The sequence below is a fragment of the Schistocerca gregaria genome, chromosome 3 (genome assembly GCF_023897955.1).
Source record: "Schistocerca gregaria isolate iqSchGreg1 chromosome 3, iqSchGreg1.2, whole genome shotgun sequence".
NCBI lineage: Eukaryota > Metazoa > Arthropoda > Insecta > Orthoptera > Acrididae > Schistocerca > Schistocerca gregaria.
This window is the reverse complement of record NC_064922.1, coordinates 230,601,548-230,745,726: the sequence shown is the minus strand read 5'-3', so window position 1 is coordinate 230,745,726 and position 144,179 is coordinate 230,601,548.

Here is a 144,179-nt window from a genome sequence, read left to right as displayed (position 1 = left end):
GCACGACCACGCGCAGAATGGTCTGTCCAATGTGCTGACAGCAAACGCTCCTGGTTATACGATAAATTACGAAACGCGTCATATGAGCACTGAAGTCTTTCCTTGCCTGAAGTTTGGCTCTACCATTGCGACTCGATCACCCTGAATGCAGAGTTACTGCTCCCTGAAAGACTTTCTGTCACATTTCTATTATTGAAAGTAAAACATTCTCGAAAATATTGGAATCCATGGGACCTATATCTTGCCAGCATCAGTTTCGATAAGAGGCTAAAACGTTGCCGCACGGGATTATCCGAGAGGCCTATGGCGCTGCAGTCATGGACTGTGCGGGTGGTCCCGGCGGAGGTTCGAGTCCACCCTCGGGCATGGGTGTGTGTGTTTGTCCTTAGGATAATCAAGGTTAAGTAGTGTGTAAGCTTAGGGACTGATGACCTTAGCAGTTAAGTCCGATAAAATTTCACACACATTTGAACATTCGCTAAAATGTTCGCGGTTCTCGATTCCTGTATTGGAGTAACTGTCTACATACATACTTAAGCTTCTACGTAGCCCTCAATGCCCAAGTCCTACTCACACCTGATAAATTTAATTTTTTCATCTTCAAATCTGTAAGACGTTCAGGGAGTTTCTTATTCGTTTAAGAGAAGTATGCTCTGTAATATTCGGTGTTCTCTGCATATAAGAGCGTGCTCTCCCGGTAATAAGTTCTGTCCATTTTGTGACTTCATTCTGATTAAGAAACGAAAGATAAAATTGTTGTGCAAGTGTGACAACAAGCAATAACACTTATATTACTTCTTGCCACAAATGTGTTTAGGCTGGAATCTAAGAGTACAGTTTAAACGTTTACAAGTATAACGGACAGTAGTGATAAATATTCTCGCCCATCATAAATATTGGGCTGTTTATTTTATGGTGAGTTTCGATTTCCAATGGTGTGCTTAGACGCGAGTCTAAGAATGCAGCTTAAATTTCTGCGGGAAAAACAAAGAACAATCATGTTTATAATCTTTCTTGTCACCAATACTTTGCTGTTTATTCGGAAATGTCGCACTTTACGAGAACATTCTTAGGTACGAAAATAAGAACACAGTATAAATTGCTGCGAATGAAACAGACAGCAATCGGATGTACAGTCTCACTCGTCACAAATATTTAATCAAATGAAAATATGGTTCCAGAGACCTTTTCCAGTATCGAGCACCTACAACATATACATGCAGACAGGAGCAACGAATAAAAATGTATACGAAGGCTGGACTTCGAATACGGGTCTTGTGCTCACTAGGCAGATGTGCTTGGCACTGTACCACTCTGTCAGCGACTTTAAGCAACTTCATGGACTACCCTAACTCACTTCACTTTTCAAACCAAAATCCCACTCACACCTCAGCCCTCTTGGTATTCCCCTTAAACTCGAACAGCATTATAGAGGCTCTCCCACTGTTTTGAAAACGCACCTCAGGATCGAACGAAACAGGGCAGCCTGCCGAAACCCAGGCGTTACTCCTTAATCAAATGAAACTATATTATATCAGAGACGGTTTTAAGTCTTAAATCTCTGTGATGTTTATATGCAGACTCAAGCAATGAATGAAAATGTCTGCAAGTCCGGGATTCGAAGCCAGGTCTCTTGATCACTAGGTAGATGGGCTAACCACTACGCCATCGTGGCACAGTGGCTTTCCACAACTGCACGGATGTTGTGTACCTAGTTCCGTGTAGTCAGTGCGTACACAACTTTCCCACTAGAGCGCGCCCCGCTAAGCACAACAGTGCAGGAGCAGCGCTTGTCCGTCTCAGCACTACGAGATGGCGCTGCCTTAGACACGGACCAAATTCTGCTTCCGCCATTCTGCGTATTAATATGTAACGCAGCCAATGAGATTGCTCCTAACGTAGAACCTTTTCTCCTTGTGGATCACACTTGCGCAGTGATAACTGAGTGTGCGAGGTATTATAACGAGTGTACAGAACTCCGATTAGTCAGTCTGCATTTGTCTGTACCAGTCTGTATGAGCTCTACATTTGTCTGTATCAGTCTATAGTCAAGTTTCAGTCTGCACCTAATAAGATTACCATATTCCTGTACATAGCCATGAAGATAAATGTGTAGACACTTTGTCAAGTATCAGAGATATGTGAGAATACGATTAATGTACCAAGACCAAAGAAACTTCAGATTGTCAATTGTAAACAGTATCCGGAATCAAGTTCTGTAATGTCTACGCTTTTTATTATTTTAATAAATGTGCGTGAAAATTAATCAAGTTCTGATTAAAGTTGGTCACCGTCAATCTGCTACTCTAAGCGTGCAAGTGGCATTTCTATCGTCTGACCTAACGGCAGAAGTTAAACACGCCATGATAAGACCACGAGACATATTTCTGACACTCGCCTACTTCGTCAGAGCGACAAGTCAAATAATCTGGTGGTGTGTGTACCGAAGGCCTTACAGTCTGCACACCACAACAGACTACCCTAGCACGCCTCCTTCCTCAGTCCTCCTCTGTCATATCTGGGTAGTTAGCAGTAGTTAGCACTGAAGCAACAAATGAATATATATATATATATATATATATATATATATATATATATATATATATATATATATATATAGAGAGAGAGAGAGAGAGAGAGAGAGAGAGAGAGAGAGAGAGAGAGCTGTGATCGGAAGAAATGAAGGAAGGTGGCGTTTAATGACAAGTCGACATCGAGGTCATTAGAGACGGAGGACACGCCCGGATTGTGTCAAGGATAGGGAGAGAAATCGGCTGTGCCCTTTCAAGGGAACCATCCCGACATTTGCTTGGAGCGATTTAGGGAAATCACGGAAATCATAAATCAGGATGGCCGGACGTGGCTTTGAATTGTCGTCCTCCAGGTATGAGTCCAGTGTGCTAACTATGGCTGTTGATACAATAAGTATATATCGATATATCATTTCCCTTCCGAAAAATATCTATACATATCGGCGTTACAGTTTTCACCGATATATTTATAAATCGATGTCGAATTGGAAAATCGAGGCTGATGTTTTTATTTTGTATTATTTTTTTCCAATTTTTGGTAAATATTTGAAGTTGTTCTTTCGAAATTGTAGCAGTACATAATTTTGTTTTTGATGTGTGAAGCAGTCTTACTACTTTCCGTGCTTTCATCACGTCCAATATTTCCCTTTGTGTGAAGCAGGGATAGGTGGCACAATATAAGAAGTCCAATTGCAGTGGTAGTTGGCGGTGTGAACGAAATGCCAAGATTTCCGATGTGTAGAAATAGTAAACCAGCTGTGTTAAAAAACAATTTATAACCCAACTAGGGCGCCATTTCTTCACATCGGCATTCTTCAAAAATTGTTGCTGAAATGATGAACGAAAATCTAAATGACAAGACTGGTCTTTGCGGTGGACAGAGATACTGACGTGATCGGCGCTCGGCGTTACCAACATCAACTGCAGCGTTTAGCTTCGCAGGCAATTTTGACACTAGAACGGTTAGGTCGCTGGTATTGGCAGAAATGAAAAAAAAAAAACGAACTGTCGACGTGAAATGTTCCGAGCAAATCAGATATGTGACGCAACCGAGCGACGGACTCATAGAACACCTTTTATTGTGCCAGTTACCGTTGTCCGCAAAGTGGTTTTTGCCAAGCGTGAACGTGCATCGTTTTCCTTTCAATTCTTGCTCTAAGGGGTATAGGCAGGCTGCTAGTTTGTTGATGTATAGAATACTTAATAATAAAGCAACAGCCGCATCGGGTGGCCGCGCGGCTAGAGGCGCCATGTGACGGTTTGCGCCGCCGCTCCCGCCGAATGTTCGAGTCCTCCCTCGGGCATGGCTGTGTGTGTGTGTTGTTCTTAGCGTAAGTTAGTTTAAGTCGTGTGTACCTCTAGGGACCTATGACCTCCGCAGTTTGGTCCCTTAGGAATTCACACGCATTTGAACAATAAATCAATAATTAAGTATACAACTCCAGAACCGGCAAAATATTTAGAATGTGGAGCTGATGCTTTTATAGGCCTGTACTTCCATATTTCCTTCGTCAGCATGGCGATATATACACTACTGGCCATTAAAATTGCTACACCAAGAAGAAATGCAGATGATAAAATGGTATTCATTGGACAAATATATTATACTAGAACTGACATGCGATTACATTTACACGCAGTTTGGGTACATAGATCCTGAGAAACCAGTACCCAAAACAACCACCTCTGGCCGTAATAACGGCCTTGATACGCCTGGGCATTGATTCAAACAGAGCGTGGATGGCGTGTACAGGTACAGTTGCCCATGCAGCTTCAACACGATACCACAGTTCATCAAGAGTAGTGACTGGCGTATTGTGACGAGCCAGGGCAGCAGTCGAACATTTTCTGCATTCAGAAAAGCGCGTACAGAACCTGCAACATGCGGTCGTGCATTATCCTGCTGAAATGTAGGGTTTCGCAGGGATTGAATGATGGGTAGAGCCACGGGTCGTAACACATCTGAAATGTAACGTCCACTGTTCAAAATACCGTCAATGAGAACAAGAGGTGACCGAGACGTGTAACCAATGACACGCCATACAATCACGCCGGATGATACGCCAGTATGGCGATAACGAATACACGCTTCCAATGTGCGTGCACCGCGATGTCGCCAAACACAGATGCCACCATCATGATGCTGTAAACAGAACCTGGATTCATCCGAAAAAAATGTCGTTTTGCCATTCGTGTACCCAGGTTCGTCGTTGAGTACACCATCGCAGCCACTTCTGTCTGTGATGCAGCGTCAAGGATAACCGCAGCCATGGTCTCCGAGCTGATAGTCCATGCTGCTGTAAACGTCGTCGAACTGTTCGTGCAGATGGTTGTTGTCTTGCAAACGTCCCCATCTGTTGACTCAGGGATCGAGACGTGGCTGCACGATCTGTTACAGCCATGCGGGTAAGATGCCTGTCATCTCGACTGCTAGTGATACGAGGCCGTTGGGATCCAGCACGGCGTTCCGTAATATCCTCCTGGAGCCACCGATTTCATATTCTGCTAACAGTCATTGCATATCGACCAACGCGAGTATCAATGTTGCGATACGAGAAAACCGCAATCCGATAGGCTACAATCCGACCTTTATCAAAGTCGGAGACGTGATGGCACGCATTTCTCCACCTTACACGAGGCATCACAACAACGGTTCACAGGCAACGCCGGTCAACTGCTGTTTGTGCATGAGAAATCGATTGGATACTTTCCTAATGTCAGCACGTTGTGGGTGTCACCACCGGCGCCAACCTTGTGTGAATGCTCTGAAAAGCTAATCATTTGCATATCACAGCATCTTCTTCCTGTCGGCTACATTTCGCGTCTGTAGCAGGTCATCTTCGTGGTGTAGCAGTTTTAATGGCCATTAGTGTATATCGACTTACGATAATGATATATTTTTATATGTCGATATATCGGATTCCCGATATTTTAAAAAATATCAAAAGTCCCAGCACTAACCAATCGGCCACCTCGCCCGGCTCTGAGATCCCATCCCGAACAACACTTTCGTCAATTTGTCGGCCAAGACAAAGATCACACCACACGAGCGAGGGTCGTCGCGTGACCTGTTTCCCATTTCGAGCGAGTGCCAGTCGCATTTCCAAATTTTTAGCCACTCATTGTGGCTGGATGGGGCAGTGGTGGTTGGAAAGGCAAAAGCGGCTTCGCCGGCGGTGCTCGTCGACGCGCCCTCGGCTGCGGCCCGAGAAGCACCCAGGCCAGGCGGTCGCGCGGCGGGCACACCCCACCGATCCCCGCCGGCTTCGGCCCACTAACTTTATTAAACGGGGGAAGAAGGCGCGGGATTCCGGGCCCGGCCGGGGATGAATTCCGGCAAATAAATCTCTTAGCGGCAGAACAGAACGGAACGGAAAGAAGAAAATAACTTGCCGCTTTAAAAAGGCGCGGGGACAGCGAAAGAAAGAAGAGGCAATCTGCCGGCCTCCGCGTTCCGTTCCGTTTCGCTCTTTCCGCGTCGCGCGTGGCCGACCAGCCAGCCAGCCGGCGCCGCCGAATCTGGTTTGAGGCCCGTAACGCAATTATCTGTCATTTCAAAAATACATTACCGCCGAATATTTTGTTACGCGACTTAACAGATTAAACTGCCTAACTCCGCGGCCGGACCGGCGGAGGTGGGTTCAGCCGAATGCGTAATCCACTTTGTGCATCCGGTAACCGGCTACTCTGCGCCGTCAGCCCCCCAATCCTACCTATGCCTGCTCGGTGGACGCGTCTTCTCACACGCGTCAACACACCGCAGCGGACGTCGGGTTTATGTTGCACATTTCTCGCTGCCTCACATATACACTTGAGCATTGCGAGAGGTACTAGTGAAAAAACCAGAGAACACAGTTCGTAGTTACGGACGGAAAGTCATCGAGTACAACAGAAGTCAAAAATGTTCAAATGTGTGTGAAATCTTATGGGACTTAACTGCTAAGGTCATCAGTCTGTAAGCTTACACACTACTTAACCTAAATTATCCTAAGGACAAACACACACACTTATGCCCGAGGGAGGACTCTAACCTCCGCTGGGACCAGCCGCATAGTCCATGACTGCAGCGCATCAGATCGCTCGGCTAACCCCACGCGGCAAAACAGAAGTCATTTCTGCCGTTCCCAAAAGTAGTATTATAGGTCCTCTGCTGCTCCTTATCTGTATAAACGATTTAGGAAACATTCTAAGCAACCCTCTTAGGTTGGTTGCAGACGATTCTGTCGTCTATTGTCTAGCAAAATCCATGCAACATTAAAACAAATTGCAAAGCGATTTAGCAGAGATATTTGTATCTTGTGAAAACTGGCAAGTAACATGAGCGTTAAAAGAAATTCGTTAAACTTCGGGTACACGATAAATCAGTCAAGTCTAAATTCAACTATCACTGACATAATGCAGGATTTGGCGTGGACATCATTAAAACGGAGGCATTTTTCTTTGCGGTGGGATTTTCTCACGAAATTTCAATCATCAGCTTTCCCCTACGAATGCGAAAATATTTTGTTGACGCCGACCTACGTAAGGAGAAACGATATTCATAATAAAATAAGCGAACAAAGTAAGAGCATATGGACTATCAGACCAATTGTGTGATTGGATTGAAGAGTTCCTACATAACAGAACGCAGCATGTCATTCTCAATGGAGAGAAGTCTTCCGAAGTAAGAGTGATTTCAGGTGTGCCGCAGGGGAGTGTCATAGGACCGTTGCTATTCACAATATACATAAATGACCTGCTGGATGACGTCGGAAGTTCACTGAGGCTTTTTGCAGATGATGCTGTGGTGTATCGAGAGGTTGTAACAATGGAAAATTGTACTGAAATGCAGGAGGATTTGCAGCGAATTGACGCATGGTGGAGAGAATGGCAACTGAATCTCAATGTAGACAAGTCTAATGTGCTGCGAATACATAGAAAGAAAGATCCTTTATCATTTAGCTTCAATATAGCAGGTCAGCAACTGGAAGCAGTTAATTCCATAAATTATCTGTGAGTACGCTTTAGGAGAGATTTAAAATGGAATGATCATATAAAGTTGATCGTCGGTAAAGCAGATGCCAGACAGAGATTCATTGAAAGAGTCCTAAGGAAATGCAATCAGAAAACAAAGGAAGAAGGTTACAGTACGCTTGTTCGCCCACTGCTTGCATACTGCTCAGCAGTGTCGGATCAGTACCAGATAGGGTTGATAGAAGAGATAGAGAAGATCCCACGGAGAGCAGCGCGCTTCGATACAGGATCATTTAGTAATCGCGAAAGCGTTACGGAGATGATAGATAAACTCCAGTGGAAGACTCTGCAGGAGAGACGCTCAGTTGTTCGGTACGGCTTTTGTTGAAGTTTCGAGAACATACCTTCACCGAGGAGTCAAGCAGTATATTGCTCCCTCCTACGTATATCTCGCGACGAGGCCATGAGGATAAAATCAGAGAGATTAGAGCCCACGCAGAGGCATACCGACAATCCTTCTTTCCACGAACAATACCAGGCTGGAATAGAAGGGACAGTACCCTCCGCCAGACACTGTCAGGTGGCTTGCGGAGTATGGATGTAGATGTGGATATAGAAATCAGAGCACGCACGGTAAGATATAGGAGTTCGTTTGTTTCCGCGCGCTGTTCGTGATTGGAATAACAGAGAATTATTGAGAAGCTGGCTTGATGAAATCTCTGCCAGGCACGTAAGTGTTGTTTGCAGACTATACGTGTAGTTGTACATGGTAACAATTATTGAATTATATGAATTAAATCGTCATTACTTCTGAATGTTTGCGTTAGCACGTTCAAACTCTACTCTTGGCTGGAGGTCATTGTAGGAATTAGTTTGCACATGCGTGGTTTGGTTTAGCAACGAAGCCCACTTTCAGTTGGATAGGTTCGTCAATAAGCAGAACTGGTGCGTTTGGGGGACTGAGAAACCGCATTTCGCGACCCAGAAGTCTCTTCATTCTCAAAGGGTGACAATGTGGTGTGTAACGTTCAGTCACGGAATCGTCTGTGCGATATTCCTTGATGGCACGGTGACTACCGAACGGTATGTGAAGGTTTTGGAAGATGATTCCGTCCTCATTATCCAAGCTCATGCAAGACTGAGCTCGGTCCCATTGATGCAAGAGGCTGATGTCCTGCAGGAGCACTTTGGGGACCGCATTCCGTCTCTGAGGTACCAAGAGGTAGCTGGCATGGGCCTCGATTGGTCGCTGTATTCTCCGGATCTGAACACATGCGACTCCTTTTTGGGCTATGTTGAAGACAAAGTGTACAACAGGAACACAAAATTCATTACTGAGCAGAAAACAGCCGTTCAGAGGGTCATCGACAACATCTATGTTCCGATACTTCGTCTGCACCACATCATCGCCAATTATTGCAAGCAAATAGAATATGCCTTAATCTAAATCAGAATGTCTGTAGTGACGTTTACATGTTGAACCAAGTGTGTGCACGCCGTAGTTTGTAACTAATTTACGTTTTTTATTCATATGGTTCAAGAATTGTCGCCTTGTAGATGTATTTTACACTCCTGGAAATGGAAAAAAGAACACACTGACACCGGTGTGTCAGACCCACCATACTTGCTCCAGACACTGCGAGAGGGCTGTGCAAGCAATGATCACACGCACGGCACAGCGGACACACCAGGAACCGCGGTGTTGGCCGTCGAATGGCGCTAGCTGCGCAGCATTTGTGCACCGCCGCCGTCAGTGTCAGCCAGTTTTACGTTGCATACGGAGCTCCACGCAGTCTTTAACACTGGTAGCATGCCGCGACAGCGTGGACGTAAACCGTATGTGCAGTTGACGGACTTTGAGCGAGGGCTTATAGTGGGCATGCGGGAGGCCGGGTGGACGTACCGCCGAATTGCTCAACACGTGGGGCGTGAGGTCTCCACAGTACATCGATGTTGTCGCCAGTGGTCGGCGGAAGGTGCACGTGCCCGTCGACCTGGGACCGGACCGCAGCGACGCACGGATGCACGCCAAGACCGTAGGATCCTACGCAGTGCCGTAGGGGACCGCACCGCCACTTCCCAGCAAATTAGGGACACTGTTGCTCCTGGGGTATCGGCGAGGACCATTCGCAACCGTCTCCATGAAGCTGGGCTACGGTCCCGCACACCGTTAGGCCGTCTTCCGCTCACACCCCAACATCGTGCAGCCCGCCTCCAGTGGTGTCGCGACATGCGTGAATGGAGGGACGAATGGAGACGTGTCGTCTTCAGCGATGAGAGTCGCTTCTGCCTTGGTGCCAATGATGGTCGTATGCGTGTTTGGCGCCGTGCAGGTGAGCGCCATAATCAGGACTGCATACGACCGAGGCACACAGGGCCAACACCCGGCATCATGGTGTGGGGAGCGATCTCCTACACTGGCCGTACACCTCTGGTGATCGTCGAGGGGACACTGAATAGTGCACGGTACATCCAAACCGTCATCGAACCCATCGTTCTACCATTCCTAGACCGGCAAGGGAACTTGCTGTTCCAACAGGACAATGCACGTCCGCATGTATCCTGTGCCACCCAACGTGCTCTAGAAGGTGTAAGTCAACTACCCTGGCCAGCAAGATCTCCGGATCTGTCCCCCATTGAGCATGTTTGGGACTGGATGAAGCGTCGTCTCACGCGGTCTGCACGCCCAGCACGAACGCTGGTCCAACTGAGGCGCCAGGTGGAAATGGCATGGCAAGCCGTTCCACAGGACTACATCCAGCATCTCTACGATCGTCTCCATGGGAGAATAGCAGCCTGCATTGCTGCGAAAGGTGGATATGCACTGTACTAGTGCCGACATTGTGCATGCTCTGTTGCCTGTGTCTATGTGCCTGTGGTTCTGTCAGTGTGATCATGTGATGTATCTGACCCCAGGAATGTGTCAAAGTTTCCCCTTCCTGGGACAATGAATTCACGGTGTTCTTATTTCAATTTCCAGGAGTGTATATTTGCTGGCACTTACCTGTAAGCCTGGTACATACAGTGGTTTTCACTCTTCCTATTACAGGCTTCGATGGGTTGTAGAGGGTGCTCAATTGATAGAGTTTTGGTAATGAACCCGCGTCCGCAGTTGTGCGACTTATACGTAAGATAAGATCGGATCACTTTCAAATCTCTTCCTTCACGGTATGGAAAGCCGTGCAGCAGAGAGAATGAGTTCTGAGCTGTTTGCTCTACAGGAGCTGATCCAAAAGTCAGCCCTGCTGTTCGTTGCACCGGATGTATCTCCAACGCATGCTTTCGTAGACACGGTCCACAAACTCTTGTGGGCGTCCTAGGAGCACCAATCAGCCTTCCCAGCTTCGACCGAGCGAGGTGGCGCAGTGGCAAGCAAACGGGAGCAACGTTCGGGAGGACGGTAGTTCAGATTCTCATTTGGCCACCCAGGCGAATGGTTCTTTTGAAAGTGCACGGCCGACTGTCTCCCCCAATCCGTAATCTTTGTGCTCCGTCTTTAATGAGCGCGCTGTCGACGGGACGTTAAACTCTAAACTTCGTTCCTTCCTTCGTTGCTAGCCGTAAACGCAACAGTTTTTCGCAGCTGCTGTAGTAGTCGTCGGGAGAAAAGGTATTTAATGTACTAAGGCGAAAGGGAAAACAATATCTAGGCCCGTGTTGTGTGTCTAGAATTACGTAGTGTACCATTAACCCTTTGAGTACTAGTGATTTCAAACTGAAACTAGCTTTTTTTTGTTTTTTGTTTTTCTTTTTTTTTTTTTTGAAGCACCAATATGTTAAGCACGAATTTATTGGCGCTTTTGCAAGACAGATACATCTAGTGCATCGTAGCAACCACTAAGTGGCTCAAATAACAATTGGTGCGGTGATTGTGCTCCTGAGGAGATCATTTCAATTTGTACTGTTGCTTTTACGAGAGTTTTCGAAATGAAACCACTGGGGCAGTTTATATTTTCGATACAAAATGTATTAAATTTTAGGTCCATTTTTGCTTGGTATTTAGGACTATAATTTGCTTTAGACAACATGAATCCATAGAGGTTGCGAGATGTGGGATCGTATCCAGGAAAAATGTAAAATTGATGTTAAGTATATGCCATGAAATGGTGGATGGTTAAAACAGTATGTCCTAGTAGCACTGATTGTTTCTTTTTGCCGACTTCAATTTGTGAGAAAAAATTAAAATTATATTCCAAACGAAGCCACCATCTTAAAGCAATTAATTTTTCACTTTTTGCTCAAATGGCTCTAAGCACTATAGGACTTAACATCTGAGGTTATCAGTCCCCTAGACTTAGAACTACTTAAACATGACTAACCTAAGGACATCACACACATCCATGTCCGAGACAGGATTAGAATCTGTGACCGTAGCAGCAGCGCGGTTTCAGACTGAAGCGCCTAGAACACTCGGCCACAGCTAGCGGCTTCCTTTTTGCCTATTTCATCATGCGCTCCATGCTTACTATGATAATAAAGATTGATTACCAGAAATTTTTTTTTAAATTATGTGATTTTCGTGTTGGTGGTAAAACACAGGAAAGAAATGTTTGAATTTGATCCGATTTTCAATCTTATTTCTGGACATGTGTTCGTTATCAAAACTTCGTCTGATAAATCTCCTCTACAACCCCTAGAGGTGTTAAAAGCAATTGTGTAACCCCCTTTATTACATTCCAGTACCAGAGTACTGTAGTACTTTGAAATAAAGTGCCACAGCTCAGTAATAAAGTGGGTATCGTGCTGTAATTTGTTTTCTACATTTGAGCAGGAATCACTCTGCAACGAAATTGCATCATATGAGACAGCAGCTAGGTGGCGCTGACGTTTCAAGTGTAGTTGAACAAGCTCGTGTGACGAACAACAAAGTGGTTGACCATCTTTCTGCTGAGATCCGGGAGTGAAATGAGATGTCCCTGGTGCTCAGAGACAGGCGTATCACAATCGTGGCGATAATAGAATCATTGAGAACGAATTATGGATCAGTTTCCAACATCTTGCACGATATTTTTAACATGAGAAAGATCGCCAAGCTCTGCGTTCCCCGACTCCACCACACATACATTGTACACCCTAAGACAAAAAAAAACCTATGCACCGTGAAGGAATTACCCGAATGGAATACAAATCGGTGAACGTGACGTACATACAGAGACAAGTCAATTGCTACAATTTCAGAAACACTGGGTGACTTATTCAACAGAAAAAAAACTTCACAAACTGAGCAAGTCAATGACGCAAACAGTTATTCGGCTTAGCATTGATTGATAGAATAGTTGGAAGTACTCCTGAGAAATGTTCTGACAATTTATGTCTAATTGGTGCGTTAGATCGTCTAACATACGTGTAACATCTTGTGCCCTGTACCCATTACGCTCTCCAAATGAAAAACCCGGACCTTCTAGTTAATGAGCAAAGTGAGTTTATGCACAGGAGTTATTATGAGATTTTTAAAGACATGTTTTGGGCTTACTTTTGAATGCAACAGCGCGCTCCGATAAGAACCAGAAGCTGCGGAACGGCCCTCACTTTACTGGTGGCGAGGTGAATTGGTCGCGGCGAAAGAGGACACGGCGTGGCGCTGAGTACGTTCTCAAGTAGGGAAATCCTCTCCATCACCAATTAATACAGTGTAGAGGAAACGCACGTTTTCGAAAGATTATACAAAAGATTTAACTATATTTCAAAAATTTTAATTATTGTAAATTGTTTCAGTTCATGGTCGATTCAAAGAGATCATGTAAATGTTATTTATTTTAAAATTTGTCTTATTATTAAGAAGTGTATTCGCCAGTAATATGTATAATGATAAAATAACCTCTTAATACACATGCACAACTCTTACAGATAGAGGACACTTTTTACCTTTACCAATCAAGTTTCTCCTAACTGTGATATAAGGTTATAACACATTAAAAATTACTTTATGACAGCGAACCAACAGTACTGTACTGACAGGTTACTCTGTAACTGCAGTATACGGTATGTCTGCATTTTAATTCATTCCGAATTTTTTTTTTAAACTAAGGTAGTTCTATCAGTAACTATGTAATCTCTCTTGTTAATTATTTTTCTTCAACTTTATCTAACAGATCAGAAGAGGGGCAGCTAGCCTGAAACCGGTCATTGAAAATAACAAAAAGTTACCGATCGAAGGCTGAAATGCCGTATTTTTATTCAAAGGGGTTCTTCTAGGAAAAGGCTCCCCAGAACATCAATCCTTGTGGTAGGGGCGTAAGTCGAGCGACAGTCAGGTTGGTATCCCACAGATGTCTAGAGCGTCTCCAGATACGTATTCCCTGATCATCGGAATCAGCTGGAAGCGAGACATCAGTGAAAATAATTCTACTGGAGACAAATTCCAGGCCGAAGTCGTGCCTGGAGGCGCCCTGGACGGCAGTGGGATACCGTCCTGACTCACGCGCCACGTGGCCCGACAACCAGGAGTGATAGTCTGCCATTCCATTTCATAGCAGCACCCCTTTGTTTGTCATACGCTGCACCCTTACAGCACAGTGGTACGTCTACGACATTCTACACCCCGCACACCCCGTTTTGCCACCCCTCATGAGAAGCTATGCTGGGTTTACATTTCAGCAAGATAATATCCGCAAGCGGCGAGAGTTTCTGCTGCTTTCTCAATGCTTGTTACACCCTACCTTCACCAGAAAGGTCGTCAGATCACTTCTGAATTGAGAACGTTTGGGGCATTAGTGACAGAGACATCTGGCACCATATCGCCTAGGAGCTTAGCCAACAACCGTGTCAATAAATGCTGAATCACTGTTTGTATAAGGACCAGAGGTGGACCAACGCGTTGTTAACTCGTCCTATTTGTGAAGCTCTTTCTATTGAATAAATCGTCCGATTTTTCTGAAATTGTTTGTCTGTATATGTAAATCTATCACTTTCCGCCCCCTTTTGATCATTTCTTCGTGGTGCATCGTTCTTTTTGTCTTAGAGCAATTGCGGTAGAGTAAACGTCGTAGCAGCACCAGACCAGTCAAGATGACTACCGTAGCGGCGTAATCACTATGGACGAGCACTGGATGTATCACTATGACACCCCAGACAATGGAGCAAAGGATGGAATGGAACCTTTAGTTTCACCACTGCCGAAAAAGGGAAAGGCACAACCATCGTCGGGCATGTTGAATTAATTAATTAATTAATTAATTTTGCAATAGCATAGATTCGTGATAACAGATTATAATCGTAAGGGGCAAACTACCTCAGGAGCATACTACGGAAGTCTACATCCACGTCTACATGGATACTCTGCAAGTCACATTTAAGTGCATGGCAGAGGGTTCATCGAAGCGCCTTTGTAGTTTTCTATTGTTGCAATCACGTATAGCGCGGGGAGAAAAGGAGCACCTATTGTTTCCGTGCGACATCTGATTTCCCTTATTACATTGTGGTGATCGTTTCTCTCTATGTCTGTCGGCATCAATGAAATATTTTCGCATTCGCAGGAGAAAGTTGGTGATCCAAATTTCGTGAGAAAATTTCGCCGCAGCGGAAAAGGGCATTGTTTCAATGATGTCTATTGTTTTATATCAGAATAACACAATAACATCCAAAGTACTTAAATGAATTATTCACAACAATACAGGATCACAGTAGCACTTCACAGTCCATAGCAATTACACAAACTAGGGCACTCCAGTTTACATCCCAGACAGTTGAGACAATATCCTATGTTCCACAGGGTTCCTACTACGTGGGGTCACTAGTAACAGAGGGGAGAGGGGGGGGGATGAGACTGGCAGCAGCTTACTGTGTCGCTCTGCAACCTACAGAAGAGTTAAAAACATAATGAGGAGATAACAAAACAATAAAAACAGGCGATAAAACGGTGACCATTTAAAACTGTAGTGAGAAGTGGAAATATGAAAACAATAGTTTCGTCGTACTGATGAAAACACATAGTAGCTAGTTAGTCACAATTAAAAAACACGGCGACAGTCTGGTTTCTGTTCCCAAGAGTTAAAATAAAAACACCGAGCGACTGTATGTTGTCTGTTCGCAACATTTAAAAAGGGGGCACACAACACTGTTCAGAGAGAGGACAACATCCAGGAGGAGAAGTTGACGAAAGACACCTTGTGAAAGGAAGTGTGGGGAGTAGGGGGGACACAACGGTGAAGGCGCAGCAGCGGGCGGGGGTTGGAGAGGAGAGGACAACGAAGGAATGGAGGGATCAACTCGGCGGGAGACGTAAAGGACTGGGATATGTTCGAGGAAAAGGATTCAGATTGGGGAAAGGAATCAGATCGTAGAGGATCCACGTGGGTGGCTGGAGGCGTATACGGAAGGCTAGTCGGAGTGCATAGCGTTCGAGGATATGGAGAGACTTATAGAATTTAGGAGAGGGGGGGGGGGGGTAGGTGGTTGTGGGCATTGTATGGGATAGAACAGAGATGAGGGATCCAGGTGAGGTGACGGTCAATGGTGAGTCCAAGGTAGGTGAGCGTGAGGGAGAGGCGGACAGGATAGGCGCAGATAGTAAGGGAAAAATCTAGGAGCCGGAAGGAGCGAGTGGTACGACCTGCGATGATTGCCAGGGTCTTGGAAGGATTGATTTTGAGGAGCCACTGACTACACCATATGGCAAAAAGGTCAAGGTGATTCTGGAGAGCCGGCCGGGATGGCCGAGCGGTTCTGGGCGCTACAGTCTGGAACCTCGCGACCGCTACGCTCACAGGGTCGAATCCTGCCTCGGGCATGGATGTGAGTGATGTCCTTAGGCTAGTTTAAGTATTTCTACGTTCTAGGGGATGATGACCTCAGAAGTTGTCCCATAGTCCTCAGAGCCATTTGATTCTGGAGAAGGCCTTGGTACCATTGAAGGGTAGGAGCGACGGCAAGGAAGGCGGTGTCATGGGCATACTGCAGGAGGTGGACTGGAAGGGGGAGGGGCATATCTGCTGTGTACAGGAGGTAGAGGAGAGGAGAAAGAGTCCTCTGGCATACCCGAGCAGGGGTAGAAGATGCGGGAGTCGACATTACTGGTGGTAACGTAGGAGGGGTGGCGGGAGAGGAGGGGGTTGTACAATGCTCTTGCACTGGCCTGTATACTGCCCAGTTAGTCCGGGAATACGGCGTGTGGTGGCAAGTTAAGACTCGCTCTCATCTCGCGATTGAGGTCCTCTAGGGGTCATCTCGAAGTGGACTACGTGACCGGTTGACGAATGTATGTGACCAGTTCGCGTGTGTTATCTTTGCAGGTGGCCGTTTGCCTCCGCTGACAGCCGGGGGCTGAGTGATGGCGGATACCACAATGTACAGTATCATTTCAGTGACACTCTTTCCCCTATTTCGCGATAATACAAAAAGTGCTGCGCTTTTTTGGACTTTGTCGATCTACTCCGTCAATCCTATCTGGTAAGGATCCCACACGGCTGAGCAGTATTCTAAATGAGGATGGACAAGCGTAGTGTAGGCAGCCTCTCTAGTAGATCTTACATTTTCTGTGTGAGCTGGTAATAAAACGCTGTCTTTGGTTAGGTTTTCCCACAACATTTTCTGTGTGTTCTTTCCAATTTAAGTTGTTCGTAATTGTAATTCCTTGAACTTAAGGCCTTGAGATTTGACTGATTTATCGTATAAGCGAAGTTTAACGGAGTCCTTTTAGAACTCATGTGGATGAGTTCACACTTTTCGTTATTTAATGTCTGTTGCCAATTTTTGCACCATACAAATATCTTTTACTAAATCGTTTGGGAATTTGCTTTGATCTTCTGGTGACTTTACGAATCGAGAAACGATACGGTCGTCGGCAATCAACCTAAGACAGCTTCTCAGATTGTCTCCCAAATCATTTATATAGATAAGGAACAGCAAAGGGCCTATAATAACACCTTGGGGAACGCCAGAAATCACTTCTGTTTTCCTCAATGACTTTCCATCAAGTACTACGAAGTGTGACCTCTCTGAGAAGAAATCACGAATCCAGTCACATAACTGCGACGATATTCCATAAGCACGCAATTCCACTACGAGCCGCTTATGTGGTACATTGTCAAAAGCCTTCCGGAAATGTAGAAATACGGAATCAATTTGAAATCCGTTGTCAATGGCACTCAAATTTTCTTGCGTGTAAAGAGCTAGTTGTGTTTAACATGAACGAAGTCTTCTAAATCCATGTTGACTGTATGTCAGAAGACCGTTTGGAAATGTGTTCTAATGTGTGTGAATTATTAAGGGACCAAACTGCTGAGGTGATCGGTCCCTTGACTTACACACTACTTAAGTTAACTTATGCTAAGAACAACACACACACACCCATGCCCGAGGGAAGACTCGAACCTCCGGCGGGAGGGGCCGTGCAGTCCGTGACACGGCGCCTCTAACCGCACGGCCACTCCGCGCGGCAGTAGATCGTTTCCTTCGACGTAATTCATAATGTTCGAACACAAGATATGTTCCAAAATCCGACGTTAATGATATGGGCCTCTAATTAAGTAGATTATTCGTACTACCTTTCTTGTATTTTGGCGTGACCTGTGCAACTTTCCTGTCTTAGGTTTCTCGAGCGAGCGGCTGCGTATTACTATTAAGTGTGGAGCTATTGTATCAGCATACTCTGAAAAGAACCTAACTGGTATACAATCTGGACGGGAAGGCTTACTTTTGTTAAGTGATTTAAGTTGCTTCACTACTCTACGTTACTTACGATGGCAGCTGTTCTTGATTGGAATTCTGGAATATTTATTTCGCCTTCATTTGTGAAGGAATGGCGGAAGGCTGTGCAGTGACAGTGCTGTCTTCGATAGTATCTCCATTGCTATCGCGCAGTCGAGGCACTGATTGTGTCTAGCCACAAGCATACTTCACGTACGACCAGAATCTCTTTGGATTTTCTGACATTTTTCGAGACAAGGTTTCGTCGTGGAAACTGTTATAAGCGTCTCGCATTACATTCCGCATTAAATTTCGAGCTTCTGTAAAAGATCGCTAATCTTGGAGATTTTGCTTCGGTTGGAATTTTGCATGTTTTCTTCGTTGCTTCTGCAACAGCGTTCTGAACTGTTTCGTGTACCAGGAATGATCAGCTCCGTCATTTGTTAATTTATTTGGTACAAACCTCTCAATTGCTGATGATACTATTTCTTTATTCAAGCCATATCTAGTCTACACGTGCATTGTTAATTTGGAAAGAGTGGAGATTGTCTCTCAGAAAGGTATGAATTGAGTTTTTATTTGCTACTTGAATAGATACAGTTTTCGTTTATTTTTGGAGGATTTGGAGGTTACAATATTCAGTCTCGCTACGACAATCTTGCGTTCACCAGTCCCTGTATCCGTTTTGAGCCTCATTATTAGCTCAGTATTATTTATCGTTAAGAGGTCAAGGTTGGTAACATTAAGCGTGCAACGGAAATTTCATTGTTAAATGCAGAGGAGAGAGCGGATAGATGGAAAAGGTACATGAAAGGCCTCTATGAGGGGGAAGATTTGTGTGATGTGATAGAAGAAGAAGCAGGAGATCGATTTAGAAGAGATAGGGGATCCAGTATTAGAGTCAGTCTGTAAGACAGCTTTGGAGGCAGAAGGGATCGAAAACATTCCATCAGAACTCTAAAATCATTAGAGGAAGTGGCAACAAAACGGATATTCACTTTGGTGTGTAGATCGTATGAGTCTGGCAAAATACCGTCTGACTTTGGGGAAATTATCATCCACACAATTCCGAAGACTACAAAAGCTGACAACTGCGAGAATTATCAAAATGGTTCAAATGGCTCTAAGCAGTATGGGACTTAACATCTGAGGTCATCAGTCCCCTAGACTATTTAAACCTCACACACATCCATGCCCGAGGCAGGATTGGAACCAGCCGCGTGGTTCCGGACTGAAGCGCCTAGAACCGCTCGACCAGAGCGACCGTCCTGAGGATTATCACACAATCATCTTAACACCTCACGCATCCAAGTTGGTGACAAGAATAATGTACAGATTGACGGAAAAGAAAATTGAGGATGCGTTAGATGATGATCAGTTTGACTTTAGGAAAGGCAAAGGCACCGGAAAGGCAATTCTGACGTTGCGTTTGATAATGAAAGCAAGAGGAAAGGAAAATCAAGACACGTTCATCGGATTTGTCGACCTGGAAAAAGCGTTCGATAATGTAAGATGTTAGAAATTCTGAGAAAAATAGGGGTAAGCTATAGGGAGAGATGGATAATATATATTATGCACAAGAATCAAGAGGGAATAATAAGAGTGGACGACCAACAACGAAATATTCAGATTAAAAAGGTTGTAAAAGAGGGGAGAAGAATTACATGATCTAGATGAAATATCTAATGAGTTCAGAATATGGACTGAGAGTAAATCGACGAAAGGCGAAAGTAATGAGATGTAGCAGAAACGAGGATAACAAGAAACTTATCATGATTAATGGTCACGAAGTAAATGAGGTTAAGGAATTCTGCTCCTAGGTGTTTTAATGTTGAAAACTTTTTACCAAGATGATGCTATGGGAAAAAACTCAAATGTGCGAGTGGTATGCTCGATTTTTTATTTATTTATTTACACATCAAATTCCGTAGGACCAAATTGAGAAGCAAGTCTCCAAGTTCATGGAACGTGTCAGTACATGAAATTGCAATATAAAAGTAATAACAGTTAAAAATAAATGTTTATGAACTAGAAAAATGTCAGTCCATAAGTAAAGGCAATCAACAATACTACAAGAATCGGCTTCAATTTTCCAGGAACTCCTCAACAGAATAGAAAGAGTGACCCATGAGGAAACTCTTCAGTTTCTATTTGAAAGCGTGTGGATTACTCCTAAGATTTTTGAATTCCAGTGGTAGCTTATTGAATATGGATGCAGTAGTATACTGCACACCTTTCTGCACAAGAACTAAGGAACTCCGATCCAAATGCAGGTTTGATTTTTGCTGTGTATTAACAAGAATATTGTTAACAAGAAATGACAGCAAGGAATATATGTATAGAGAGGCCAATGTCAAAATACACAGAATCGTGGACAGCGGTCGACAAAAGGTTGGTGAACTTACACCACTTATTGCCCGAACCGCCTGTTTCTTAGCCAAAAATATCCATTCAGAATTGGAAGAGTTTCCCCAAAATATAATACCTTACGACATAAACGAATGAAAATAAGCAAAGTAAACTAATTTTCGTGTCAAACGATCACTCGCTTCAGAAACCGTTCAAACAGTAAAAATGGCAGCATTAAGTTTTTGTACAAGATCCTGAACATGGGCTTTCCACAGCTTACTATCTATTTGAACACCTAGAAATTTGAACTGTTAAGTTTCACTAATCATATGCCAATTCTGTGAAATTAAAAATTCAGGTTTTGTTGAATTGTGTACTGAAGCTGTAAAAACTTAGTCTTACTGTGATTTAGCGTTAGTTTATTTACTACAAGCCATGAACTTAGGTCATGATCTGCATTATATGAAACCGAGCTAATGTTGCACACAACATTCTTTACCACCAAGCTAGTGTCATCAACAAGCAGAAATACTTTAGAGTTACCCATAATGGTAGAGGGCATATCATTTATATAAATAAGGAACAGGTGTGGCCCCAGCACTTACCCCTGGGGCACCGCCCCCCCCCCCCCCACTTGACTGTACCCCACTCAGACCCCATGTCACAGTCATTCTCAACGTTGTGAATAATGACCTTCGACCTTTTGCTGTCTGTTGCTAAAGTAAGAGGTGAACCAATTGTGAGCTACACCCCGTATTACATAATAGTCCAACTTCTGGAGCAATATTTTGTGATCAACACAATGAAATGCCTTAGTTAAATCAAAAAATATGCCAAGTGTACGAAACCTTTTGTTCAACCTATCCATTAACTCACAGAGAATAGAGAATATAACATTTTTAGTTTTAAACGACATCTAAAACCGAACTGTACATTTGATAGCAATTCGTGTGACACGAAATGATCAATTATCCTTACATACACAGCCTTTTCAATAATTTTTGCAACCACTGATGGCATAGGAATAGGTCTAAAAGTATCTACATTATCCATTCCTCCCACTTTATAAAGCGGCTTTACTACGGAGTACTTTAATCGTTCAGGAACCTGACCATTCCTAAAGAAAAATTACAGAATGGCTCTGAGCACTATGGGACTTAACTTCTGAGGTCATCAGTCCCCTAGAACTTAGAACTACTTAAACCTAACTAACCTAAGGACATCACACACATCCATGCCCGAGGCAGGATTCGAACCTGCGACCGGAGCGATAGCGCTGTTCCAAACTGCAGCGCCTAGAACCGCTCGGCCACACCGTCCGGCATATCACATACTCTTTGCCTTCCTAATGACATTTTTAAACACAATACCGTTCGTAAAAGGCTACTGTAGCTTGATTGTGAATACTCCTAACATTTTAATATAATTCCCGCTTTGTTCCACATGATATCCTTATCCCAACAGCCAACCACCCGGGATGCCTATTGCTGCTAGTAGCCGTTTAGAACGGTCTAATGGAAAGCAACTCTCAAAGAGCGTGAGAAATGTGTTAAAGATGGTGGCATGGCGATTGATGAAAAACCTCGTTCTCGACGTCCATCTGCTGCTCGAACCGACGAATATATTGAAAAAGTTCGAGAGCTTGTGCTCAAAGACCGTCGACAAAAGTTTTAAGAAGATTGCGCAACATTGGTCGTCGAAAAAGACCCGATTTGTGGCTGACAGGTGGCTGGTTCTTCCACCACAAAAACGCACACAGCCATCTCTGTTAGACAGTGTTCGCGTAAAAATTGCATTGTTCCGATGACGCACGCACCTTACACGCCTGATCTGACTCCGTGCAACTTTTTCTTATTTCCACGCATGTAAAGAAGGGGCGTGAAGGGACACCGATTTGACAACACTGAAGAGTCAAGAAAAAAGACGAGGGAAGAGCTATCAGCCATTTCTAAAGATGACTACAAAAAATGTTTCGAACAGTGAATTTGAAAATACATAGCTTTTAAAAATAAGTTCGCCCTCTCAGTATGTCTTCTAGTACTTCGTGCTTAGTGTAAATAAATGTACTTACTTTTTTTTCTATTTAATAAATGTTTGGAGTTTCCCTGATTGACTATGCCATCTCTAACCAGCGACGGAGACAAGAGAAAGATGAATATATGGAGAAGGTCTATACCGTCAGTAATTTTAATGGTCATACATTGGCTTTTCCTTGAGGTGATTGTTAAAAATGGTACGATAACATTGCCTAATGACTGCAGTCACAGTGAAATCATTACCATTATACTCTTCTGTCGATAAAAATTCAAGGACGGGAAAGGAGGCATGTGTGTGTGTGTGTGTGTGTGTGTGTGTGTGTGTATGTGTGTGTATGTGTGTGTGTGTGTGTGTAGATCGAGTTACCCTAGGTACGGAGTGACCAATAATTTTCTTACTACAATCAAACTTCTGAGATTCAAAAGCCTGACTAGTATTCGTGTAATATTATCTGACTACCTCGTCCTCTTTATCTAAAAGTACAGATTATTTTGAGATTAGCTTACAACATATTGTTATTTCGTTTACGTAAGCATTAAAGTGACGCTTTACATTTCCTTCAGGACCCAGATGACGTAAATCACTGATGATTCTCCAAATATTGAGACCCGTTTCCTATTCACAGGGGAGAGAGCCGCTTTACACTCTGTCCGCTTTTTACCACTATTTAGATAAATTTGCTGGCGGTATGAATGTGAATTATTTACCTGAGGTCTCCAGTCACACAGTAGATGCAGATTTATTCCGAATGGTAAAACTGATAGTTTCCAAGCCAGATCTTCTGGATTACTGCTAAACACAATAACTCCATGCCCTACTTCGGTATCGTTGGAGCCATCCGTAACTTGTTCATTAATCTTTAACTTTGTGCTGATGCTGTGACTGACGGTAATTTGGCTTGTGGTTCAACACACGGATCGGTTCGGAGATTTCTTCAAAACAATGCAATGTTGTAACCTGCTGTCGGAGCTCCCCATTACCAGCGGATGAAGAATGTTAGAATACTGCCACCAAATGTAAATTTCTTACATTATTGCAATTCCTTAGCAAATAAAAAAATGAATGGCTGTACTTTTTGTCCTTTCATTGGAAATAAATACGTAAAAGTTATTCACTGATGTAATAGAAGTTTCGGCAAAGTAGTTATAAGTGCTTTCAGACGTCTATGATCATGTTCTAGACCATTTCAGTGTTTTTGCTTTGACGACGTAAATTTTGGAAATTTTCATGTTTCTTGACATCTGGGGGTAGAAAATCTTCAGTATTTCTTCAATAGCTACAGATACGGCAGAGAATTATCCGTAATGGAATCACGGAAGAATTGTGTGATAATCAGGATCCAGGTGTAGCTACATGTGTTAACGATGAATGTTTTGTCTTATCTTTCTCTGAGAGGTGTGAAGTGGATTAGTTCAATTACCTTCCGCAACACTGTCTTCTGAAAATCGCCTATAAAAGTGCACCATAAGTAAATTATGTCCTTCATAGAAATTATTTTTTAATTCTTTTCTTGTGGGACTTACGCTGAAAAAGAGGCATACCGTTCCAAATCTACTTCCAACTGCAACTGTCAATCTGCAACTGTCAATACTAGAATCATGCTTCACTAGACATTTCTGAATACTTATATTGTTTCATCAGAGGTCGGCCGTGGACTTAGACATTTAGTCTATATGTGACAGATGAAGCTACTATTGTCTCACGATACGCCCTTCTTTTTCGCACTCTCAGTATGAACAGTCCCCCACTTACAAGTTTCTTTGTTGGTTCCTCTGAAATCATCATTTCATATCACGCTTCTTAACTACTCGCCTAGAACTCAGAATTCAGCAATTACAGGTCACTCTCTGTCTCATGCATCTGAACGGCCCGTCTAGAGTTCTGTACGCAGTATTTCTCCCGGGCCCTATTTCATTCCGAGAATTCCCCGACGCGACAAGTGAATTATTGCCAGCGTATCCGACCATTCCTATGCGTTCTCTCAGTCAGCGCAGAACTGCTGTATTGCTTCAATGGTCACGTCCCAGAAATAGATCCGGAAACAGAGGCCGTTAGGCTCTTTGCCGTTGAATTTACGTAATACGTGGTGTAGCCTGTCAGTCACGATTAACTGTCTGCAAATACCAGTCACTTGTACAGAGCTTAAAAACTGTCACGTTGCTTTAATCTATCGAAGATAGAGGGCCAAGAAGGATTACCAAATGAACAACCATTATTTAATGATCTTACTACCACTTATTTCAAAGTGTTGCAATTGGCAATAAACAGATGGCGTTATTTATAGGAGCCACTAACTATTGATCGATAACAACATGTGATTTTCTGTGCGTTTTAGTCTTCAATTGTGCTATGCAGTAACGTTTCTAATGATTGACTAAGGAAATTCGTTACACATATTGCCTAATAAATAAGAGCCGCATTTTTAAGTTTTTAGAAAACTTAATGCTTGAATTTCGTTAGTGAAGGTATTCTGATCTTTGGAAGCAACCTCGAAAGACTTCAAAATCTTAAGAACTGCACTATCTAGGATTGGATATAGCTAATGCTTTTTCCATGACTATCTTCTCGGGGCTAACATTCCTGTCGGGGGCTACACGTAAAAACACTCAAACAGTTCAGTTCCGATATACAGTATGGTCCACTGGGGGTGACCGGGCCAAATAGCTCGCGTAATAAGCTTCAAACAAAAAACTACAAAGAACGAAACTTGTCTAGCTTGAAGGGGAAAACAAGATGACGCTATGGTTGACTCACTAGAAGGCGCTGACATAGGTCAAATTGATATCAACTGCGTTTTTTAAAATAGGAATCTCCATTTTTATTACATATTCGTGTAGTACGTAAAGAAATATGAATGTTTTAGTTGGACTACTATTTTCGCTTTATGATAGATGGCACTGTAATAGACACAAACATATGGCTCACAATTTTAGACGAATAGTTGGTAATAGGTAGGTTTTTTAAATTAAAATACAGAACGTAGGTACGTTTGAACATTTTATTTCCGTTGTTCCAATGTGATACATGTACGTTTGTGAACTTATCATTTCTGAGAACGCATGCTGTTACAGCGCGATTACCTGTAAATACCACATTAATGCAATAAATGCGCAAAATGATGTTGGTCTACCTCAATGCATTTGGCAATACGTGTGACGACATTCCTCTCAACAGCGAGTAATTCGCCTTCCGTAATGTTCGTACATGCATCGACAATGCGCTGACGCATGTTGTCAGGCGTTGTCGGTGGATCACGATAGCAAATATTCTTCAACTCTCCCTACAGAAAGAAATCCGGGGTCGTCAGATCCGATGAACGTGCGCGCCATGGTATGGTGCTTTGATGACCGATCCACCTGTCATGAAATATACTGTTCAATACCGCTTCAATCGCACGCGAGCTATGTGCCTGACATCCATCATGTTGGAAGTACATCGCCATTCTGTCATGCAGTGAAACATCTTGTGGTAACATCGGTAGAACATTACGTAGGAAATCAGCATACATTGCACCATTTAGATTGCCATCGATAAAATGGGGGTCAATTATCCTTCCCCCATAATGCCGCACCATACATTAACCCGACAAGGTCGCTGATGTTGCACTTCTCGCAGCCATCGTGGATTTTCCGTTGCCCAGTAGTGCATATTATGCCTGTTTATGTTACCGCTGTTGGTGAATAACGCTTCGTCGCTAAATAGAAAGAGTGCAAAAAATCTGTCATCGTTCCGTAATTTCTCTTGTGCCCAGTGGCAGAACTGTACACGACGTTCAAATTCGTCGCCATGTACTTCCTGGTGCATAGAAATCCATATTTCTATTACGGGTGCAATCGATGTTGATGTAGCATTCTCAACACCGACGTTTTTGAGATACCCGATTCTCGCTCAATTTGTCTGCTACAGATGTGCGGATTAGCCGCGACAGGAGCTAAAACACCTACTTGGGCATCATCATTTCTTGCAGGTCGTGGTTCACGTTTCACATGTGGCTGAACACTTCCTGTTTCCTTAAATAACGTAACTATCCGGCGAACGGTCCGGACACTGGGATGATGTCGTCCAGGGTACCAAGCAGCATACATCAACACGATATCGACCTTTTCTGCAATTGGTAAACGATTCATTTTAACACGGGTAATGTATCACGAAGTAAACACCGTCCGCATTGGCGGGATGTTACGTGATACCACGTACTTATACGTTGATGAGTATGACAGCGCCATCTATCACAAAGTGAAAAAAAGTGGTCCATCTAAAACATTCATATTTCTTTACGTACTACACGAATATTTAATAAAAAATGGGGGTTCCTATTTTAAAAAACGCAGTTGATATCTGTTTGACGTATGGCAGCGCCATCTAGTGGGACAACCATAGCGCCATCTGGTTCCCCCCTTGAAGCTAGACGAGTTTCATTCTTTGTAGTTTTTTCGTTTGATACTTATTTCGTGAGATATTTGGCCCGGTCACCATCAATGGATCACCCTGTATAACGTTGCACTGTCGTCCATGACCCTGCAAGTCGGCAGCCCATGCTGTATAGGACCGTCCTTGTTGTTTATGACACTGATTAAACTTTAGCCTAGAGGCCAGACGGTGAATATGCAGGCTGCAGTGTCCAGTTAACAGAGCAAGGTAATCATTTAAGAATACATCACTAATATTTTCGTGCGATCGCATTTTCTGTGCAACTTCGTACAAATAACTGCTAGAACTTAGGTGTAAAGCACTTTGCTACCTATCAGAAATGCTATAAGTAAGATAGCGCTGATCAAAACGACAGGAGTGTACCTGCAGCATCTCTGAACCCTCTTCGAATTAGGCGACACGTGGTGGGGGATTAGTAGTTACATATGAATGGCGTTGTTGTTGCTGACGCAATAACTGCAACGTGGCAGCTGCTGAGGCCACAGTTCAAGAGACTTCGTATGCTTTCTACTGGCACTAACTGCACGATAGGATCAGTTTTTGTCACTACATTTCTGTTCACTCCAAACACGAAAGAATATGAGGTGTGGCTATAAAGGGACGTGACAGATGCTGTCACAGAAAAAGTATGCATGCGCCAAAGATGAACGAGCAGTAGCTCTGAAGGGCAAACGAGGCTTTCTCAGTCGATTGCGGCATCTCTGGTACCTGTGACCGTGATCTCCGTTTGTGTAAGGGCTGTCTTTTTATTGTGCTAGAGAAAATGATAAGTGTAGAGAGTGTAGAGAGTAGCGAATCCTGGTGAAGTGTCACTGAAACTTACAAAAATTGCTACTGAAACATATCTTCTCGTAAAAGAAGTGTATGGCCCAGACTGTTTACCACGTACGCAAGTGGTTGAAGCGTTTCCAAGACAGCCGACAAAACACTGCAGATGACTCACTCCTGAGACGCTCTTCAACATACAAAAGGGATAAATACCGAAAAAGTAGGTAATCTGATTCCATCTGACCGTCAGTTGAGTATTCGATCGATTGCTGAAACTACAGGAATTGGCGAAGAATGCATAGGAAAAAATTTATGTAACCGGTTTAAAATGAGAAAAGTGTGTGCGAAACTGGCGCCGAAAATTTTCACGATCGACAAAAGAAAAAGCTCGTGAAAACGTTTGAGCGACACTTTGAAAACCAATGTAAATTATCCTCATTTCTTGGAAATAATGATAACATGTGACAGAGCTTGGATTTTCACGAGTGATCCAGAAGCTAAGCGCCTGTCCATGCACTGGTAGGGCCCCAACTTCACAGAGAGCGATAAATCTCGAATGAGAAAATCAAGTTTCAAAGCCATGATGACTGATTTCTTTTTCGATACTCATGGAATTTTGTATCTTAACCTTGTTCCTGAGGTCAGAGTATTAACCAGCACTATTACCTAGAGGTCCTCGCCTAATTCCGGGAAAAGATAAGAGGAAACGACCCGACTTTTGAAAGAATAAGTAACGGGTTCTGCATCAAGACAAAGCACAGGCTTATACGACATTGTCTGTTGAGACGTTTCTAGTGAAGTATATCATTCCAGTGTTAGACCACCCACTTATTCGCCTAACATAGAACCAAGTAACTTTCATCTATTCCTCAGGGTCAAATCTGCCTTAAAATCAAGATCACAGTACGTTAAAGCAGTGAAAGAAATATCGGCGCGCACCATCAAGGAGCTCACAGAGGAAGACTTCCAGCACTGTTTCCGTCAGTAGAAAACTCGCATGGAGCGTTGTATGGATAGAGCAGGGGCGTATATTGAGGCTACAGTAACTAAATACGTGTGTTTTGGAAATAAAATGTTTTACAGCAATAGCCTTGTGGTTTAATAGCAACAACGCGTAAGCCGTAAACGAGCAAGAATCACCTTTAGCTGCGCATTGTACATGTACCAACAGCGAAAACCAGACAGTCTAAAAACGAAAACTGAGTCATTACAAGCGCAGCGATAATGCAGTACACTGAGCACTTCATACGGAAGGAACGAACTACCGGGGCTGTCCCTGTTAACGACGTTCTCCAAGTGATTCGCCACGCCCGCGTCTTCCAGCAAGGCGCGGCGGCTTCCCTGCAACCAGCTTCGAGCCTCTCTCCGTCACCGTTATTATCGATACCTGCCATAGGCGGGAATATTAATCCGGGAGAAATGGAAAGAAAGAGAATCGTAATGCGTGAGATGCGCTGTTACAGAAGGATGTTGAAAACTATTGAAACGTCCCCTTAGAAAAATTTATACAAGTCTGTGCTTAAACTGACACACAATATTTTTAGCGCAACGCAATCTGACTTTCAAAAATCCCTACAAAAGAATGGCCCTGACTAACTTTAACCTATACGTTTCACAAATCACTTACCTCACAAAAATCTTGGTTACTCGAACTACTGCATTACAGGAGCACCACTACAGCCAGCTAAATAAAAGATTCAAACTACGGAAGGCACTAACTACTGGTAGGTATAGTTAGCAATTGAAAGATTTTAATAGAGAACAAACAATGTATTTACCTTAATAGTGTTCAAAAGTGATAATATATATAGCAGTTCATGACATCCATTCTTACAAATTTCAAAACTCCGCAATCTCCCTCTCCACATCCACCACTGCTGGCGGCTCACCTCCAACTGCGCAACGCTACGCGCTGTTAACATCCAGTTGCCCAACACTACAATGGCGAGTATTACAACAATGTCAACCAGCCACAGACTGCACACAGCACAGCCAGTGAGTTTCATACAGAGCGCTACATGGCGTTACCAACATAAAAAACCTATGTTGACTTATAAGACAGATGAGGAGGTCCATGAGTCGGCAAGGAAATGAGTATAGGGAAAGTACTGACTATACGATGATAGGATATGTCTTTAGACATCATAGAATAACTTTCATGGTGTACAAGGGACCTTAAAAGGTAAAACATGTAATGGAAACTAGAGAGCCAATGAATCGAGGACGCTGGGTATGGGTGCTACTTCGAACTAAAGAAGTTAGTACAGGAGAGGAAATCGTGGCGTACCTCATCAAACCACTCATACGACAGAAGATACAAATGAAAAAAATCTACTACAGGTATTTACTTTTGTGATCAGTGGCTTCTGGCTAGGAGCATGAACGTGGAAATCTGCAAGTCACCCGCCAAATGTTAGGAAACATTTTGGATATGTGAGCTCGCAATATGGAAAAGCGTCACGAATGTATTTAATAGTAATGACATATAAATGTGTCATCTCATTTTAAGTTGACATGGTGTAAAGCCACAAAAATCTGCACTTGATAATGGCATCAGGCGGAAATTGTAATCGTGAAGTAAAGAAAGTGTTAAAGTCACTGGCGTAAATACGATGTCTTTTATAATGTTGGGAAACAGCTGTCAGCCATATATCACACAGCACGTGTTACTGGCTGTCGGCTTTCTCAGTTAGACTCTTAGGTGTAACACAGCAGTGAGAGCATTTACTGTTTCTCTCGCGTTTCCATTTCACTCGTAACAGGTCTGAAATCCCTATGACCGAATATCCAGATTTTTGGCCCGACGTGCCCCAATTTTCTTCTTTGCGCTCACGTACTCTCAGTCTAACAGTCTGACGCATTCAGTCGATTCTCGCAGATGTATAATTGCGACGTGTACGTTTTGAGATCTCCACACACGGCAGTATGACAGTTTTCTTAGCTATATGTCTGTCTTGTCGTTTCTTTTCCACGCATCTACTGATTCAAGTTCAGTGTTGTTATATAGCTAACACAGCGGCAAGTCTCTTTCCCGAGGTTGCCCGCAGCTTCCTATGTGGGGCATTGGTGACGCCGTCGCATACGTTTGAAGTGGCAAAGGCTTCTAGCAGCATTTTATAAGGGGAAAATTTACAGTTGTTGGTAATATTTCGGTAGCGTAACAGAAAAATTTCAAGTGGCACGCTACAGTAATACACCGAGGTGACAAAATGATGATGATGATGTTAGGTTTGTGGGGCGCTCAACTGTGCGGTTATCAGCGCCCTTACAAGTTCCCAATCTTTGCTCAGTCCAATTTGGCCACTTTCCTGGATGATGATGAAATGATTTGGACAACACAAACACCCAGTCATCTCGAGGCAGGTGAAAATCCCTCACCCCGCCGGGAATCGAACGCGGGACCCCGTGCTAGGGAAGCGAGAACACAACCGCGACACCATGAAGTGACGAAAGTCATGTGATACCAACTTCTATCGTGTAGGACCTTCTTTTTCCCGACATAGCGCAGCAACTCGACATGGCACGGACGCAACAATTCGTTGGAATTTTCCTGCAGAAATATTGATCCAAGCTGCCTCTATAGCCGTACATAATTGCGAAAGGATTTTGTGTACGAACTCACTTCTCGATTATGTCCCATAAATGTTCGATAGGGTTCATGCCGGGCGACCTTGGGTGGCCAAATCATTCGCTGGAACTGTCCAGAATGTTCTCCAGTCATGATCAGTTGTAGTTTGGTGACATGGTGCATTGTCCCCCATAACAATTCCTTCGTTGTCTGGAAACATGAACTCCATGAACAGTTAAAAATCGTCTCCAAGTAGCCGAACGTAACCAGGCCATTCCATGTAAACACGGCCCACACCATTATGGAGCCACCACAACCTTGCACAGTGGCTTGACCAGCTGGGTCCGTGGCTTCGTGCGGCCTGCGTCACACTCGAACCATCAGCTCTTACCAGTAGAAATCGCGACTCATATGTCCAGACCATTGTTTTCCAATCGTCTATTGTCCATCCGATATGGTCACGAGCCCAGGAGAGGCGCTGCAGGCGATGTTGTGCACTTAGCGAAGGCAGTCGCGTCGGCCATCTGCTCCCACAGCCAATTAGCGCCAAATTTCGCAGCACTATCCTAACTGATACGTTCGCCTTAAATCTCATATCGATTTCCGAGGTTATTTCACGCAGTGTTGCTTGTCTGTTAGCACTAACAGCACTGCGCAAACAGCGCTGCTCTCGGTCGCTAAGTGAAGGCCGTTGACCACTCGAGCACTCTTGACACTGTGGGTCTCGGAATACTGAATATCCTAACGATTTCCGAAATGGAATGTCCAATGCTTCTAGCTCGAACCACCATCCGCGTTTAAAGTCAGTTAATGCCCGTCGTGCGTTCATAATGACGCATAATCACGTCGGAAACCTGTTCACGTGACTCCACTGAGTACAAATGACAGTTCCGCAAATGCTCTACCAATTTATACCTTGTGTACGCGATACTACCGCCATCTGTGTAAGAGCGTATCTATATCCTATAGCTTTGGTCACCTCAGTGTAAGTAATAATTTACAGAGGCGACAGTCGTATAGCTTAACGCGCAGCACATATCTTACAGGGCGGATTAACGAGCGGTGGCCTCGTAGATCGTCCAGCTAGAGAGTGGTTTACAGGTGATTTTCCACGGTAGTTAGTCAAATACTTGGCTTGTTCCCAATCCCCACCTCCACTACTACGATACACAAATAGTTCAAATACAATAAAGCAGACAGAATTGTTTACACGATGCGCTGACAAATGACGCAGCACGCTATTCTCCTCCCATGGGTTATAGTGACGTCTGCGGCGACAGCAATGGAAGAGCTAAAATATAAATAAAGTTGTCAAATCATAAAAACTATGGCCTCGTACAACGTAATAAATGCCAGGAATAACAGGAGAATGACTGAGGAACGTTACGAAACACTTTGAAGGCTGTGGATGGTAGAGAAGGGAGGTTGTGAGGGGGAGAGGGGTGTTGAACTTGACCCCTGTCATGCACTTGTTCGGTGTGTTACCACTACATCCTTTCTTAATTTGTTTTTATTTGTGGAGCGGTGGCTAAGACGCTGCTGTCATACAGGTGGAGGACTGAATCTTCTTGTTCGGAAATCTAATTATCTGTTTACAAGAGCTTCTAGGTCATTTACAATAAATGTCCCGACTGATTCCATCCGTAATTCTCATGCTGCTTATGTTCGACTCTATTATCCTCGACATCTACGAATCATAAACCTTTAACCCTGAAATCTTTCTGAACAGTCCCATTTTCCACGTGTGTACCAACATAGTAGGCTCTAATGGCACGTTTTATATGCAACACTGTTAAATATTTAAACATATTGATCGCAACGATACATAACAGCATTGCACGTACAACATAACCGCTAGTATCAGCTACGTTATTCATGTTTGTTTTGCAAACCAATGCAACTTTTGGGTTGGGGTTGGGGTTGGGTTGTTTGGCGGAAGAGACCAAACAGCGAGGTCATCGGTCTCATCCGATTAGAGAAGGACGGGAAAGGAAGTCTTCCGTGCCCTTTCAAATGAACCATCCCGGCATTTGGCTGCAGCTATTCAGGGAAATCACGGAAAACCTAAATTAGGATGGCCGGACGCGGGATTGAACCGACGCCCTCCCGAATGCGAGTCCAGTGTGCTAACTACTGCGCCACCTCTCGGTTAATGCAACTTTTCAGCAAGTTATTGTCTACATCTCACAATTAGAATCTTCTCGTACCAGCTCGCGCTACGTTGTAGGACTAGAGCATCTAGTAAAACTGGCAGCGTGAAGAAAGGCGTATGGAAAGTCTGATTAGTGAGCCATTAACTGGCGTTTCACACTGCCCTTCGCCCCAGGCTGACTATTTTGTTTAATATGGTGAGTGAAGGTCTGCAGAGGTTTAGTCTCTATATGTAATCAAAAGTGGTAATTTTGCCCAACAAGCGTGCTGTGTTAACTCATGGAGTTAAAATGTTACGTGCAAAGCACCCAGTTACTGGTCCAGTTTTACTTTTTCATAAATGTTTGATGAACCAGCGTTCCCATCCAAGCGTCTCTGTAGAGTCTATTATAGAGTATGTTACGCGAAAAGTTAATTAATTTATGTTATTTATCAAGTACCGTTTACAGCAAAATGCGCCCTCTAGCATTTAGAAGCGGACGTAATAATTCACAGCAGAATTACGTTAAAAGCCAATATTTATTTAAATCAATAATTAACAACTTATAATTGCAAATTTTCATCCTGTAATATTCTCAAGTGGTCCATAATAATTTTTAATTATTTTTTGCTGCATCAACAAAAATTTCTCAAACGTTATATTAAATTTACTACCATTATTACCTATAACTGTCCAACTATTCAGCGATATTGCTATCTGAATTTTCTTACTGACCCCGTACTTGAACACAACACAGGTGACAACAACATTCATTTGAAGCATATTAGGTCATACAGGTACAAATAAGCTCTATTTCAAATTGTGCACGAGATAACATAGTTCAAATGGTTCAAATGGCTCTGAGGACTATGGGACTTAACATCTGAGGTCATCAGTCCTCTAGAACGTAGAACTACTTAAACCTAACTAACCTAAGGACTTCACACACGTCCATGCCCGACGCAGGATTCCAACCTGCGACCGTAGCGGTCGCGCGGTTCCAGACTGAAGCGCCTAGAACCGCTCGGTCACAACGGCCGGCGATAACATAGTCTAAACGTTTTCCATCAATATAAAGTGTTTCACTTGCTAATTATTATTCCTCACTTTTCAGCTGACAAATTTACAGCTCATCTTTACGATCAGGTCTTTGCTACTGCGGGGTTCCCGTACCGCGAATTCCACCGAGGCGACTTCGTTAGTCTTTCTGCCTCGCGTACGAAGTCTAGTGCTAGGCAAGATATAAGAAGATTTCTTGTTTTGCACAGGAAAACACTTTCAGATCCGATCCTCGGTATGCTCTGCTATGAAAACTGTGTTTCAAGAATTATATTAGACAATAATGTTATGTGGGGGAAACTGTCGTTCGTTAGCATCTTCTTACTACTAACCCCAAGGGATGATTTCAGTTGTTTCAGAAGCCTTGATGCAAGGTAAGGCGCGTAGTGGCGCACTAGAATGCTCTGCCAATATTTCTTTCCATTGATAAGGATGTTGTTTAAGGAGAAGGAAACCAAATGAAACTTTACATCTCCACATATTGAGGAAAGCTGGAGCTTCTTGTTCGCCACTTTTATCCCGCTCTTTTAGCTTGTGATGTTGTGGTTCCTCAGGATGGAGGCCCTCTATCTTCTACACCCACACTCTGAAAATCACCGTGAGGTGCATGGCAGAGGGTATGCCCCTTTGTACCAGTCATTAGGATTTCTTTCTGTTCCATTCACGTATGGAGCGCTGGAAGAATTATTGTCTGCATGCCTCTGTTCGTGCCGTAATTGCTGTAATCTTATCCTAACGGTCCTATGTAGTTGTAATATATCCGTAGAGTAATTATTTAAAGCCGGTTCTTGAAACTTTGTCAATAGACTTTCTCGGAAGAGTCCACGTCTATCTTTCAGACTCTTCCAGCATATCTGTGACACTCTCCGATGGATTAAACAAACCTGTTGAACCGTGGCGTTTTGCTCGCGCGCTAGCTTATTTGCAAATACCTCGCCTTCGCGCTTTTATCTTTGCTTGTGGCGCGTACTGAGTTTTGGTTGCCTTATAGAGGAAAGGTGCCTAATATGAGACACACTTTTGTAACCCCATTTAAAAGACCTAAAGGTAAGTGCAATTGAATTTTTTATGGTGGTAATAATATCTTGCATTATTTAATTTTATCATTCAATTATCGTAATTGCAATAATAAACAATCTTTCAGAGTAGTAATTAAATCTTCACAAACAAGGCATTTCGTAGAAATGAGAACAATGTTTCCTAATATAAGGCAGTAATATTATTTTGCTTTAATTATTTTATTACGGAATAATGACATGTGAATATACAATTTTTACATGTTCATTCATTTCTGTTATCCTTCACTCATTTCACACTGCTTAGGTTTATATTTACGATATCCGGGGCTAACAAAATTGTCTTCCGTGACACCGCAATCTTCATGAGTTCAGCGATAGCATTTCGTGCCCTGTGCCCATGTCTCCTCGTGTTTGTCTTCAGAAAAGCGCCCAGCACAGAACAGACACGCTGCATCATCGTCAAGACTGCTGCCTGAGTCCCCACAGTCCTCAATATGGACATCGGATGCCGAGTCACTAGACAAAGGGGTTCTTGAGCCTATTCCTGACAGCTAACTGTAAGGCCATGCTTCGTATGTCCTTACATTTAAGAGCATAAAATCGCTCTTCCATTGCAAGGCAGTATTTCACTAGTTCGTCTTCCAGTTGAGATGAGAGAACAGGCGTTCTGCCAAGATTAACATCAACCAGCTTCTGGGTTGTACGAGTTTTATCTTTCACATACCTTTCCAAACTACGTTTTGGTACAGCAAAAACTTTTGAGGTTTTTAAGTACCCCACCTCGGCATTTCTCACACAAGTAATGGCACGAACCATGGCGTCTTTATCCCACGTTTTCCTTTTAGGTGCCAATGCCATCTACTAAGAATAAATACAATAATCAGACACACTTCTTCAAGGACTTATTTGTTAGATAATTTTTCTAAATACAGTGAAGGGAGTAATACTGAAAAACTTCTGAGCAAAATACTGCCTTGAAAGAAAATCCCAGAAAACATTCCAGTTTCTGATCATAAGACTAGTCAAAGCAACCCCTGTTTATGATAATTTAATCGAACTAAACGCAGTCGCCAAAATTTTACTACAATAAATGATAAAATATTGTTATCTCATGATAGTATTGCGTAAATTACATATAACCAATCGTGAGAGAACGAGTTCCCCAAATATTCGATAGGTAACGTAATATGCGACACTGTAGCGTATTTTGATCCCCATACTATCGCATATTAGAAATCTTATACAAAGAATCACGCACTTGCTAACAACATTCGTTGGAAAATGAACTTAATTGTCAATAATTATAGGTAATACCGCCACAAATAACAACAATAAAAGAGTACAGTAGTATCCACTCACCTTTAAGCCGAAATATTGCCTAACACCAGTGTCGCAAAAACTGCAGACACAAGAAATTTTGTATCTACGTCTACGTACTGTGTCCGGCTCAACTCTGGCGTCCTACTCGCTGTGCCGTCGTCTGGCACGCAATAGACGTGTTTAAGAAACTCTCTACCAGAGTGCCACCCATAACATGAGCACAGTTGGGGTGTCTCGTATTAGGGAACTATCGCATAATAGGCACCATTCCTCTACTTGCCGGACGAGTTAACTGGAGGCTCTCGCGAAGGACGTGAACAGTTGACGTTCGATGTTACCCGAGACCGGAGTGCGCTTATAGTGGAGCGGGAGCCGACCACGTGTATGGGGCAGCTTGGTGGAGAGCCGTTCCTGTCGCCTGTGAGGTGGCCTGTCGCTGCCTTGAGTTGCGTGCTGCCGGTTCGGGACACAGCTGTCTACGGTCGTCCGCTGCCTTATTGCCGCCTGCGGTAGCCGACGATAGCCATATCGGACTTATAGCGAAAATTTAAGTGAGACTGTACATAGGGCATGTGTGTGAAGGTGTTGAGAGCTGCTACCGCACTTCTGGTAACTGTAAGCACATGGGTGTTACCATGGAAGTAAAGGTGTGCCTATGAAGAGCTCATGGTGTTTAAGACAGGTGCACGAGCGTCCCTCTTCCAAGCTGGTGGGAAATTGTTATTTGATGTAAACGTAATCAGCTGCAAGGCCGTAACCTCTTCATCAAATATACGGCATTCGCCTTAGCGTAGCCAGCCTCAGTAAAGCTTATAATGAAATTTTCAGAATTGTGCTCGTTACGGTTTTCAATAAACAGTGGGGCATAACAGTTCACATAATTTAATTGTGACTAACAAGGGAGCCTCCCCATCGCACCCACCTCAGATTTAGTTATAAGTTGGCACAGTGGATAGGCCTTGAAAAACTGAACACAGATCGCTCGAGAAAACAGGAAGAAGTTGTGTGGAACTATGAAATAATAAGCAAAATATGCAAACTGAGTAGTCCACGTGCAACATATGCTACATTAAGGATAACGTGAGCACATGAGCGCTGTGGTCCCGTGGTTGGCGTGAGCAGCTGCCGAACCAGAGGTCACTAGTTCAAGTCTTTCTTCGAGTGAAAATTTAATTTTCTTTATTTTCGTAAAGTTATGATCTGTCCGTTCGTTCATTGACGTCTCTGTTCACTGTAATAAGTTTAGTGTCTGTGTTTTGCGACCGCACCGCAAAACCGTGCGATTAGTAGACGAATGGACGTGCCTCTCCAATGGGAACCGAAAACATTTGATCGCAAGGTGATAGGTCAGCCGATTCCTCCACAGGAAAAGACGTCTGATATATTCTATACGACACTGGTGGCGGCATGTGCGTCACATGACAGGAATATGTTGTCGACCCACCTAACTTGTACACTTGGCGAATGGGTAAAAATATTCTTCTACCTTGCCCGATTTAGGTTTTCTTGCGGATGTGATAATCACTCCCAAAAAAGTGATGAAAACATAAGAGTTTGTCAAAGAAACTGAAAATAAAATATTAAACTTTTCACTCGAGGGAAGATTTGAACCAGGTACTTCTCGATCCGCAGTTGCTCACGCTAACCACGGGACCACGTCCCTCCAGGGCTCATAGTGTCTTTGATGTTAATTGTCTTCCGCAGCAACTACTCAGTTTGTATGTTTTGCTTATTTTTTCATAGTTCCACACGACTTCTTCCTGTTTTCTCGATCGATCTGTGTTCAGTTTTTCAAGGCCTATCCACTGTGCCAACTTATAACTAAATCTGAAAGGGGATGGGATGGGGAGGTTCCCTTGTAACAATGGAGTGCCCGCTGGCCTTACTAGTAACTGTAAGTATTTTTTAATATCTTAACAGCAGGCTATTCTCCTTAAGTTTATTGATAATATTTGCGCCCTTTGGTTGTTCCTTGCTTGTGTAGTTCATTCGTAGTGGGGCAAACGCAGTGTGCCGTTTTATTAAAAAATGGCTCTGAGCGCCATGGGACTTAACAACTGAGGTCATCAGTTCCCTAGAACCTAGAACTACTTAAACCTAACTAACCGAAGCACATCACACACATCCATGCTCGAGGCAGGATTCGAGCCTGCGACCGTAGCGGTCGCGCGGTTCCAGGCTGAAGCGCCTAGAACCGCTCGGCCACACCAGCCGGTCGCCGTTTTGTTAGTGAATAATTTAACCTATTATTTAATAGCTTTAGGTGGTTGTTTACATTATTCTTGCGGACCTGTTCTGCGCGCCTGTTAGATGTTACACCTGACTGGCTGGCTGGCTGGCTACCTTTCCACCTGTGGATACCGGGTCTGTGAAATCCTGGGTAGCGGGAAGTGACTCCGGGTCGAAGCTGGAGAAGTGGGTCTTCTACGAACTGCCGCCTTCCGCCTTTCGCCTTGGCTTCTCCTAGTTAAGTTTTCCTTCTGCCTTCGAACGACCTGGCGTCACTCCTCGCTAATTAATTCAGCTTCTAATCATATTTACTTGGGTATTTATTATTTTTATTTAAGCTGGTCTCAAGAGCAACATGCAGTTGTGAAAGGTTGTTGCTGCGCTACTCTTAGTAAGACATTGCGCTGACTAATTGTGTTACTGGACCTTGGAACCGAAGTTCAAAACCTTACTAAACCTTAGTGATACTGATTGACTGTTGAGTGTAAAACAAGTGCCTTTGTATTAACTTCATCCTGCTATTTATTGGGTGCATCTCTGGCAGGTTGTTATTTAGGTAAATGTTTTTGGGGACATCAGTTCTCAGTGCCCAAAGCCTAGTCAGAAATATTGTGTGCCTTAATTTAAGCCGTCAGGCGCATAATTGTCAGTGGCTTTAAAATTTTCTTTTATATGAGATAGATTTTGTTTCATAAAAAGACATTGGTAGCAGATTGACTAAATTCCTGTGACTTACTATACTTATTACCTTAAGTAATCAGGATTAAATTATAGTTGTTTTAAAGGAATTTGTTGACGTGTTGTTAAATAAAAGGAGTGATAACAAATGGAGTCCAGTCCTTCCTATTGTTTCCCTATTCCCTAGTAGAAGAGCGTTTCATCAGTGATCATTCGTGCTGCGCTTCTATGTATACGTCCAATCTTTTCTGTTAGCCCTATTGTTACGGGTCCCAGACACTTGAGCAATATTTTATGTGCGGTCGCACGCATAATTTGTAAGCAATCTCCTTTATAGATTGACTACACTTCCCCAGAATTTTACCGACAAACCGAAGTTTGGTTGGTTGGTTGTTTTGGGGAAGGAGACCAGACAGCGTGGACATCGGTCTCATCGGATTAGGGAAGGATAGGGAAGGAAGTCGGCAGTGCCCTTTCAGAGGAACCATCCCGGCATTATCCTGGAGTGATTTAGGGAAATCACGGAAAACCTAAATCAGGATGGCCGGACGCGGGATTGAACCGTCGTCCTCCCGAATGCGAGTCGAGTATCTAACCACTGCGGCACCTCGCTCGGTAAACCGAAGTTTACCATGTGCTTTACTTGAGGTCGCTACGGTCGTAGGTTCGAATCCTGCCTCGGGGATGGATGTGTGTGATGTCCTTAGGTTAGTTAGGTTTAAATAGCAATAAGTTCTAGGGGACTGATTACCACAGATGTTAAGTCCCATAGTGGTCAGAGCCATTTGAACCATTTTTTTACTTGAGGTCTATGGGAATGGAATCCAGTCGATTTCACAATAGGTCGTTTACTATCGACTTTCAACGGCAACCTGCACTTTCCTTTTTGCACGAGGGGACTTCAGAAACCAAGTTACACATTTTTATAACAGGCCAAGTATCTTTTATTGAATGCTGCACTACACTTCAGAGGGGCAGAAATACATGGCACACTATTTTTCAGCGTAGCCTGTCTACAACGATCGGAGCGTTGTAATAGTCGCTTAGTTCCTCGAGGATAGTAATTTACTACTTCTGCGTCTACATATATACTCCGGCAGCCACCACACTGTGCTTGGCGCAGGGTACCCTATACTACTACTTCCTTTCTTGTTCAACTTTTAAACAGAGCGAAGGAAACACGACGATCTATACGCCTTCATATGAACGCTAATTTATCTTATTTTCGTGGTCATTATGTAAAATGTGGGCAGTAGAATTTTTCTGCAGTCAGATGCAAATTCCGATTCTCTAAATCTTCTCAATAGTGTTCTTCGAAGAGAATTTAGCCTTCCCTCCAGGGACTCCCATTTGAGTTTCCAAAGCATCTCCATAAAATTTTCGTATTGTTCGAACCTATCGGTAACAAATGTAGCAGCCCGCCGCTAAATTGGTTCGATGTTTTTGTTTAATCCGACCTGGTACGTATCCCAAACACTCGGAAAGCAATGGAGACTAATTCGCACCAGCGTCCTATATGCGGTCTCTTTTACAGATGAGTACTGTTTCCCAAAATTTTCCCAATAACTCGAAATCCACCATTCGCCTTCCCTACCACAGTCCTCTCATGCTCTTTCAATTTCATATCGCTTCGCAGCACTATGCTTAGATATTTAAACGACGTGACTATTAAGCTGGAAAGCAGTAGTGCTGTACCTCAACATTACGGTTTGGTTTTCCTTACTCAACTGCATTATCTTACATTTTCCGTAATTTAGGGCTAGTTGTCATTCATCGAAACAACTACAAATTTTGTCTATTTCAACATGTGTTCTCCAGAAGACGCTCAACTTGGACACCCCATCATACGCCACAGCATCGTCTGCAAACAACCGCAGAATGCTGCCCGCCATGTCCGCCAATTCCTTTATGTATACGTAGAATAATATTGGTCCTGTCACACTTCCCTGGGGCACTCCTGACGATTCCCTCGTCTCTGATGAACACTCATTGTCGATCAGAACATAGTCCTACTGGATGAGACGTGGTAGTTTTCGTCATAGCGCGCGTCCGTGATCCTATTAGCCTCACTTGCGCACGCTTTCCATCGGCTCTGGCCCTCGTCGAATCATCTTTGTTGGATTATGTGTTCCCCATGGTGTTGTGTGGTGACTAGTGGTGAGTCGGTCATGGAGTGAGGTCCGGACGGCCGTGACTCGCTCGACCGTTGCCGGCACACATGACTTGAGTGTGGACGACTTGGTTGGTCGTTCGGTCGGTCTTCTCATCGGACGACGTGCATTTGGCCGCCGACCGCTTCCAAGTTCCCTGTGTGTGTGTCGATTTGTGATTCCTCCTAGTTGTACCACAGTCACTGGTTTTAGTATTGTTCGAGTTGTTTTTGGAAGTGTTTCACAGAACCGTGTGTAGCTTGTGTGGTTTTGACTGAGCAGTTATTTTAATGCTATAGGCGTGCTGGATTGAGTCATTCGGTTGGGATGGAGCAGAGAGCAAGTCTCTGTGGCACGAGGCCAGGCCGGGACTGCTGGTGACATCCACGCACTGTCGGATCGTGAGGCGCTAGCTGCGAGAGCGACAAAGTTCGTCGCCCACTGAAGTTCAGTGATCAGTTCAGCTGTTATGAAGCCTCAACGATTGTGACTTCTCTTTGTTCATTTGTGGGTTGTTGCTCCCTGGACCATTTGGGCTAGCAGCAACATATGATGTGTTGGAGTCGGTGAAATCTTGCAGCCGTGTTCCTATATTGTGATTAATTGCCAAATTGACTGTTACTTACCAGTGAAGTGCACCAGCGGTATTTTCTGCCGTGTGGCCGTTAACGGCCCAGTTACCTGTGATGGTCGTCAGCGTAGTTTTCCTTCAGTGTTCCTAACCTCATCGTGTTGATGCTGTCTGGCACGGCGTGTAGTTCGACAGCTTTCTAAGTTGTTTGGTTTGTATTTTGCTTTGAGTGGTTTTTGTTCCCTTGGCTGTTTCTGAGACGCCAATTTCTGAAGACGTAGTACTGTTCGTACCCTCGTCCTCGGCCGATATTTTCCATTGGTTTGTCATTGGATGGACGGAAGGGAATTAGTTAAATTGTTGGTCCATCTTTGGGCCATCCCTAGTTTGGGTTGCCATCCGATTATTCAAATCTTGGCTGCCTGTCTCACCTCATCTTACGTTAGAGCTACCTTCTCAGGTCGGCCATTGGAACACCTCTGAACACCATTTGTTCTGTTGGTTTTAGATTGTGATTTCCATTTTAGTTTGAAGTACTGTATGAGGCCTTCGGCTGTGTATTAATTGAGTTCTTTTAAATTTTACATAAATGGCCATCAGCCATGTTAAATTAAAATTTTGAGCATTGATTTTATCTAAAAAGATTTTTTTCCTTAAAGTTGGTTCTATCCTAAATTGTTTTTAATCCAAGCCCTAAGCCGTTAGTTGATGTGTTATGTGTGGCCTTCAGCCGAAGATTTACGTGAACACCTTTTAATAAGGCCTTCAGCTGTGTGTATTCTTTAAAGGAAATTTTTTTAAATAAGTAGAAAGGGGCATTTTGTGGTTGGCAGGAGAGCCAACACCGTGTTACTAGAGCAGGCCGAAAGGCACGCGTTTTAGCTCACACAGGCTGGCGTGAGGTCTGGAACAGGACAAGGAAATTAGAATTTAGAAACAACGGACGTAGCTGGTGAAATACTTAACTTTAATCGATTAATGATGAACGTCGCTCTTGACGGTATATAGTTCACAACATCAATAGTAACTGATAATGGCGGCTTGCTAGGTCGTAGCAAATCATGTAGCTGAAGGTTATGCCAAACTATCGTCTCGACAAATGAGAACGTAAGTAGGCAATGAACCATCGCTAGGAAAGACGGCTGTACAACTATGCCTAGTGCTAGGAAGTCTCTCTAGACCTGCCGTGTGGCGGCGCTCGGTCTGCAATCACTGATAATGGCGACACGCGTCTCCGACGTGTACTAACGAACCGCGGCCGATTTAAAGGCTACCACCTAGGAAGTGTGGTGTCTGGCGGTGACACCACAGGGTCTATTTTAAATTGTTTGACTTGTTGTTCAGGCTTTCAGCCGTTGTTTCAAATTTGTTTGTGGCCTTCAGCCCTGGAATAAGTTAATATTTCTTTAATTAGGCTTTCGGCCTTTCTGTTGTAAGTTTAAAAGGTAATTTCTTGATTAGAAAAATTGTTTGTTAATGTGTTTAATTACAGTTGTCCTTCAGACGTGTATTATAGGCCTTCAGCTGAAAATTGTTTCAGTTGCATGTTTTTTCTTTTTTAAATTTATCTTCTATTTTTAATTGCTTTTGGTTTCTAAGCCAGGCCTTCAGATGTTCTTGTTTTTGGTGTGGCTTTGCGCCTTCAGCCCAGAAAGGGTCTCAAGTTTCCTTTAACTGGGCCTCCAGTCGTATTGCTTAGTTGTGATCTTTTAAATCAATGTGTAAGTAAGTGGTTCTTAGAAAAATAAAGTTGTGTGTTTTGATTGTGCAGCACACAGTAACTGTTTACGTCTCCATCCACAACCATAACCTTGTCCTGGCCCGCATCTCGTGGTCGTGCGGTAGCGTTCTCGCTTTCCGCGCCCAGGTTCCCGGGTTCGATTCCCGGCTGGGTCAGGGATTTTCTCTGCCTTGTGATGGCTGGGTGTTGTGTGATGTCCTTAGGTTAGTTAGGTTTAAGTAGTTCTAAGTTCTAGGGGACTGATGACCATATATGTCAAGTCCCATAGTGCTCAGAACCATTTGGACGTTATCCTGTACGCTCACTGAGTACCTACCAACAAGGTGTGCCTGAGTATTCGGCGTCCTGGCGATTGCGGCGAGTCAACAACTTTGACCGTTGGACTATGTGGACCCGCGTTTTCCTGCATCGCTGACCACTGCTACCAACGACTTTCTTGGGCAAAGAGCGGCTCTTGTTACGTGCAACCTGGTAGAGACGTGTATCAGTCAGTCACGGTGTGCTAAATATGCCGAGATGTATTCAACAACTTGTTAACAGCAGGGCAGTATTATCTGCTGCCTACCTGGAGTCGTGAAGCGACTGTCTTCCTTGGCATTTGTTTGGAAGTATCTATGAAGACTGTTAATTCTGCGCGGTGTGAGCTGGCCAGGAATTAGCACTGTTGATACTTTTAAAAGTATGAGGAATCCGATATATCGATATTTAGAGGAACCCCATTATCTGCCCTCGATATATCGAAAAGATATTACGGAAGAAATATCGGCATACCAGCCTACAAAAGTATTCGGTACACATTCTAAACATACTGCCAGCTTTAGAGCTGCATATTTAAAAACTTATTTATTACTAGATATTCTGTACACCAACAAGCTAGAGAAAGAACTGAAAGGAAAATGGTGCACGTTCACCCTGGGCGACAACCACTTTGCCAACAATTGTAACTGTATGTAAGTGGCACAATGAAAAGTGTGCGATGGGTCCATCGTTGGTATCGTCACATACTGGATCTCCCCGGAACATTCATGTCGACTTCCCCATTTTTCATTTCTGCCAACGCTATTGACGGTCAAAATTGCGTGGTGAAGGTAAATGTTCCAGTTTCTGCTGGTAGCAACGACCGCCGATTACGTCAGCATTTCCTCTCACACTCTGAGCCCACCACAAAGACCAGCCATATCATTTTCAGCAAGCGACGAAATAGGACACTAGTTGCGTTAAAAACCGTTTCTTTTAATGCAACAATTGTGCTATTTCTTCAAATTTGGTATCTTGTTATTCCATTCACACCACCAGGCCCCCTCCCCCCATTGCGTGCGGTCTTTGTCTTCTTTTGTGCCACATATACTTGCCTAACACAGTCAAAGTGAAAAATAAAACCTCAAAAAGTAGTAAGACTCCTTCAAACAGTGAAAGTTAAATTATGTTCTACTATTATTTCAAACAAGCGTGATACATGATTCCTTAATCGTACCACACTTACCATAATTACCATAATCATGGTTGGTAGTTACAATTTCTAATTAAGACAGAAGAGAATTGAAGCATTTGAGATGTGGTGCTATAGACGAATGTTGAAAATTAGGTGGACTGAAAAGGTAATGAATGAGGAGGTTCTACGCAGAATCAGAGAGGAAAGGAATATGTGGAAAACACTGATAAGGAGAAGGGACAGGATGATAGGACATCTGCTAAGACATGAGGGAATGACTTCCATGGTACTAGAGGGAGCTGTAGAGGGCAAAAACTGTAGAGGAAGACAGATATTGGAATAGTTGAGGACGTAGGTTGCAAGTACTACTCTGAGATGAAGAGGTTAGCACAGGGAGGAATTCGTGGCGGGCCGCATCAAACCAGTCAGTAGACTGATGACCCCCCCCCTCCAAAAAAAAATTTGACATTACGCCTTATAAAAAAATAGACGATTACAAATTGTGGACTAGCCACTAGATAAAACTTTGCAAATACAATTAGAAACCCATCGTACTCAGTCTCTAACAAACAATTCCAAATTAATAGAACAGGGTTTCTGACAAACTGAAATACTTCAAACTCCCATATCGGACTTACCTCAAAATAGATATAATGAGAACAATTACAGATAAAGGGTGACTTCATAACACTTTAACGCTAGTGCCAAGCTAAGATGTCACTACATATCATGATAGAGCCACTTAAATAAAAAAGCTATAACATAAACACTTATTTAAAAAAATGATTACCTGCTCAGACGTGTTAATAAAAAAATTACTAAAAATGCTGCACAAGGAATTCTGAAGATGCTATGCAGTTTAAGGTTTAGCCAGTTGCTAGTCCCTAATATTTTATGAAAACAAGTTCATATTCAAAAAGGTTACATACAATATATTTATATCTACCAGATTAACCCATCTTGACGGAAGAAAGATAACTACTAAACTTGGGAAGGCGATATATGAACAACTCCGGTAGTGGCCGCTTTCTTAAACACTGCCAGTCCAAGACCTTGGATGACATTTCACTCCCCGCGAAGGCGCTGGCACAATTAAAAGTTTCTGCGCGAATCACAAAGACATTCCAATAACTCTGAAACTTAGAAACACTCGGCAGAACCCTTGACTCACTTAGACATGGACAACTGTATTAATAGAGCGCAGGCTTTGAAAACGACAACATAAAATCATTTAATTGCAAGAGACACAAAGCACTAGTACAACTTCTGATAAAATTTTCAAATAACGGCCACCATTTAACTAGGCCAACTGAACTCTTCCACATCGTCTTAAGGTTCGGCTATGAAAGTCTCACCATGATAATAAAGTTTAAAATCTCAGAGGGCATCGGTGGAACGACTTACTCCATATCAGGTACACCATACGAAAGAACGGGTTCCACAGCTTCATCGCTTCCCTGCAAATTTTGTTCCCAGCGAAGTGACAGAACTTGTATCTCCAAGCTGCCCATGTCGCCAAAACGCCCGACCAACTTCACAGCACAAAGTGTAACGGCCATCACGCTCGTTCGGCAGCCGTTGACATACGTCTCCCCGAGAATGTCACGAGATCTCGAGGGTTACCACTCGAAGACAACCAACAGACTCGCCTCGCCAGCCAACTCTGTAAGGTGTCAGGCAAATCCAATACCTTCCATGAAAACCCTGACATAATAAGCAAATTTACTAGTATGTCACATAGCTCCCAATAAATCGTGACATGAAATTAACCAAAGCAATACAAGTAACGAGTGAGCAAATGTAGTGTCTCAGCAGACTAACACAAGAATGCCTAAATGCATGTCGTACCTTCCCACCGTGAGGCAGACGCAGTTCCGAGGGGAGAAACGAGGACAGAAGCCGAGAGCAGAACCGTTTTAAGCTAGATAAGGGGGTAGCTGGGCAACCACGCCGCGAGCCTACCTATATGACTATAAAACCCGCACGTTATAGCGTGAGGCTTTTTCGCGTCTCAGGTACGTCAAGGATCACCCCCGTCCCATGTTAAAAGCTAGAGCCCTCCAGAAAAGCAGTATAGATCTTACGATAACACAAAAAGGGCTACTACCACCCGCAAGTTTTAGCGTGAGACTTTTTCACGTGTCTGTTACATTAGGATCACTTCCCAGCCCATGTTAAAAGATAGAGCCCTCCAGAAGAGCAGTATAGATCTTACGATAATGCTAAAAGGACCACACTACCTGCAGGTTTCAGCGTGAGACTTTTTAGCGTCTCTGTTACGTTGCAAACTTTAAAAACATTGCCCCACCACGAAAAGTATAACGTTTCTTATTGGATAGACAGAATTTTTGTAGGCGGAGCTTAAGGTTAACATTGAGACCCTGATTGGTCAGATGAAAACATAGCCAGATAGTTTTTTTTAAACTAACTTCGGTAAATTGTAGTAAGGCGAAGTTAAGAGGAGAGTTAGTTCCGAGACGGCGGGCTCGATGGCTGCTGCGCCGACCGCTGCCGCCCTGACGCTGCTTAGACACCGACAAGGTAATGAACGCACGCGATGCCGCATTTTTGAGCGCATAAGGCTTCACTCAGAACTGCAGAAGTCTCATCTGTTACACCCTCTTTTTTGCGTAATACTAGTGTCGATCGTTAATTAAAACTCATGGTGTTCGCATTTGCCACTTGAAGAACAGATCTGAAACGCGATGATTTTTCTTTTATATAGTTATTGAGAAGCCACATCAGCCACTGTAATTTACGACAAGTTGGATAAGTAATTGAAGATAATTGAGGGTCACTGTAGACCATTTTGATAGTTTTCTCTTTTGTTAAACTTAATTTAAACCTAGATTATAGATGTGATGTGGCATAGGTCATCCTTCGATCGATTGTAGAACTTGGAAACCCACTCAGGGAATATTCGTTCACATTTTTGTTGAACGCAGTTGGTTTTTACCATCCTGTATTAAAACATTTCCTTTTATCAATAGTGTAATTTATAAACAATGTTTTGTGAGTAGAATAAAATTTCCAATGGTAAACTTAACTGCTTTTTCGACGTTATTTTACCAGCTAACTAAAAATAGGAAAGCCTTGAACCCTTTCCACTAAATTTAGTTAGTATTAAGATTCTTTTAGAGGGAGTGCAGTGGAGCTGACGCTAAGATCATTTAGTATTTGGTTATATCATCGCTAGTCTCACTGAACTCTTCTGAATTCTACATGTCATGTGTGGTCTGGCGTCTCCTTACCAGCAACAGGTCCCAGGTTCAAACTAGTTAATTCCCTAAAAAACACGCTCAGAGCGTCGTCGCGCGAAAGTGGTAGGGAGACACGATATAGTACAAACAGACACCACCATGAATGTATAGAACCCGGAAGATAAGACACGCGAAAGCAAAGATAACTTAGCTCAATCATAATCGATCTCAACGATACATGAACGAAATAGCACTGGCGCCGGCTTGCCACGGCTCAGAACAACTTCAAATATTTACCGAAAATAGAGAAAAGAAATATAATATAAAATAAAAAATATCGACACTTGGTATTATCAATTTGATATTGATGCATCGGGGATATAGATAGCTGATACATATCGATATCTTTTGGAAATGATGTCGACATATCACATATCGACACTTTATCAATAGCCCCACCAGGAATACAGTTTCTTTATGTCTTTCGGTTACCCCTTTGGGGCTGTGTGTCTCAATCTATATGCACTGATTTAGTATTCTGTAATATTAATCTTGTACCTGAAATCCTGATTTGTTATTATTGAGTCTTTGATACTAACGATTGTAATTTCTGTTTGTTGTAGAGCTCATGGCCGTTCCTGGGGCGAGTTATTAGATTTGACCTGTAACTGAACTTGGATGCAGTCATCCTAGGGTCATGTATGTGTGGGTCATGTGCATGTGCGTGCTTGTAAGCGTTTGCACACTCTCTTACTCCATATTGAGGAGCCCTTCGGGTTATACTAGTAGAGTTTAACCAGTTGCAGAGTTTAACCAGCCATTTACAGTGTCTATTAGCCCCTAAGAGGCCCCAGTAAAAGTATACTTTAATTTTTTAAATCTTGTTAGAATTATTAATTAATTATTTTTCTGAATGATGTTGTACATTGCTTGTTGTTATTGCTTGGAAGGTTAACTTGGAATGTTATGAGCGAGCTGCTCCCGTACTGAAGTTTTAATAGTCAAATTTTCAACTGCCCGATTAAACATTACCGTGTATGTTAATTTTTATGAAACTTGTTTCGCTGTCTGTTGTTTGGCAAATGTTAACAGTCTTGCATCGGCAGTGGCGTTGCTGTTCGGCTGGTCGGGAGCAGAGACGCGTTTTCCTTCTGCTTCGGCGGCCTTCCCGTCATCGCACTAGGCCTACGTGTTGGCAGGTCGGACGCGATTCTGCGGATCTTCCGATCCAGCCTCAAGTTGAGTAGTTTGTTGTTATTCTTTTGGTATCGTGCCACAGCGGGGGCGTCACAGGCTTGCGAAGTAATTGACTCAGTATTTCTGTTATTGTTGTGAGGCTCTCGTGAGAGCTAGATGAAAGTCTCTGGGAACTCTGAGCACTGAGTTTCTTGTTTTCTTTAAAACATTAAGGGTTTGCTGCGGGGCGGGTTTACGAATGTTCGATAGCACTGTGTTAAGCAAGCTGCAAAAATAATGTCCACCTACCTCAGTACAGCGTTCGTTCACCACCCGTTGCTCTGCATGCGTTCAGTGAGACTAGCGATGATATAACCAAATACTAAATGATCTTAGCGTCAGCTCCACTGCACTCCCTGTAAAAGAATCTTAATACAAACTAAATTTAGTGGAAGGGGTTCAAGGCTTTCCTATTGTTAGTTTGCTGGTAAAATAACGTCGAAAAAGCAGTTAAGTTTACCATTGGAAATTTTATTCTACTCACAAAACATTGTTTATAAATTGCACTATTGATAAAAGGAAATGTTTCAATACAGGATGATAAAAACCAACTGCGTTCAACAAAAATGTGAACGAATATTCCCTGAGTGGGTTTCCAAGTTCTACAATGGATCGAAGGGTGACCTATGCCATATCACATCTATAATATAGGTTTAAATTAAGTTTCGTAAAAGAGCAAACTATCAAAATGATCTACAGTTACCCTCAATTATCCTTAATTACTTATCTAACTTGTTGTAAATTAGAGTGGCTGATGTGGCTTCTCAATAATTATAGAATAGAGAAATCATCGCGTTGCAGATTTTTACTTCAAGTGGCAAATGTGAACACTATGAGCTTTAATTTACGATCGACACTAGTATTACCCAAAAAGAGGGTGTAACAGATGAGACTTATGCAGTTCTGAGTGAAGCCATATGCGCTCAAAAATGCGGCATCGCGTGCGTTCATTACCTCGTCGGTGTTTAGGCAGCGTCAGGGCGGCGGCGAGCAGCACAGCTCCGCTCACCTCGCCATCTCGGAAGCAATACCTCTCCTCAGTTCTCCTTACTACCATTTACCGAAGTTGGTTTTAAAAATAAATATCTGGCTGTGTTTTCATCTGACCTGTGTTTTCATCTAACCTTAAGCTCCGCCTACAAAAATTCTGTCTATCCAATGAGAAACGTTATACTTTTTGTGGCGGGGCAATGTTTTTAAAGTTTGCAACGTAACAGAGACGCGAAAAAGTCTCACCCTAAAACTTGAGGGCAGTGTGGTCTTAGCGGTTAGCTGGCACGTGTGTGTCCGTCCATCCCTTAGCGTAGGGCTTTCTAGCTTAACACGGTTCTGCTCTCGGCTTCTGTTCTCGTTTCTCCCCTCGGAATTGTGTCTGTCTCACGGTGGGAAGGTATGACATGCATTTAGGCATTCTTGTGTTAGTCTGTGGTATTCCATTTGCTCACTCGTTACTCGTATTACATTGGTTAATTTAATGTCACGATTTATTCGGAGCTATGTGACATACTACTGGATTTGCTTATCATGTCAGGATTTTCATGGAAGGTGTTGGGTTTGCCTGACACCTTACAACTGACAATGCGTGATCGTGAATAAAATAGCTGTTATTGAGAAAAATAAACAATTGGTCTGTCGCCCAACACAATGGTTAGTGTATCGTCAGCAGCGAAGGATAATGGGCGCGACAGAAATGCACAAGCTAGCCATGTGTGCCTTGTGAGATGGAGTTCGAAAAACATTGTCATGAAAGTAGATCTGCCTTTGTCAGCAGCACATTTCAACGAATTAAATATATCTAATCATAACACTCTTTTAGGATATTCCTACTTTCGTAATAATACTGGCCATTTTCTTCATTTGTGTTGCCTGTTGTTGTATAATTAGTTTATTAATGCCGATAATGTCCATGCAACAATTGAAATGCTTTTTCTCATCATGGCGAACCAATTACATCATTGTTATTTGTGACTGCTTTTCGACTGTTTCTAGCTTGCAGTGGAAATATGTTGTTCACATGCATGTAGTACAGTGTGTCGTATTACATTATTACATACATATCAGAGTAATCACAGTGAAACTTGGACGCGTTTTACCACAAGAACAAAGGGATCACACCTGTGGAGATTATCCATTTCTAAATTTTTGTAAGAGATCGTACAGATTCGCTAGCTTACTAGGCAGCGAGAATATAACCTTGCTTTACTTTCCTGCCTTGATTCTTAATCACATGATTTTATAAAATCCCTTCCTTCCTTATTCACTATCCTCTGTCCCTTCTTGCGATCTGAAAACATCACGGAGGCATATGGTGCAATTCCAGCGGCCAATGGCCCATCAGTTACTTAAGTATACATTTTTCTTGACAGAAGAAAAACAAAACAAAATTATGCAGATATAAATAACAGAAAAGTATAACGTGCTAACGAAGGAAGCTGGAGCGTTTAAATGGCAAAAAACGAAACACCACCCTACAGCAATAAAATTCAGTACACAGTAAGGCAAAATTTATCGTATTCGCAGTACTACCACTGCTGATACGCGCCGTTCCGATGTGAGCATATGGCCGGGCTACTTTTGCGCTCCCCTCCTCAAATTTCCCACGGTGCTAGCGAGGCAGGCGCGACGCGCGGCGCGAGAAACTGTGCCTCAACCACAACGCCGCGCGACCTGGCGCAGGCGCGTGTCGCGTCCCAGTCGCGTCGCGTCGCGTCGCAGTTTGCGCGGTCCCATTCGAACCTGTGGTGTTACAAAAAGGCACGCTGTGCTGCGTCGCGCCGCACGCGCTATACGCGGCTCAATTTGCGCCTAGCCTTACGTAACACACTTACAGTAAAAATCTGCAGTCGCGTAATAGCTGCGACGCTACAGGTTTAATTGTCATTACCACTTTAATTGTGTTTTGGGTCCCGGTAGTTTATTCAAGTACTTAACGTGATTTATGTGGAACAGACTTGTGGCCTGTTAGTGAAATACTGTACTACTGTTACTTCGGTGTTATGTGTGGGTAGCGTTTGGGCAGCTTGACGTGTCTTGTCTATACGAGAGCAGAATAGCCAGTCGAGGTATATGCATTTTAATGTTTTTTTCATTTAATGTTTGTTGAACTTATATTCAAGTCTGGTCGTGGGATCAGTCCAGAGATGTGATCTAGTTGCGGGAACATAGGGCCGCGGCAAGTTTATTTCATTAATTACCTGTTTGTAGCCTGGCCACCGCTGTGTTCCACAGTACACATTTCTTGAGTATTATTTGTAATTTTATGTATAATGCAAATGTCCTTACACACTGCGAATTTAATTTAAAAATCTTAACTACTTGTATGTGTTTTGCAACAATATTGGTAACTCTCTGTTGACTGATGACTGAATTGTTATAAAACAAAAATAATAAACGATAAATGGCTCAACAAGTTGAGCCACCCTTCGACGTATTCTCCTTATATTAATTCCGATCCTTGTTCTTGGTCTCAACTGATAGCCGCAGACGTGGTTACGTTCTGTTTGGCAGAGGGTGCTAGAGTTATCAGCTCTTTGGCGTCATTTGTCGTTTCTTTCAGTTATTGTCCTAATACATTTGTCATTTGTTGCGTTATTATATTAGCACTTTTGGTGGTTTTTCAGAAGGTCACCTGTCATGGATTCCAGGAGATGCGTCAGTATTTCGCATCTTAAGAGGGAGCAGCCACGGTGTGAATCAAAGATTCTTGGCCGGCTTATAGAAGGTAGCGTCCCAAAATTAGTAGCCTCGTTGCGCGCGGCGGTGCACAGTCCATTCTGCCTTTCTTTGAACATCGTTGGGGACACAGGTGCCTCTCTTCCTATTACTTCAGCCGCGTTTAATGATGTGCAACGTAGTGTGTCTTTCCTATAGGGCAGCCAACCCACCTATAAGAAGTTTTGTGGGGTCCACGTGCACCTAGCTCATTGGGGGAATCGCTTAAAGTATTTCAATCATATTGAAATTGAGGATTCCGAGAAGCAAGGGGTTAAACAGGCAATTAATCGGGTAGGGGCCTTACAAGTTAGAGTAGCATCCCTAAGTATAGAGAGCGAGGCTGAGGGGTCAGTAGGATGTTTCAAGTGGTAATCAGCTCCTTGATGATAAGCAGTTCGGTCCCCTATAAGAAGTTTTGTGGGGTCCACGTGCACCTAGCTCATTGGGGGAATCGCTTAAAGTATTTCAATCATATTGAAATTGAGGATTCCGAGAAGCAAGGGGTTAAACAGGCAATTAATCGGGTAGGGGCCTTACAAGTTAGAGTAGCATCCCTGAGTATAGAGAGCGAGGCTGAGGGGTCAGTAGGATGTTTCAAGTGGTAATCAGCTCCTTGATGATAAGCAGTTCGGTCCCCTATAAGAAGTTTTGTGGGGTCCACGTGCACCTAGCTCATTGGGGGAATCGCTTAAAGTATTTCAATCATATTGAAATTGAGGATTCCGAGAAGCAAGGGGTTAAACAGGCAATTAATTGGGTAGGGGCCTTACAAGTTAGAGTAGCATCCCTGAGTATAGAGAGCGAGGCTGAGGGGTCAGTAGGATGTTTCAAGTGGTAATCAGCTCCTTGATGATAAGCAGTTCGGTCCCCTATAAGAAGTTTTGTGGGGTCCACGTGCACCTAGCTCATTGGGGGAATCGCTTAAAGTATTTCAATCATATTGAAATTGAGGATTCCGAGAAGCAAGGGGTTAAACAGGCAATTAATTGGGTAGGGGCCTTACAAGTTAGAGTAGCATCCCTGAGTATAGAGAGCGAGGCTGAGGGGTCAGTAGGATGTTTCAAGTGGTAATCAGCTCCTTGATGATAAGCAGTTCGGTCCCCTATAAGAAGTTTTGTGGGGTCCACGTGCACCTAGCTCATTGGGGGAATCGCTTAAAGTATTTCAATCATATTGAAATTGAGGATTCCGAGAAGCAAGGGGTTAAACAGGCAATTAATCGGGTAGGGGCCTTACAAGTTAGAGTAGCATCCCTAAGTATAGAGAGCGAGGCTGAGGGGTCAGTAGGATGTTTCAAGTGGTAATCAGCTCCTTGATGATAAGCAGTTCGGTCCCCTATAAGAAGTTTTGTGGGGTCCACGTGCACCTAGCTCATTGGGGGAATCGCTTAAAGTATTTCAATCATATTGAAATTGAGGATTCCGAGAAGCAAGGGGTTAAACAGGCAATTAATCGGGTAGGGGCCTTACAAGTTAGAGTAGCATCCCTGAGTATAGAGAGCGAGGCTGAGGGGTCAGTAGGATGTTTCAAGTGGTAATCAGCTCCTTGATGATAAGCAGTTCGGTCCCCTATAAGAAGTTTTGTGGGGTCCACGTGCACCTAGCTCATTGGGGGAATCGCTTAAAGTATTTCAATCATATTGAAATTGAGGATTCCGAGAAGCAAGGGGTTAAACAGGCAATTAATCGGGTAGGGGCCTTACAAGTTAGAGTAGCATCCCTAAGTATAGAGAGCGAGGCTGAGGGGTCAGTAGGATGTTTCAAGTCGTAATCAGCTCCTTGATGATAAGCAGTTCGGTCCCCGAGGTCTTGATATTTTGCCCTCTGATCACTTCGCCAAATTGCGCAATCCTATTATGTGCCTCCTTACTAGTACATTTGAGTTGTCTATTGATGATTTGCATGAAGTACAACAAGTGCTGTGGCTGCTCCTCGGGTGTGAGCCTCCTGCTGATGCCTTGCACATACTGAACCATGCGGTCCTTTCGATGCTCTATCTATTAACAACAGGGACAGTTTATGTCCTGGTCTCTGAAACCATGGGACATCAGGATTCCGTAGGACAGCTCAGGCCTCGAATTATACTCAGAAAGTTGTTGACGCGTATGCGCAACGAGTTTGAGCGGAAGTATTATTGGCGGGTGCAAGCCTCTTCCGAGACACTGAGCCAATATGTTGAACGAGTGCGTATGGCTGTAACAGCTCTCGATAAGGGGGTAATCGAGTCTGATGGTATCTCCAATATTTTAGAAGGCATGCGCCCAGAGGATCGGCCTCACTTGATGTTTTAGCGGCGCCCGACTAATTTCGATGAATTTCGGTACCTGCTAGAGTCAGTTGAAGCACTGACCTTTTCTGACGAGCATTGTGGATCAGATAGAAGTGTACCATCGATGCCTTTTATTCCACTTGGTAACAAACCACAATTCGAATCTGACTGGTCCGGTCGCAAGCGTTTCTTCGTTGCGGTGCGAGTGACCACCTTGTGTGTCGGCCGGTGTGGCCGAGAGGTTCTAGCGATTCAGCCTGGAACTGCGTGACCGCTACGGTCGCAGGTTCGAATCCTGCCTCGGGCATGGATGTTTATGATGTCCTTAGGTTAGTTAGGTTTCCGTAGTTCTAAGTTCTAGGGGACTGATGACCTCAGATGTTAAGTTCCATGGTGCTCAGAGCCATTTGAACCATTTTTTGACCACCTCGTGCACGAGTGCCTTGTTGTGAGAAGCTGCAGGCCTAGCAGCTGACGCCATGGAGGAGGAGGTCTAACGTGTCACAGCAGGTTCCGTTTTCGTTGTACGCGTATTTGTGCTATGAAAAGATCTTCCCTTTGTTACTTTTGTATCTGTGTTGGACAGGAAGCACTTTGCCCGTTATTGAACTCTGGCAGCTCGGTCTCTTTACTTCACTACAAGCGGTACCAGGAGTCTGGGCACTTGTGTAAATTGTCTCCCGTGCGCTCGTCTCCTCAGACATGTCGCATTGCCAACGAACAAGAGTTGCTCCTGGTTGGCGAGGTACGCCGTGGTTTATCCGTTTGTAAATACTCACAGACTTCTAGTAGTTAAGGTCTTGGGGCTCACCTTATTGCTCGGCTGCAATTTCATTCGATGGACCAGGCTGGTCTTGACTTTGGGAGTGGAAGCTTGTTCTTTAAATTTGCTGCTACGGACAGGGCAGCCCTCAGCTGTTTTTGGGGCCCGAGCCTCATTAATTCTGTAAATTGCGAAACCCGGAAGTTTACGGTCGGTCATCTTTATCTACTCCGCAGCTTGTGGTCTTGCGGTAGCGTTTTCGCTCCCCGCGCACGGGGTCCTGGTTTCGATTCCCGGTGGGGTCAGGGATTTTTCCTGCCTCGAGATGACAGGGTGTTGTTGTGTCGTCCGCATCTTCATCACTCATCCCCATTACGGTCGGAGGAAGGCAATGGCAAACCACCTCCACTAGGACCTTGCCTAGTACGGCGGTAGGGTCTCTTCCATCGTCCCCTACGCTCTTTAGAGTATGCGACCTCATCATGATCGTGTTTATCTGGAACAGGCGAGACTGTTGTTGGACCTGTTGAGAGAGTTTCCGGATCTCTTGTCTGACTAATATGATGTTATTAATTTTATTCAATATAATATTCGTCTTGCTGATGATGTTTCTAGTTCGACAGGCTTCTTACCGTCTTTTTCCAACTAAAACGAAAATTTTGAGGCAGAAGAACAATGCTATGTTGCGAGATGGGGTAATCAGGTCTTCCACTTCTCACTAAGCCTAATCAGTACTCCTTGTCGCTAAAGTTCACAGACAGGACTGTAGGCCGGTAGTTGATTTCAGGGTCCTAAACGAGGTCATTTTGGAATCAGTTCCCTTGTCTCATTTTCACGACTGTTTTACGAGGTTTCCTGGTTCTCGTTGCTTCACTGTGCTCGACTTGAATCAACCCTGTTACCAGATTGTCTTGACCGAAGGATCTAGGCGTGTCACGGCCTTTTGCACGGACTGGAATCTGTAAGGTTTAATAGAGTACCGTTCGGATTTGGAAAATGGAGCCACCGTTGTCTCTCGTTTACAGAACCGTGTTTTGGCGGATTTGAGATTTGTGTGTGTTTACAACTGCCTTGATGATGTGGTTGTCTATAGCCGTATGTTCGAGGAACACCCCCACCCTTTGGTCAAGTGTTGCTCAACAGTGAAGCCATTCAAGATTACCCTTTCCAGGTATCAGATCTGGTTTTGGGGTCATCTCACTTTAGGTGATGTTTTAGGATCGGCCAACAGACCTGAAGAAATTTCCTCCACCTAGGAGTAAAAAGGAGGTGGCTAGGTTCATAGGAATGGGTAATTATTTTCTTAAATTCGTTCTCAGTTTCGCCCAACTTCCTGCTCCCCTTAACAATTTGCGCAGGAAAGGAGGGGGCTTTGCGTGGGGAGAAAGTCAGCAGTCTTCTTTTGAGACTATTAAGACCACCATCACTAATCCTCCGCTACAGGCTGTGCCTAGTTTCGAAAAGAGATTTCTTGTCCATACTGACGCTTCGAACGCTCGCGTTTGCCGCAGTTCTGGGATGTGGGTGGAAGATGTCCTTTAGCTTTTGTCTCAAGGAGACTGATGGGTCCAGAACTTACGTACTTGGTGTATGAGTGTGAAGCCTTAGCCGTTCTATTTGCCCTTGAAAAGTTCAAATTTTATTTTGAACAACGAGAATTTGATTTATACACATCCTATCAGGCGCTGAGTTGAGTTCTGTCTAGGCCTAGGAAAATTGGCAGGATTGCGAGATGGACTGTCCTCATATCAGCCTTCCGTTTTAAGATACGCCATATTAAAGGCTCCGGCAACCAGATAGACGCGGTAATTTAAATCACAGTAAGACTCAGTTTTTACAGTTTCTAACACACAGTTCTACAAAATCTGACATTTTAATCTCACAGAACGGGCATATGATTAGTGAAACTGAACAGTTCAAACTTCTAGATGTTCAGATAGATAGTAACCTGTCGTGGAAAACCTACGTTCAGGATCTTGTTCAAAGACTTAATACTGCCATTTTTACTATTCGAACGGTATCAAAAATGAGTGATACTTCGACATGTAAGTTAGTCTACTTTGCTTATTTTCATTCACTTATGTTGTGTGGTATTATGTTGTGGGGTAACTCTTCCCATTCTAGAAGGATGTTTTTGGCTCAGAAACGGGCGGTTCTGGCAATAACTGGTGTCAGTTCACGAACCTCTTGTCGACCTCTGTTCACGAGTCTGGGTATTTTGACAATGGCCTCACAATATGTATATTCCTTATTGTCGTTTCTTGTTACCAATATTAGTTTATTCCCAAGAATAAGCAGCTTTCACTCGGTTAATACTCGGCAGAAATCAAACCTCCATTTGGATGGAACTTCCTCAACTCTTGTGCAAAAAGGTGTGCAGTATACTGCTGCATCCACTTTCAATAAGCTGCCACTCGAATTCAAAAATCTTAGCAGTAATCCAGGCGTTTTTAAATCGAAACTGAAGAGTTTCCTCATGGGTCACTCCTTCTATTCTGTCGAGGAGTTCCTTGAAAAATTAATCTGATTATAATTGTATTGCTGGTAGCGTTTACTTAAAGTTATGGACAGACTTTTTTCAGGTTCATGAACATTTATTTTTATGTATTATTACCTTTATGTTGTAAGTTCATGTACTGACACGTTCCATGACCTTGGAGATTTGCTCCTCAATTTGGTCCTACGGAACTTGACGTGTAAATAAATAAAACAAATAAATAAACATCGTTTTGTGGTTTGGCCCTCCAAGGCCCTTGTGAGCGATAACGCTCTCGCCTTTGTCTCCAGGTGCTTTAGACAGTTCTGTTTCCACAAAGCCATTAGGTATTTACCACCACGCCATACGACCTTCAGGCGTCCTTTGCGGAGAGGGTCAATCGTAACGTCAAGGCGGCTTTCATCATAACTGTGGCTTGACGACCGATTGTAGCGTCAAATAAACATTTTAACATCGTTGACCGTTGGGCTTTAGGGGGCCGCGATTTCCTGGCTTTCCTGTAGCGTTAAGGTTTCTATTGTAGGGTTTAATGGGCAAGTAGCGGCTGTCGTTGCGTGCGACCTGGTTACGACGTGCGTCAGTCATTCGTAGTGTGCTGATACGTCGAGATATACTGAATAGAGTGTTAGAAGCCACGAGCAGCGGTGCAGTACTATCCGGTGCCTACCTGGAGTCCTCAAGCTACTGACCTCATTGGTATTTGTTTGATATTATTTATGAAGACAGTTTAGCAAGTACCGTACTTGAAGGCTGTTAATTCTGCCCGGTTTGAGCTGCTCAGGAATCCAGCTTCTTTATACTTTTCTCTGACCCTCTGGGACTGTGTGTCTCATTCTGGAGGTTTCTGTATGCGCCAAGTTAGTATTTTGTAATATTAATCTTGTACTTGAAACTTGGTTTGTTATTATTGAGTGTTTTATAGTACTGATGGTAATTTATGTTTATTGTGGACCTCATAGCTCTTCCTGGGACGAGTTATGGGATTTGGCCTGCAACTAAAGTTGTTGCGCTCGGCTTAGGGGTACGCACGTGTGGGTCATGTGCGTGTGCATGCTTGTAAGTATTTGCACACTCTCTTACTCTGTATTGAGGAGCCCTTCGGATTATAGTTGTACAGTTTAACCGGACATTTGGCATTTGGTGCATATCCCAATTACAGTGTCTATTAGCCCCTAAGAAGCTGCAGTTTAGGTACACCGTGATTTTTTAAATATTGTAGGAATTATTATGTAATTATTCCTTTAAATGACCCTGTACATTGCTTATTGCTATTGCGGGAAAGATTAACTTGCAGTGAGCGGGCCCCTTCCATACTGAAGTTTTAATAGTTGAATCTTCAGTTGCCCGTTTAAGTACACTACTGGCGATTAAAATTGCTGCGTCAGGAAGATGACATCTACAGACGCGAAATTTAACCGACATGAAGAAGAGGCTGTGATATGCAAATGATTAGCTTTTCAGAGCATTCACACAAGGTTGGCGCCGGTGGCGACACTTACAACGTGCTGCCATGAGGAAAGTTTCCAACCGATTTCTCATACACAAACAGCAGTTGACCGGCGTTCCCTGGTGAAACGATGTTGTGATGCCTCGTGTAGGGAGGAGAAATGCGTACCATCACGTTTCCGACTTTGATAAAGGTCGGATTGTAGCTTATCGCGATTGCGGTTTACCGTATCGCGACATTGCTGCTCGCGTTGGTCGAGATCCAATGAGTGTTAGCAGAATATGGAATCGGTGGGTTCACGAGGGTAATACGGAACGCCGTGCTGGATCCCAACGTCTCGTATCACTAGCAGTCGAGATGACAGGCATCTTATCCGCATTGCTGTAAAGGATCATGCAGCCACGTCTCGATCCCTGAGTCAACAGATGGGGACGTTTGCATGACAACAACCATCTGCACGAGCAGCTCGACGACGTTTGCAGCAGCATGGACTATCAGCTCGTAAACCATGGCTGCGGTTACCCTTGACGCTGCATCACAGACAGGAGCGGCTGCGATGGTGTACTCAACTACGAACCTGGGTGCGCGAATGGCAAAATGTAATTTTTTCGGATGAATCCAGGTTCTGTTTACAGCATCATGATGGTCGGTTTGGCGACATCATGGTGAACCCACATTGGAAGCGTGTAATCGTCATCGTCATACTGGCGTATCACCCGGCATGATGTTATGGGGTGCCATTGGTTACATGTCTCGGTAACCTCTAGTTCACATTGACGGCACTTTGAACAGTGGACGTTACATTTCAGATGTGTTACGACCCGTTGCTCTACCCTTCATTCGATCCCTGCGAAACCCTACATTTCAGCAGGATAATGCACGACCGCATGTTGCAGGCCCTGTACAGGCCTTTCTGGATACAGAAAATGTTCGACTGCTGCCCTGGCCAGTACATTCTCTAGATCTCTCAGCAATTGAAAACGTCTGGTCAATGGTGGCCGAGCACCTGGCTCTTCACAATACGCCAGTGACTACTCTTGATGAACTGTGGTATCGTGTTGAAGCTGCATGGGCAACTGTACCTGTACACGCCATCAATGCCCAGGCGTATAAAGGCCGTTATTACGGCCAGAGGTGGTTGTTCTGGGTACTAATTTCTCAGGATCTATGCATCCAAATTGCGTGAAAATGTAATCACACGTCAGTTCTAGTATAATATATTTGTCCAATGAATACCCGTTTATCATCTTCATTTCTTCTTGGCGTAGCAATTTTAATGGCCAGTAGTGTATTAGTGGTACGTAAATTTTTATAAAACATGTTTTGATGTTTTGTGACTGTGCTGCAGCTCGCATTGGTGCTGTTTGAATGTTTCCTTCCTCTGTTGGAGGCCAGACGGTATCGTTTAGTTTGCATGGTTGCGGTTGTTTGTCTTTTTCTGATGTTGACTGGCGCCACTCTTTTTCACAAGCGTTTCCTGTCCGCTAGTGGCAGCAGCGTTGGCCATCGGTATGTAGTAACTGTTGCCCTATCTTTGGGCCAACGTCGTTGTTTTGCCGGATCGTGTGAGTGGCGAGTTCGGTTGGGGACTGAGGAAAAGCCAGGTCGGTGCACTGTGCGAACACACCGGGACTGCTGGCGGCACGCATGGACTGCCTGGTGGAAGAGCTGTGGTCACGAGGGTGCATGACTGCGTTGTAAACCGGATTCAGCAAGCCTTAAGATGAGTGCATTTCAATCAAAATAGAAACCTTCATCATTGTGATATACTGCGATTCTCCAGTGACTTGGGTTTGTGTTGCTGCTCTTAGTATTGCCAAAGCGAAAAGCAGCGAGTGGAGTGCTTGGGGAGGGCGGATCTGATTAGCTTTCCTCGACTTCTTACTACTATTTACTGCGCTCAACTTGTTACAATTTGTTAAGTTCAACCAGCAGTAATATTTCTTGCCTGTTGGCCACTAATGCCCCAGTTACCTGTTGTGGTTAGTGTATGAAACGGCAGTGTACATTTTCTCGCCTAGCCGCTGCTGTCCGGTAAGGCTTGTAGTTTTGAGAGCTTTCTTGATTGTAAGTCAGTTGGTGATTCCTCTACTCTGGTGGTAATGATTCCTTTCTCGGTCTTGGGGTTCTGAACACAGTATTCGGAACGTAGTGCAGACTGCCTGTTCCGCCTTTGGCGTGCTGTTCCATCGTTGCATTTGGTTTATCGTATGTCAGGTAGCTTCAACAAGATTATCATTAGTCACTCGTTATCTTGCGACTAGTCTGAGTTACCATCTCTAGAAGTGAATGCAAATCTTGGACCTATCTCATCGCTTGCGAAAGTGTTTGTTACCAGACCTACGCAGATGTCAATTCCTGGAGGACAGTCTGGGTCAGTTGCTTGTTTTTTTTAATTAACTTTCCTATTGTATTTTCTGTTTTACAGCAGGTTTCAAAAATTTTTGTATTATTGTCGTTCCTGGTCTTCAGCTATGATTGTAGTCATTTACCTTAAAATGTTAATTTGGTATTTGTATTCCTGGCGTCTGAAGCTGTCTGCTGTCTTTGTGTTACCTGTAATTTGTAAGTTGCACTTTTAAACAATTCTTAATTTATTACCACTCCTGGCGTGTAAGGCCTTCTGCCCAGATCACATTGGCTTGTTTTTAAAACATTATCTGTTGTATCTGTATTTAATGGTGATTTGCTAAATTGTAACTCACTGAAAACACTATTATTTACACGGCTGTTTATTCCTTCATTAATAACGTGTAGTATTTTTTTATTTATTGTTGAGTCTGGAATTACTGGTTTAAAACACATTGTGTGTAATTGTAAAAGGCAACCGATAGTAACTGATTACGGCCCCGTCCACAATCGTAACCGAATCCTGCCTTCCCTTGACTACCACAAGGTTTCATTTTGTGTATGTCGGCAGCCTTACGTCGACAGCAGTTGACGCGTTGCTTTGTGCTGGTCCGGGCGGAGACGCGTTTTCCTTCTGCTTAGGCAGTCTTCATCGCACGAGGCCTAGATGTTGGCAGGCCACATGCGATTCTGCAGGCCTCCAGTTCTAGACTCAAGCTGACTAGTTCGTTGTTATTCTTTTGGTTTCGTACCACGGCAGGGGAATCGCCGTCTTCGGAAGTTATTAACCCAGTATTTCTCTTATTGTTGTAAGGTCTTTGTGCGAAGTGATGAAAAGTCTTTGAATTAATAGTCTGTTGTCGGGCCACCATTGTGCTGCACGGTGGTAATTCCTTGTATAATGCAAATTTTCTTATTCATTTAATTTATTTTAAAATTCTTAACTATTTGTATGTATTTCGCAAAAGTCCTTGTAATTGTCAGTTGGCTCATGACTGAATTGTCATTAAATATGATTGAATTGATAAAAATAAAAATATTTGTATGTGAATTATGAATGACGCCTCAAGTTGTTCTCGGCCTCACTGGGTTACATTACTTAAGAAGTCTTCGAGCCCCTTCAATATCTGAGAACCTGCTTCATGTGGCCGTACCTTCGTTAGCAGTCTGCAGTGGGGCAACGAGTCAAATACTTTCCGTACATCTAGAATTACCGAATCTGTTTGTTGCCGTTCATCCCTAGTTCGCAGTATACCATGTGTTAAAGGGGGCAAGCTGAATTTCGCAAGAGCGATGATTACTAAAATCGTGCTGAATCGTCGACGTATACTTTCTTAGTCACTAAACCATTCGAGGGCCGGTGTACAAACCTTCTCCTCATTCTAAACTCTGCGATAACTGTAAATGATTTCCTCGACTGCCTGCAGTTGACGCTGTCAGTCTTTATCCAACATCAGCATCACATGCAACTAGGTAGCTTCTGTCATACAGCTGGCACCAATTCACTAGGTCTGGACGCGACATTGCATTTGGTCCGTATACCGCCAGCACTTCACTGTGAATCTGTGTGCAGTTTAGAAATTTTATCCACAAGAATCGTACTGCTTCCCGCGTACTTGAACTTTGGAGTATGCTTCTAGTTACTGCGCCGTTTCATTCGAAAACTGTCACGCATCTGTTAATCTTGCCACAGCAGAACTGTCTCTGCATGGAATCCATGTTGCGCAATGGTCTTACCTCGCGATGACAAATGTTGCATACTTTTCGGAGTCTGCTCTAAGTACCAGGTAGTTGTAATTATAGGGCAGCTACGAATATCCAGTGTGGGCAGTAATTATCGTACAGTAAGTAAATTTGATGAACATAATGATGCGTCAATGAGGAACTGATTTAAGCTGGAAAACAAATTAGTACTATTTTTGATCACCAGGTATAAATATGGTGCGCTGAGCTGTTTGCGCAACGCCGTGACATCCTCGCTGACATTTGACAAAGCATAACGTGAGTGATGACGATCAGTTTGGCATTAGGAAAGGTAAGGACACGAGAGAGGCAATTCTGACGTTGCGGTTAATAATGAAACTATGACTAAAGAAAAATCAAGACACGTTCATATCATTTGTTGACCTGCAAAAATCGTTCGGCATTGTAAAACGATGGAAGATGTTCGAAATTCTGAGAAAAGTGGGGCTTAGCTAAAGGGAGAGATGGGTCATTACAACAGACAAGAGGAAATAATAAGAGTGGATGACCAAGAACGAAGTGCTCGTATTAAAAAGGGCGTAAGGCAAAGATGTAGCCTTTCGCCCTTACTGTTCAATCTGTACATCGTGGAAGCAATGACGGAAATAAAAGAAATGTTCAGGGGTGGAATTAAAATTCAAGGTGAAAGGATGTCAATGATACGATTCGCTGATGACATTGCTATCCTGAGTGAAAGTGATGAAGAATTAGATGATCTGATGAACGGAATGAACAGTCTAATGAGTACACAGTATGGGCTGAGAATAAATCGTAGAAAGACGAAGGTAATGAGAAGTAGTAGAACTGAGAAGAGCCAGAAACTTAACATCAGAATTAATGGTCACGAAGTAGATGAAGTTAAGAAATTCTGCAACCTAGGCAGTAAAATAACCATTAACGGAAGGATCAAGGAGGACACCAAAAGCAGATTAATACTGGCAAAAAGAGCATTCCTGGCCAATAGATGTCTACTAATATCAAATATCGGCCTTAATTTGAAGAAGAAGTTTCTGAGAATGTACGTGTGGAGTTTAACACTGTATGGTAGTGAAACATGGACTGTGGGAAAACCGGAACGGAAGAGAATCAAAGCAAAAAACATTGGTGGTACAGACGAATGTTTAAAATTAGGTGGACTGATGAGGTAAGGAATGATAAGGTTCTGCGCAGAATTGGAGAGGAAAGGAATATGTGGTAAACCCTGGTAAGGAGAAGGGACAGGATGATGGGGCATCTGTTAAGACATGAGGGAATGACATCTACGGTACTAGAGGCAGCTGTAGAGGGCAAAAACTGTAGAGGAAGACAGAGATCGGAATACATCTAGCAAATAATTAAAGACGTAAGTTGCAAGTGCTATTCTCAGATGAAGAGGCTAGCGCAGGAGAGGAATTCGTGGCGGGCCGCATCAAACCAGTCAGAAGACTGATAAAAAAAAAAAGAGGGATTAATATGGTACGCAGGAAGACAGGATGTGCGCTGTTAGTGAAAATGTCTTATGTAGACGGCAGCAATTACATTGACAAGCTGGCTGTTGGCTTCTGTGTCGGGTTTTTCGGGCGACTTTTGTCTGATGATATTTCTGACGAATCTCCAGCATGAGTGGCTGGCACTGTCAAAGCTTCAGCCTCCACGAGTAGTCGTGGACTACAGCCGAGCTCGCCGCCGCAGCCTAAATGTACCTGGGGCGCCAACGTTCAAGGGCTTTTCCACAGTTGATCGACGCCGCAGTTAGCAAGAGGAGAATCGCATCAGAAATGCCAGCGGAAAAGCCCTTGGACGTTGTCGAGCCCAGGTACATACAGTCCACCACAAGCAACCAAAGGTGAACTTTGGCAGTGCCAGCTACTCGTGCTGGTGAAACGTCACAAAAATCGTCAGACAAACGTCGGTCGAAGAACTGGGACAGAAACCAACAGGCAGTTTGTCAACAAGTGGTCTCGAAGGTCTTAACATTTAGCAATTGAAGTGCTGCATTGGCAGAGTACCGCAGATTGAGAGGTCTGAGGGGAAGACCGATGTCATTAAATGGTGTACAGAAGACGGTAATGAAATTCGGAAGCACGTGTGAGCTTGGCGTGGCACCTGGAAGAGGTTCAAATGGCTCTGAGCACTATGAGACTTAACATCTGAGGTCATTAGTCCCCTAGAACTTAGATCTACTTGAAGCTAACTAACCTAAGGACATCGCACACATCCAAGCTCGGGGCATGATTCGAGCCTGTGACCGTAGCGGTCGCGCTGTTCCAGATTGAAGCGCCTAGAACCGCTCGGCCACTTCGGCCGGCTACTGGAAGTTACAGATGTAACCGACCAAGCAACACTTGTCCCGGGTAGTGCAAGTGCTCGTGCAGTTTCATGAGAGTAGTCCATCCCGTGGTCGATTGTACATGACGTTTTGCAGTCTACATATTTTACACTGGTAGCTGATCTTCAGCAAGGCTCTGAAATGCTGTCCGGTTTCTCGCACGTATCGTAGTTGACGACATGTGGGTAGGAAATATTCTAGGGAGTGACGAGGCTGGTTTTACACTACAGGCTGCAGTGAGTACACGTCCACGTAGGCTGTTTAGGTTTTTATGTTGGTAACGCCACGTAGCGCTCTGTATGAAAATCACTGTGCTATGTGCAGTCTGTGGCTTTTGGAGTCATTGTTGGAATATTCGTTATTGTAGTATTGAGCAGTTGGCTGTGAACAGCGCGTAGCGTTGGGCAGTTGGAAGTGAGCCGCCAGCAGTGGTGGATGTGGAGAGAGAGTTGTCAGAGTTTTGAGAGGTTACAATAAGCGGACGATCTGGTCGTGTGTCTGCCAGAAAAAGGAAATTTGTAAAGATGGATGTCATGAATTGATAGCTATATATATATATATATATATATATATATATATATATATATATATATATATGTATACACTCCTGGAAATGGAAAAAAGAACACATTGACACCGGTGTGTCAGACCCACCATACTTGCTCCGGACACTGCGAGAGGGCTGTACAAGCAATGATCACACGCACGGCACAGCAGACACACCAGGAACCGCGGTGTTGGCCGTCGAATGGCGCTAGCTGCGCAGCATTTGCGCACCGCCGCCGTCAGTGTCAGCCAGTTTGCCGTGGCATACGGAGCTCCATCGCAGTCTATAACACTGGTAGCATGCCGCGACAGCGTGGACGTGAACCGTATGTGCAGTTGACGGACTTTGAGCGAGGGCGTATAGTGGGCATGCGGGAGGCCGGGTGGACGTACCGCCGAATTGCTCAACACGTGGGGCGTGAGGTCTCCACAGTACATCGATGTTGTCACCAGTGGTCGGCGGAAGGTGCACGTGCCCGTCGACCTGGGACCGGACCGCAGCGACGCACGGATGCACGCCAAGACCGTAGGATCCTACGCAGTGCCGTAGGGGACCGCACCGCCACTTCCCAGCAAATTAGGGACACTGTCGCTCCTGGGGTATCGGCGAGGACCATTCGCAACCGTCTCCATGAAGCTCACGCCCCAACATCGTGCAGCCCGCCTCCAGTGGTGTCGTGACAGGCGTGAATGAAGGGACGAATGGAGACGTGTCTTCTTCAGCGATGAGAGTCGCTTCTGCCTTGGTGCCAATGATGGTCGTATGCGTGTTTGGCGCCGTGCAGGTGAGCGCCACAATCAGGACTGCATACGACCGAGGCACACAGGGCCAACACCCGGCATCATGGTGTGGGGAGCGATTTCCTACACTGGCCGTACACCTCTGGTGATCGTCGAGGGGACACTGAATAGTGCACGGTACATCCAAACCGTCATCGAACCCATCGTTCTACCATTCCTAGACCGGCTAGGGAACTTGCTGTTCCAACAGGACAATGCACGTCCGCATGTATCCAAGGCCACCCAACGTGCTCTAGAAGGTGTAAGTCAACTACCCTGGCCAGCAAGATCTCCGGATCTGTCCCCCATTGAGCATGTTTGGGACTGGCTGAAGCGTCGTCTCACGCGGTCTGCATGTCCAGCACGAACGCTGGTCCAACTGAGGCGCCAGGTGGAAATGGCATGGCAAGCCGTTCCACAGGACTACATCCAGCATCTCTACGATCGTCTCCATGGGAGAATAGCAGCCTGCATTGCTGCGAAAGGTGGATATACACTGTACTAGTGCCGACATTGTGCATGCACTGTTGCCTGTGTATGTGCCTGTGGTTCTGTCAGTGTGATCATGTGATGTATCTGACCCCAGGAATGTGTCAATAAAGTTTCCCCTTCCTGGGACAATGAATTCACGGTGTTCTTATTTCAATTTCTAGGAGTATATATATATATATATATATATATATATATATATATATATATATATATATATATATATATATATAATGACTTTTGAACATTATTAAGGTAAATGCATTGTTCTCTATGAAAGTCTTTCATTTTGCTAACTATGCCTATCAGCAGTTTGTGCCTTCAGTAGTTAGAATCTTTTCTTTAGCTGGCAGTATTGGCGCTCGCTGTCTTGCAGTAGTTCGAGTAACGATGATTTTTTGAGGTAAGTGATACATGAAAGGTATAGGTTATTTTAAGTCATGGACATTCTTTTCTAGAGATTATTGAAAATCAGATAGCGTTGCGCTAAAAAATATTTTTTTGTCAGTTTAGTGATGATCAGAATAAGTAAACAGAGAACTGTCTGAGTACGTTCAGTTTTACTCAGCTGTTTTTGTATCAAATGACGTAGAAGTTTACTAGCACAGTCATTCATAATTTTTCTAAAGGGGACGTTTCACAAAGAATTACTGAATTTGGAGTATTGTTGTGCACGAAGAGCCTCTGAACTCGCCGTATGTGGCTGTGTGGCGCGGATTCATAATCATCTTTATTCTCGGCCGATTCTTCTATAAAGAACTGTCACGTGTACCGAAACGTCTGCACATTGCTTATACCTCCTTGTACAACATGTGATTCCTGCTTTGGAAGAGCGCAGCTGTGTCAAAAAGGCTGTTTTCACTCAATATGACACGACGTGTCGCTCATCCAGTGAAAGATCTGCTTAATGTATTCCCAGTACGTATTATCTCCAGAGATTTTCCAGATGTATGGCCTGAGAGGTCACCTGATCTGAATCGATGGGACTTTCGGAAATTGGAAATCTGTGGTAAGGACTATGGGACCAAACTGCTGAGGTCATCGGCTCCTAGGCTTACGCACTACTTAATCCAACTTAAGCTAACTTACGCTGAGGACAACACATACATCCATGCCCGAGGGAGGACTCGAACGTCCGATGGAGGGAGCCACCCAAACCGTGACAAGACGCCCTTAGACCGCACGGCTACCCCGCTCGGCCGGGACTTATTGCTCTGGGAATATCTAAACGAACGCATTAACCAGGGACGTTATCTGAAGGCCACTACATGGGAAAACGTTGCTCACATTCCACTGGAATTGCTGTGAGCAACTGTTGAATACGTTGTCTTATTGATGCAGCGTCTCGTGCTCCTGTGCTCATAATGAACAAATTGTGGAAGTGGCTGTCAATAACAAAATCAACATTACATCTTTCTCACTTTTATGCCCACATCCCATTTCCTACTGCATTACATATGAAAACATTTCTATACGTCTTCCTTGCATTCACAGCGCCACTTCTGCACCTGGTTGCTTACAATATCTTCAAAGTTTCTCTACCATACGATAGTTACCGTTCACAATGGACCTCACTGAGTAGCGCGCTTAAATTACACTGACGAAACTGGTGTAGGTATGTGTATTCGCATACAGAGAAATCTAAACAGGCCACGCCTATACAAGGCAACGAGTGTCTGGCCTACTTGTTACATCGGTTACTGCTGCTGCAATGGCAGGTCATTTTACGCGTGTACCGTGAATATCAGGAATCCGGAAAACATCAAATCTCCGACATCGCTGCGGCCGGAAAAAGATCCTGCAAGAAACAACGACGACTGAAGAGAATCCTCTAACGTGAGAGAAGTGCAACCCTTCCGCAAATGCTGGGCCATCAACAAGTGTCAGCGTGCTAACCATTCAAAGTAACATCATAGATATGGTCTTTCTGAGCAGAGAGAGCACTCGTGTACCCTTGGTGACTACACATACAAAGCCTTTCGTCTCACCTGGACCCATCAACACCGACAATGGACTGTTGATGAATGGAAACATACTGCCTGGTGGGACGAGTCTTGTTTCTAATTATATCGAACATATGAACATGTACAGGTATGGAGAAAACCTTTATGAATCCGTGGTCCCTGCATGTCAGCAGTGGACTGTTCAGGCTGGCAGAGGCTCTGTAATGGTGTGGGGCGTGTGTAGTTGGAGTGATGTAGGACCCCTAATACGTCTAGATACGACTCTGTCAGGTGACACGTACATAAGCATCCTGTCTGATCACCTACAGCCAGTCATGTCCATTGTGTATTGGGATGGACTTGGTCAATTCCAGCAGGAGTATGTGACACCCCACACGTAAAGAATTGCTACAGAATGGCTCCAGGAACACTCTTCTGAGTTTAAACGCTACCGCTGGCCGCCAAACTCTCCGGATACGAACATTATCGATCACTTGAGATGCCTTGCAGCGTGCTGTTCAGAAGAGATCTCCATCCCTTTCTATTCTTATGGATTTATGGACAGCCGCGCAGGATTCATGGTGTCAATTCCATCCAGCACTACTTCAGACATTAGTCATGTCCATGCCACGTCGTGTTGTTCGTGGGGACCCTACACCATATTAGGCATGTGTTACAGTTTCTTTGGCTATTCAGTATATAATCACCTGGTACGAAAGTAGTAGACTTTCCCTCATGTCATCAAGAATATGTGCCACTTCGTACTGGCTGGCTACTTCGTCACCAGTCACGTGATCACTAAGGGCGAAAAGAGCTATGGTGTGCCGTCTGTTCTGAAAACCTTTTAGGGCACTGAGCCCTGTGCGGCTCACGTTCTTGCCATTCGTAGCTTGAGGTCTTCTAATAGCGGTAGTGGCGTCTCGTTTCTTTCTTATTGGTGCCACTGAGTTTGGTAGTATTGTTTGTCCGCACATGGCAGCAGCAGCGGTTATCGACAGCCAGTACTATGGTACTATCTTTGGTGCAACCGCTGGTATTTTCCGGGTCGTCGTGTGTGTCAGGCAGTTCGGCTTCGGACGGAGCAGCGGGAGGGCAGGCCGGGACCGCTGGTGGCGTGCAGGCACTGTCGGCTCCAGGGGCTGTAGCCGATGACCGAACCCAGGACATTTGAAGTTGAGTGACCCTTATCCGGCAGTGAAACCTCCACTGTTTGAGATCTCGCTGTTGTTTGCATTTACTGCTCCCAGCGTTGGTGAGACCAACCGCAACATGTTGAGTCTGTCAGGTTAGCGGAACCTATTAGCCGCCTTTGGCTGCTTGATATTAGTTTGAATTTGGTGTTGTTTTTTGTGAAGTGCAACCAGCGGAATCTTACTGCGTAGTGGCTGCTAATACCCCAGTTACCTGCCCTGTAGGTTAGAGTAACTTGCATCAGTGTACTTTTCCGCGTTTTGGCGATGTTGTCCCTCATGGTGTCTAATTTCACAGCTTCCTTGCTTGGGGTATGGATACTTGTTTTCCTTGTCTATCTTGGTTATAGTGGCTCCTTCTACCTTTTGGTGTTTTAAACAACTTATTCTGGAGACGCACTGCTGCCTGTCACTTCGCCCTCGCCTGAATAATTCCTTCATTGTACTGGTTATCTGGCGTTAGGTGGATCTCGTAAGAGGGTTGATCGGCGTTTAAACCGTCTCTAGTTTAAGTTGCTCTCCTTAGGTGATGATTACTCTTGGCTGCCAGTCTTATCGCTTGCACAGCTGTAGTGACCTTCTTCAGGTCGATCCGTGGAGCAGTCTGTGGATCAGTCCATCTTACTTGATCAAGTTGTTATAATTGTTTAAAATTTACCTTAATATTTTGACATGTAATTGCCTTCCTCACTTGTAATTCAGGCTTTCAGTCGTTAATTATTTGTAACATTGCTTGGGGCCTTCAGCCGACAAATAATTTTGAATATTTTCTTGATCAGGCCTTCAGCTATTGATTGTGTGTAACATTTCTTGTGGCCTTGAGCCGGAAAATAATTGGTTATTCTTTCTTCATAAGGCCTTCAGCCATTACTATAGCTTGTTACAGTTTTCTGATTCTGTAAGAAAAAATATATTTTAGCATTTTTTAACGTGTAACTGTTTTCTTCACTTGTAATTCAGGCCTTCAGCTGCTGAGTATTCTGAAGTTGCTTGTGGCCGTCAGCCAATAAATAATTTTTAATTCTTTCTTAGTATGGATTCAGCCGTCAATGTAGTTAGTTTCCTTAAAGTGATTGTTGACAATTATTTCCTCAAAGTGAGTGTATGTGTTTAATGTAGCCAACGGTGGCTGATTACGGCCCCATCCACAATCATTGCCTTATCCTGCCTCTCCCTGACTACCAGGTCACAGGCACCGACGTACGATATCAGATTTGTCGGCAGGACCCAAGCGGCTAATTAATGTCAGTCTGCTGCGTCAACGTAGCTGCCCCCACCTCTCACCGCACGTCAGAGACAAGTCAGAGCGCGTATTTTGCAGCTAAATCAGTTGCAGCGTGGGGCAGTTTTTCTGCGTTGCATTACACGCTCCGTAAATTTTATTATGAGTTTAACTGCTCGTCCGTTTAATTCCTCTCACATTTTTATTTTTTATTTTGGGGGCGCGTGTGGCCAGTCTTGTTTGCAGTGGGCGTCGACGCGTGTAATCTCCGGTGACGTCTGCAGAGCGCGCCACCTCTGCACCGAGCTTTCGCTCTTCCTTTTTTTACTCCTTTTTTTTTTGGCGAGGACACACGCCGTCATTTTAAAAGCGAGCCGCTGCCGCAGCCGATGGATCGAAGCGAAATGTTTGCCAGTGCGATGTTTAATAGTCGGCGTAACATTGTGTGGCCACGTGCATAATGCATAGTGCATTTTCGCTTGTAAAAGAGACAAGAGATAACAGCCCGAGACCGGAGATAATCTGTGTTCCTTTTTTTGTGTGTGTTTCGCCCCTTTTTTTGTTAACCGTCGTCAGTGTCGGAATGAATTATGAGGAGCGGGCGCTTCAAAAAGCCGGCGCTCTTTGCCGCAGCCGGCAATTATTACGCTTAATGGCGCTGCCCGCCGGCAGCTCTTCTCGCAATTTATGTGCTGGGGCGGCCGCACGCACGCAGCACGCACCCCAGCGCTGTGTAGCCACACGCACTGCGGCGCGCGCCAGAAGCGTGGGCCCCGGGCTGGGTGGTGCGAGAGCCACTGCAGGGGCGCACCGACTAATAAGGCTCTGCTAAGCTCTGTCGTTAAACGATAAAATGTTTTACCGTGTCTACGGTTTTGTCTCAGCGTCGCCCCTAATAACACTCTTATACTACACTGAAGCGCCAAAGAAACTGGTATAGGCATGCGTATTCAAATACAGAGACATGTAAACAGGCAAAATACTGCGCTACGGTCAGCAACGCCTATATATCTACATCTACATCTTCATCCACACTCCGCAAGCCACCTGACGGTGTGTGGCGGAGGGCGCCTAGAGTACCTCTATCGGTTCTCCCTTCTATTCCAGTCTCGTATTGTTCGTGGAAAGAAGGATTGTCTGTATGCTTCTGTGTGGGCGCTAATCTCTCTGATTTTGTCCTCATCGTCTCTTCGCGAGATATACATAGGAGGGAGCAATATACTGCTTGACTCTTCGGTGAAGGTATGTCCCCGAAACTTCAACAACAGACCGTACCGAGCTACTTAGCATCTCTCCTGCAGAGTCTTCCACTGGAGATTATCTATCATTTCCTTAACGCTTTCGCAATTACTAAATGATCCTGTAACGAAGCGCGCTGCTCTCCGTTGGATCTTCTGTATCTCTTGTATCAACCCTATCTGGTATGGATCCCACAGTGCTGAGCAGTATTCAAGCAGTGGCCGAACAAGCATACTGTAACCTACTTCCTTTGTTTCGGATTGCATTTCCTTAGGATTCTTCCAATGAATCTCATTGTGGCATCTGCTTTACCAACGATCAACTTTATATGATCATTCCATTTTAAATCACTCCTAATGCTCACTCCCAGATAATTTTTGGAATTAACTGCTTCCAGTTGTTGACCTACTATTTTCTAGCTAAATGATAAGGGATCTATCTTTCTATGCATTCGCAGCACATTACACTTGTCTACATTGAGATTAAGTTGCCATTCCCTGCACTATGCGTCAATTCGCTGCAGATCCTCCTGCATTTCAGTACAATTTTCCATTGTTACAACCTCTCGATATACCACAGCATCATACGCAAAAAGCCTCAGTGAACTTCCGATGTCATCCACAAGATCATTTATGTATATTGTAAATAGCAACGATTCTATGACATGCCCCTGCGGCACACCTGAAATCACTCTTACTTCGGAAGACTTCTCTCCATTGAGAATGACATGCTGCGTTCTGTTATCTAGGAACTCTTCAATCCAATCACACAATTGGTCTGATAATCCGTATGCTCTTACTTTGTTCATTAAACGACTGTGGGGAACTGTATCAAACGCCTTGCGGAAGTCAAGAAACACGGCATCTACCTGGTAACCCGTGTTTATGGCCCTCTGAGTCTTGTGGACGAATAGCGCGAGCTGGGTTCCATATGACCGTCTTTTTCGAAACCCAAGCTGATTCCTATAAGACAACAAGTGTCTGGCTCACTTGTTAGATCGCTTACTGCTGCTACAGTGGCAGGTTATCAAGACTTAAGTGAGTTTGAACATGATATAGTCAGCGCACGAACGAGGGGACACAGCATTTTCGAGGTAGCGATGAAGTGGGATTCTCCCGTACAATGATTGCACGAGTGTACCATGAATATCAGGCCACTTATTCAAAATGACAGTCGCAAACGCATTATTTATTTTGGCGCCAACCAGTTTCAATCCGCGATGGGGTCATCTTCAGGGCAATTTACACCATTTGGTCGCCCGCTGGAGTCGTCACCCTACCTGTGCACAGTTGGTAACTGCACAAGCAGGGTGGCGACTCCAGGGAGCGACCAAATGGTGTAAATTCCCCTGAAGATGACCCCATCGCCGGTTGAAACCGGTTGGCGGCAAAATAAATAATGCGGTTGCGACTGTCATTTTGAATAATTGATTATAAGTAAACTAATCGCTGTTATCTCCACACTACTATGTTGTCTAAAAATTTATGAATATCAGGATCCGCGCCGGCTGCGGTGGCCGTGCGGTTCTGGCGCTGCAGTCCGGAACCGCGGGGCTGCTATGGTAGCAGGTTCGAATCCTGCCTCGGGCATGGGTGTGTGTGATGTCCTTAGGTTAGTTAGGTTTAAGTAGTTCTAAGTTCTAGGGGACTTATGACCTAAGATGTTGAGTCCCATAGTGCTCAGAGCCATTTTTTTTAATCAGGATCCGGTAAACATCAAATCTCCAGCATCGCCGCGGCTGGAAAAATATCCTGCAAGGACGGGATCAACGACGACTGAGAGAATCGTTCTACAAGACAAGAGTGCAAGTCTTCCGTAAAGTGCAGTAGATTTCAATGCTGGGCCGCAACAAGTGCCAGCGTGTGAACCGTTCAACGTAACATCATCCATATTTGCTTTCGGAGACGAGAGCCCACTCGTGTACCCTTGATGACTGCACGACATAGCTTTATCCCGCGCCTGGGCCCGTCAACAACGCCTTTCGACTATTGATGAATGGAAACTTGTTGTCAGATCAGACGAGTTCCCTTTCAAATTTTATCAAACGGATGGTTGTGTACGTTATGGAGAGAACCTCATGAATCCATCAACCCTGCATGTCAGCAGGGGATTTTTCAATCTAATGAAGGCTCTCTAATGGCGTGTGGCGTGTGCAGTTGCTGTGTTATGGTATCCCTGATACGTCCAGATACGACTGACAGGTGACAAGTACGCAAGCATCCTGTCTGATGACCTGCAGCCAATCACGTATTCATGTCCATTGTGTATTCCGACGGACTTGCGACACCCCACACGTACAGAATTGCTAGAGAGTGGCTCCAGGAACATTCTTCTGAGTTTAAGTATTTCGGCTAGCCTATAAACTCCCTAGACAGGAGCACTGTGCTGTTCAGAAGAGATCTCCACTTCCTCGTACTCTTACGGATTTATTGACAGCCCTGCTGGATTAATCGTATTAATTCCCTCCAACATTACTTCAGACATTATTTGAGTCTATGCCACGTCGTGTTGAGGCACTTCTACGTGCTCGCGGGGGCGCTACATGGTATTAGGCAGGTGTACCTCTTTCTTTGGATCTTCTTTGTATAGAGAGAGAGAGTGATATTTTAAGCTGAGCTTAATTTTATTTTACATTGGTGAATTTGGCTGTGAGCTATGTGAAATTACCTCTTACGCCAGGGGCGGAGTGATACGTACAAAAAAATGGTTCAAATGGCTCCGAGCACTATGGGACTTAACATCTGAGGTCATGTCCCCTAGAACATAGAACTACTTAAACCTAACTTACCTAAGGACATCACACACAACCATGCCCGAGGCAGGATTCGAACCTGCGACCGTAGCGGTCGCGCGGTTCCGGACTGAAGAGCCTAGAACCGCATGGCCACACCGGCCGGCGAGTGATACGTAGCAACGTAATACAAGCGAGAGGGGGAATGTTCAAATGTTCAAATGCGTGTGAAATCTTATGGGACTTAACTGCTAAGGTCATCATTCCATAAGCTGACACAGTAGTTAACCTAAATTATCCTAAGGAAAAACACACACACACACACACCCATGCGCGAGGGAGGGCTCGAACCTCCGCCGGGACCAGCCGCACAGACCATGACTGCAGCGTCTGAGACCGCTCGACTAATCCCAAGCGGCCGAGAGGGGGAATATTTTCCCCTTTGTCTTCCAACACTGACAGCTCACGAGCGTGCGCAACTAGCACCGATGAGCTCTATGGTATAAATGTCAAACAGAAGTATCGTTATTTCGTGAATGCGCGATATAGAGGCCGTCATCTCCAAATGTGATTTATGTTTATAACATTTCATAGGCCTGTTGAAATACAACGCAATAAGTCAAAGAAAAATGACGTTCAAAATATTTATTTAAAATTTTTGTTAGTGTCTCATACTGAAATTACTGTTATTAATTGATATACCTGAGACCTGATACGAAGAAAGGCAGGATTGGGTTACGATTGTGGTCGGGGCTGTAATCAATTGCTGCTTTATTTGGAAACAACAACAAACAAAGGTGAGAATAAATTAACAAGTGTTCCACGGCTGAAGGCCTTAATGACAAGTTCAGTTATTACTCGGTAAAAGGCCCGAATAATAATAAGTTAAAAACTCTTTCACGGCTGAAAGCCTAGGTAGCAATCCTTTAAGAACTAGTTAAACATCTTCAAACTTGAAATTACAGCTATTAAAATTATTTTAAAAAAATTATCAAACCTGACCAAACCAAGGAGTTGGGGGGAAGGGGGGCGCAGACGTTGTTCCAAGGATCGACTAGGGAAGCGATGAATCAGGCAGCCAAGAATTGCATTCACTTCAAGAGATGGTAAATCAGACTAGTGGCAGTTTCAACGCGTGGCCAATGATCATTTGCCGAATCTACCTAACGTCCGATGATCAATACAACAATCTGATAACACACCCAATCCGGAACCGGCGGTCAGCATTACGTCTTCAGAGCATCCAGCAGCAGAAGGGAACCGCTACTAACAGAGTAGGAAACAAAAAACACAGCACCCATCCCACACATCAAGGAAGCTGTCGAACTACATGCCTTACCAGAGAGCAGTGGTAAGGCGAGGAAAAGTACACTCCCGCAACATACACTAAGCTCCAAGGCAGGTAACTGGGCATTAGCGGCCACTAGGCAGGATAAATACCATTGGTTGAACTTCACGAATAATAACATATAGAATGCAACAATTAATAATAAGAAATGGAGGAGGGCTAATTAGGTTCGCCTTGCGCAAACGCTCCACTCGTTGCTCTTCGTCTGGGGGACATTGCGAGCAGCAACACACAAGCAAATGGGGAGATCTCACAATGGTGAATTGAGGTCCACTCAACTTAAACTTCCTGGTTCCGGTTGACAACGAAGTAGTACCACACGCGACTACAGCCCTCTCAGCCGGCAGTGCATGCGTGCCACCAATTGTCCCAGCATGTTCTCACGCTGCGCCGACCTGGCGGCTAGTTCGTCCCCAACCGAATTGCTGACTCACACCACAATGTCGCCCTAAAGACAGTACCACCGTTACTAGGTATCGATAACCGCCGCTGCCACTAGCGGACAGACAACGCTTGCAAACGGAGTGACGCCAATGAGCATAGCAAGAAGACGACAACCGTAACTATACAACATAACAACGGCACCAACGCGAGCCACAGCAGGACTGAATACCATACTAATGTATGAAGGTCACCTATTATTAGTAAGATAAGTAGAGGACAGTGCGGAAAAGTGGCTGGGAGGAGAAGGTGGTCATTGCATAGTTCTTGCCCCGTACAGCGCTAGTGCCTGCCAAGAAATGGTCAGACTAATATACATGTCATTGTTGTCAGAGAGATAGTCAGAAGAAGTTTGTTCTTCTTTTCCAGCAAAAACTTTTTGGTTTTTCAGTCGTCTGATATAAGTAATTGATATTATTCTTGTAACCTCACTTCTACAACGTTTTTTTTTAAAAAAATATCAGTGTACAAAAAAGTCTTTTGGCATGCTAATGTAGTTTGTTGTCATTTGTTTCAGTTTTGATAGTTTTTTCTGTGGATCAAAAAAAGTGGTCACCCTGCTCGTCTTGAAATGTGGCCAAGGTGTTTACGCCAATAAGAGTTGAAATGGTTCAAATGGCCCTGAGCACTATGGGACTCAACTGCTGTGGTCATTAGTCCCCTAGAACTTAGAAGTACTTAAACCTAACTAACCTAAGGACATCACACACATCCATGCCCGAGGCAGGATTCGAACCTGCGACCGTAGCAGTCGCACGGTTCCGGACTGCGCGCCTAGAACCGCGAGACCACCGAGGCCGGCGCCAATAAGAGTTACTTACTTCCAAAAAACACGCATAATACAACAGATAAAACTGACTTCCAAACCCTTTTGTATGCAAAGCTATCTTCCACAATTCTACCGCTTTGTGACAATGCCCTAATACGAAAGTTCGATTGAAATTGATTTGCTGCAGCTACTTGGTGTTCTTTCAGATACTGGTGCCTGGATACAAGAAAAACAAACATGGGATGCTGTTGCGATGGTACTCTTACATTACCCGCGTTGGTAAGGAGAGTTGGTCACTATGTAAATCTCCTGAAAAATGCATCTAGTCCCTGTATATTAATCTCTTTATCACTTAAAAACTGAATGTGTGTTTCATTGGCCACTGTCTCCAGACTTGTCGCCCTACAATGCCAATATGTGCTCTTAAGTAAAAAAAGTTTGACGACCACTAGTTTATAAACATCGACGCAACGGTGATTCGTGACGCCATCAGGCCACTGCTGAAGATCGTGGAGTTGCGACAATGTGTGTATTGGAGTACGTAGAGGAGAAATGTTCACACAGTTCGTTTTATTTAGCACTAAAGCCTACAAATTGTCTGATCGTAATCCTTCTGCTTTTCTGTTAAAGTTTCTTCAGCAATTTTTAATTACTATGACCTGTCTGTACATCCAGGCGATGTAATGATTGGATCTTGATAAAAGTGATAGTATCGGAGGAAACGAATCTTGTGGTTCCGTGGTCCCAGAATCAAACTGCTACTGCCAATGTTTTCATGTTTCCCAGGCAACAATTGCTCTTGTTCTCCTCAAGCCACAAGCCAGGTGTAAACACCTGTTTTTGAAGTTCATTGATCGTACGTGCAACGGCAAGTGTGTCTCACGGGTGCACAGGGATAAGAGTGATCAAGATTTAACAAATTAATTGTCAACGAAACACATCTGCTTCGATAGTAAGATACAGCGTCTCACTAGGTACTGGTACAGAGACTCATATCGCCTGACTGTTTCTGGTTTACAGTAACACCAATAGGGGCTTTGTAAGAAAATTGGAGCTTTGTAAGAAAATATACCTGCAGGGAAGTAATTCAAGTCCTGAGAATGCTGTCCTGATTCAGTACAACACAGGCACGAAACGTATCTTTAACACATTCAAAGTCCACAGCAGAAGCAAAGATGAAAGCTCAGAACAGCGACATTGGTCCCTGTGATGGACCTGAAAAGTGTCCTGAGGTGATGTGAGCAGGACCTCTTGAGACCGGAAGAACCGTCTTGTGTAGTCCATGCGCCGACCTTCATAGCTCCCAGTGGCGTAATACACGCGACACTATTCTCTTGTGACCTATTGTGAGCTGGTATTTTTTGCCACGTGATGTCCGGTCATGACTGCGAAATGAAGAGCTCACGATGATGATGCATGCAAGGACCATGTAGACTGCAAGAGTGATCCAGGTGCCCGATTGGATGCCACTCCCTTTCGTGTAGATCTCAGACATGGCAACCCTCCCCCATCAGAAAAGGATGCAAGGCTGCAGTCTATCTCGACGTCCATATCAAGCATGTGGTGCAACATCCATATCCATGGGAATGACTTCTGGTGGTATTCTTACGGAGGTTGGCATCTGGCCCTGGGTCTCGATTCCCTGTCCTGTATAGTGGCCTCGCTGTCGGTCAGCTGGCCATGTGACAGCAGTGTGTTTGGAACAAAAGCTACAGTAGGCCTATCAGGGCTGTAGCGTTTTTAGAACTGGTTTATGTGTCTCTAGCACGTGACACCTCCAGCCAAAGTAACCTCTGGCCAATGATTTGGGAGATTGTGGCAGGGAGACATTATCGTCGGCCACAAGAAAATGTCAGGACACACACAGGGTCTCAAATAGCAAAGTTATGGCGATGAGGTCACCGAGCATCTTTGATGGGGGGGGGGGGGGGGGTGATGATCTAACAGAGAGGCATGGGACTGGTGAGGACATCCACACAGCTTTTCTGCAGCGGAGGAGACCCTCAGGGGTGTGAATCTATATTATTCCAGGAATAACAGTGGGTTTTCCAAAAAGTGTTTAGCACCCATCACATCAATATACTTCAACGGTCGCATAGATGTACGTGTGATTCAGAAAAGGCAGCGAGCCTGTGCAGTGCGTCACAGATGAGACCAAAAATAAGTTTCAGTGATGAACGTTTATACCAACGTGTTGTGCTGTTTTATTCAGGCCCTGTACCGGTGTGTGTAATGGAAATAATTCTTAATTCCTTGCCTCCTTCCTTCTGTCGCGTTGTAATAAACGCTGTGGATGGCTCGTAGATAAATAGTTAATTAAGCTCATCAATTTTATATGTGCCAATTACTACGTTATTGTATCGCTTGTAAAAACGTTTCTCAGTGAATTTACATCCAGCTTTAGAAGGACTGGCAACAATAATGCGAGACTTACGAGCAATAAATTGTTTTATTGTATCATCGGACGGAATGAACTTTTTTCCACATTCCATTTCCTCTTTTTTATAGTGAGTGCCAGCACCTCGTGCGCATTGTAGAGACAGGGGTTCCAGCGACCGATTGCAGTCCTTTACGCATCTAGTACTCTATTCAGAGTGAATGTTTTAGTGACCGTGGTGTTACGGCTGAAACCAAACGGTCAGGAAATTACAGTTCTTAAAATGGCTAGTAAAAAAGAAAAAAGAAATGAATTAGAAGTAAACCCAAAAATCTGAAATGTAGTATCTTTTATCTTTATCCACGTGCCGAATGCAAACGTTGAGGCACATTAAAGTGAGTAATTTTACTTATTCGGTTCAGCACGAAAATTAGGTTCCAATAACGTGGCAAAAGTAGTAGGCAAATACTTGCTAACAGATAAAGATAATATCTGTGTCCACGTAATGGCGCAGGATATTACGGCTGTTTGTCCCCTGCCTTTTCTGTTATAGTCGAGAATGGAGCGCTGGGGAAAACAAACGGCTTCCTGTATTCTTGCGTGAGCAGTCTGATCTCTCTTATGGTCTTTACGCGAGATATACGACGGAGACAGTAGAAAATCGTTCTGTAGTCTGGCTCGGCTGTTCGTTCTCCAAACTTTAACAATGGCGTTTCGCGTAAAGAAAGTCGTCTTTCCTCCAAAGATGTAGGTGTCTTTAGTGTCTCCGCCTCACTCTTGCATTTCTTCTCATTTTTTTTCGAAACGAGAAAAACTGTAGAAAAAATATCGCTACAAAGAATAAAGGTTCAATTTGTTAAGCTAGAAACGTAGGGAAGCTATAGAAATTCAGAAAAATCAAAATAATTTAACAATTATCGAGAAGGACTGAAATTTAATAAACTGCTGGCCTTAGTACTGTACAAAGAGAATAGAGAGAACTCCACTTCGTTGCATTATTGGGGCGACATTGTTGAACAAACGTGTTCTTTCCCGACTGCTGTACGTGTCCCATGTATTTTCTATCTTTTCCTAGCGACAAAAAGTTACAAATGTGTATTTTGTATAATATCACTACAACTTCTTATCATTCGGAATTATTTTTTTAATGGCATTGCGTCAAACATAGTAACATAACTCTCCCGATTTTCGGACTGTCGAAACTGTTCACTGGTATATAAACGGAGCCTACAATTAATTTATCCCCATAGATAGTGGCTAAGGACTATCGTCTTGTAAAGGAGGATGTTACAATGATATTACCTCTTCATACTAATACAGAATTAAATTTTAGGTTTCATGACACCAGAAGTATCCAAACAACCCAGCGTAATGCGGAATTAGCTATTAGAGTCTGACTCGCCAACATAAAAGGAGGTGTGTGGTACCGTGTTGTCAGTACAGAAGCAGCAGTAGTAGAACGAGTCCGTCAGGCGAGTTCAGTGACGGCGGCCGTGGTCCCGTCATTGGATGTCACCTGACATTAAGGGCGTTTTAAGTCAGCTGAAGCTGCTCAAATCGACTGTTCACGATCTGAATCTGAAGTGAAAACACGTAATAAACGTAATAACAAGATAAACCAAGATCATGCAAACCTTATGTACTTATGGACAGGTAACGTTCAGCAACGTGTAGGGTGGTTCTAACAACCGCACAAAATCAGTGGAAGGAATAACTCCTGAGTTCACAAGTGCTATCAGAAATGCAACTTACGAAATGACTGTACGCAAGGCATTAAAAGTAATGGCTCCAACGATCGAGAAACTCCTCGTAAGTCACACATTTTTGTAGTCAACGCTAAGGAACGATTGAGGTGGAGTAAAGAGCAACGGGAGTGGTCAGTGGATGACTGGAAACAGATGACTTGGGCCGAAGAATCAGGCTACATCCTGAGTCAACCCGATCGAAGAGTTTGGGTTTGAAGCATATCTAGAAAACGGTACCTGCCATAATAATGCCATCAACACATTATAAAGGACGTGCTGTTACAGAATGAGGGACTTTTAAGTGGTTACTCTGCGGTCACCTTGTAGAGCTTATAAAAACGCTTAATGCCGAGGGACATGAATACTTTTTACGACACTGTATATTTACAATCGAGCAACAGTTTGGAGAGTATGACTGGATGACAACGCACATACACTTTCTAATGTAAGTCTATCCTCTGAAAATCACTGTGAGGTGCATGGCAGAGGCAGTTATTAGAGTTTCTTCCCGTTGCATTAACTCATGGAGCACAGGAAGATGATCGTCTGAATGCCTTTGTGCATGCAGTAATTATTCTAATTCTAAGACAACGCAATGGAACACCGTTAAGATGAGTTAAAACGTCGACTTCATTCCAGACCCCAGCGCCCAACATAACCACCTCTGAGCAAGAATGGGCTTCCATTCCTCCAGACACATTCAGACATCTCATCGAAAGCGTCCTCAGGCGATTTCAAGCCACCACAAGGGCAAAGGTTGCTCACAAGTTAATTATTCAAAAACACTGTTAATCGCATTTATTATTATTATACCGCCAACCGGTTTCAACCCAACGTAGGGGTCATATTCTACGCGTTTACACTGTGAAATTATAGGTATCCGTCAGAAATACTCCATTATACAACAGCTAAAATTATGTAAATTTAAAATATTGGTCGACTGCTGGTTGTGTCACTCCTGTCTACACAACGGCAGGAAACGTGCGAGACTAACCATTCGTATGGGCTTAAATGGCGTGCTGAGATCACGTGAATAGACCGCAACACCCCCCAGCAGGAATATTATTAACAGTGTAATGTGTTGTTTAATTTAGCCCGACGTGTATAAGCACTCAGTAACTAGCTCGGTTCTCAGGGTACTTACGTAATCGTCGATAATTAATTGTCCTTTTCTTATTTTCCATTTAAAATATGTTACCCACTACTGCAATATGTAACTTATCGTGGTTTCGCCTCGATTCCCCAATATAAGATAAAAAGAGTAGCATCTACAAATGAAATCCTATAGTGGAACTGGAATCCTGTGACCAGACCATTTCTGTCTGGGATGTTATCTCGTTATATAAAGGAAATCTGTAAATAAAATTGTTCAGTTATTAGTAGCTGCGTCCGGTCTCGTGGGATCTGAAATAAAGTTAATTGTCCTAATCGAAGGCACGTCTCGTAGATGAGCTAAAAGAAAATTGTTAAAGATTTTTCTAAGATGGTGCGTAACAATGAAAATTCTTTGCTAAGGCCCATATCTACTTAAAGCAGTCTAGGTATCAGACTCATAACAGATTGACCACATACACAAATCATTTTGACAAAATAACCATTATATTTTTCGGGTTTTACTTACGACTTACATTATCAGCAGGTACAGCTAGATGAGCTTTATACAAGAACGTCCTCTTAGGTCTGAATCGAAGCAGATAGGCGAATGACAAAGGAAAGATAGTTCATGCATAGAAGCGCAAGAGTCCATGGAATAACATGTCCATTGTAGTTCTATCTCTTCTTCTTTGGTGTACTTGTCGATTATTTATAAAAATTATCGTATTATGTAGTTTACATTTTTTTTAAACCGAAGTCCACCCAGGAGAAACAGTACAACGCTACCTGGAAAAACATGTTTCTTATGAATACTTTTACTCCATTTTATCACCACAACTATAGAGCATTTCTCAGACATACATTAAAAATGGAAACTACTCAATTCAGATTTAAAAATAAAAAACGCACGATGGATTCAATATAAGTAAACAAAAAAAGGTAAATTTCTTACAACCCTGGCCAAAGTCAATCAATTTTGAGAACATTGAATGAATCAAGGAAGGCTCCTTGTCATATTCAAGATACTGACGTGGAATAATAATAAAATATCATTTAACAGGTGAGCGTTACAACAACATTAAAATTACTATGTTAGAAAAATCAGACTCCAGACAGGAGAACCACGGAGGGCGCTGTGCGGCAGACCAGGTCTGAAAAGAAAACGAAGAAAAAAAGAATGACCGATAGCTACGAGATAGAAACCAACGTATAAAGGGTGCCGTAGCCGACCAGGAGGCCGTAACGTCTCAGAGGCTGTGGTGTGGCGATAGTCGGAGGGGAGGGGGGGGGGGCGCCCTCGCGTGCGTACAAAGCCGACACGGACAGCCAACGCCCGGTGGACCGGCGTATAACAAATAAGACCCGAGAGCAGCGCCTCCAGACGCTACGAAGAGATCGGAAGGCCGAGAGCAAACGAGCAAACACGTAAATCATGTACAACACTCATGGAACATATGAAAATGTTCAGACCAAGACCAAAGCTCAACGAGAGCGTGGCCTCAAGCCCCGATCAAACTTTACATGTAACAGCCAGAATTTTACAAAGAATTATTAATGTTTAACCGGTTCATCTTACAATAATGAGCCGTGCACAGCTCGCGTTTATCCCCATTTATTGTTTGTCATCTTCTATTACGCTACTGTCGCCTCGTTTTCTTATTCCATTTACTGGCGTCACTAACTTCCTGCCTTACTTACCTGTGAGCGGTAGCAGCAGTGTTTATCGATAAGCGCACTGTCGTACCATCTCTGGAGCGACCGATAGTATTTCCGGGTCGTCGTGTGTCTGGCAGTCAGTTGGAGACGGACCAGCAGTGCAGTCGGGACGCAGCAGCAGTGAAGTCGGGGACGGAGCGCCGGTGAGGCGCCGACAGCCAGTGCTCGCCGACCGCTCGCGACACTCATGAACTGTCCGACGGAGGGAGATTGGAGCGGGACGACCGTTGGTTGGTCGTTCGGTTGGTCGTCTCATCGGCCGACGTATACTTGGTCCTTTCACCGTTTCCGGGCCTGGGCAGTCGCTCGGTTGGCGTCGAGCAGCGAGGAATTCTCCGCAGGACGTAGTTTGGCCAGGGTTGCTGGCGGTCTCTACAACGTGTCAGAGTGTGTGGGGCTGTTCCCATTGCTACGAGGTCTGTGGCTCACCGTGATCCTTCAGGTTATCTACTGTCTACTGTCTACCTGAATTCTAAATAACGTAATATTTGAAATCAAAGTATCATTTCACTGCTTCATAGTAGATCGCAATAATCAATTCTGAAAAAAAAACAATGTAATTGCGCCAACATACACTAGCATTCAAAAGTATGACCTGCTTCGGTTAACTCTCGTAACGTAGTGACAATGGATTGAATTATCCTTAGCAATTACTCACGAATGTCAAAGAGTACTCACACGGAGTATTCTTTGGGAACGTAGGTTCTGCTTTGCGAATTTTAATTATAAGGATTTTGCGATTTACTATGATTTGGAATTTTGAGTTTGATTTTACTGGAATCTTATCTTTCTTTCGTATGTCAATAAATTACTAACTATTAGATTGCTAATTCAATTACTGGTTAATATCCAAATAATAGTGGTTACTGGAAATTTGTTTCCATGCTCATTTTTCATGGAATTTGGAACTTGTTTTTAGGGAAATGTGTCGGAATTTTCGAGCTAATTTTTTATTTCATTTCTCGTCCGAGGAAGTGGCATTACAGCCACTAACAGTCTCTCCTCAGACTACGACCAACTGACTGCCAATGTCGTCAACAGCTCGTCCAAGTAACTACAACCAAAGACTCCACAAAGGGGCCACCAAGGCGCCACCTGGCGACTAGCCAGAGACGGACCGCGCCATCAGACAAGGATGTATGTCGTAGAACGAGCCAACACAGCTCAAACAGCAGTCCAAGATTGTCTTCCAAAGGTCTGCACCTCAACCAGGCTGGTGGAATGACGACTCGTCATCAGCAGAAGGCTTGTGCACGTTCGTCTCGTAGCATCGCCAGTACAGCGAAGCGTCACGTGGCGGCTGTTTTGTCACGGGGGCCTGTCGACCCTCCAACTCGGGCAGCCTACAGCTCTACGAATCGTTCTCCAAAGTACACTCGTTCACTCAGGACTTAAGCCCCAGGCCCACCTAAAGTACTTGCTAGCACGCAGGTGTCGCCTGAGCCCTCGTTTAGGAAAGAGGTGCCAGCAGAATAGATGTCTGCCACAGGAACGGGATGAGCAACAGTGGCGCTCAACCATTCGAGCAAGATGACGGACAGCGTCCAGGTCAAACAGGTCAAGCCTCCAGCAGGTTGGTTGGTTGGTTTGTAGGGGTTGAAGGCATGAGACTTCAAAGGCTATCGGTCCCATATTCCACGACCATGAAGCACCCACAAGGCAGAAAAGCAAGCAACAGAGATGACAAGGGATGATAAAGAAGAAGAAAGACATAGACAAAGACCAGGAAAGAGGGACGAAAAGCACACAGAGTGTTACAGTTGTTGGCCGACTATGGAAAAAACACTAAAGAAAAAAAAGGAAAAGCCAACCACACACTAAAAACCCCAATCCAAAATCGTAGGCCAAAGGCCAGACTCAACACAAAAGAAATGAGACAAACCCTCAGATCGAACGATAAAAGTCCCATGCACGAATAAAACTCAAAAGTAAGCCTGCCATTTCCAGGCAGCGCAGACGTCTACCTGAGCGCAGTTAAAAGCGGACAGGCCAACAATATGTGGACCACTATCAACGCTGATCCACAGCGACATACAGGTGGGTTCTCGCGGCGCAAATAAATGGCCGTGCGTCAGCCAGGTGTGCCCAATGAGTAGTTGGCAGAGGACAACTGAGTCCTTTCGGGAGGCTCGCAAGGAGGTGCGCCACACATCTGTAGTCTCCTTAATGACCCAAAGTTTGTTGGGGAACGGCAGGGTGCACCACTCATCACACCAGGTACCAAGGACTTTTTGCCGCAATACTGACTGGAGATCACATTCCGCTAGGCCAATCTCCTTCAGCAGACTTGCAGTGTGATGGCGGCCTCAGCGCCCTATCGGTGTCGCCCCAGTCTGGTTTCCAAATATCTGTTCAGAGATAATACTGTTCTTTCAAAAATGTATCAATGAATTTAATTTTATGTACTTATGATCTTCGTGTAATCACACAATATGCAACACAGACTTACAACCTACGCTATTCATCTTTGACCAACTGTCAATCAATGACTTCGGTAGTACATATTCAGACCGTATTCACATCAGATGTAACGATTGTATTGATATTTATTTTGTGGCTCAGTTGTGCCATGGTTGGAAAACATCTTCGCTACCTGTTTGCCACATGTTTTTTTTTATGATTTTGTACTTATCTAGCCACAGGGACATTCAGGTCAATAGATCTTGTCGAAGACTTCACTCCACGAAGTGTAGTTCTACCCAACATGTAAACAGTATCACTCCGATAATTTTGAACCTGACACTGCAATGGCATAATGATATTAAGTTTTCCTCTTTCTCACTTACTGTTCATTTCCACTAATTTATTTTCAGTGTGACAATAATATAAAATAGAGAAATTTGCATAGTCAATTGGAAATATCATACAAACAATATGTTTTTTTATAACGACTCTCTCTTACCAGTCACGATTTATTTTATTTGTGTTTTACACGATGCGTTTCGGGAAATGATACTCATTTTCAAGTGTGTATTCCTTTGTATTGTGCCCTACGCACTAGAAAATGGGCATTATTTCCCGAAACGCGTCATGTAAAGCGTAAATAAAAGAAATTTGACATACAAACTTGTACTAGTGTGGTAGGCTCGGGCTTCGTGTCTACATTTGCTACAACAATGCGTTCGCTATGCTCTTCGCAGTAGCTTACCCGCGCTCCAATTTTTCTATTCATTATTAAACCTACACCTGCATTACCCCTATCTGATTTTGTATTTATAACCCTGTATTCACCTAACCAGAAGTCTTGTTCCTCCTGTCACCGAACTTCAGTAATACCCACTATATCTAGCTCTAACCTATCCATTTCCATTTTTAAATTTTCTAACCTACGTAACCGATTAAGGGATCTGATATTCGACGCTCCGATCCGTAGAACGCCAGTTTTCTTTCTCCTCATAATAAGGAAACCATAAGCCGTGTATGTAGAGAAATGAACATGCAAGCCATATATACAAGGATGTGAATATACATACTTGTTTAAAGAGATCCTAACAGGTGACCGTCCTTGGTTGTGCTAAAGGAACCACCTCGACACCTGCCTGAAGTGATTTAGGAAAACCACATCAAACCTAAATCAGGTCAGCCAGACAGAGAGTCAACCTCCAACCTCAAGAATGTGAGGCCAATCTATTTACAAATGTACTACCTCAGTTTGTTGTATGTAACGTTCGACGCTCTTACGTTTGTACATAACTGCAACAAGTTATCTTGACAACGCAGAAAATAATTATGAATTGTGCACTTAACCTAATAACATAATAAATAATAATGCAGTCTTCATTTAGACTTTTCTCGCCGGCCGCGGTGGTCTAGCGGTTCTAGGCGCTCAGTCCGGAACCGCGCGACTGCTACGGTCGCAGGTTCGAATCCTGCCTCGGGCATGGATGTGTGTGATGTCCTTAGGTTAGTTGGGTTTAATTAGTTCTAAGTTCTAGGGGACTGATGACCACAGCAGTTAAGTCCCATAGTGCTCAGAGCCATTTGAGCCAGCCATTTAGACTTTTCACCGTCCACAACGCCACACACATGTAACTCACTTTAGAACCGCGATCACCCTACTATGCCTCTTTTACCTGTCTCAACGTCTTCATTTCTACCAGCCTGGAAAACTGATTCAATATCTTTTTTATGTCCAGCCAGTATTAAAGTAACATTTGATCTATCTGGTCAATGGTTTCCGAACATTGGACATTGGACATTATTACAGGATCTGAATGTCTGTGGAGGAATAGAAGCCCCCTCTTTCTGAAGAGGTGAAAGAGGAGAAGGTGGTGATGTTAGACACTGGGTCTGGAACGAAGTCGATGTTCTAGCTCATCCCAAAGTTGTTCCATTGGTTTCATGTCAGGACTCTGGGAAGGCCGGATCGTTATTGTCCACAAACCGTTGCCTCAGCATGCTACTATGTGCCCAGGGTGCATCTCCTGTGATAATTTCATCTCATAGTATCACTTGAAACCTACGTCCTCAATTATTTGATGTATGTACTCCAATCTCTGTCTTCCTTTACAGTTTTTGTCCTCTCACAGCTCCCTTCAGTACCATGAAAGTCATTCCCTGATTTCTTAACAGATGTCCTATCATCCTATCCCTTCTTCTTGTCAGTGTTCTCCACATATTCCTTTCCTCTCCGATTCTGTACAAGACCCCCTCATTCGTTACCATATCATCCTACCTTATTTTCAAGATTCGTCAGTAGCACCACATCTCGAATGCTTCGAACCTATTCCTTTCCGGTTTTCCGGCAATCCATTTTCGCTACCATACAATGCTGTGCTCCAAACGCACATTCTCAGAAAATTCTTCCTCAAATTAAGTTCCATGTTTGTACTAGTATACTTCTCTTGGACAAGAATGCTATTTATGTGAGTGATAGTCTGCTTTCGATGTCCTCCTTGACCCATCCATCATTGGTTATTTTGCTGTCTCTCGCTGTTCTCATTTCTGCTACTTCTCTTTCTTCGATTTACTTTCAATCCTTATACTGTACTCATTAGACTGCTCATTCCATTCTTCTAGACTTTCGCTGAGTATAGCAATGTCAACAGCCAATCGTATGACTCATGTCCTTTCAACTTCAATTTTAATTTGACCCCCGACCTTTTCTTTTATTTCCACCACTGTTTCTGCGATGTACAGATTGAACAATAGGGACGAAAGACTACATCCCTGTCTCTTTCTTTGCACCTGAGCACTTTTATTTGGTCATCCACTAGTATTATTCCCTGTTGGCTGTTGTACATATTGAAAAAATCAAAAAAAGTTACCTTGCTTCCGAGATTTCCCGAACTTGTACAGAAAATTGGAATAGAGATCGATATAAGCATCATTTCCATCCTTTTTATTGCTCATGAAAACCACACATTGCATGTTGAACCACCATACAGCGAGACCTTCAGAATTGGTGGTCCAGACTACTGTACAAACCGGCACCTGTAATACCCAGTAGCACGTCCTCTTGCACTGATGCATGCCTGTATTCGTCGTGGCATACTAGCCACAAGTTCATCAAGACACTGTTGGTCCAGATTGTCCCACTCCTCAACGGCGGGGCGTAGGTACCTCAGAGTGGTTGCTGGGTCACGTCGTCCGTAAACAGCCCTTTTCAATCTATCCCACGCATGTTCGATAGGGTTCATTATGGAGAACATGCTGGCCTCTCTAGTCGAGCGATGTCGCTATCCTGAAGGAAATCATTCACAAGATGTGGACGATGGGGGCGCGAACTGTCGTCCATGAAGACGAATTTCTCGGCAATATGCTGCCGATATCGGTCGGAGGATGGCATTCACGTATAGTACAGATGTTTGGTTCACTCCTAGACGCCTGGACACTTCCCTTGTTGAGAGCCCTTCCTGGCACAAAGTAACAATGTGGACGCGATCGAACCTCGGTATTGACCGTCTAGGCATGGTTGAACTACAGACAACACGAGCCGTGTACCTCCTTCCTGGTGAATTGGCTGGAACTGATCGTCTAGTAGGCGCTGCTCATGCATGATTGTTTACATCTTTGGGCTTGTTTAGTGACATCTCTGAACAGTCAAAGTGACTGTGTCTGTGATATAATATGCACAGTCAACGTCTATCTTCAGGAGTTCTGAGAACGTGGGTGATGCAATTTTGTGTGTGTGTGTGTATATTAGCCGTCGCTCCTTATAGCTTTCTGCTATTGTTCTCAGAATTTTGAACATTTTGCACCATTTGACAATGTCGAACGCTTTTTCCTGATGGACAAATACTATCAACGTCTTTTGATTTTTCTTTACTCTTGCTTCTACTATCAACAGCAGGGTTGTCTTAAGCGCAATAACAGAAACACCGCCGGGCCCTGTGGCCGAGCGGTTCTAGGCGCTTCAATCCCGAACCGCGCTGCTGCTACGGTCGCAGGTTCGAATCCTGCCTCGGGCAAGGATGTGTGTGATGTCCTTAGGTTAGTTAGGTTTAAATAGTTTTGTGTCTAGGGGACTGATGACCTCAGATGTTAAGTCCCATACCGCTTAGAGTCATTTGAACAGAAACACCCCCATACTGTAACACCACCTCATGTGCACTTATCTGTTGACATCATGATGGCCACAAGCCCCAGGGCTTGTCTCTTTACACCACCTCGAGCGTTGCTCAGAACTACAGAAATGTGTGTCTCATGAGGAGCTGCTCTACAGTTGTGCTCCATTCTTCTTAATTCCTACGTGCAGTTCAAATGGTTCTGAGCACTATGGGACTCAACTGCTGTGGTCATTAGTCCCCTAGAACTTAGAACTACTTAAACCTAACTAACCTAAGGACATCACATACATCCATGCCCGAGGCAGGATTCGAACCTGCGACCGTAGCAGTCGCACCGTTCCGGACTGCGCGCCTAGAACCGCGAGACCACCGCGACCGGCTCCTACGTGCAGTCATTGTGTTAGCTGGACTACTGGTAGCACTTTGGAACAGAAGAGTGATTCTTCCCGTTGATTTAATACGATTTTTTGCAACCAAATTCCGCAATGCTCGAGGGCCCCTGTCCATCAGCGTATGAGTTCTGCCGGTTAGTGGTTTAGTTGTGAGAGTTCCTTTGCGTTCCCATTTCGGGGTCAATTCACGAACAGTCGACTTTGGCTGTTTTAGAGGGGTTTAAATGAAACTTCTTGGCAGATTAAAGCTGTTTGCCGGACCGAGACTCGAACTCGGAACATTTGGCTTTCGCGGGAAAATGCTCTACCAACTGAGCTACCGAAGCACGACTCATGCCCCGTTCTCACAGCTTTACTTCTGCCAGTAACTCGTCTCCTACCTTTCAAACTTCACAGAAGCTCTCCTGCGAACCTTACAGAACTAGCGCTCCTGCAAGAAAGGATGTCGCGGTGCCATGGCTTAGCCACAGCCTGGGGGATATTTCTAGAATGAAATTTTCACTGTAGAGCGGAGTATGCGCTGATATGAAACTAAACTGGTAGAGCACTTGCTCGCGAAAGGCAAAGGTCCCGAGTTCGATTCTTGGTCCGGCGCTCAGTTTTAATCTGCCAGGAAGTTCCATATCAGCACACACTCCGCTGTAGAGTGAAAATTTCATTCTAGGGGTTTAAATACCCCTGACAAATTTATTCCTCAGGTGACATCCAATGACTTGTCCAATTTCGAAGTCAGCGACCTCTTCTCACCGCCCCTTTCTCCTGTGTATAGGAAGGCCACAGAAATTCGGAAAATTTATAATAGAAAATAAACAGACCTGAAATTGAATAAGTAGTTGGTATTACTGCCATTTTAAATATACAGAGGCAACATTTTTTGCCGTACGAGCTTGCAAAATTTCCCCTTGGTTGTATTAATGTAGTGATTATATTGAACTAAGGTAAGCTCATACCATGTCTTTTCTAATGAAATGCTACAAAACTTCTTTTTTCTATAATAGCACTACAATAGTTTGTCAATCGGTCTGCCATTTGCTATGGCATACCACCAAATACAGTAACATAACTGCCGGCCGCGGTGGTCTCACGGTTCTAGGCGCGGAGTCCGGAACCGTGCGACTGCTACGGTCGTAGGTTCGAGTCCTGCCTCGGGCATGGATGTGTCTGATATCCTTAGGTTAGTTAGGTTTAAGTAGTTGTAAGTTCTAGGGGACTAATGACCACAGCAGTTGAGTCCCATAGTGCTCAGAGCCATTTGAACCATTTGAGTAACATAACTCTCTCTTGTTGTAGATTAAAAGCTTATTGAACAGATCAAGGCACGTTTTCCTCTATAGTCTGCCAGTGAAATTAAATTCCTTTAAGCCGACATGTGTTTATCTGGATTTCCTAAACTGATGTCCGAGGAACGTTAGTGGTTCGTGGGAAGTCAATAAGAGCGCAGAAAAGTATTAATAGTATGGCTTTCATTTTTCGACTTTTTGACGATACCCAACGTTATAATGACGTTTCTATTATTAGTTGTGATTTGAAATTGATGTAATCACTGATTAAAACAAGCTTTCCTTATTTTTTAAATAAATGTTACTCTTAAAAATAAACAAGGAGTCCTATGTAAGATCCATCAGTGGAAAATTTTGAGAGGCCTGGCGGCTATCATATAAAGGTAGCACACAGAAAATTGCCCCGTAATGGCGATAAGCACACAGAAAACGTCCCTGACTCCTTTTAAATGTTCTGAGATGAGTGATGGAAGGTCTGCAATGGTAACCGCACAGACCCTTGCGGTTAACAGTGTAGAAGAAGAAAGGACTCGTCTAGGGATTCTTGAATTACGTATTCCAGCACACAAGAAGTATCAGACTGTCGCATTTAGTGGCCATCCCCAGGTAGCTGTTTATAAAAAACTTGGTCGGGTCTTGGGATTTAAATTGACTTCTCCTCAGTGCTAAGTCTTAAAGGCACCAACCTTGTGCCTACTCGCAAGGGGACCCTGATTAATTACGAGAATGAGGGGTTACAATTCTAATTTAAAGGCAGGTTAAAAATTAAGAATGAGATTATTTTAATAAGAGAAAGTCACAAACAGGAACCGATAGCAGCCTCGTCTGACGTTTTCACAATACAGAGTCTAACGCTGTAGAGTGGATCTCAATCAGAGATTAAAAACATCTACATGAAAGACGCAAAGTCGTTTAACCCGAACCAACACTAGTATCTGCTGTGCTTGGAACAGAATGCGTGAATGAATCCTGTGCTGTTAGAGAGAGACAGAGCGAGAGATAGTACTGACTAATGCGATATCGACCGAGGTGACAAAGGGGACGGTCGCGGTGATTTCTTGCCACATGGCTGGCGCTGTCGGTGCACTGCAGAGGTGTGAGAAAGTAGCACACAGCGAATTTGTATGCGGGCAACATTACGATATTCTGTTCAGTGCAATAAACAGGCAAAATGTGACCGTGTGCGAGGCGGCGCGTGCCAAGAGCAAAGCGCTTCCACGTTGTCGGCGTCTCGCGACCGTCTTCGGGCCGGATGCAACCAGAGTGAACTGTGAGTTATTGTGGCCTTGGAGACACTGCAGTTCGGGAGCTCCCGACCGCAAAAAAATTGGACCGCTACCAACTACGCAGTGGAGCAGTAGTAAAGGACTACCTGCTGTCACACAGGGAACTGATCACGTCATTTGTGGGCAGAAATTCCACATTCTGTGTGAATTCCAACCGTCGAAAAACGGTCGTCGCTTTTTCCCCGTGCCTCCACAAGGGAAAAGAAGAAACCATTTGAAAGTATGCACATTTCTAACAGTTGACGCCACTTTGAAAAAGTTATCAACTTTTGTCAAAGTGACAGTAACCGAAATGTAAATCGGGAATGCAGTTTCTAAGTACCTCAGGGATCAGTTTATTTTGCAGTTTGTATTGAGGGATTGATGTGTAATTGATATTTAAGGAAGATCTAAATAAAAATATCAGTTCAGAAACGGATTCACCCGTGGCTCGGTGACTAGGGAAGATCCCGGAATCAATAATTAGATGTGTGGTTTATTAAGTGTCTCTCTCTTACTTCGAAGCTTTCATCTGGAGCACACTTACGCATCCTGAAAAGTCTCGAGCTTTGGGAGGTCATCTTGGGCACCAACTTCGACACACTAGACAACAGCGCTGAAAGAATCAGCTTCTCAAGAAAAGTTTAGCTCTCTAAATATTAGCACAAGAAACATTAAATATTATTCGTTGTTCTACTCCAGAGTATAACAGAAGAACATAAGCTACTCAGCACTAAGAAAGTTAATGTGATTGTTGGGCTTTGCTCGAATTAATGACGCTATTATTACCTATTTTCTAATCAAAATATCCACGGGTGTACTGCCGGTCTATAGTGTCCAACGGGCACAATATTTTGGCGATCAAACATGTCGCCATCATCAGGTGAACTGACGGACTGAGCTCCTGTGAACGCGCCGGCACGGAGATCCGTACGCTATGGCTGCTCAGGGGGAACTGGGTTCGGTCGCGGCGGCGGCCGATTTAAATACCCTTCGCCCGCGGCGCGCTCCCTCCGCCGTCCGCGCCCCGCGCCACGGTCGCGCGGTGGAACAGATTGCGACGCCGTCTGAGATGACGTCGGTGTGATGGCTCTGTCCGCCGTGGTCGTCACAGCTATGCGTTTGCTCGATTTACTCTTGATTAACCCAATCGCTGGTTCCCAAGCCTTGCTAAGATTATAGCCACAGTCACGGTTTATGAGGTCGTCATTGGTGCGAATTTCGATGGCCTCTATAACAACGCTGTCCCAGTACCTCGAAGTCTGTACCAGAATCCTCGTGCGGTCATACTCCATAGCGAGATTTTCCGGCAAACAACGTTCAGCGACCGCCGACTTGCTCGGATACATCAGTCGAGTGTGCCTCTGGTGTTCACGGCATCGATCCTCGACGGTACGCATCGTCTGACCAGTATACGACTTGCCACATTGACACGGAATCTGGTACACGCCGACCTTCCTCAAACCACGGCGGACAGAGCCATCACACCGACGTCATCTCAGACGGCGTCGCAATCTGTTCCACCACGCGACCGTGGCGCGGGCCGCGGACGGCGGAGGGAGCGCGCCGCGGGCGGAGGGTATTTAAATCAGCCGCCGCCGCGACCGAACCCAGTTCCCCCTGAGCAGCCATAGCGTACGGATCTCCGTGCCGGCGCGTTCACAAGAGCTCAGTCCGTCAGTTCACCTGATGATGGCGACATGTTTGATCGCCGAAATATTGTGCCCGTTGGACACTATAGACCGGCAGTACACCCGTGGATATTTTACGAGGGTCGGTCAAAAAGTAATGCCTCCCATTTTTTTTTCTACTTAAAAAAATTAAGTTAAGTGAAAAATTTGAATTTGGCGCCATTCCTCAAACCTCCTACTGCAATCCACTGCAGTAGTAACTTTCTGTGTCAACAGGTGGCAGCACAGCAGAAGTTTGTAAGATGGCCGACATCGATGTTCGTTTGAGACAGCGTTGTGTGATTGAATTCTTGAATGCAGAAGGTGAAACGCCAATACGCATTCATGAAAGACTGAAGAAGGTGTATGGTGTTGTGACAGTGGATGTCAGCACTGTTAGACGATGGGTTCGTCGTTGTAAGGAAGCTGAAGGGCAAACACCGTTGACTGACGAAAAGCGGAGCGGCAGGCCGGTGAGTGCAGTGACTCCACACAACATTCAGCAAGTTGATGACATCATTCGTGGTGACCGTCGGGTGACTGCAGATGAAGTGTGTTGCATTATTTCTCTTAGTAAAGGCAGTGTGATCACGATTATTAAACAATTGGGGTACTCAAAAGTTTGTGCACGGTGGGTTCCAAGAATGTTAACCGATCAGAATAAAGAGGCAAGGAAAACAATAGTCTCCCAACACTTGCAGCGCTTCCGTTTGGAGGGAGATGAGTTTCTGAAAAAAATTGTGACCGGGGACGAAACATGGGTGCATTTTTTTGAACCCGAATGAAAGAGGCAGTCAATGGAGTGGCGTCACACAAGCTCGCCGAGGAAGAAAAAATTCAAAACTGTGCGATCGGCAGGGAAAGTTATGGCAACAGTTTTCTGGGATACAGAGGGTGTGATTCTGGTTGATTTTTTGGAGCAGGGATGCACAATAAATTCTGTTCAATACGTCACAACCCTCAAAAAACTTAAAGCACGTCTTCAGCGAGTTCGCCCAACAAAATCAATGGCAGATGTTCTTCTTTTGCATGACAATGCAAGACCACACACCAGTCGTCACACCTCTGACGAGATTGTCAAAATTGGATGGGAAGTTTTGCCTCATCCCCCATACAGCCCTGACCTGGCACCATCAGACTTCCATCTGTTCGGGCCACTAAAAGAAGCTCATCGTGGGATTCATTTTGAAGATGAGGAGGCCGTCAAAACATCCGTGCGTCAATGGCTTAGGAAGCAGAGCTGTGATTTTTACCGTGCTGGGATACATGCCCTTGTTCAAATATGGACCAAAACTGTAGAGATGGGCGGAGATTACATTGAAAAATGACAAAATGATCCTCAATGTTGTGGTTTTCAACCTATGTACTTGCATTTAAATTTCCTGACAATTAAACGTAGAAAAAGAATAGGAGGCATTACTTTTTGACTGACCCTCGTAATTATCAAATACGCCGGGAGAAACTCAAGAGTCACACCTATTTTCTAGGTTGACTGGTGGCTGTTGTTCAAAGGGTTCAAATGGCTCTGAGCACTATGGGACTTAACTTCTGAGGTCATCAGTCCCCTAGAACTTAGACTAATTAAACGTAACTAACCTAAGGACATCACACACATCCATGCCTGACGCAGGATTCGAACCTGCGACCGTAGCGGTCGCGCGGTTCCAGACTGTAACGCCTAGAACCGCTCGCCCACTGCGGCCGGCGGTGGCTGTTGTTATTTGATAAGCTGACAATTGGCAGTCGTATGCATTACTTACTTTAAGCCGACGTAGCTTCGTTCCTATGGGGGTGGCTTGAATGACTGCAGAACAGAACATAGGTGAGCGTCAGGACAACGGGTTCAACAGACTAACAAAATAGGAAACCGTACGTGTGGCAAACAACCAGGATGGTTTATTGTTTAGTAAACGATGAAAGAAAGCTGCTGCATCATAATGGTTCACGGTAATCATCAACAGACAGTGTAATGAATAGTTTGAAGTAGATTCTGTCACAATCGTACATTTCGCCCCTAGCCCACTACCATCGTGAACACACACTGTAACACTAATACCAGAAGGCAACGTATTGGTAAATAGTTGGAAAGAAGAAGAAAGGGCAGCAGAGATGAGATCTCTTGTGGAGAACTGAACTTCCAGTATAGTTTCGTCATATGCATTGGCTGAAAATTCCAGAGAGGAAGCGGCGACATCTGACGTAGCAGCAGATACTCCGGTGGCTAATTGCCAATAACATCGGGTTACGATTAGCGAGGTGAATATTCTGTAACACATAACTTAATGCACAGAGGAATACTTGACTTCCTAGGCTCGCCAACATTTGCTAATCAATTCTGCATCAGGAAACAGATCCAGATGGACGCCCTAAGCTAACGGTTGTTGTCCTTACAGTCCATCATCCTTCCCTATACACGACGACTAGCTGCCACCAAGATTTGATACCGACGAAACTTAGGCACAGAGTAAGGGCGAGGCGTAGCGCACTCGCAGATTCATTAACTCGGATTCCGATAAACAAGAGACAGCTTAAATCCATCGTTCCTGCGCCCATCACATCCCTTGAACGCGGAAGCGACCACTGACATTCAGTTCGCATTTTTGATTAGTAATACAAACATTCCGAGTCCCGGGTTCCAATCCACCATTTTTTTCATTTTGAATTAAAATTGTCAGTCTCTGAAGACATCCAGCGTAAAAAGTACCCTTGTTCCGCAAAGGACCTTGCAAAGAGATTTGAAGAATTAACGTTGCTCAAACTATGGGATGGCTGCTTGTCATTAGCCAGAATCTTGCGGATTTTATTTAAACAATCCGTTACTGAAGCCTTCAACTGAAATTTTGGGTACAGTGACCCCTGCACGTGGGGTTTTTGTTGACAGCTCTGTTTCCCCTCAGATCATCGTAATTAATCACACAAAATTCCACCATAGAATTTTAATAAATCTAAACTAGCCATAATAGTTCATGCTTTGTGCCAAATTCATCTAATACTTTTCCTTCTCTTCCTTTTCTTACGATCGATTTCCAGTCCTCAATGACGATTAAATTTTCGTCTCCCTTCACTATTTGCTTAATTTCTTTTAACTCATCATAAGGCCGCCCCCGGTAACTGAGTGGTTCGATTCCCGGCTGCGTCGGAGATGTTTCTTCGCACAGAGACTGGGTGTTGTGTTGTCCTAATGATCATCATTTCATCCCCATCGACACTGAAGTCGCCGAAGTGGATTCCTATCGAAAGACTTGCACCTGGCGAACTTTCTACCCAACGAGAGGCCCTAGTCACACGACATTTACGTTTATTTATTTATTGCTGATTAAATGATATGATTCTTTAAGGGAAGTTTTCGATATTTGAGATGCTACATTAATCTCTAACAACAAGTCAGTAGATTAGTTCTCTCACACACTTTTCTAGCTGCAGTTCTGTGTTGATATTAAATGTTACTAATTTCACGATGTCTTCCCAGTGCCGTGTTTGGCGAGCCGACCCCACAAGATGACGTCCTCAAGATGTTGAAGTGCTGGCCGTGGTGGCCGAGCGCTTCTAGTCGTTTCAGGCTGGAGCCCCGCGACTACTACAGTCGCAGGTTCGAATCCTGCCTCGGGCATGGATGTGTGCTATGTCCTTCGGTTAGATAGGTTTAAGTAGTTCAAAGTTATATGGATCTGATGACCTCAGATGTTAAGTCCCATAGTGCTTAGAGCCATTTGAACCAATTTTGATGTTGAAGTCTTTGATTTACATGGGTAGTGTCATCTCGATATAGGACTTGCAATCTACATCCTCACTTATTTGCCGAAGGTACTGAAATCTCTATCTTCCTCTGCAATTTTTACCTTCTACAGCTCCCTCTAAAACCGTGGAAGTTATTCTCAGATGTCTTAAAAGATGTCCTATCATCCCGTCTCTTATTCTTGAATAAAAAGTTCTCGGTTTTCAAGCGGTGTCATTTCGAATAAAATCCTCGAGCTTTCGATGACCGTCTCCGCCATTGTCATCAGGAGTTCACTGACTGCTGGGGCTGCTTTTTTTTCGTCTTTATTGTATTTCAATTCCCCAGCGGGGCGGGCTGGCAGCAGCATATGAGCTGCTCTACAGCCGAAAGACATAGAACAAACAATAGAAGACAGTGAAAAATATACAAAGGAGAGAATATGGTGAACATAGATATAATAACATCATGGAAGGCGATAGACAAAAAAAGGGGAGACTGTAAAATGGAGATAAAAAACTGTAAAAAAGTAGCGCACGCAAAAAGCCACGCACTGTGACAATTAAAAGAAAACAAGGCACAGTATGACCGGAGCATAAAAAGTATCGACGGATGGCGTAGCACATAACAAACACTGACAGCGAACCGCAAGGCAGTACACAACTAAAATCACACCTCTTGACGCACAGGAGAAACAGCACGAAACACAACACTGACGTGGCACACTGACGATGATCAAAACGGAGGTTCTGCCAGGCGCAAGGAGATGAGGGAGACCGGAATAAGGGTAGGAGGGAGTGAGGGGAAGAGCAGGGTGAGATGCGCGGGGAGTGCGGTGAAGAGGGCCAGGTAGGGAGGGATGTGGGAAGGAAAGAGGCAAGTAGTGGTGCAGGGTCTCAGGGGAGGGGGGGGGGGGGGGGGGAGCAGGAAAATCCGCTCTGGGAGAAGGAGGGGAGAGGCTGGGGCTGCTATTGTTTCTCGCTTATATAGGCATGATGACATCAGCAGCCAATCAGATAGACCCAATGTGCCGCGCGCGCGGAAGTCGACCCGGGCAGCTTGCGGGGCTATTGCCGGTGGCAGCACCGGTGACGTCACACGGCGCCAGGGGCAGGCGCCACGTTTGAAACTGCCGCGCGCGCCTCGCGCATCTGTCTCTGCTTTCTTTCGATGTCCAACGCACGCCCCCATGCCCTGCTGAGTGTGAACCCCTGGTCATCGTTGAAATTGCCATTGTTAAATCGAGTCTCGGCCACTTCCTTTATAAAGAAGGTCCAGTATGTAGATGCATGAGCCAACACTTTTGTATTTTCGAACTGTATTTTATGTACGTTTTCTAGGCAATGCTCTACTATTGATGACTTGTCCAGCTCCCTATGTTTTATATGGCGCTTATGCTAAGTACAACGCTCCGCAACCGTGCGAATTGTTTGTCCGATTTACATGCTGCCACATTCATAGGGTACACTATACACCCTGGACACCCGAAGAGCAATGTCGTCTTTAACAGGGCGCAACATATCTCGTATCTTGGGGCATGCCGGAACACTGACCTTAGCCTATGTTTCTGCAGCAGACGTCTTAACTTGTTGCTAGTTATTCCACAGTATGGCAGGAATGCAGTATGTTTAGCCTCTTCTACTGATTCAACACGTGTATTTCGTCGGCGGCCCTTGAAAGCGTTTGCGATGTCTCCTTTGCTGTACCCATTTTCCCCGAAAGCACGTTTTAAGTTCTGCAATTCAGACTGTAGGTGATCGTCGTCAGAGATAATCTTGGCTCTATGAACCAACGTGTTCAGGACCGCTTTCTTGTGTACAGGGTGGTGGAAATTACTGGCGTTCAAGTGCCGATCAGTGTGTGTTGGTTTCCTGTACACGGAATGACCAAGCTGGCCTCCTGCCTTCCGCTCAATCAAAACATCTAAGAATGGTAGCTTGCCGTGCTTCTCCATCTCGACAGTAAATTTAATGTTGGAATGGACTTCATTCATGTGATCGACGAACTTCTGTAGGGTATCTTCACCATGAGGCCATATCAAGAAGGTGTCATCAATGTAACGTAGAAAGCAAGACGGCCGTAATGTTGCAGTTAGCTGAGCCTGCTCCCCAAAGTGCTCCATGAAGAAATGTGTGACTGCTGCAGACAGTGGTGATCTCATAGCTGTGCCGTCCGTCATCTCATAATATTCTTTGCAGTACAAAATGTATGTTGTCGTTAGGTCGTGACGGAACAACTTAATGATTCCAGATGGAAAGTGTTGGGGCAAAATATCCAGCGTATCTTGTATTGGCATCCTCGAAATAAGTGACACAACATCCAGGCTGACCATTAGGTAGTTTGGGCCTATCTCCATTCTCTTGTCTCAACAAATTTCTACGAATTGACAACACGGTGTTCACAATGTCCCACTTTTGGTTCTAATAATCCTGCCAGATATTTAGCACGTCTGTAGACGGGAGAACTGATTGCATTAACAATGGGTCTCAGAGGAACACTTTCCTTGTGTATCTTTGCTAATCCATAAAGCCTGGGAGGTCTGGAGGCACGAGGCGTTAATTTCTTCACAGCTTCACTTAGTAAACCAGAATTCTTTAATAACTTCCCTCTCTTTCTGACAATGGCCTGTGTGCGATCACGACTAAGCTTGCGGTACGTGGCGTCTTCTAATAAATGTAGCGTCTTCAGGTGGTAGTCTGCAGAGTTCAGAACCACGGTGGCATTCCCTTTGTCAGATGGCAAGACAACCAAGTCTTCATTCTCACGTAATAACCATAAGCAACGTCATTCCTCCTGACTTATATTAGATTTTGGTGGTTTAGCTTTCACCAGGATATGGCTGGTAGTTAGCCTGACATCCTCATCTGCATCGTGCGAAAGATTCCTAATGCACTGCTCTATTCCACTAATTACACTCCTGGAAATGGAAAAAAGAACACATTGACACCGGTGTGTCAGACCCACCATACTTGCTCCGGACACTGCGAGAGGGCTGTACAAGCAATGATCACACGCATGGCACAGCGGACACACCAGGAACCGCGGTGTTGGCCGTCGAATGGCGCTAGCTGCGCAGCATTTGTGCACCGCCGCCGTCAGTGTCAGCCAGTTTGCCGTGGCATACGGAGCTCCATCGCAGTCTTTAACACTGGTACCATGCCGCGACAGCGTGGACGTGAACCGTATGTGCAGTTGACGGACTTTGAGCGAGGGCGTATAGTGGGCATGTGGGAGGCCGGGTGGACGTACCGCCGAATTGCTCAACACGTGGGGCGTGAGGTCTCCACAGTACATCGATGTTGTCGCCAGTGGTCGGCGGAAGGTGCACGTGCCCGTCGACCTGGGACCGGACCGCAGCGACGCACGGATGCACGCCAAGACCGTAGGATCCTACGCAGTGCCGTTGGGGACCGCACCGCCACTTCCCAGCAAATTAGGGACACTGTTGCTCCTGGGGTATCGGCGAGGACCATTCGCAACCGTCTCCATGAAGCTGGGCTACGGTCCCGCACACCGTTAGGCCGTCCTCCGCTCACGCCCCAACATCGTGCAGCCCGTCTCCAGTGGTGTCGCGACAGGCGTGAATGGAGGGACGAATGGAGACGTGTCGTCTTCAGCGATGGGAGTCGCTTCTGCCTTGGTGCCAATGATGGTCGTATGCGTGTTTGGCGCCGTGTAGGTGAGCGCCAAAATCAGGACTGCATTCGACCGAGGCACACAGGGCCAACACCCGGCATCATGGTGTGTGGAGCGATCTCCTACACTGGCCGTACACGTCTGGTGATCGTCGAGGGGACACTGAATAGTGCACGGTACATCCAAACCGTCATCGAACCCATCGTTCTACCATTCCTAGACCGGCAAGGGAACTTGCTTTTCCAACAGGACAATGCACGTCCGCATGTATCCCGTGCCACCCAACGTGCTCTAGAAGGTGTAAGTCAACTACCCTGGCCAGCAAGATCTCCGGATCTGTCCCCCATTGAGCATGTTTGGGACTGGATGAAGCGTCGTCTCACGCGGTCTGCACGTCCAGCACGAACGCTGGTCCAACTGAGGAGCCAGGTGGAAATGGCATGGCAAGCCGTTCCACAGGACTACATCCAGCATCTCTACGATCGTCTCCATGGGAGAATAGCAGCCTGCATTGCTGCGAAAGGTGGATATACACTGTACTAGTGCCGACATTGTGCATGCTCTGTTGTCTGTGTCCATGTGCCTGTGGTTCTGTCAGTGTGATCATGTGATGTATCTGACCCCAGGAATGTGTCAATAAAGTTTCCCCTACCTGGGACAATGAATTCACGGTGTTCTTATTTCAATTTCCAGGAGTGTATATCCAATACTGGCAGAATTCGTGGAGCTGGAGAAAAGATGAGGCCTTTACTCAGCGCTAATATAGAGCCGTCGTCCAGTTCTTGGTTGGAACTCAGCGCTGATATAGAGCCGTCGTCCAGTTCTTGGTTGGAAAGATTAACAGCCGTCCTATGGGCCTTATCGGGTTTCACAAAAGTTCTTCCATGATTCAGTCGGTTGAACGTGACACATTGCTTCGACGTTGCCTTGAAAAAACTTGCATGTTGTTGCGCTGCCTTGGCTACATCCACCAACTCCCAACGAATGGTAACAATGTTGATAACAAGGATAGATGACACCCAAATAAGTTCCTGGCATTATGGTCAAACTGGTACCTTATCTGTCGTACCCGCTGTCTCACTATGGCGATACTTGTCCTCTTCAAAATTCTCTCCACTGCAACAGTTCGAATAAGGTGCTTGACTAGTGCAAAGTGAGGAATTACCTTCTTGTCAGTGTTTTTCATATATTCCTTTCCTCTCCGATATTCTGGAGAACCTCCTCATTCGTTACCTTACCAGTACATACAATGATGCGCACCAAACTTACATCCTCAGAAATTTCTTCTTCAAATTAAGACCGATGTTTAAGCTAGTATTCTTCTCTTGGCAATGAATGCCTTTTATGCCAGTGCTGGTCTGCTTTTGATCTCCTCCTTGCTCCCTCCGTGATTGGTTATTTTGCTGCCTAGGTAGCAGAATTTCTTAATTGCATCTACTTTGCGACCATCAATCCAGCTAAGTTTCTCGCTGTTTTTAATTCTGATACTTCTCATTACTTCCCTCTTTCTTCGAATTTCTCTCAAACCTGGATCCCTGCTTTATGGGTATCATGGACGAACAGAGCGAGCTAAGTTTCACACGGTCATTGCTTTCTGAACCCATGTAGATACCTGGAGAGGAAATGTTTGGTCTCCACAAGTTTTATAATACGCGAGCTTAAAACATGTTCCAGCAGAGCGACGTCAGAGATACGGGCCTATAGTTTAGTGCATCTACTCAACGACTCTTTCTGAAAACAACAATGGCCTGTGATTTTTTCCAATAATTAGGAATGATTCACACCTCCAGAGACCTACGGTACGAGGTCTGTTGAAAAAAAATCCGGAACTTTGTCCAAAAAAATTTTCTACTCTTACCTCTTACTTGTTGTGCATGGTTTTCTTCGAAATACCCTGCTCGATACACCGCTTCCAATGCCATTTCCGCTTCCGGAAGCAGTCTTAGTACACCACTTACTGGGTCGCGCGAAGTACCGTCTGCGAATTTTCTTTTATCCCATCTGCCGTTGCAAATCTTCGTCCTTTCAACGGGGTTTCCAACTTTGGAAGTAGAAAGGGTCCGCAGGGGCCAGGTCTGGAGAGTATGTAGGCAGTAGTTTTTTTGTGAAATAGTCACGCAACAACAGGGATAAATGTGCGGGTGCGTTATCGTGATGCAAGAGCCATGCATTGTCTCGTCACATTTCAGGCCGTTTCCTTTTCATATTTTCTCTCAGGCGTCGCAAACCCGTCCCGCTAGTACTATCGATTAACAGTTTGTCCCTGTGACCCGAAATCGTGATAAGCTAATCGTTCAAAGTCAAAGAAAACTATCAAAATGGCTTTGACATTTGACGTGATCTAACGAACATTTTGGGTCTTTGAGAATCTTTCCGCAACCACTGTGAAGACTGAACCTTGGTCTGAACATATAGCCATAGTCACACGTCTGGTCACCAGTTACGACTCTCTTAAGGAACATGTCAGTCTCACTTGCGCGGTCCAAAATCTCTCCAAATATTGCGAGCCGAGGATCATTCTTGTCTTGACTCATGACTCGTGGCAATTTGGCGGCAACACGATGCATTCCAAGATACTAAGTCAGGATTTCATGACATGATCCAACTGAAATGGTACATTCTTCTGAACTCTCTCGGACAGTCAATCTTCGATTGGCACGCACAGTTTCGTTGACGTTCCTGACATGAACGTCGCTGGTAGACGTCGAAGGCTGTCCAGAACGAGAGTCATCTTCAACTTCCGTTTTTCAACCGTGTGAACAATTCATAACACCGAGTACGGCTTAAGAATCCATCACCGTAGGTTCCCTGCATCATTTGGTGTATCTCTTTAAAGGTTTGCTTGAGTTTCGCGCAAAATTTAATGCAGACGCGTTGCTCCTCTAACTTTGCCATCCCGAAATTCGCAAGCTGTGTAACACAAGGCTCTACTCAATACAGCACTGATCTATAGCTAACAGACATACGACAGTGATACTTCCAAGAGTTACACATTAATCACAGGCGTGTGCAGGGATGCCAGTAGTATTTCGCTCCAACACACCATTGGCGCGAAGTCACGAATGTCACGCAATTTTTTAACAGGCCTCGTATTTTGCCGCTAGAAGTGGGGAAAGCACTTTCGCATGTTCTACATGGAAACCAACTGATATCCCGTCAGGTTCAGTGGCGATCCCTCTGTTGAGCGATTTAAGTAGTTTTTGTAACCGCCAGTCGCTCATTTCGACGCCAGTCATTTTTTCGTTCCTACCACGATTTGAAACAGGAATTACGGTGCAATCTTCATGTGTCAAAGAGTTCTGGAAAAAGTCGTTTGGTATTTAGAACTTTTGTGTGTCAGCCTCCGCTTTAAAGCCATTATGTTCACAGAGCGTCTGGATAGATGGTTTCGATCTGTTTACTGATTTAACGTGAGACCAAAGTACCCTAGGATTTTCTGTCCAGTCGGTAAAAAGAATTTTGCTTTCGCATTCGTTCAGCGCTTCACACATGCACTTCCTTACGTACCTTTAGTTTCTGTTGGTCAATGACACTCTGGTTACATTTAAACTTCCATTGAAACTCTCTTTGGTTTCGTAGCAACTTTCTAGCACGGATATTTTGCATCCTTTACAGCTTTTCCCTGCAGACGATCAACTGACTTTGACCGATTAGCACTTCTGAGGACAAGGATGTAGACGGGAGGTACTAAAATGACGAGGAAAATACGGAAAATCTTCTGAAGAAGTGCCCGTGCAAGGTGGAGCAGCGACCAAGCCTGAGAAAATTTCTTTCTGTTTCTTCTCTTTACTATGCAACTGCACTTCTGTAAACGAAGAAATTTCTATTACAAAAATTGATGAGACATAGTTTTTTGGGTAGAGAATGATTGTGTAGGGACTGACAACTGTCAAAAAGCGAAGTATAGTAATAAACCACAGAGCCTCAACAACTGTACCTTCTTCCCTTTTGTCAGCAACTATTCTTAATTACTGTTGCAGGTTTTCGGATCCCTAGAAAGCTGAAACGAATAAATATGTATTGCTGTTGTTAAGACCTATCAGTGAGGAAGTGTTCGAGAGAAGCTAAAAAATGAGTAAAAATAAATAAATAATAATAAAAATTCAGCAAGCAGTCACTAGACTATGAGATGTTTCAGAGAGGTGTAGCTTCACCATAAGGTGGATTTATTGAAAAGAAATAGCACAACAGATGATATGAATGTGGAAGTCTGAGTTAACTGTGACTTGTAAGTGGTCCCCGCCGCTGTTCTGTGGTTTACCCTCAGTATATCTTTTAATTTCTGTGAACTAGCCTATACAGCGCTTTGTTTTCTGTAAAAGTCAGTTAATGAGAAGTGAAGCGCGTAATAAGGACGCTATCTGCAAACGCAGCCTGTGACCACTGCTGAATGACAGCGGTGCCGAAGACGTCACTGCTTCTTTAATCTCGTGGACGTTTTTCTGGACAACACTTCTAAGGGACATGTTTTCAGTTTACAGTCATCGAAGTTTTATAAATCGATACTATTTTCCGTGACTACAATCACTGATATTGTAAATCAGAACAAGCGAACATGTTAGTATCACCTAACAACAGAATATTTATTCTATCGTAACTAATAAGGTAAGGCGTTGAAGAAAGTTAACTTAATTTGTTTACATCACCTGTGCTCGGTCCACTTCAATAATTTAATATCTCTGTCTTAGTAGCCTGCCGTTTTGTCAACATGAAAATGTGAAGCAATGGATAAAATGCGGCATCTTTTGCGACCTGCAGCAAAGTGCGTCTTAAAAAGAATATAGCTTTTTTGTTTAGATCAAATTATCACTCAGTAATTTCATTGTAACAAATGTTACCATTTTTTCTTTGCCTAAGATCATAATGGAAATTAGAAAAGCAGTTTTCTGCCAAGAGTGCTTGTACCATGTATCACTTAAAACGTAGGTATCTCTGCATGAATTCAGCATATCATGTAAATGAAAAGGAATGTCATATGCAATTTTTTTATTTAAATATCTTTTGACTGTTACCAACTTCATAACAATTAGGCAGTTACAACATGAATTTGTATTCTTGAAGGCAACTACTTCTAAAAACTGTATAAAAGGATTTTTTTCTTGCTATATCGTGTATGAACTGTTATACCAGAGCCAAGGTGACCCCTTAGGGCCGGCAACCCATATTACACAGCAGAGGACGAGGTTCTCTATGCCCAAGGCGTACCAAAAGCACCATGGTAAACATGGGAAATTCACACATAAGATAATGGAAAGAGATATTCCGAGTACTACTTCCTGCAGAGCGAGCTCGAGACACAGCCTGCAGGAAGTATCATTACCCCAAAACCTGATTACCTGGAGACAGCTATATAGGGGCTAGAACCAGACCCAAAGTTCAGTTCAGGCCTGATTCCGACCTCATGAACTGCGACTGTTGATGATTACGTCTTCGTCTCGGAATTGGAATTTTACTAGTGTGTGAGTGTGTTATCACGAACCTTTGTGGAAAATTAGAAGTGATATTTTGTTTGCCTCAATTAGGAGACTTTTAGTGGCATCGTTATTGTTACCTTTCGTTTGTATGTTCAGTCATAAACCTTGTGAACTTACATCAATAAAAGTTGTGTTTGTGAAAAATTGCGAATTGACAGTCACAACATGAATGATGACTTTTTTTCAGTATACTACTTGAGCTCAAACAACTGCTACAGACTCGGCACACGGGCTGAATGCCCAAGCAAATGGCACTGTGTACAACGCACTTGTAGTACCCACACATCTGTGATAGTTAGCCGGTTTCTCTGGTTTTAAAAAAGTGACCCTACTCTTATCACGGCCCTTAATCCTTGACCCCATGATTGTCATCCCCAAGGAGCAAAATGGTCTCATTCTCCCCACTTCACCGTGCTGTAGGCTGGGGTTTGGGGTCGCGCTGCGGGGGTCGCACACACTCTACTGTTAATTGTGGCGGCGTCAGCACCTCAGATACCGCTCTGAAGAGTCAGAGGAGCGAGTGGTGGGGTGGACGATCTAATGGAAACACTGTTGACAGTGGAGAATGATTTTGCTTAACTCCAGTACTTGAAGGGTCAAAAAGGAATAAAGGAATAAATAATCTCATCACAGTCTTTGATAAGCATGTCAACTGGGAAAAGCCAGCTGTCACAGTATACCAGGTAACCTCGCCTACGTGCAAATCACTAACGCAGAAAAAATATCACTAACTCAAATGAAGTAAAAAGTACTCTGCTCATCACTACTGGCAAGTCTTTATTGCTGAGCTGTGGTTTAAGAAAGTACAAATAACGTAACCTCTAGACGATTCAAGAGAGCCGCGAATTTTAGCGTTCGAAGTGTGTGTAACAGAGGGTTGTCTGACTAAGTCTGCCCGTTCTGTGCTCACTTGGTCTGGTTGCGACCGATGGGCGACGTTATCTTTACGCGATGTTTTATTCGTTGCTTTCTTAGTAATCGGTGTCGACAGTCTTGTACAAAAAATGCCTGTCATCACTCGAGAGTTGAAATACAGGAGCTGATATGTCCATTATCTTGCTCGCTCTTGTGCATAACATTAAATCTTGACATGGTTCCTTCTCTATTTCAGTCAGAAGACTTTGGAATAAACTGCCCAGGAACCTATGTTTGATCCAAAACCACGCTACATTCAAGAGTAGATTAAAATATTGTATATTATTATCGGCGACACATTCGTCTTAGTGTACCTCAGATATTTTCCTTACATCGAACAGTAATCACTAATCTTCTTTCATTTTTAACTCTGACCACGGTTTTCTCATCCCTATTGTATCCTGTTTGGTTGGTCCCATATTATCTACTAACTTTAGTTCTATCTCCTTCTTTCTGAAATACTCAGCGTTTGTAGATCTGATTCTTTACTAATGCGGCCATGCGTTTGTGTTAATATTGCATTAGGCTACTTCTATTTGACAGGAAAGTTGTAACATGAGTAAATTACTTAACACAGTTCTCATAAATCAGACATTACTTTAACAACATGTATTCATTGTATACGTATTTTTATTGTATTACTGGTAATTACTGGCAACACATTTCTGTGGCTCAGTCTGGTTAAATGGAGAAGAAAGAAAGGAGGAAGTACACGATTCTAACGTGTTCGGCAATTGGATGTAAGTCCTAATCTCGTATCCTCCACTGTCTCTGTCCATCTCGACCTCCCCCTCTCTTTTTCCATCTTCTCTTCCTACCTCCTCTCCCTGTCCTTCCCCACCCACTTATTTCTCCGTCTTCTTGCACCACTCTCTCTCCCCCTCTCTGTCCATCACCTCATTCCCCTTTTCTCTGTCCATCTTCTCCTCCCTCCTGTTTTTCCACCATCTCCTACTCCTGTCTCACGCTCTCTCTGTCAATCTCCTCCAGCCTTTCTACGCCCATCTCTCCTCACCCTCTCTCTCTCTCTCTCTCTCTCTCTCTCTCTCTCTCTCTCTCTCTCTCTCCATCATCTCCTGCGACCTCTCTCTGCCCATCTCCTCCTTTCCGCTTCCTATCTCTATTTTCTCCCTCCTCTCTACCTCCTCCCTGCCACCCTCCCCCCCTCCCGGTCCCAACTCTCTCTGATCTCGGACCTTGTTTTCCTTGTTTTTGCTAATGCATATTCACAATCTGTAGTGGTATTCTAATCAAAAGCCGACCACCTTTAAATACAACTTTTCTCTTTGATAATCACGTTTATCTATTACAGTTTATTGAACAATTGCTTCAGCATTATCAGTCAGAAGGAGAACAGTTCCTGAAAAGGACTGTTGCACTTCATGAAACTTGGGTACGAGATTTTGAGCCCGAATATATATATTAAATACGTGGTCTATGTCTGTCCGATTGTTCATTGTGTAAGAATTTTAAGTATGTTGTTCAAGAACTTTCCGAAAGTTTTTGGCAATAGCGTTTCCCATTTATATATTGTACATTTAGTTATAGATTATATACATCAAAAATAGATGTATAAAAACACACGCGTATTTGGTTTCAACGATTTGTCAAAATTTCAAAGTAATCGGTGAAAAACTTTCGGAGATTTAAGATTTGAACGAACGAACATGAGGGTTTTTCTAACAACATTTATATACCATATGACGCTCCAGTAGGTATATTAAAACACTACGTAATCGAATGCAAAGTTGTAACAAAATTTTAAAGCAATCGGTGAAGAGCTTTCGGTGGTTTATGATTCTGAACAAACGAGAATTTCAATTTTTATTAACGTGTACAGATTCTGTACAGCTTGTATCAAGTATACGAAACAGTATTAAAACACTTGATACGTAGGGATATATGTAACAGAGGGCTTAGCAGAAGAAATAAATACGTAAATATCTTATGATACTGTATTTCTAAATATTTTTTCTACATGAAGTTTATCAATGACATATTTACCAGAGTATTCCACGCCGCATTAGTATATAATTTTTGTTCCTAGTATCGTCATTTTTAGACAGGAATACACCTCTTCGAAACGCTAGATGAGGCTGAATCACCTGCGGCGTTGCCTGTTGTAGTACCGGTGGTTTTCGGAATCGGAAGAATTCTGCGAATCAATTATCGCGCTGTTTCGGTAAACTTTTTGCGCTGTGGTTGCAAACGTTTTTTGGTTGCTAAAGCAAGGCTGCACAGATCAAATTTGACTCGTTATAAACTTCGTTGATTACATTGCCGTGTGGCGAAAGAAAAAAAAAATGTGTTTGTGCTGTGAAGCATCGCGCAAACTTGTCCGAGCGTTTTAACAAAGTAGACACAACAGAGTGATCATCTGGCCGTTACCGGGTCGCCCCTAATGAACTCACAGACACAATGAGACTACGACGAAAGCAGACACACCGAAAGTTTGAGCAACAGTGTGCGCCCGACTACATGTCATGCAACTAACTTTAGAAGTTCGTCGTCATACCGAATAGGATGTTACACGCATGACATCGTGACTGGCTCGAGCATGTAGTACTGCAATTACAGTCCGCAGTGCCTCCCACATAAATTGCCACAAATTTTCGCAAAGAAAATCATTAGTATTAGCATTCTAACGATCGAAGAGACAGACGTTACTGAAATATGATATACGAGGCGTGTTTTTTAAGTAAGTACCATTTTGAAATTAAAAAAAAAGACTTGCTTAGATATCTCAACAATTTACATCAAAGCCTGTACCTTAATGTACGCACTGACGCCATTACAGTCTGATTCTTCCTTGTTGTGTACTGAGTGTTTAAGATGCCTCCGATAATCGTTGAGTCCCGCCGACTGTGAAGTACGGGCTGTTATAAGATTTTTTACAGCTAAAGGCCTAAGAGCAATCGATGTTAATCGTGAGATCTGTGCACCTTACGGAGAAAACAGTATGAGTGATGGAATGTCTAACAACCCTACCACAACAAAGGTCAGCATTTAATAACGATTATGGTGTTGCACACGCTGCTAAATACTGCGTTTTCGGGCAACAACAGTCATATTATGTGGCAGGTGTCATTAGAGCATAGTTAAAAAGATCATTTCATGTAATAATCAAAAAACTAGGCACTCATCTCTTTGCGTTTCCCACATTGGTTTCGTCGTAAAATCGTGGCTCAATCGTTGAAAATCTAAGTGGTTATGATTCCAAGCTCGGATGCAAAGAGGCCTAGGTTTTATTCTGCTATATTCAAAAGTTTTGTAGATGCGCTTCACAAACCATTCTTGAAGATTACACTTTAGCAGGACAATGGTGATGTAAAGAATAATGAGCACTAAGAATTTAAGTCACACTTCCTTTTAATTGCTTTTATTGCAATATCACGTAACACACAAAACATCACTTCTCAATACAAAACATACTTGAAAACATCTTCCCCACATTTTATAAGCCAACTACAATATGCTTCTTTCCAACATGACGTCCAAGACTAGACTTTCTCAAGGTCCGGCTCTCTAACAACTTAACAACTAACTAATAATCGCTTACGCGCCCATAAATCAGAGTTACAAGTACGTCAAAGATCATAGTGACAAAAGAAAGAATACACATAAGAATAACATCATTGCAATATAAACATATCAATGTATCAAAAATGAAATCAAATCTGAACGTTGTCTCAGAAATATGTCAACTACATTACAGAAATACAGTAGAATATTGCTGGTATCGAGAGGTTCAGTTGAGGTGCGTAATGGTTGCGTAATTCAAGTACCATTACAAATGGTAAGAAAGTGGGTGAGAGCATTTAAAGATGGACGCACAAATGTGCATGATGAACAACGGAGTGGGTGTCCTTCGGTCGTTAATGAAAGTTTGGTGCAGGAAGTGGACAATAAAGTGAGAGAAAACAGACGCTTTACGATTTCCTCCTTGCGGGATGGCTTTTATAGTGTTTCTCGTAGTGTTTTGTATGTCATTGTGACCCAGCACTTGAATTACCGAAAATTGTGCGCACATTGGATACCGAAAATGTTGACGGATGTGCACAAAACCATACGTTTAGACAGTGCATTGTCTTTCCTTGAGCGATACCACAACGACGGTGATGATTTCTTAAGTCAAATTGAAACATGACTAACCTACGTCATACCAGAATCAAAGCAATTGTCCATGGAACTTGAGCAAGAGCATCGTTTTGCTGCAAGACAACGCCCGTCCACATGTGGCGAATCAGACCAAAGATCTCATCACATCTTTTCGATGGGAAACTCGAGATCATCCTCTGTACAGCCCCGATCTTGCGCCCAGTGACTACCATCTGTTTCTGCACTTGAAGAAACATCTGGGCGGTCAGCGTCTTCAAGACGATGACAAAGTCAAAACAGTGATGATGCAGTGGTTAACAAGTCAGGCGGCAGGCTTCTATGAGTAGGGTATTCAAAAACTGGCACAACGCTATGACAATTGCCTCAATATTGACGGGAGTTATGTAGAAAAGTAGATTAAGGTAAAGGCTCTCATGTAAAAATAAAATTATTGAGATATCTTAGCACGTCTTTTTTAAAATTCAAAACGGTACTTACTTAAAAAAAACACGCCTCGTACGAGCACCGTAATATCATCGCATCACAATACAACACGGTGATATAGTGTTTCTGATCATCAGAATGTGCACAAACGTTATCAGTTAAACAGCAAAGCTTCTTGCAAAGTGTTGTGGAGTGGGACAGTAAAATATCATAATCACTATGTCTGAAGAGATGCAAGTTCTCGAGTGGTAATAGTAACATTGTGTCACGTTCGCTCTAGTATTAAAGTTGCCTGTGACAGACATGTACTTTATCAGACAAATTAATAGGTGCTGTTTACGAGCAATTTCTCTCTGACCAGGTGACCGTGACTTTGGAGAACGTGGCCCTTGCAGAGAATCAAACGATGACGTTTATGTACAACTGGCTAGTGCCACATTTTCTACACTTTATAAGACTGTACCAAATATGAACGTTTCATGAGCGATGCAGTAATCGAGAACGTCAGGTCACAAAGTGTTGCTTTCACCTGACTTCAATCCCTCTCATACAAGGGGACCGCGCCTAATAGTAATCGTCGCTTTCAACCAAATATGCGGTGTGTGCAAGTATTGACCAGAAATGACGGTGACGGTAGTAGGAGCTCCAGAGTAGAAAAAATGAATTTTTGGAGTGTGGGTCGGTAGTTTCCAGCGGTTAGCACAGTGGAAAGAGTTCAGTAATCTTTGCGTCGTACGATGAACTCTCTCTGTGGACTTCAGTTTTTACGATACATACACTGCAAATAAACCTAAAAGTCTCAATCCGCTGTGTTTATTATTATCTTCATAAAACCATGAAAAGCACTCTAGGAGTATCAGCCGAATGAAGTTCCGTAGTCGTAGCTAGAGTTGTCCACAACGGCAGATGGGATGATTTTACCTTCGTCGGAAATCTATTCTTCATGCGTAGCTGCCGAAAGCTGTAGGTAAGGTAAGGAAGTGATAAGTTCTACGGGACCAAACTGCTGAGTTCGTAGGTTCCTAGGCTTACTCACTACTTAATCTACTTAAACTAAGGGGGGGGGGGGGGGCACGCGAACAGTCGCAAGGTGCCTGAGACCGCGCGGCTACCGCGAGCGGTCCGTCGGCTGTTCGAAGGTCAAAATGAAACTAATGGAATGCGAAGTTCCGCACGCTTTAATTACATTGCCTTTTCGCCGAGTCGTCCTGCACGCTTTCCTCGAAAAGCCGGCCTGTGTGGCCGAGCGGTTCTAGGCGCTACAGTCTGAAACCGAGCGACCGCTACGGTCGCAGGTTCGAATCCTGCCTCGGGCATGGATGTGTGTGATGTCCTTAGGTTAGTTAGGTTTAAGTAGTTCTAAGTTCTAGGGGACTGATGACCACAGCAGTTAAGTCCCATAGTGCTCAGAGCCATTTTTTGTTTCCTCGGAAATTCATTCGCAGTTCCAAATTTTCCTTTATCTTTCTTACAGACTTTTATGGCAATACTAATACATACACTACACTGATGAGCCAAAACATTATGACCACCTGCTTAATAGCTTTAAAAAGAAAAGTGCTAAGGTCTTCCGTCCCAAAGCTTACACACTACTTAACCTAAATTATCGCAAGGACAAACACACACACCCACGCCAGAGGGAGTACTCGAACCTCCGACGGGACCAGAAGCACAATCCATGACTGCAGCGCCTTAGACCACTCGGGCTTAATAGTTTGTTTGCTCGTCTTTGGAACTAAATACATCACTGATCATGCGTACCAGGTTCAAATGGTTCAAATGCTTCTGAGCACTATGCGACTCAACTGCTGTGGTCATTAGTCCCCTAGAACTTAGAACTACTTAAACGTAACCAACCTAAGGACATCACACACATCCATGCCCGAGGCAGGAATCGAACCTGCGACCGTAGCGGTCGCGCGGTTCCAGACTGTAGCGCCTAGAACAGCTCGGCTACCTCAGCCGGCGATCAGAACACATGTTATACCTATTGTTACTAACACAATGAGGCTCATTTTATGCTTTGGTTTAAACCTTGGTTCCTATTCTGTGTTTGGTTCCCCGCGGTTATTGCGATTATGCTGTTGTTCGCTCTCTCCGTGAGAGGCAGCATCAGCGTGCTTCGATATTCCCACCTTGAACTAGCTTTGGTCTGGTGCTTATAGTTTCTGGCTGTGCTGTGTGGAGCACACGGTCGGTTGGAGTGGAGTAGCGCGGAAACCTCCGCGGGGCTTAGTTTGGCCCGGCATGCATGCAGTATCGGAGTGTGTGGGGCTGTTTCCATTACTACGAGGTCCGTGGCTCACTGACCCTGGACACGAAAGTTGAGTTGGGATTTAATTTACCAGCAAGTGAGAACTGTTCACATTGTGCCGTTTGGTTCTCATTGTTGGCTGTTGGGACATTCCCGCGAGCAACAACGTGTGTGTTCGAGTTGGCGAAGTTTATCCACCGTCCGGAGGAGTCTAACTGTATTTAGTTATTTGCAATTGAAGTGCACCAGCGGACTTTTCTGCCTTGTGGCCGTTAACGTTCCGGTTATCTGCCCTGGCCGTTCAGTTAAATTTAGTGTGTCCTTACCTCACCGTGTTGTCACTGTCCAGCACAGTGTGTAGTTCGACAGCTTAAGTGTGCTTGGTTCTGGCCATTTTGCCTTTTACGTTTGCATTGAACTCCCAGTTGTGTGCAGGTCGGTGGGTCCGTTGACTGTCTGTTGGTTGGGTTGTCGTCGGACCGAGAATGGTTGGGCCGATTGCTTGTCTCACCTAAGTGAAAGTAAGTGTTTCAAGTGCTGGCCGAGCCCCCAAAACTTCTGAGCGCCGTTAGCTGCAATGCCTTTTATTATTTTCTGTTGTGTGTATTTGTATGGCTCATAGTCGAAGGTTTTGAATTAAAGTTGAATTGTTTTTAGTGGTGTTTTATGTCACGGGCCTTCAGCCGCTTTAAAATTAAAATTCCTTGCTTGTCAAGTGTTAGATTGTTTGGACCTTCTGTCTGATTAACATATTGTTTAAAGGTAAGGCCTTCGGCCTTTTACCTAATAAAAATTATTGTAGTTGTGTTTTAAGTCATGGGCCTTCAGCCATTTTAAAATTACAGTTACTTGCTTGTCAAGTTTTAGATTGTTTGGGGCCTTCAGCACAATTTAAGGTAAGGCTTTGTTGTTTAAATTTATTTTACAATGACTTTTAAGTCATGGGGCCTTCAGCCTTTTTTAAATTTCGAGCATCAGATTGTTTGGGGCCTTCAGTCTAATTGAAGATAAGGCCCTCTGCCTTGTGCTTCTTTATTTAAGTTTACCTTGAGTCTTAAATCATCGGCCTTCAGCCGTCTTTAAATTAAGGTTGTTGACTTTCGAGTGTTAGATTTTTGGGCCTTCTGCCAAATTATAGAAATTGCTTAACGTGAGGCCTTCTGCCTTCTAAATATACATTTTGGCGTCTGAATTTTCAGTTAATGGCTTTAAGCCGTTTTTTTTTAAATTAAAGTGGTTGTGCCCTTAAGGCATAAGACAGTGTGGCGTATTCAGCCGACAATTAAGTTCACCACTTTGTACTGTAATATTTGCTCAAATAAATGAAGTTATATGTGTTTGAGTGTAACTGACAGGAGCTCATTTTGGCCCTTTTCCACAATTCCAGCTACCTGTCCTGTCCTGCGGGTTTAGCATGGCGTTTCACACACAGTATAACTCAAGATGTTGTGAGTCGTCACACGCTGACAACGAAAAATAAAATCAGTTGTAATCAGAATAAACGGAGAGAAGCTGTGATAAAGTGTCTCCGAAGATCATTCACAGTGGGAAAAAATAGTCGACGTGTAATTTCAACGACGGCCAAACAGTTATTATCGACATTGCGAGCGTGCTCGAACTTGAGCCTGTTAAAAATTCTGCACAAAAGCAGACGAAAAGCGTATAGCGCGAGCAGAGGAGCGGACGATAGAAGCTGCCAAAGAGCACCACCATGGCCACAAACAATGAAGAATTTAGGAGGGCGTTACTTTCGATCTGGAAGGATTTTAACTACAGAGGAACTACTGTGAACTAAAACTTCAAGAGCGTTTTGTAGAAACTGAATGTTTCAAATTGCATGGCAACAAAACTTGAAAACGGTACATACGATTTTGATCGGAATTGGATGCCGTAACGTGAACTGGGTTCTGTATCAGCGTACGCAGCCGTTTCACGATATGTTGCAAAGTCTGTTATCGGTATACGCGTTTGTTTCTATTTTCTGGGGGCAGAAAATGAAATTTGTTTCAAGGCGTCACCATTTTATTAGAATTGAATTTTTTTCAATGATCCTCTCTCCGCTGACAGAAAATATATTAAAAATGACTTATACAAAGTTATTTTGTCACGGAGGTAACATGACGGCTTCGGAAATTCCTGCCGACGAGCAATGTTCTGGCTGCAAGGGTCCTTCCACCTGGCGCGTCGGTTACAGGGATTGTCTGATGTGGACCAAGACTTATTTCTTAAAAAATAAAGCTATATCGTCAAATTTAGCATTAATTTTGATTTTACTCCAAGAAAAAAACAGTCACGAAAATTACCTATTTTTCTCGCGTTCGAAGAGAGCTACTCCCTTAAGACGAAAAAAAAAAAATGTGCATCATAATGATCTGCAATACCTGGTGAAACAGCGGGGAACCTAATCTCGGGTGGATTTTCCACTGCTCCGCTGCATATGTCAGCATCAACCACATTATTCTGTCTTCAGTCTGCGTATAAATTTAAAAGCTTTTACACGAGAGTGGATGTCGACTACCTCTGAGTTCCAAAATAAAATTCTCTTTCACTGAAGTCATTCTCATTCTACTGCAATGAAGTTTCTAAAACCATCTTCTGGTGTGGAATTCCACCACTATTGTTACAAGATGGTAAACTGAAAACTGGTCCTGCCTGATGCAAAGAGGCTACAGGAGTCAGTGGGAGCAAGTGGCCATATGCCGGATCAGTATGGTCAAGACTAGCAAGGATGCATGGGAAGTTCAGTTATTCTTAGACGAGACGGACAACGGTGGATGCACATGGGACATCCTGGAGCCACAGCATTATCTTCAGTGAGCAAGGGTGCATTGGATTCACTCCATGTACGATGCCTTAGTAGTAGTGGTGAAATGCTGTGAGTGAGGGAGATTTGGCCGATTTGATTGGAACTGCACGGCAGCGGGTTGCTGATCAAAGGGACTACATTTGACATAGTGAGACCAACATCCCACCTCCCAGGCAGTATTGCAGGAGTCACAAATCAGCCATTGCTGTACTGGCCAGAAGGCCGTTCGGGATACTCCCAGCACGAAACCTGACCTGTGTCAACAGCACTTTAGAACTCGGCCCCATCTTCTCCTTCAACAACTGCATAGCAACCAAGGAGAGGTATATTTCTCCATTTCAGGAACTTGGATAACCGACGTCGTAATACCGGTAGGCTACCGTCAAGCGCAGAGTACACGTGAGAAACGAGATGTTGCGAGCATTTGTTTAGAGAGACAGGATTTTGCAGCGATAAATTCGTTTGTTAGCCGTTGATAGCAGAAATATGTATATCTACGATTAAGGATGGTTTACGGATGACTCTGCAGATTCTTTGGATATTTTCAGTGATTGGACATTGAGCTGTAATACACTAAGCAGTTTAATGGTTTAAACGATTTTTTGTGCGATGCTTGGTAAAGGATGTAAGAAATTCTAGGCACTTCGAGTAGTTGCCAGTGGTATGTGCATCAGTGGGTGTCACTGTAGCTGTTGCAGCTCACTTTGTTTAATTTTTATAGGGAATATTTTATGCCAGTTGCCAGTTTACTGTCAAGTAGATATTCAGGGATATTGAATTGGGGAGAAGAGTCTGATAACATTTCGCTGTTAGTCGATAAGTAGTAACTTAAGAAAACTGCTGGTCATGTTAGAAGGTTTCTAACGTATTTTCGTAATCTGAGAGTGATGTGAATTTTCTTTTTAATCGACGAGTCATACTTCATACTTGTACACTGGACACTATTTCATTCAGAAGTCTTTAATAGTAGATGTGTTACGCCATAGAAGTTCTGAGAAGCAATGCGATCTTTGGTTGTCAGTATTTTGTCGTTGTTTGTGTATTCAGTGAGAGAGTCGGTGTTGATCATGCTCCTGGGAATAACTTCCACGACACAAAGGTGCAAACGAAGAGGATGTTGATTTCTGAAAATACGATTTTTTAAATAGTGATTTGAAGATATTCAGATAATGTTGTCGCCGCATTGATTGCTTTGAGTAATTTATGATCAGTTTTAGAAAGATAAATTTTCGAGTTGATTTATCTTTATTGATTTGGGTCTGTTAGTTCCATTCTCGAGACGACATTACGCAAAATTATGTGCTTGCATGACTTGAACTCAGAGTTATAGGTTCACCAATCTCTACCATTCCATTAACGAATTAGATAGCAAAGTAATATTTTTTATAGGAAGTGAATTTTGAAAAGATTGATAAATTTCAGTATCGTAATACAGTTCTTAAGTGCCAGTCTTTTCTATATCATTCAGCACGTTTTTTGCATCAGCTCGTTACTAATGATTTATTTTGTAATCCTGTGTCACCTCGTTGCACTTAGCGGTACACGGTTGCTCAAGCTAAAAGTATTATGTGTTTCGAACATTTGCTTTTCCTTAGCGTTACTTTCCTACAGTGAGTAAAATTGCCAATGTGAGAAACAAAACAACTATTTTCAACACTATCAAAACAATAACTTAATTGTCGATTCATGAAGCGTTAAAAGTTCTAATTTTTATTTTCTTTATTACTTATTGAGTGTTTTATTAATGTGATTGCGTATTATTATTAATTGATTTTTGTTTGTGGTTTGGTTTAGCGATTTCTTTTTACTGTTTGCTCCTTTTATTTAAGTTGAGCCCTTTTAATTGTGTTTGCGGTAGTTATGAAGTCGATATTGCTTACTGTTCTCCGTAAGTTAAAGAATACGGTAATACCATATGCGTTTCGCAGCAGCAGACCTCGTTGAGTCTCCTTGATGGAACTTCTCCACCTGAAATCGATAAAGACAATTTATCGTTCTACGGAAATCGATCGATAGAGCCAAGTGCTATGCTGTGTCATATGTATAGAATGTGGCGTACAGCTTTATTTCGTGAAATTATTTAGGTCTTCGGAGAAATATTCTCGACGAATCCCAAAACCGTGTATAACTGCAGGTTCGCACCATCAAACCACACAACACTTCCGAACGACTTGCGTCTTTATATTCACTGAGTATTTCTTTTGAAATGATTAAGGGTTATGAACTCTACACAACTGAAACTCCTTTCGTGCTTTTACGTGTAATTATTTTCTTCAGTACCATAAAACGTAGATTCCTACCTTAATGGCGGATCCAACAATCTCCTCTCAATCCGACGTAGAACATCTCTCTTCCAATCTCCAACACGGAATAATCATGCCTTGCCGTATCTTGACACAGTCTGTATTTCTTTGTTATCGAGTTCGCAAGGGGATTCTTAAATTCCACAGAGTATTTATCTCTCGCGCAGGTATTTTACATTTATCGTCGTTTTAATAGTCAAATGGTTCAGTGTCGCGGATCTTATGTGATGCACCTAGAGCCACTCAGAAACAACGGCTGGCGTTAATAGTCCGTCGCACTTTATAAACGCTAGAAGCATCGCGGATCTTGATAGAAGCGCCTAGAACCACTCGGACACAACGGCCGGCGTTAATAGTCCGTCGCACTTTATAAACGCTAGAAGCGTCAGGGTATAACAGACATATTCAGAGACAGGGGGTCTTTGATGTCAAAGGTTCAGCCTCTGTTGGCTTCGTTTTATTGTAAGAAGCGGAACGAGAAAATCGTGTGAACAATTGGTAGACTGTAAAGCGGAGCCCTTTTCTCCTTACAAGCCACGTCCCGGACTACTAGCATTTCGGAAAACTTAAATTCAAAGTTAAGTATTGTCCATCGTCTTTTTTGTAATAAACTATTAATGTGATTTGCTTGAAGTGTTGTATAGTATTCCGAGAATGCAGCATCCTTTTGAGATCCCCTGCCATACCCGCAGTACAGAACAGATAGTTAACTTGTGGAAAAGGGCCAGAAGGAGTGGGTTTCGGTTGCACTCGAACATACTGCTTTATTCATTTGACAAGCATTACAAGAGTAAAGAAAACATTAAAATAGAGCAAGCCAAACATTAATTTTAGAACTTAATTTCCGGCTAAATGCGCCATTCAATCTCACGCTTCAAGGGTAAAACAACTGTAATTTAAAACCGGCTGAAGGTCAATTTAAAAAGGCAGAAGGCCTCTTCTTAAAACATTTCTCTAAATTAGGCGAATGGTCCTCGCCGATACCCCAGGAGCAACAGTGTCCCTAATTTGCTGGGAAGTGGCGTGCTGAAGGCCCAAACAATCTCACGCCTTAAAGGCAAAATAACTTTAAAATCGACGGCCAACACCGCGGTTCCTGGTGTGTCCGCTGTGCCATGCGTGTGATCATTGCTTGTACAGCCCTCTCGCAGTGTCCGGAGCAAGTATGGTGGGTCTGACACACCGGTGTCAATGTGTTCTTTTTTCCATTTCCAGGAGTGTAATTAGTGGAATAGAGCAGTGCATTAGGAATCTTTCGCACGATGCAGATGAGGATGTCAGGCTAACTACCAGCCATATCCTGGTGAAAGCTAAACCACCAAAATCTAATATAAGTCAGGAGGAATGACGTTGCTTATGGTTATTACGTGAGAATGAAGACTTGGTTGTCTTGCCATCTGACAAAGGGAATGCCACCGTGGTTCTGAACTCTGCAGACTACCACCTGAAGACGCTACATTTATTAGAAGACGCCACGTACCGCAAGCTTAGTCGTGATCGCACACAGGCCATTGTCAGAAAGAGAGGGAAGTTATTAAAGAATTCTGGTTTACTAAGTGAAGCTGTGAAGAAATTAACGCCTCGTGCCTCCAGACCTCCCAGGCTTTATGGATTAGCAAAGATACACAAGGAAAGTGTTCCTCTGAGACCCATTGTTAATGCAATCAGTTCTCCCGTCTACAGACGTGCTAAATATCTGGCAGGATTATTAGAACCAAAAGTGGGACATTGTGAACACCGTGTTGTCAATTCGTAGAAATTTGTTGAGACAAGAGAATGGAGATAGGCCCAAACTACCTAATGGTCAGCCTGGATGTTGTGTCACTTATTTCGAGGATGCCAATACAAGATACGCTGGATATTTTGCCCCAACACTTTCCATCTGGAATCATTAAGTTGTTCCGTCACGACCTAACGACAACATACATTTTGTACTGCAAAGAATATTATGAGATGACGGACGGCACAGCTATGAGATCACCACTGTCTGCAGCAGTCACACATTTCTTCATGGAGCACTTTGGGGAGCAGGCTCAGCTAACTGCAACATTACGGCCGTCGGTTGGGTGGCCGTCGAATTGAGAACCGACAGACAGTCAACGGACCAAGCGACAGGATAACTTCCGCTTCACCCGACCAACACACAACAGGGAGTTCGACAGAACAACGGAGAAGCTATTGGTGCCCACCACGAATTACACATTCGGCTATCAAACTACACGCCATGCTGGACAGCCACAACACAACGACGAAACTATGCTGCCTGAATTTACGTCAACGGCCAGAGCAAGTAACCGAAACGTTATCGGCCACAAGGCAGAAGATTCCGCTGGTACACTTCAATTCCAAAATAATCAAGTTAAGTTAAACTGCACAGGACGGCGACTAGAATTTCGCAAACTTGAAAACCGACGTTGTTGCTCGCGGGAATGTCCCAACAGCCCACAACGAAATTCAAACGACACAATGTGACCAGTTGGGGCTGGTTCGTATATGTAAAGACTCAACTTTCGTGTCCGGAATCGGTGATCCACGGACCTCGTAGCAATGGGAACAGCCCCTCACACTCCGACCGCGCTTGGACGCCGTCAGCGGCCTCGGCCAAACTACGCGCCACGGAGACTTCCTCGCTTCTCCACGCCAACCGGCCAACTGCTCGCACACGGCACAGCCGGAAACTACACTCCTGGAAATGGAAAAAAGAACACATTGACACCGGTGTGTCAGACCCACCATACTTGCTTCGGACACTGCGACAGGGCTGTACAAGCAATGATCACACGCACGGCACAGCGGACACACCAGGAACCGCGGTGTTGGCCGTCGAATGGCGCTAGCTGCGCAGCATTTGTGCACTGCCGCCGTCAGTGTCAGCCAGTTTGCCGTGGCATACGGAGCTCCATCGCAGTCTTTAACACTGGTAGCATGCCGCGGCAGCGTGGACGTGAACCGTATGTGCAGATGACGGACTTGGAGCGAGGGCGTATAGTGGGCATGCGGGAGGCCGGGTGGACGTACCGCCGAATTGCTCAACACGTGGGGCGTGAGGTCTCCACAGTACATCGATGTTGTCGCCAGTGGTCGGCGGAAGGTGCACGTGCCCGTCGACCTGGGACCGGACCGCAGCGACGCACGGATGCACGCCAAGACCGTAGGATCCTACGCAGTGCCGTAGGGGACCGCACCGCCACTTCCCAGCAAATTAGGGACACTGTTGCTCCTGGGGTATCGGCGAGGACCATTCGCAACCGTCTCCACGAAGCTGGGCTACGGTCCCGCACACCGTTAGGCCGTCTTCCGCTCACGCCCCAACATCGTGCAGCCCGCCTCCAGTGGTGTCGTGACAGGCGTGAATGGAGGGACGAATGGAGACGTGTCGTCTTCAGCGATGAGAGTCGCTTCTGCCTTGGTGCCAATGATGGTCGTATGCGTGTTTGGCGCCGTGCAGGTGAGCGCCACACTCAGGACTGCATACGACCGAGGCACAAAGGGCCAACACCCGGCATCATGGTGTGGGGAGCGATCTCCTACACTGGCCGTACACCTCTGGTGATCGTCGAGGGTACACTGAATAGTGCACGTTACATCCAAACCGTCATCGAACCCATCGTTCTACCATTCCTAGACCGGCAAGGGAACTTGCTGTTCCAACAGGACAATGCACGTCCGCGTGTATCCCGTGCCACCCAACGTGCTCTAGAAGGTGTAAGTCAACTATCCAGGCCAGCAAGATCTCCGGATCTGTCCCCCATTGAGCATGTTTGGGACTGGATGAAGCGTCGTCTCACGCGGTCTGCACGTCCAGCACGAACGCTGGTCCAACTGAGGCGCCAGGTGGAAATGGCATGGCAAGCCGTTCCACAGGACTACATCCAGCATCTGTACGATCGTCTCCATGGGAGAATAGCAGCCTGCATTGCTGCGAAAGGTGGATATACACTGTACTAGTGCCGACATTGTGCATGCTCTGTTGCCTGTGTCTATGTGCCTGTGGTTCTGTCAGTGTGATCATGTGATGTATCTGACCCCGGGAATGTGTCAATAAAGTTTCCACTTCCTGCGACAATGAATTCACTGTGTTCTTATTTCAATTTCCAGGAGTGTATAAGCACGAGGCCAAATATAGTGCAACGGTGCGAATATCGATAAACGCTGCTGCTGCCACTCGCGGAGAGGGAGGATAAAAGCATAATGGCGATAACCGCGGGAGACAGAATAGCAACCAAGGTTTAGTGCAAAGCATAACATGAGCCAGCCACGGCGCACCTTTAGGCGCCCCATACGAGATGGGTGGGCAGAACGCAACAATCATATCAACAACGATTTGGTTTATATCGTCTGTTATCGTCTCAGCTACCCCAGCATCACTTTGTAATTGTTCGCAACTACGTTTAGCTTTCATTTTCTTCGCTTTCGCTTCCTTGATCTTCCAAATTACTTTAAAAAGCATTACAAATGTATTTATTCATAATTACATGTCACGAGCTATAAGTCTAATCTCGTAGCAGTATGTGCAAATTTATAAATTTAAAGCTTTGCGGCTACTCAGTTGCTACTATGGTGTAAATTAGGGCCTGCTATTGCATGTAAAATGGCTCACGACCCTGGTATGTGTAGCATGTGCGGGCTGAGGTTCGGCCTGTCTCGGCTTTTTCGATCCTCCTCGGAAATATCCGGTACTGCACAATATTTCATTTAGTATTACAGTGCGGTATTTTTCAGTCGGCACAACCTTTCTTAGTTCGGCAGAATCGTGCTGTTAGCGCTGTTTCGCCTTCGCTAATTGTTTGTGTTATGAAGGACATTCACACGTCAAGTGGCTGTTTCCACAAAATGAGGAAGTCTAGCAACGTATCGTCAGAAGCCTTCAAAACTGAACGGCAGTGACAGCAAAGAGAGATGAGCATATCTATTACGCAGTTGCGAATCTGCTATGAAACGACAGTACAGTACTGTGCAGAAGGAATTTAAGGGTTTAGTTGACAAAGAAAGAGGAAAAAATTGCAACAGGATTATTTTTTCCGTACATCAAGAGGCACTTTATGCTAAATTTGCAGGCATGGAACTTGTGGTACTAACAGTATAATTTCTGAAGTTGCACCCATTATTCCACTGTCAGTTGCAACAGCTTTCTATGGAGCTGAACGAAGAGTGTGCAGACTCGGAACATGTTTGCGTACTACTTTGTACAAGATTGTAAGGAGAGGTGAGCTACAGGATGGTGCCGCAGCTGTCATGTGTAGGGAAGGTCGGCAGGAGCAGAAATGATCAGCAGACACGTAAATACAGTAAACAGAAATTTTACTATTTAAAGCTGTGCTTTACTGTCGTAAAGAAACTTTACAAAAAGAACAAATGGCAATAGAGACCAGCTATTACAAGACTGTCATGCACTGTGAGGTTCCCACTAGTATGGCATGAGCAGTTGACGGCTGACCAACTATGAAGACTGTCGATAATTACGACTGACACTGGGTAACGTAGCTACTGTCGGCCATCCTACATTGTGGCAGCAGAGAGTGCTCGTAGTGGAAGCCACTGAACCGTGGATCGGCGGGTGTGCGTCATTGGATCTGTCAGGTCCCCATCCCCTACTATGGACGTCTGTTGGAAACTTGCATTTACATTGCCAACTGTGAGACGGTGATTGAGGCTGTCTCGATCCATGATACCACATCCCTCCCATCTTCCTCCCTCCTCCCCCACCCCCACCCCCCATACCTCTTCACCATCGCTATGTAATGTGGGGAGGGGAGCTGGTTGTAGGTGACAGTGAGGAAACACGAGACAAAACGGTGGCTGGTTCCGAGCTCTCTCCAACGCCCCTGCAAAGGCCCTAAGTCTTCCCCGGAACATAGCCAAAGAACCGGGCAGAGGGTGTGTGCATCCACATCTAGATATGGGCAGCAAATGAAGATGGCCACAGAGGGATCCAACGCAGAATGTGGGACAGCCGCCAGGAAGAGGGCCTTATCCCCAGGCGATGGTGGCTATCGAGACGCCAACAACTGAGGTACGGTGTCGAGTTCCGTCGGCTTCACGACCAGCACCAATGGTCTGTCATCCATGTGAGTCAGTTGCAGTGAGGGTTGGTATGTCCAGTCAGGCACAAAATCTGAAAGCATAAAGTCTATGACAGGATTGTGTCATTCATATGGGCGAACTGGATTGTGGTGCCGATTCAGGAAATCTCTCGACCCCTGCATTAAAAATCATAGAACATCCAAAAAGTCGTGAATTGGTGCCTCACTTTCAGCACCTGCATCCACCATACAAACTATAAAAGACCGAATTGTTAGTGTGCTTGGCTGGGTGAAGTGAACACCACCAGCCATGGTGGGTGCAGCAACTGAAGCAAGTTGAGGTTAGCTGGGAGTTGAAGGAAGACAAGAAGAACAACAATTATCCCATGTGTGGGAGGCACAATAGTTCATCCATTTATTGCTTAAATGATTGTACAAAGTGTCCAGTTTCGCTGTTGGATGGCAGATGGGACAGTGCCCTCATCATGTCTTTGATGCTGGATGCAGTGCAAAATCATTCAAAGTCTGCTGTCCGTCACAGTCACTTCCGGCACTCCCACAAGGCAAATGATCGGCAATGACAAGGCGGGTATTGTGGGATGAGCCATATAAGTGTGCACAGGAACCACGAAGGGTCATTTTCTGAAAACATCAATGGCAAAGAGCCATTGCCTATTCCAGTAAAGACCCACGAAACGAAGAGCAATTTTTGACCAGGTGCTTGAGGTTTTGGCCATTCAAAAGGAATATCAGTAAGCAAAGCGTCTTTCAACTTCTGGAAAGCATATTGATATTCTTTGCAACCAAACAAGAGGAACATTCTTCCTTAAAGAAGCGTGGTAGTTACTTGCTGATATCTAACACTTGACTAATGAGGTGTGAGGCATCGTTGATGAATTATGTCTTTATGAAATCGTAAAAAGTTATGCAAAAAATTTTCAAGTGAAGTTTTCATTTTTTCACAACGGTGTTTTATTAAACGCTAACTGCGATCAAACTACATGCTCAGTTTCTGAACTACCAAACTTCGGCAATAACAAGTGTCGAATTTTAAAGCGATAGCAATATCATATCTCAATATCGGCATCCTGGGGCTCTCGTTACAGGGGCGTCACTGCGATGCCGTTGTAAGCTGCTTTTTTGTATTGCCTGGAATTAATTTGGTTGGTGGATAATAACACCTTGCGGCGATAGCAATTTATGTATCCATCATTCTGCAATAACACTGGAAATAATTAGTAATTCGATGCAGGAAATTGCTAGGCAATACTTCATTATACTAAACTACCTGCGACACATTATGGGCAACACTATGCAGAAACCTGCTACAGAGTTCTAATTAAGGGCACCAGGACTTTGAGGACTTGTTCATCAGCACATTCCATCGAAAATTAGCTCTAAGAAAGTATTTGGAGCGTACAGAAAGCAAAGCCACTGCTCAGCTGCGCATTCCATCGAAAATTAACATCTGCAAAAGTATTTGGAGCGTGTGGAAAGCAAAGCCACCGTGTTTTCTGCAACTGGCTAGCTTTACGCTGTTGAAACATTCAACAAGACTAGCCTTATATTAATAAATTGTAGGTTGTATCTTGTAGAGTTGTAGTGGTGTGAAAGCTGAACCCTGTAGCTGTTGCTAAATATTGCCCTTCTTCCCAATACAAAGTCGCTACTCACTCTACCATACGAACTCGCAGCCTTATGCGCAACAACACCCGGCGTATTTATGTGAATGCACTCCCCGTTAACCCTAGTAAAAGACTGCATGGTCATTATCTCTAACGTGTAGTTTAAATATGATAAAAATAGGTATATACGTTGAACATCTAAGGACTGTCGAAAAATGATAAATCAGTACCACCAATAAATAATACGCTACATCCACATGCATACTCCGCAACCTACCTTAAAATGCATGGCGGAGGGTACCCGTATCACTTCTAGACATTTCCTACCCTTGTATGAAGATGGCATCTGTTCTTTTGCAGCTCTCGAAGAATGAAATGACAATGAATCCAAGCCTTAGCTGCTTACAGGAATTGATAAATATCAGCGGGGACAGTTGAAAATGTGTGCTCTTACCGATACTCGAACCGGGATCTCCAGCTCACATGGCAGACGCTCTATTGGACTGAGCCATCGAGGACACAGAGGATAGTGCGACTGCAGTGACTTATCTCTGGCACGCTTTCCGTGAGACTCAGATTTAGAGCTTTCTGTACACAAACTACATTTGTAGTGTCAATCTACCGGTTCCCGTAAGACTTTGAGCAATGTGAGTGCATCCGCACTGAAGATCATTGGCCGGTAAGCCTTACCTATACGTAGATGGTGTCTGTTCTTTCGTGCTGCATGGTGTCATGGTTGCAAAGGTGGTCCTCGCCATGGACGTCAGGAGTGGAGCTGCGCGTCATGGAGGCTATTGCGCACAGTTTGAGTCGTATCACGACGTCCTGCACGAAAAGCATTAATCAACACGGTGGCGTGTTCCTCCGAGACACAATTCGTATGTAGCCATCATCCACTGCAGTAGCAACCCTTGGGCGGTCTGAGGGAAGCATGTCATCGGCAGTTCCTGTCTCTCTGTATCTGCTCCATGTCCGAACAACATCGCTTTGGTTCACTCCGAGACGCCTGGACTCTTCCCTCATTGAGAGCCCTTTCTGGCGCGAAGTAACAATGCGGACGCGATCGAACCGCGGTACTGACCGTCTAGGCTTGGTTGAACTACAGACAACACGATCAGGGTTCCTCCTTTCCTGGTGCCACTGAGCGGCTATTGGACCCCCTCCGTCTAATAGGCGCTGCTCATGCATGGTTGTTTACATTTTTGGGCGGGTTTAGTGACATCTCTGAACAATCAAATTGACTGTGTCTGTGATGCAATATCCACAGTCAACGTCTATCTTCAGGAGTTCTGGGAACCTGGATGGTGCTAAACTTTTTTTTGATGTGTGTAGATAAGGCTCGCCGGTCAACTGTCTTCCTCAGTGCGGACGCACTCAGATTGCTCAAAATCTTACGGGGATCGGTAGATTGAGTGCCGCGAGTAATGAGTATGGTGCACAGGGGCACTACAAATGTAGTTTGTGGACAGAAAGTTCTAAATCTCTCACGGAAAGCGTGCCAGAGGTCCCTGCAGTCGCACTATCATCTGTGTCCTCGATGGCTCAGTTGCGCTTCGAGCTCCGAGCGGGAAGGTTCTTGTTTATTTCATTTACCACAGCATCGCTTGTGTGCAGTTCTCCTCGTTGGTGTTGTTTGGCGAGCGAGTCTTAGCGCCTACACTGCCCCTTACTGACTGTGTTCGACTACTTGCAGCGTCGGACCCTCCGTTGTGGCTTCCATGGTTTCCCAGTCTATTCCACGAAAAGGTACTGTGAGCTTCACTTTCGATAAAACAACGCTATATGTGCAGCCCGGGTCTCTAGAAATCCACGGTTGGCTTGTCGATACAAATCATGTGAACTCTGATCAGGTGCACACCGCTTATTTTGACGCAGACGAGTACGTGTTTTATGTGAAATTTATGGATCCCCTTCACGTTGAAAGATTATTTTCGCAAAATGGTTCTCAAGTCCCATTCAAGCATCGCGATAATTCCGTTAGTAAGGTGACACACGCAGATGCTGAAATTGACTACACCAATGTACGAGTGTTCAACCCCCCGCTGTCGGTTGAGGTATTGACTCCCTGTAGTAACGTTTAAAACGTCCGCCGTGAACGTTGGTTTACCCAACACAGATTACAGTGTTATAGTGGAATTCGTTCCTTGGAAATGCATATCAAACGCAACATTCCATCACATTTACTAGTGTGTGCTTATCGCGTTGTTGTCATGTATACTGGTCAAGAGGGAACCTGCTTTATATGTAATGAAAGTGGACACGTTCGGTCTAATCGCTCGAGGAGGGTTTTTGTATTAAAGCCGTCATTAATGCAGCGTCACAAATCGACGGTTGCTGATCTTGCTCCTTCCGCTCCCGACGTCGGACATGCTTCTGCTTCTGATCTTAATGAATAAAACTTCAGTTCTGATAATCGTGTAACTGAATTTCCGCCTTTACCTCAGCGACAGTTTCAGAATCCTATTTCCCCCGGGATAGAACCAGTAACAGTGACAAACAAGCGACGCCGCACTCAAGATGGTGAGGATGAGAAATGACTGTGCCTTCTGCCCCAACCTCCTCCACATCGATTGTGTCCCCTGCTCCTCTCGATGCTACGATACGTCCCATCAGTGGTGCGGTGAGTGGCGAAGAAGTTATCTCCAGCATCCCTACTCCTCGCGAAGTGGTTCCTCCTGAGCTGCCTATGTGCTTAGAGGGAGCGAATTCCCCCCCCCCCCCCCCCCCCCCCTCACCTAGTGTCCTCCGTTACAGTCTGAGACAACGCAATGTCCTGCTGCTCCTTCGTCTTCAGATGCCAACGGTTTCCCGAATTTTCCGCCTACAACAACTCCTGAGGAGAATATAATTAGCGACCATGTATTACCTGTTGTATTAGTAGATCCACAGAATGCTTGCGCCTTAGTGACTGGTCGTACAGTACATGACCCTTGTTTTGGGGGGCAGGAGGCTGTGCCTATAACCCTCCCACACCTCCGTCTGCAGAGGTCGCAATGTCACGTATTCGACAGAAACAGCGTATACAACCTGACCGTGCGGTGGCACGCAAGAAATCTAAGATAAAAGGTTGTGATGATGGGAACTCTGGTCCCCAGATGTCTGATTCATCTGTGGACTTCGCAATGGACCTTGACGCTCAGTTGTCTACCTAATTCTGCTCAGTACGTTCCGTACATCCTTGTAGAACTGTGATCAATGACCCAAACCTACACGTTTCTTTTCTTAAATGTTAATCGTGTGGACTCTAAACTGCGACTGGTTTCACTGCGTCAGTTCATTTATGATTCATGTGCAGACATAGTCTTCTTACAGGAGGTGTTATTTAGTTATTTCTCTTTACCCGGGTTTCGTCTGATCTGTAATGTACAGCCGGCCGCGGTGGCCGTGCGGTTCTAGGCGCTCCAGTTCAGAACCGCGGGACTGCTACGGTCGCAGATTCGAATCCTGCCTCGGGCATGGATGTGTGTGATGTCCTTAGGTTAGTAGTTCTAAGTTCTAGGGGACTGATGACCTAAGATGTTAAGTCCCATAGTACTCAGAGCCATTTGAACCATTTTTTTGTAATGTACACCCGAATATTCTACGGGGGCCGCCTTATTCTTTCGCGAAGGCTTTCCTATTGCTGAGGTGGAAATGTTGGATTCTGGTACGGGCAGAGGTTGTCAACTTTTTAATCTTACCCTGGTTCTTTTATATGCCCATTCTGGCACAGGTCACGTTTTTATAAAGAGGATATTGTTTATCTGTTGCATAAGAGTCCTCCGAGTATTCTGGTTAGGTGGTGATTTTAACTGTGTATTGCGTCCTGCAGATCAATCGCCAAAATTTAATTTCTCTTGTGAATTACATTAATTGGTCCGCTCCTTACGCCTAAAAGACGTTTGGATATGTAAATTCTCGACGTTAGTTAAATTTACCTACTTTACTTTGACTTCTAGTAGCAGGTTAGGTAGGTTTTACTTATCAGACTGCCTGAGCAAAAATATTCTAATGTTGAAGTCATCCCAACTTCCTTCATGGATCACTGTGCTGTGGTCTTTACTCTCAAACTTGCACGGCAACCTGTCAAATTGTTTCGCCCTCCGTGGATGTTAAACGTCGCTCACCTAGCTGATGCCTCTCTCGATGACGTAATGCGAATCGTGTGGGAGCGTACTCTACGGTCCACTGGGAAATACTCTTCCACACTTGCCTGGTGGACATAGATAGCAAATCCGAGGCTCAGGCAAACTTTGATACATTTCTGTGCTGCCAAATCGCGGGATTTCCGGATAACCTATGAATATTGCTATTCCATCCTGCGTGAACTTTATGCTGCTTCGGATCACGCCCCTCTGATAATTGCGGATATTAGGCATGTAAAGGAAAAATTATTGACATTGAAGAGAAAACAAATGGAAGGTTTGAATATCCGATCGAAGCCGCGTTCATTGGTGACGGAAGAACTGACTTCCTTATATCATTTGCTTCGGCACCAGACCGTCCCCGTCGCGCTTGTATTCATTCTCTCACGACAAACGATAGACGTATCGTAATGACGCAAATTGATATAGTGCGTTTCATACAACAGTACTATGTAGACATCTACGGCATCGATGAGTCCACTGAAACCTTTTACGACCCACTATTCAGCGTCATGGATACGACGATTACATCTGAACATAATGAAAGGCTCTTAGCTGCCTCTCAGCCTGAGGAATTTTACAAACTTATTATGGGATCGCCTTCTCAAAAATCCCCGGGTCTGGATGGACTTCCCAAGGAATATTATTTGCGATTTTGGCCGTTGTTTGGTACTATCTTTACCTCTCTCTTGAATGAAGTGTTACAGGGTAGAGTAGTGCCGACCTCGTTCAAAATGGGAAAAATTGTTTTAATCCCGAAACGCACTGGACCAGCTGCCCCTGATAGCTTTCGCCCACTTACTTTGCTAAACTTTGATTATAAGACTGTGGCGAGGGCAATTTATAGTAGGATGTCGGCTCTGATGGAGACGATTGCTGAAAATTATCAAAGCTGCGTACCTGGTCGGTCCATTTTACCCCTGTAGTCGAGTGTCGTGGCGTAGTTTCGGTTGCTGCTGTAATGTCCGTCCATTGTGCCCTCGCTTTTCTAGACTACGATAAGGCATTTGATCGTGTTAATCACGAGTTTCTGCTTCGGATTCTGGAGGCAGTTGGTTTCAGTGTTGACACACGGCGAGTGCTCTCAAACCTGTTTACGGGTATTTCGGCTTGGGTGGTTGGTAATGGTGAACTGACGCCCCCAATAAATATCCATAGCGGAGTGCCTCAAGCCCTCTGTCAATGACTTTGTTTGTGTTGTCCTTGGAGCCCCTACTACGGATGCTAGAATACCAGCTGACAGGTTGGACACTTTCCGGTGGGATTACAGCTGTTCGTGCATACGTGATGGTTCTACTTCGCAATCCTGCTGAGATACCTCGACACAAGGTTGTAATCAATGATTTTTGTCGGAGTTCAGGTGCAAAACGTAATGAAAGTAAATGGAAGCTTCTTCCCTTGCGAGGTTTAGATGACACGGTTGTTCCATGTGCTACTCCGGTGGATCGGCATACGTCTTTCGGCATCATAATTGAGCGCTGTCCACTCAAAATGGCGGCGCTCAACTGGAAGTTTGATACGGGAAAAATTCAGGGAGCATGAAACGTGTTCTCTTACTTTGCTCCAGAAAGTCCGGATACTAAAGAGATATGTCTTATGCAAAGCTTATTACGTGGCCCACGTTTATCCGCTTCCCTCGGTGATGGCGAAGAAACTACAATTGTGTGGGGCTGGGCCAGACTTATATATGAAGGAGGACACAGATGCTCTATGTGCGTCGTATTGTTTTGATGAGATTCAAGCAACTTGCACATTCACGCTCATTTACTTTTCCGGGTACGTCCTGCCAGTTTTAAACACCCTATTCATGTTGGTCTCATAAATTATAAGTTACAACACATTCGTGACTTCTGTCTTGCACTGAGCTATTCAGGGGCTGACATCTTATGGAGACCTGCCCTCACCATGAAATTCCTAGATTCGTAGGGAAGTAGTCCCTCGCCCGAACGTCGTTGAAAGAGAATCAAATGTTCAAATGTGTGTGAGTTCTTAAGGGACCAAACTGCTGAGGTCATCGGTCCCTAGACTTACACGCTACTTAAACTAACCTATGCTAAGAACAACACACACACACACACACACACACGCATGCCCGAGGGAGGACTCGAACCTCCGGGGGGAGGGGTCGCGCAGTCAGTGACATGGCACCTCTAACCGCGTGCCCACTCCAGGAGGCGGAAGAGATTCCCCGCAAACAACTTGGACGACAGTTTGGTTCAATATCAGTCTTACGATTTTGCCGATGTGCGTAGCGTACTCATGGTATAAGGCAGTAACTTTATTCCAACGTACGGGCGACTTTTCCGTATTGCGCTTAGTGACACGTATTTATGTAGTAGTTATACGTCTCCAGAAACGATACAACATCGCTTTACTTGTAGAGGTCATATGGCAAACTGGTCTTGGATCAGGACACAGTTGGCCTTCTTTACTCGATCTTCTGAGACTGCATGCACTACGGACATCACATTGCGCCCGGATTCTTCTTTCTTTCCACGGTCGAAAACCCATACCGTTACGTCTTTGCTGGGACACTAAGTTCATTTTGTTGTAGAAGGCGAGGGAGAAGATTACATGAACTTCGTGCAGTACATGATCACTGCCTATTCGACATGGTTACGAATGCCTCGATATCGAGACCTCTTAGCCAACATGTTGAATTTGTTTTCTGTCGGCAACGTGTTGGTTAATTTAATTTATCTGTGATAAGTGTTATGTATCTGTATGCTTCGGCTTGTCCTCTCCTGGTTTCCCTGATCGTTTTGTTTTGCGTTTTGACTCAGCACCGCTTCTGTTCTGTTGTAAAACGTATATAGATGAAGTATAGCTACACATGAGCGTATACAGTCCTTGCAGTCAAATTGGGATTTTTATTAGTTTGCTATTTCGAATGTAATCTGGTTTCGTATTCCTTCTGCTTTTAGATTTTATTAAAAACTATAAAAACTTATAAAAACACAAAATAATAAAGGAATTAAAAAATTTCTAAAACCATATAAAAATAATTGTTGATACATGTCATGTGAGCTTGGTAGTGATTTGTCGGATACGTCAGTTTTTTCCCTTCCTCTTTTTATCTATTATTCTGTTATTATAATTAATTTTTTCTCCCATTTGTAGCCTACATTACATGATGATTTGACTATGGTCTACTGAACTGTCACTATAGTGTCAAGTCATACAGAAAACAAAACAAAGCAAAAAAACAAAAAAAGAGGGTAAGGCAACGAACTGCAGTGACAATAGTCGTAGGTTCTCATACTAGAGGATACAAAAATATTTTTTTCCTCTTCGTGTTTGTAACACATTCTGAGACTTCGTTAATCGTGGAAGTTCAGTATTTTTCTGAAATATTCGTTGCTATTTGCACGTAAGAGCGCTCTTTCTCAGTAATTAGTATCTTCGATTTCGTGACTTTCACACGTTTAAGAAATGATAGATGAAATAAAGAAAAAAAGGCTCAGTCGGCTAGAGCGTGTGTCATGTGAGCAGGCAAGCCCGGGTTCGAGTCCTGGTCAGGGCACACATTTTATACTGCCCTTGTTGATATTTATCAACGACTGTGAGCAGCTAATGGTATGGATTCATTGTAATTTCATTTCATATATTGTTCCACTCTCAGATAAAGGGAGGGAGAAACGACGATCTATGTGCGTCCGTGTGAGCCCTAATTTTTTCGAATCTTATTTTCGTGGTCCTTACACGATATGTATGTTGACGACAGAAAATTAGTTCTTCAGTCAGCTTCAAATGCCGATTTACATCTGTGCGATCGTAACACACGTATAGCAATTGATTATATCTTTAGTCCAGTGCAGCAACTAATATTTTCTAAGAAAAAGAATTGCTGTCCGATTCTGTGGACATTATATAATGATTTTCTAGAAATAATTGATAATTGTATCTGTAAAGCCATTTAAGCTTACCTCTTTCTATACTAGTATCTCTGACCCTATAGATCAATATTACTCATATTCGTCTCTGAAATAGTAGAACTCGACTTTACCTCGTTTTATACGTAGGCTAGATATAACAGACGTAAGTGAAATATAGCAGTTTACTCGCGTTAATTATTTACACTTTTACGTAAGTTATGCTCGTTTTCTATGAAATAGCAAAGGTCTGCTAATCCGCAAAGTCAGATGTATGGTATATGTTCGTCTACAATTTTCTCATTTACGATTCTGAATATTATTCTTTCCTTGTTTTCAAAAATATTTATTGTACTTTTTTTGTGTCGTGAAGAACATGAGGGTAAGAAGTAAAAAATTTTCCTTGATTACTTTGAACCTTCCGGTAAATAAATCTTACTCTTTTTTGGGCCATCAGTCTTCTGACTGGTTTTATGCATCCCACTATGAAATACTGTCCTGTGCCCACCTCTGTGTCTCACACTAGCACTTGCAACCTATGTCCTCAATTAACTGATCAGTGTATTCCAATCCTCTGTCCCCTACAGTTTTTACTCTCTTGAGCTCCCTCTAGCATCGAAGCTATTCCATGATGTTTTCTGACATGTCCTACTATCCTGTACCTTCTTCCTCGTCTTCCGTTCTTTACTGGTTCTTCGGAGAACTTTCTTGCCCCGTACCTATTCGTCCAGCTAATTTTCAACATTCCCCTGTAGCACCACATCTCAAATGCTTCGATTCTCTTCTCACTACCATGGAATACTGTGCTCCAAACGCACATTCTCAGAAATTTCTAACTCAAATTATGTTTTTGTTTACTACTAATAGACTTCTTTAAATCAGGGACGCCGTCTTTGACTGTGACACTCCGACTTTTATGTCAGTGTGACGTCCGCTAAGGGTCATTTTGCTTCCGATGTAGCAGTCACCAGTTTCGATGTTAAGCTTCTCACTATTCTCATTCCTGGTACTTATTGTTAGTTTCGTCTTTCTTCGGCGTACTTCCAATCCACATTCTGCACTCGTTATATTGTTCATTCCACTCAGCAGATTCTGTCGTTCTTCTTCATCTTCTCTGAGAATAGCAATGCCATCAGCGAATCTTATCATTGATATCCCTTCACCCTGAATTTTAATCCCACTTTTGATCTTTCTTTTGTTTCTGCCGTTGCTTGTTCTCTGTACAGACCGAACAGTAAGAGTGATAAGACTGTGTATCCGTATTACACCCTTTTCAAACCAAGCACTTCGTTTCTTGGTATTCCAATCTTAATGTTCTACTTTGTTTTTGTATATATTTTATGTTACCGGTTGCTCCTCGTAGCTTACTGCTACTTTTCTCAAAATTTCGAACGTCATGCACCATTTTACACCGTAGTACGCTTTATCCAGTCTTGCTCCCATTATCAAATGCAACGTCAGCAGGGCCTTTCTAGTGCTCTTAGCTTCCTTAAAGCCTAACTGATCGTCCTGTACCGGATGCTCAATTTTCTTTTCCGTTCTTCTGTATATTACTCTTGTTAGCCACTGGGATGCAAGATCTGATAAACTGATTGTGTGGTATTTCTCGCACTTGTTAGATCTTGCAGTCTTCAGAATAGTGTGGATAATATTTTTCTAAAGTCAGAAGGTATATCCCCAGATTTATAGGTCTTACACACCAATTCTAATGGCCGCTTCTTACCAATTAGGCCAAAGATTAACGAAATTATAGTGGAATGTCATCCATCCCTTCTCCCTTCTTCAATCTCAAATTTTTCATAGCTCTTTTAAATTCTGGCTCTAATAATGGATCCCATATACTTCTCCTTGTAGTACTTCATCAGACAATTCCTGCCCCCTCATATAGGCCTTCAATGTACTCTTTCCGTCCATCCGCTTTCTCCTCTGCTTTTAACAGTGGGATTTCTATTGTATTCTTAACGTTAGGAATCGAACCCTCCCGGCATCTATGCACAGATACATTAGTATAATAATACACGCGTAAAATCTCTCTTGCGGTTTTCTCGGAGTTGCCAGAGTCGTGAAACTTACGACTCGCACATTATGTTGTTTTATTGGTGTACAAAAGGTGTACGAAGTTTGAAATAAATCTATAACCCCAGCATCATGGCCTTCCCTTTTTGGATAAGATCATGCTCAGACAGATTTTTCGAAATAAGATACTGGATGGTAAGGCTTACCCAGGAGCAGATACAGACTCAGATCACAATTCAGAAGTGATGAAAAGTAAGCTGAAGTTTAAGAGATACGTGAGGAAGAATCAATGCACAAGGAATGAAGAGATGCTCTTGAGTCCTCTGAGGTTTCGGATACTGCGATAAGCAATAGTTCAGTAGGTAGTAAGAGGAATGCACATCCCTAAAAAGGGCAATTACAGAAAATGGAAAGCAAACCACAGTTACAAAGAAGGTAACTGCGAAGAAACCATGGCTAACAGGAAAAATACTTCATACGATATATGAAAGAGGGAAGTACAGAAATGTTCAGGGGAATTCAGGTATACAGATAAGTAAATAATAACTGCAGGGAAGTTAAGGGAAAACGGCTGGAAGAAAAATGTGAAGAAATCGAAAAAGGAACGATTCTGGGAAAGACTGATTCAACATGTAGAAATATTCGTTGAAATAAAAAGCAAAGGCGGTAAAATTAATAGGGCAGTGGGAATGCAACTGTTAGACGGAGAAGAGAGAGGGGTAGATGGAAAGAATACATTGAAGGCCTTCATGAAGTGGAAGATATATCTGAAGACGTGGTAGAAGAAGAAGTAGGAATAGATATATAAGATATAGGGGATCCACTACTAGAATCAGAATCTGGAAAGTCTTTGGAGGACTTAAGATCGAATACGAAAGAACGGGTAGATAACAACCCATCATAAAGTCTAAAATCACTAAAATCACTAGGGGTTGTGCGTCAACAGAACGATTGTTCATGTTGGTGTTAGAATACATGAATCAGGTGATAAAGCCTCTGACTTTCGGGAAACATCACCCACACATTTCCGAGGATTGCAAGAGCCGACAAGCGCGACAATTATAGCACAATCAGCTAACAGCTCAAGCATCGAAATTGCTGACAAGAATAGCATACAGAAGTATGAAAAGAAAATTGAGGATGTGCTAGACGACGACTAGTATGGCTTTTGGAATGTACCAGAGAAACAATTCTGACATTGTGGTTGATAGTGAAAATAAGACTGAAGAATATTAAGACGCGCTCTAAAAAAAATGAGTGTAAGACTAAGAACAAAGTGGAAGACTAAGAACGAAGTGCTCAGTTCTTTTTTTTTAAGGTGTAAGACATGGATGTGTGTACTGTGTGTGTGTGTGTGTGTGAGTATGTGTGTGTGTGTGTGTGTATAGTGAACGGAGGACCAAGAAACGACGGAGAGGATTAGTCCCCACCGTAGCCATCAGTGGTTCAAAAATGGTCCAAATGGCTCTGAGCACTATGGGACAACTTCTGAGGTCATCAGTTCCCTAGAACTTTGAACTACTTAAACCTAACTAAGAACATCACACACATCCATGCCCGAGGCAGGATTCGAACCTGCGACTGTTGCGGTCGCGCGTTTCCAGACTGTAGCGCCTAGAACCGCTCGGCCACTCTGACCGGCTCAGGGGTTCACAACCACACAACAGGCCACAGCACTTCACCCACCCCACCCCACCGTCGCCCCACACTGAACCCTGGGTTATTGTGCGGTTCGGGCCCGAGTGGTAGAGTAATGGTGTGCGGGTATATGGAGAAAGTGTCTGCGCAACAATCGCTGACATAGTGTAACTAAGACGGAATAAGGGGAGCCAGCCCGCATTCGCCGAGACAGATGGAAAACCGCCTTAAAAACCATCCACAGGCTGGCTGGCACACCGGACTTCGACACTTATCCACCGGGCGGATTCGTGCTGAGCACCAACACGCCTTTCCGCTCGGAAAGCAGCGCGTTAGACCTGGACAGTGATATGGTCTGTCTTCCCTACTGTTCAATTTAGACTTTGAAGAAGCAATGCCGGAATAAATGAATGGTTCAAGAGTAGAATTAATTTTCATGGTGATAGGATTCACTAATGACGTTGCTATCCTCTGTGTAAAAGTGAAGAAGAATCACAGGACCTGCTTCTACATCTACATCTACATCTACATCTACATCTATATGGATACACTGCAAATAACATTTAAGTGCCTGGAAGAGGGTTCATCGAATCACTTTCACAGTTCTGTATTATTCCAATGTACTGCACTGTAAATAAATCCGTAAAAGTACGAGGGGGTGGAGGGCTCAGAACAGCACGTTGCAAAGCATCCCAGATGTGCTCAATAATACGCTTGGGGAGTTTGCTGGCCCAGCGGAAGTGTTTAAGCACATAAGAGTGTTCCTGGAGCCACTCTGTAGCAATTCTCGACGTGTGGAGTGCAGCATTGTCCTGCTGGAATTGCACAAGTCCGTCGGAATGAACAATGGACATGAGTGGATGCAGGTGATCAGATTGGATGCTTTACGAACATGTCACCTGACATTGTACCTGGACGTCTCATGGATCCCACATCAGTCCAACTCCACACGCTCCACACCGCCGGCCGCGGTGGTCTCGCGGTTCTAGGCGCTGCAGTCCGGAACCGCGGGGCTGCTATGGTAGCAGGTTCGAATCCTGCCTCGGGCATGGATGTGTGTGATGTCCTTAGGTTAGTTAGGTTTAAGTAGTTCTAAGTTCTAGGGGACTGATGACCACAGCAGTTGAGTCCCATAGTGCTCAGAGCCATTTTTCGCTCCACACCATTGTAGAGCCTCCATCATCTTGAACAGCCCCCTGCTGACACGGGGAGTCCATTGATTCAGGAGGTTGTCTGAATACCCGTGTACTTTCAACCGTTCCATACAATTGAAGACTCGACCGACCAGGCAACATGTTATTAATCGCCACCAGTCCAACGTCGGTGTTGACAGGCCCAGGCAAGGCGTAAAGCTTTGTGTTGTTCAGTCAA